Here is a 143,617-nt window from a genome sequence, read left to right as displayed (position 1 = left end):
TATCCCATTATACCTGTGTTCTCTGTTTGTCTGTTGCCAGTTCTTCTTGTTTCGTCAAGCCTACCAGCGCTTTCCCATACTCCTGTTTTCTCTCTAGCCCCTGTTTTCTAGTTTTCCCGGTTTTGACCATTCTTCCCACTCTGACCCTGAGCCTGTCTGGCGTTCTGTACCTTTCAGACTCTGCTCTGGATTACTGACCTCTGCCTGCCCTTGACCTGTAGTTTGCCTGTCCCCTGTTTTTGTAATAAACTTTTGTTACTTCAAACTGTCTGCAACTGGGTCTTATCCTGAGGTCTCATGTTTATATTGACTACGTCCGTCCTATCACGCTCATTAATGTCTTCATCGAAATTACGGATTTCCTCTTATCCGCTTGTCGTCCCCTTATGCCATAGTTTGTTAATCTCAATTGTCAGTAAAAACACATTTGTTTAAGCAAGTCAGCCATATCAGCTATGTTTTTTTAAAGGCAGTAAATCAGGCTGAATGAATTGTTTCCCTGCCAGACAAGGCTCCGCTGATAGCCAGGTGTAGCAGTGGTAAGGTGTTGGGACTCTGCTTTTGGGACAGCAGGCACTAACAGTTTGTGGGACCCGTTTGACACCGTTATAGTGCAATTAATGTATTGTTTAGTGTTATGTTGTGTTGTGTAGTGGCTTTGATGGCATGCATCATTTTTATGCATTTTTTGTTTTGCCCCACCAAGAATTACATGCTAAAGTCGCCACTGCTTTGGCCTAAGAATCACGGTCGGAAGGCATATGAACTAACAGGTTATAGAGCAAACAACGCAATCCTCACCACATGTAGGTTGTAATACGCCTTTTATTTCTGGTTTGGCTTCCCAAGTGATTTTACCCACGCACTGCAACTGTCCTTGAAAGTAATTCAATTAAATTGATGAATGACTTTTAACAAGTATCAAATCCAAATCTACTTTATTTGTCACATGCTTCGTTAGCAACAGGTTTTAGATGGACAGTGAAATGCTTTCTTACAGGCCCTTCCCAGCAATGTAGAGAGAGAAAATAGAGAAATAATAGAAAAGTAATAACACGTAATAATAAAAGTTATAATAAGAGTTCTGGTGAAACATGTGTACGTTTTTTGTGTTTCCTAATGATTCTCCTCACCTCCAGTGTAACAGCTACAGGTACAGTGAACATTTTGTTATGTGCATTGAGTACTACACGCACAGCACTCAAACTTTCTTTCTATCCAAGACAAAATTAACAAAACATAAGAACAGGAAGTAGTAATTCTAGCTACTGGGAAAACCATAGTGTATCAGAATAATTATGAGCAATTTCTATTGATTTCAGATGCTACTTCATGAACACATATAAATTAGCGTTCTGCTGGCAGAACCCTATTGCTGCCCTGTACAGTATCTAGAAAAGCCAAGCAGAGGTGATTCTTCAAGAAAGATAGTGAAACATGCAAAACAGGAAAAGGGAGAGAGAGGACCCACAGAACAGGTTTTTCCTTTGATGAAGATGGAGCCCTGCAGAACCTCAATCTGCATCCTGGGGACTCTGGAGAGAACCTGTGTAATGGGGAAACGGCAGCTAAAGTAACAGTGTTGACAGGTAAGAGCTATCCAAATAGCATTTGATCTATTTCATTGTCCGTGTTTTATTTTAACAGTGACATTTTCATTTAATTAAAAGATCAGGCTCAACAATCAACTTCATCACTTCCTAGTAAAAAGCAGTGAGAGAAAGCGTTGGGGGAACCACACTTTAGAGAAACCTCTAATCCCATTCCCCTTTCATTTAAAATGCCATGCTTATGCCTGACTTGACTATTCATTTATTTTTGCAAACCCAGATCACCTCAAAATCCAGAGTACCACTGCTGTTATGAAAACAGGTAACACACAGCAACACTATGCAATTCTTATCACAAGAATGAAAGTAACACTGTGAAAGTAAATTCCATGACCTATATTCTTCACCATATATTTTCAGATGTTGTTGGGAGAGATAAGGACCTACAAATGGTAGGTTGTCCACAGACATTCAGACACAAATTAGACTGAATGAAAAGTATATCAAATCTCTGTTTTTGCTCTTTGTGGTGAAACTAAAATGGCAGTGTGTGTTGGTCAAAACTGAGGGTCTTGATAAACAAGAACATAACCAGCTTTATGTTTGTCATTAGCAACCCTCCGTGCTGTGCTCACTACAGAGAGCAAGAAGTTTCGACCTGCTATCTTTAATACAGGTGACATTTTCACATATTGAACTGTGCTTTTGTCTTTCAGTTGTGGTGATGAAAGCTGTCGTTGGACTATGCGTCGTGGTGCTTTTGGCTGGAATGCTGGGCCTTTTGCTGATAGACTGAACAGGAAGAAAGAATTGCAGTACAGGTAAAAATGTCTAAAAACTCTGTTATATTATGTACCTCTGATGTTGTTTGTACAAGCTTTTAGGTCCATATTAAGATATTACATTGGCCTATGTGGTCATGCAAAGGTAACCCCACCACTGATTTGGTAAATAGGTGAGCAATGGGTCTGGAGAGATGGAACCACTCAAAATCATAGGCAGAGCTACGGATGCAAGGACTGACCATCCATGAGATCAAATTATAGTTTTAATTGCGTTTTGAGGATATACAGTGTTTGTTACAATTACAGTGTTTATAAACATTGGAGTTAAACAATCTTAGTTGTTTAACTTGAGTTTTGATGGGGTAAGACAGTTGAACTAAGCTCATGAGGCATTTATATGTGATATTCTTCAAGAATCAACGGGTACAAATTATTATTATTAATTTGAAAGTCAACCAAATGTATGTATCAACTGCAGATTTGCAAAAGACTAACTCTGGTTTTGGAGTATAATGTGTTTTTAAGTAAACTTGTCAAACTTGAGATGCGTTCAAAGTATTAACTGTTTGATTGTGTTTACATTCCCTGCTGCCATTGGTGCTACAATTCAACCATAACAAGAATGGGGATTACCAAGATTTGTACATTATCTTTCTATGTTTACAATACACTGTCTTACTTGCCTTTCTTGTCACTGCAGCAGGAAGTGAATGTAAAGTTAAAATGACACTCCAAGGCAAGGTCTATGTACAGAAAGTACAAGAGCAGACACCGTTGTGCTGATCACTCACGGGAAGGAGGTTTCTGCTCTCTGTGAAGTCATTTTTCATAGATTTATACATTTTCTGCCTTCTTGCTCTCACTATGCCAAACGTAAATCTCATCTTGGAGGCTCTGTCTACTGTCTCGGGTTGCAAGGTGGAATCAGCCACCACGGGAACAATTTCGCTAACCCCACAGGACTTTGTCAATGTGGTCGCACTAAAGGAGTTCAACTCACAAGAGGGCCTTCTAGAGCTGGAATACCCAAGTTTGTAGACATTTTCTTTACCACATGCCTTCGCTTTACCAGATGCTTTTCCACTCCACAAACCACTGTGTCTGTGAATGTGAATGAGTTCCTTGATTCTCGGTATGACTACGACTTTACAAATGTTAAGGATGGGGAAACAATGTTTACTCGTGGGAAAGGAGCAGTACGTCAGACACTGTGGCTGGAACCACATTGCCCTGAAGGTTTTTAACAAATACAGGGATAGAGATGGATGGTTGGGGACCGGAGATGAGGCTTGGCCAGTGTCCTTCTACAGACCTGCTATGGACGGATCCCAGGGCATCATCAGGAATGATGGAGATGGAGCTACTTTTGGAAGAGGAGTCTACACAACACCTGACATGAACATAGCTGAGTAGTTCTCCAAGAGATTCATGTCCAAAGTAGATAACAAAACCTACAAGGTGGTGCTACCGAATAGGATCAAGACCCAGGAAAGGAGAGTTACTGACTGGTCTATGTGCCTGAGGAATCATCTCCGGTTCAAGAGAGCTATTGTGGAAAACTCCACCTGTCCTTATGGTCTGGAAGTGTTGTAATCCATTAAGACAATGTTTGAAAGATAAGTAAATAAGTTGATCAGAAAATGAAGAGATGTATCATCAGATCAATTTAACTAGGCAGTCAGTTAAGAACAAATTCTTATTTTCAATGACGACCTAGGAACAGTGGGTTAACTGCCTTGACAGATTTTTACCTTGTCAGCCCAGGGATTAAGTAACCAGGTTTATTTGTTATAGTCATAAGATTAACATAAGATTGAGTTTTTATCCAGTGTAGATATAGTTTTAGATTTGCTAACTTCTTAGTAATGACTCGGGACGTCGGTTTTGATAAGAAAGCTTCTTTTAGTAAGAATACTTGTTTACGTTACATTTAACAACAATGGTTTTGGTACAGAGCAATGCAGGTAAGATGCTGTCGGAAAGTCAGCTACAATCACTCGCACCTGCACATAATTGGCGCGTTATCACTCATTCCTCTCGCAAGGCATTCTGGGACTTGCAGTCAAAAAAGCAGAATTCAACACAACCCAATACAATTACATATGCAAATAAATCTAAAGAATTATCTCAAATATCTCAGCTCAAAGAATGAACTTAAACATTAACTCTAACACATTAAAGTTACAACATATAGCCTTTACCTGATAGGCCACTATTATGGATGTGCGTTCAAGGGTAATAAAATTACCTAAAATAAGATTGCGTTGTTTATTTACATTATACTTTATTTCCAGTGACCCCGCCTTATCTAACCACATATGTTAAAACAGTTATTTTGGTAAAAGTGTGCTTTTTAAGTACATAGAACTCATATGTTACTTTGGACGACACTGGAAAAGACTTCACTATGCTGTAGTCACAGCATCTACACAACACCAATATTGGACAATGCTACCTAGTGGTATTCTTGTGGTATTCCTTTTACAATTGTTGACTTACATGAACAATTAGCCTCATGATAGTTTGTTAGTGTCTTTATTAGTAGTCTACACTGAACAAAAATATAAACTTCAAATATTTTACTGAGATATGCAACTGTTGGTCACAAAAAAGTGGGGGCTTGGATCAGAAAACCAGTCATTATCTGGTGTGACCACCATTTGCCTCATGCAGTGCGACACATCTCCTTCACATAGACTTGATCAGGCTGTTGATTGTGGCCTGTGGAATGTTGTCCCACTCCTCTTCAATGGCTATGCGAAATTGCTGGATATTTGGGGGAACTGGGACACGCTGTTGTACATGTCGATCCAGAGCATCCCAAACGTGCTCAATGGGTGACAGGTCTGGGGAGAATGCAGACCAAGAAAGAACTGGGACATTTTCAGCATCCAGCAATTGTGTACAGATCCTTGCGACATTGCTGTGTATCATCATTCTGAAACATGAGGTTGTGGCGGAAGATGAATGACACAACAATTGACCTCAGGATCTCGTCACGGTATCTCTATGTGCATTTAAATTGCCATTGATAAAATGCAATTGTCTTCGATGTCTGTAGCTTATGCCTGCGCAAACAGGATTCATCCTTGAAGGGCACACTTCTCTAGTGTCCTAGTGGCCATCAAAGGTGAGCATATGCCCACTGAAGTTGTTACGACGTCAAACTGCAGTCAGGTCAAGACCCTGGTGAGCAAGCAGATGAGGTTCCCTGAGACGGTTGTACAAACCCACAATTTCATCAGCTGGCTGGTGTCAGACGATCCTGCAGGTGAAGAAACTGGATGTGGAGGTCCTGGGCTGGCGTGGTTAAACGTGGCCTGTGGTTGACGATGGCTTGACAAAAAAAATCTAAAATAACATCCAGTCAGTGACAGTCCAGTGGGTGAAAACAGCTATTTGATGAGATAGGTCGAAGGAGAATGGCAAGAATCATCTAAGCTAACAGGCGGGCCACAAAAAGACAAATAGCAGATCAGTACAACAGTGGTGTGCAGAACGGCATCTCGGAATGCACAACTCATCGATCCTTGTCACATATGGGCTATTACAGCAGATGACCACACCAGGTTCCACTCCTATCAGCTAAAAACAAGAAGAAGCATCCTTTGGATGAGATGGAATGGGCAGGTTACAGCCTGAATGTCCCTGCCGTCCAAACTGCAGCAACAGCGTGATGCCAATAATTCAGGCTGTTCTGGAGGCAAAAGGGGGTCCGATCCGGTACTAGATGGGTGTGCCTAATAAACTGTCCTTTGAGTGTATACAGTTGAATTCGGAAGATTATATACTGTACACCTTAGCCAAATACATTTAAACTCAGTTTTTCACAATTCCTGACATTTAATCCTAGTAAAAATTCCCTGTCTTAGGTCAGTTTGGATTAGCACTTTATTTTGTTGCTTTCATCACATTCCCAGTGGGTCAGAAGTTTACATACACTCAATTGGGTAGCATTGCCTTTAAATTGTTTAACTTGGTCAAGCGTTTTTGGGGAGCCTTCCACAAGCTTCCCAAAATAAGTTGGGTGAATTTTGGGCCATTCTTCCTGACAGAGCTGGTATAACTGAGTCAGGTTTATAGGCCTCCTTGCTCGCACACACTTTTTCAGTTCTGCCCACAAATTTTCCATAGGATTGAGGTCACTCCAATACCTTGACTTTGTTGTCCTTAAGCCATTTTGCCACAACTTTGGAAGTTTGCTTGGGGTCATTGTCCATTTGGACGACCCATTTGCGACCAAGCTTTATCTTCCTGACTAATGTCTTGAGATGTTGCTTCAATATATCCACATAATTTTCCTCCCTCATGATGCCATCTATTTTGTGAAGTGCACCAGTCCCTCCTGCAGCAAAGCTGCATGGTGTTCTTCGGCTTGCAAGCATACCCCTTTTTCCTCCAAACATAACGATGGTCATGATGGCCAAACAGATCTATTTTTGTTTCATCAGACCAGAGGACATTTCTCCAAAAAGTATGATCTTTATCGCCATGTGCAGTTGCAAACCGTAGTCTGACCTTTTATGGCGGTTTTGGAGCAGTGGCTTCTTCCTTGCTGAGCGGCCTTTCAGGTTTGTCGATATAGGACTCGTTTTACTGTGGATAAAGATATATTTGTACCTGTTTCCTCCAGCACCTTCACAGGGTCCTTTGCAGTTGTTCTGGGATTGATTTGCACTTTCTGCGCCAAAGTATGTTCATCTCTAGGAGACAGAACGCTTCTCCTTCCTGAGTGGTATGACTGCTGTGTGGTCCCATGGTGTTTATACTTACGTACTATTGTTTGTACAGATGAACCTAGTACCTTCAGGCGTTTGGAATTTGCTCTCAAGGATAAACCACTACTTAAGTGACAGTCTGTCTCCATTATAAAGTGGGGAGAACAAGTATTTGATAACTGCCAATTTTGCAGGTTTTCCGACTTACAAAGCATGTAGAGGTCTGTAATTTTATCATAGGTACACTTCAACTGTGAGAGACGGAATCTAAAACAAAAATGCAGAAAATTACATTGTATGATTTTTAAGTAATTCATTTGCATTTTATTGCATGAAATAAGTATTTGATACATCAGAAAAGCAGAACTTAATATTTGGTACAGAAACCTTTGTTTGCAATTACAGAGATCATACGTTTCCTTTTGTTCTTGACCAGGTTTGCACACACTGCAGCAGGGATTTAGGCCAACTCCTCCATACAGACCTTCTCCAGATCCTTCAGGTTTTGGGGCTGTTGCTGGTACAATACGGACTTTCAGCTCCCTCCAAATATTTTCTATTGGGTTCAGGTCTGGAGACTGGCTAGGCCACTCCAGGACCTTGAGATGCTTCTTACGGAGCCACTCCTTAGTTGCCCTGGCTGTGTGTTTCGGGTCGTTGTCATGCTGGAAGACCCAGCCACGACCAATCTTCAATGCTCTTACTGAGGGAAGGAGGTTGTTGGCCAAGATCTTGCGATACATGGCCCCATCCATCCTCCCCTCAATACGGTGCAGTCGTCCTGTCCCCTTTGCAGAAAAGCATCCCCAAAGAATGATGTTTCCACCTCCATGCTTCACTGTTGGGATGGTGTTCTTGGGGTTGTACTCATCCTTCTTCTTCCTCCAAACACGGCGAGTGGAGTTTAGACCAAAAAGCTCTATTTTTGTCTCATCAGACCACATGACCTTCTCCCATTCCTCCTCTGGATCATCCAGGCGGTCATTGGCAAACTTCAGACGGGCCTGGATATGCGCTGGCTTGAGCATGGGGACCTTGCGTGCGCTGCAGGATTTTAATCCATGACGGCGTAGTGTGTTACTAATGGTTTTCTTTGAGACTGTGGTCCCAGCTCTCTTCAGGTCATTGACCAGGTCCTGCTGTGTGGTTCTGGGCTGATCCTTCACCTTCCTCATGATCATTGATGCCACACGAGCTGATAGCTTGCATGGAGCCCCAGACCGAGGGTGATTAACCGTCATCTTGAACTTCTTCCATTTTCTAATAATTGCGCCAACAGTTGTTGCCTTCTCACCAAGCTGCTTGCCTATTGTCCTGTAGCCCATCCCAGCCTTGTGCAGGTCTACAATTTTATCCCTGATGTCCTTACATCCTCTCTGGTCTTGGCCATTGTGGAGAGGTTGGAGTCTGTTTCATTGAGTGTGTGGACAGGTGTCTTTTATACAGGTAACGAGTTCAAACAGGTGCAGGTAATACAGGTAGTGAGTGGAGAACAGAGGGCTTCTTAAAGAAAATCTAACAGGTCTGCGAGAGCTGGAAATCTTACTGGTTGGTAGGTGGTCAAATACTTATGTCATGCAATAAAATGCAGATGAATTACTTAAAAATCATACAATGTGATTTTCTGCATTTTTGTTTTAGATTCCGTCTCTCACAGTTCAAGTGTACCTATGATAAAAATGACAGACCTCTACATGCTTTGTAGGAAAACCTGCTAAATCGGCAGTGTATCAAATACATGTTCTCCCCGCTGTATGTACAATGACATATTTCCCAGACTTTTGGGACATTAGTTCCAGCTTAAAAGCCCTAAACACCATAGAATGGATTCATAAAATGGATTCAATAAAAATGTTACCTCATTAATCTACACACAATACCCCATAATGACAAAGCGAAAATAGATTTTTTTTAATGTTTGCACATTTATTCAAAATAAAAAACAAAAATATCTCATTTACATAAGTATTCAGAGCCTTTGCTATTAGATTCGAAATTGAGCTCAGGTGCATCGTATTTTCATTTATCTGCATGTCCAGCCCTTACATTTAGCCTCACACTGTAGTATTTTACCAAAACTATTTGAAATAAACATTCATGAGTTTTATTGAGACATGTCAATAAAAGAATTGGGTCAGCAAAAGCAAAAACCTGATAAAGATAATGACGTTTTTGGCTCAGTGGGAAATAAATATCTAACTAGTAATTGACAACTGTGGGAAGTTTGGAGTTTGTGGCAGCAACCGTGAGCTTATTACAGTATTATAGAAACTATGGCCTTGGACTTCCTATGATCTTCCAAGTAGAAGACACCTTTACCTTGTATTGACTCTTTTGTATCTTGTGAGCGTCATAGAGGAAAACATAGCAGATAACAGATAGCTTTTAATAGTTTGTAGCTCAAACCGTTCGGACTCCACAGACGTGTTTGTAAAACGACCCGGCCCCGGACCCCTTCGGGATGCGCCAATGTCTCACAAACACCGCTCTAGCTCATCCCCCGTTAATCACACTCATTATCTCATAAAATATTTTAGAAAAAGGCTCAGTGTCGTTATCCTCGCAAGGGTAGGATGATGGAGTGCAGGGTTGCCAATAAATTTGACCCCTATCTTTTCAAGAATTTTTGTATTTTTTAAATCTCTTCCTCTGAGCTATTGTATTATTATTAAACAATATAATTACCCCCTTTTTTCATGCAATATAGCTCAGTGTTATTTATTTTATTGTGTTTTTTACTCATCTTTATCAAGGGTGCCAATAATTATGGACGTGAATGTATTAAACTGCATATGCTTCTGTTTGATGCACTGATGAAAAATAAGTGCAAACTTTCCTCTATAAATATAGGGCGGCAAGCCAAGGAATTGCAGAAAGCTCACCTGACTGGAAACAGAGTCCAAAGAGACAGAGGGTGCCAAACAAGACTGAGACTGGGGCAACACAGGCCAGGAGAGTCCAACACGACACCACCTCCATTTCCGCCACCTCTGCATCTGAAACACAAACCACACAGCGGTTACCACACACCAGCCCAGGGCTTGGGTTGCTGTGGGAGGAGACCTGAGCAGAAACGGAAACCTCAAACAGAAAGGATGCCTATGTATGTACACTGATAATCAACCACTTTTTATGAAGACGTATAGAACACACGCTCTTTACCTGCCACTTAATAGACTGTAAACTCTCCTTCCAGACTCATATCAAACATCTCCAATCTAAAATCAAATCTAGTCGGCTTTCTATTCCGCAACAAAGCCTCCTTCACTCACGCCGCCAAACTTACCCTAGTAAAACTGACTATCCTACCGATCCTCGACTTCGGCGATGTCATCTACAAAATAGCTTCCAATACTCTACTCAGCAAACTGGATGCAGTTTATCACAGTGCCATCCGTTTTGTTACTAAAGCACCGTATACCACCCACCACTGCGACCTGTAAGCTCTAGTCGGCTGGCCCTCGCTACATATTCGTCGCCAGACCCACTGGCTCCAGGTCATCTACAAGTCCATGCTAGGTAAAGCTCCGCCTTATCTCAGTTCACTGGTCACGATGGCAACACCCACCCGTAGCACGCGCTCCAGCAGGTGTATCTCACTGATCATCCCTAAAGCCAACACCTCATTTGGCCGCCTTTCGTTCCAGTTCTCTGCTGCCTGTGACTGGAACGAATTGCAAAAATCGCTGAAGTTGGAGACTTTTATCTCTCTTACCAACTTTAAACATCTGCTATCTGAGCAGCTAACCGATCACTGCAGCTCTACATAGTCTATCGGTAAATAGCCCACCCAATTTACCTACCTCATCCCCATACTGTTTATATTTATTTACTTTTCTGCTCTTTTGCACACCAGTATCTCTACCTGTACATGACCATCTGATCATTTATCACTCCAGTGTTAATCTGCAAAATTGTAATTATTCGCCTACCTCCTCATGCCTTTTGCACACAATGTATATAGACTCTCTTTAAAAAAAAAAATGTATACTGTGTTATTGACTTGTTAATTGTTTACTCCATGTGTAACTCTGTGTTGTCTGTTCACACTGCTATGCTTTATCTTGGCCAGGTCGCAGTTGTAAATAAGAACTTGTTCTCAACTAGCCTACCTGGTTAAATAAAGGTGAAATAAAAAATAAATAAAAAATAAACAGGAAAACAAACAAACCAACTAATCTGGTGAGTAGAGAAAGCAGACTGAGCTTTGTCTAATATGTGACCCACATGGTCAACTGTATTTTTTGGGCCCTCCGTGTGGTCTCATGTGGCCTTTGTTTCCTCAAAATCTTTTTATCTTGAAAAGCTTACATGGAACACTTAACTGTCTTATTCTGAGGCAGAACAACAGGTTTTTACCTTGTCAGCTCAGGGATTTGATCTTGCAACCTTGCAGTTACTAGTCTAATGCTCTAACCACTAGGCTACCTGCCACCCAAAAAGCTTTTTGTGTGTATGGAACTATTCTGTGATCTTTCATTTCAGCTCATGAAACATGGAACCAACACTTTACATGTTGTGTTTATATTTTCATTCAGTATACAGTACATACATACCATTTTTACATATCTGAATACCCTGTGTACCCAGTGACCAGACTTCGGTCTGAATTTGTAACTCAAGCTTCTGAGACCCCATTATAAAGGTATCTATTGAGTACACTAGACAAGCTAATGCATTTTTTAGACTGGGACAAATACGTTTGACTACATAATGATGACCAACAACATACCTGCAAAAGTCAGACGAATGCCTTTTCCAAATCGCACTGAGGCTGAGCTGCGGTTTTGGAAAATGTCACTTGCTATGACTTAGGTTATGTTACCTGCCAAGTCCCCCATACTTATACTGAAATTACTCTGCCTTTTTATTTCCTTAGGTTTAGTTTCTGGTAGCTCAGTTGATGCGTACTGCTGCTCAGGCTCACAACTTGCAAGTTCGAGGAGGAGTCAATCAAGTCCCTGTCTGTTACAATGAAAATGTATGGCAGAGACTGAGACCGGTGAGAGACACAAACTTGGTCTCTTTTTTGCTTCCTTGAGTAAGGCAGCACTAAAATACAGGTGTTTCAGCCTAGCTCAGTGCTTTCTGTGGTGGTGGGGCAGCCAGCGGAAAATACGGAGCTAGAAATGGGTTAGAAATGTTCTCTAGTTGCACCATGTGCAACATGCTCAGTGTTCTTTCACTCATGGGGAAACTACGTCATCGCAAAATCTACAGGTAGAGTCTGAAGATTCAAGCCCCTTGGATGCTGCCACAGAGTTACATTAGAAGTGCTCATCCAAGAAGGGTCATTGGTCCTTCAAGGTAATTGGCTATAGATAGAATTATGTCAAATCAAGTTAAAACTACAGTAGCTTTGATTGGACAGATCATGTCAACATCATACTTTCAAAATCCTAGTTAGCAAGCTAGCAGTCATCATCATGAATCAAGTTGACAATCTACTGGCAAAACCTTTTCAATTCTTGTCATATGAAGAGAAATTATAGATAAAATGTATCGGTGCTAATTGGACATAAACATTATACAACAAATTGGAAATCGCAAATTCAACAATGATTGGTTAAGAAGGAATCAGTGGCTAACTGCGAGTGGTCTAAGTCTGGGTGTAATGGTCTCTTTTCCAAGCTTAAAAGGATATACATCCAACATTGGCCATGCTGTCAATCCAGCATGACTTCTGAGACACTCCAAACAACTAGAAACTCGGAACTGGGAAATCTCAGACTTCAGTGAGTTCAAGACAACTGGGAACTCGGAATAAAACGCTCTCCCAGTTGGAACGGTCATCCAACTCGGCATTGCAAGTCGGGAACTCTGGCCTCTTTCTAGAGCTCCGACATGAAGATCACTGACGTCATCATGATTCAACATAGGTTTTGCTGAGTTCCCAGTTGTTTTGAAAGCAACATAAATCCATTGAATGCCAAACTTGAAGTTTGATGACAACATTTTCCCACGAAAGACTGTCACGCCAAGTGAGCACAGCACAACAAGGTGAGTCCAAAAATGTGTTGTATGCTGCTGCATAAATGATGTAATGTGCCAGGGAGATATGTATACTGTAGCCAAGAAATTAAAACTAAGTGTATGTTGTGTAGTAAACTGTTAGTAGCCCATGTGCCTCTCCCAAATAATTTGGTCCATTTTCCCCTCATAATTCAGCCTATTGTTCTGACTTGGTGGTGCAAATGTAGCCTATAGCCTGTTTTAGAGAAATGTAATCATCAAATATTGTAAGAGCTTTCATTGTCTGCTTATATGCCCCCTTTATTTATCCTACGGTTCTGATTTGGTGTACAGGAAGAATACTGTAAGAATGGCCCATGTTCTGAATTCTGTCGCTGTACATTTATTGTAGTTATTGTCACACCCTGATCTGTTCCACCTGTCTTTGTGATTGTCTCCACCCCCCTCCAGTTGTCGCCCATCTTCCCTATTATCCCATTATACCTGTGTTCTCTGTTTGTCTGTTGCCAGTTCTTCTTGTTTCGTCAAGCCTACCAGCGCTTTCCCATACTCCTGTTTTCTCTCTAGCCCCTGTTTTCTAGTTTTCCCGGTTTTGACCATTCTTCCCACTCTGACCCTGAGCCTGTCTGGCGTTCTGTACCTTTCAGACTCTGCTCTGGATTACTGACCTCTGCCTGCCCTTGACCTGTAGTTTGCCTGTCCCCTGTTTTTGTAATAAACTTTTGTTACTTCAAACTGTCTGCAACTGGGTCTTATCCTGAGGTCTCATGTTTATATTGACTACGTCCGTCCTATCACGCTCATTAATGTCTTCATCGAAATTATGGATTTCCTCTTATCCGCTTGTCGTCCCCTTATGCCATAGTTTGTTAATCTCAATTGTCAGTAAAAACACATTTGTTTAAGCAAGTCAGCCATATCAGCTATGTTTTTTTAAAGGCAGTAAATCAGGCTGAATGAATTGTTTCCCTGCCAGACAAGGCTCCGCTGATAGCCAGGTGTAGCAGTGGTAAGGTGTTGGGACTCTGCTTTTGGGACAGCAGGCACTAACAGTTTGTGGGACCCGTTTGACACCGTTATAGTGCAATTAATGTATTGTTTAGTGTTATGTTGTGTTGTGTAGTGGCTTTGATGGCATGCATCATTTTTATGCATTTTTTGTTTTGCCCCACCAAGAATTACATGCTAAAGTCGCCACTGCTTTGGCCTAAGAATCACGGTCGGAAGGCATATGAACTAACAGGTTATAGAGCAAACAACGCAATCCTCACCACATGTAGGTTGTAATACACCTTTTATTTCTGGTTTGGCTTCCCAAGTGATTTTACCCACGCACTGCAACTGTCCTTGAAAGTAATTCAATTAAATTGATGAATGACTTTTAACAAGTATCAAATCCAAATCTACTTTATTTGTCACATGCTTCGTTAGCAACAGGTTTTAGATGGACAGTGAAATGCTTTCTTACAGGCCCTTCCCAGCAATGTAGAGAGAGAAAATAGAGAAATAATAGAAAAGTAATAACACGTAATAATAAAAGTTATAATAAGAGTTCTGGTGAAACATTTGTACGTTTTTTGTGTTTCCTAATGATTCTCCTCACCTCCAGTGTAACAGCTACAGGTACAGTGAACATTTTGTTATGTGCATTGAGTACTACACGCACAGCACTCAAACTTTCTTTCTATCCAAGACAAAATTAACAAAACATAAGAACAGGAAGTAGTAATTCTAGCTACTGGGAAAACCATAGTGTATCAGAATAATTATGGGCAATTTCTATTGATTTCAGATGCTACTTCATGAACACATATAAATTAGCGTTCTGCTGGCAGAACCCTATTGCTGCCCTGTACAGTATCTAGAAAAGCCAAGCAGAGGTGGTTCTTCAAGAAAGATAGTGAAACATGCAAAACAGGAAAAGGGAGAGGGAGGACCCACAGAACAGGTTTTTCCTTTGATGAAGATGGAGCCCTGCAGAACCTCAATCTGCATCCTGGGGACTCTGGAGAGAACCTGTGTAATGGGGAAACGGCAGCTAAAGTAACAGTGTTGACAGGTAAGAGCTATCCAAATAGCATTTGATCTATTTCATTGTCCGTGTTTTATTTTAACAGTGACATTTTCATTTAATTAAAAGATCAGGCTCAACAATCAACTTCATCACTTCCTAGTAAAAAGCAGTGAGAGAAAGCGTTGGGGGAACCACACTTTAGAGAAACCTCTAATCCCATTCCCCTTTCATTTAAAATGCCATGCTTATGCCTGACTTGATTATTCATTTATTTTTGCAAACCCAGATCACTTCAACATCCAGAGTACCACTGCTGTTATGAAAACAGGTAACACACAGCAACACTATGCAATTCTTATCACAAGTATGAAAGTAACACTGTGAAAGTAAATTCCATGACCTATATTCTTCACCATATATTTTCAGATGTTGTTGGGAGAGATAAGGACCTACAAATGGTAGGTTGTCCACAGACATTCAGACACAAATTAGACTGAATGAAAAGTATATCAAATCTCTGTTTTTGCTCTTTGTGGTGAAACTAAAATGGCAGTGTGTGTTGGTCAAAACTGAGGGTCTTGATAAACAAGAACATAAGTGCCACCCAGCTTTATGTTTGTCGTTAGCAACCCTCCGTGCTGTGCTCACTACAGAGAGCAAGAAGTTTCGACCTGCTATCTTTAATACAGGTGACATTTTCACATATTGAACTGTGCTTTTGTCTTTCAGTTGTGGTGATGAAAGCTGTCGTTGGACTATGCATCGTGTTGCTTTTGGCTGGAATGCTGGGCCTTTTGCTGATAGACTGAACAAACATGTGATACGATCACCTTATTTCCTATAGTGAGAGGACACAAGCAGGAAGGAGCTCCAGACTAGGTGCTTGTCAAATCTAGGTAAAGAACACTGTCTAATTGTTTGCTACCAGAAAAGTCCCAAAAGTAGAGTTTGTGTGAAAACAAGTGATTGTTTCATATTTTGTCTTATAGGGTCTGAGATCACACAGGGTGATGGGGAAGAAGTGAGTGCAAATGAATACATCTCATTGTAAACTGAAAGCATTGCTGAAATGAATGTTTGTGTCTCAGGGCCTTTCTCATGTGGAAGACACTGAGGTTCAGTTTGCATCTCTTGGTCGGCAGAACTGGAGGGAAAGATCGAGGGTACAGGGAGACCTGCATCACGTCATCTATTCCGCTGTGGTCACTGCTAGACCAGCATTCCAGGGTTTGAAGAGAATAACACATTGATTTGACGGTTTGACTCCTTAACAGACAGTTCGTATTTTATTTAGTTTTATTACAGTACAACTACATTTTACAAAAGTTGCTCTTTAATAATATAGTACATTTATTTGCGCCTTTCAAGGTACCCAAGATATGATTATTTTATCCAACTAATTCTATATCCTGTTGCCTTAAAATGTTTTTATTGAGATTCTTTGGAGAACATTAACAATAATTATAACATTAGCCTTTTCAACATTTACAGAGACACACATACATGCATGAATCAAAATACAATCTTATTTCCATCAAGAATGGATATTCCAAGAACCATGTCAGAAGTACATGTGATGTATCATGTGCCTGTGTGAACACATTGGGCCACTGTTGCATAGGTGACATCCCCCTGGCCCAATCCTGGCACTCGCTGATCAGCGGGGCGGGCATTACCAATGTGCTTCAGACTGGCATATTGCAGACCCACTTCCTGTGAAAAACATATTTATCATAATTAGAGATTAAATATTACCATCATGCCATCCAAACCTCTCGGCCGTACATTTACAGTTAGATAAGGTTTAGTCCTAACTTTTATGACTCAATCATTTACAGAAGTACTTTTACCTTGAGACTTGAATTCCTGTTCTCACAGGTGTTGCACAAACATGTTGTTTTACCTGAAAGAGGGAACAATTTAGTTTTGAAGGGGCAATCTGCAGTTCAAACAATAAGAAAAAGGTAACCCCACCACTGCTTTGGTAAATAGGTGAGCAATGGGTCTGGAGAGATGGAACCACTCTCAAATTCATAGGCAGAGCTACGGATGCAAGGACTGACCATCCATGAGATCAAATTATATTTTCATCATGTTTTGAGGATATACCGTGTTTGTTACAATTACAGTGTTTATAAGCATTGGAGTAAAACAATCTTATATTTGGGGTTTTGATGGGGTGGGACAGTTGAACTAAGCACATGAGGCATTTATAAGTGATATTCTTCAATAATCAATGGTGACATATTATTACTTTTAACGGAAAAAAATGCATGAATCAACTGCAGATTTGCAATAGACTAACTCTGGTTTTGGAGCATAATGTCTCTTTAAGTAAACTTGTCAAACTTCAGATACGCTCAAAGTATTAACTGTTTGATTGTGTTTACATTTACCATTCAACCATAACAAGAATGGGGATTACCAAGATTTGTACATTATCTTTCTATGTTTACAATACACTGTCTTTACTTGCCTTTCTTGTCACTGCAGCAGGAAGTGAATGCAAAGTTAAAATTACACTCCACAGCACAGTCTATGTATAGAAAGTACAAGAGCAGAGACCGTTGTGCTGATCACACATGGGAAGGATTTTTTCATTCAGATTTACGAGTTTTTCTGCCTTCTTGCTCTCACTATGCCAAACGTAAATCTCATCTTGGAGGCTCTGTCTACTGTCTCGGGTTGCAAGGTGGAATCAGCCACCATGGGAACACTTTCACTAACCCCACAGGACTTTGTCAATATGGTCGCACTAAAGGAGTTCAACTCACAAGAGGGCTTTCTAGAGCGGGAATACCCAAGTTTGGGGACATTTTCTTTACCACGTGCCTTAGATTTACCAGATGCTTTTCCATTCCACAAACCACTGTTTCTGTGAACACGAATGAGTTCCTTGATTCTCGGTATGACCACGACCTTACAAATGTTAAGGATGGGGAAACAATGTTTACTCGGGGGAAAGGAGCTGTACGTCAGACACTGTGGCTGGAACCGCATTGCCCTGAAGGTTTTTAACAAATACAGGGATGGAGATGGATGGTTGGGGACCGGAGATGAGGCTTGGCCAGTGTCCTTCTACAGACCTGCTATGGACGGATCCCAGGGCATCATCAGGAATGATGGAGCTGGTGCTACTTTAGGAAGAGGAGTCTACTCAACACCGGACATTAACATAGCTGAGTAGTTCTCCAAGAGATTCATGTCCAAAGTAGATAACAAAACCTACAAGGTGGTGCTACAGAATAGGATCAACCCCCAGAAACGGAGAGAGAGTTACTGGCTGGTATATGTGCCTGAGGAATCATCTCCGGTTCAAGAGAGCTATTGTGGAAAGGAAGTGTTGTAATGCATTAAGACAATGTTTGAAAGATAAGTAAATAGGTTGATCAGAAAATGAAGAGATGTATCATCAGATCAGTTAACCCACTGTTCCCAGGCCGTCATTGAAAATAAGAATTTGTTCTTAACTGACTTGCCTAGTTAAATAAAGGTAAAATATATATATTTTTTTTAAACATGTATGTTTTGTTCGATCAAGTTCATATTTATATCCAAAAACCTCAGTTTAAATTTGGCTTTGCCTCCAAAACATCCCGTGAATTTGCACAGAGCCACATCAATTTACAGAAATACTCATAATAAACTTTGATAAATTATACAATTATTATGCACAGAATTATAGACATACTTCTCCTTAATGCAACCGCTTTGTCAGATTTCAAAAAAGCTTTACGGAGAAAGCAAACCATGCAATAATCTGAGTACGGCGCTCAGAGACCAAAATAAGCAAAACAGATATCCGCCATGTTGTGTAGTCAACAGAAGTCAGAATAGCATTATACATATTCACTTACCTTTGATGATCTTCATCAGAATGCACCAAAGAAATCCCAGTTCCACAATAAATGTTTGTTCAGTTTGATAAAGTACATCATTTATGTCCATATACCTCCTTGTTGTTCGCCGCCTTGAGTTCACAAATCCAAATTCATGATGCGCGATCACTAGGTCCAGACGACGAGTCAAAAAGTTCCGTTACAGTCTGCAGAAACATGTCAAACGATGTATAGAATCAATCTTTAGGATGTTTTTAACATAAATCTTCAATAATGTTTCAACCGGAGAATTCCTTTGTCTGTAGAAATGCAATGGAACGCAAGCTAACTCTCACGTGAACGTGCTCTGACAGACCACTGACTCAAAGAGCCCTCATTCCCCCATCCTTCACAGTAGAAGCATCAAACAAGGTTCTAAAGACTGTTGACATCTAGTGGTAGCCTTAGGAAGTGCAATATGACCAATATCCCACTGTATCTTTGATAGGCAATGAGTTGAAAACCTACAAATCTCAGATTTCCCACTTCCTGGTTGGATTTTTTCTCAGGTTTTCGCCTGCCATATGAGTTATGTTATACTCACAGACATCATTCAAACAGTTTTATAAACTTCAGAGTGTTTTCTACCCAAATCTACTAATAATATGCATATATTAGCAACTGGGACTGAGTAGCAGGCAGTTTACTCTGGGCACGCTTTTCATCCAAATGTGAAAATGCCGCCCCCTATGCCAAACAGGTTATTTTGGTAAAAGTGTGCTTTTTAAGTACATATAACTTCACTATTGAAAAGCTGTAGTCACAGCATCTATACAGCACCAATATTGGACAATTCTACCTAGTTGTATTCTTGTGGTATTCCTTTTCCATTTGTTTACTTATATGAACAATTAGCCTCATGATAATTTGTTAGTGTCTTTATTAGTAGTCCACACTGAACAAAAATATAAACGCAACATGCAACAATATCAAAGTAGACCCCCACTAGGCACAATTGCCTTCGCATAGAGTTGATCAGGCTATTGATTGTGGCCTTCGGAATGTTGTCGCACTCCTCTTAAATGGCTGGGCGAAGGTTGGAAATTGGCGGGTACTGGAACACACTGTCATACACACCGATCCAGAGCATACCAAACAAGCTCAATGGGTGACAGGTCTGGTGAGTATGCATGTCATGGAAGAACTGGGACATTTTCAGCTTCCAAGAATTGTGTAGAGATCTTTGCGACATGGGGCAGTGCACTAGCATGCTGAAATATGAGGTGATGGTGGAGGATGAATGGCATGACTATGGGCCTCAGGATCTCATCACGGCATCCCTGTGGATTCAAATTGCCATCGATAAAATGCAATTGTGTTCATTGTCCGTAGCTTATGCCTGATCAAACCGGGGTTCATCCTTGAAGATCACACTTCTCCAGTGTGCTAGTGGACATTGAAAGTGAGCATATGTACACTGACGTTGGTTACCTGCAGTCAGGTCAAGACTCTGGTGAGGACGGAGATGAACTTCCCTGAGACGGTTTCTGACAGTTGTGCAGAAAATCTTCAGTTGTGCAAACCACAGTTTCATCAGTTGTCCGGTGGCTGGTCTCAGACGATCCTGCAGGTGAAGAAGCCGGATGTGGACACCCTGGTCTGGCGTAGTTACAAGCGATCTGCGGTTGTGAGGCCAGTTGGACATACTGCTACATTCTCTAAAACGTTGTTAGAGGCGGCTTATGGTAGAGAAATGAACATTAAATTATCTGGCAAGAGCTCTGGTGGACATTCCTTCAGTCAGCATGCCAATTGCACGCTTCTTCAAAACTTGAGACATCTCTGGCATTGTGTTGTGACAAAACTGCAAATATTACAGTGGCCTTTTATGGTCCCCAGCACAAGCTGCACCTGTGTAATGATCATGCTGTTTAATAAGCTCCTGGATATGCCACACCTGACAGGTGGATGGACTATATTGGCGAAGGAGAAATGGTCACAAAATCTTAACCAATTTGTGCACAAAATTTGAGAGAAATAAGATTTTTGTGCATTTGGAAAATTTCTGGGATCTTTTATTTCTTTTAGTTGTGTCAAAATGACTGGATGTCCTTTGAGAGGTGTCCAATGCTTGATACACACGGCAAACTCTTGTATGTGGAAAAACCCAGCAGCGTTGCAGTTCTTAACACAAACTGGTGTGCCTGGCACGTACTACCATACCACGTTCAAAGGCACTTAAATCGTTTTGCCATGCCCATTCACTCTCTGAATGACACATATACACAATCCATGTCTCAAGGCTTAAACATCTTTACTTAACCTGTCTCCTCTCCTTCATCAGCACTGATTGAAGTGTATTCAACAAGTGACATCAATAAGGGGTAGTTTTCATCTGGATTCACCTGATCAGTATGTCATGGAAGGAACAGGTGTTCATAATGTTTTGTACACTTGTGTGTATAGTCTGTAATGACCGGACAGTTTATTAGGTACACCACCCATTCACGAGAATGGATCGCTCCTACAGACAGTGGGTCATGTGGCCGTGGCTTGCTATATAAAGCAGGCATACAGGAATCGAGGCATTCAGTTACTGTTCATTTGAACGTTAGAATGGGTAAAACAAGTGACCTAAGCGACTTTGAGCGTGGTATGATTGTTGGTGCCAGGCACAACAGATCCAGTATCTTAGAAACGGCCGCCCTCCTGGGCATTTCACGCATGACAGAGTCTAGGGTTAAATGAGAAGGGTACAAGAAACAAAAACATCCAGTCAGCGGAAACAGCTCTTTGATGAGAGAGGTCGAAGGAGAATGGCAGACCCTAGACCCACTCTAGTTTGCATACTGCCCCATCAGATCCACAGAAAACTTGGCTGCAAGTGGAACTTTCAGCGGGACAATAACTCCAAGCACACATCAAAATCCTCAAAGAAGTGGTTAATTGACCACAAATCAACATTTTCGGACTTGAACCCCATTGAAAACCTGTGGTTTGAATTGAGCGCAGACGAAGGATATCAAGGATCTGGAAAGATTCTGTATGGAGGAATGGTCTAAGATTCCTCCCGATGTGTTCTCCAATCTGATAAATATTTGAGAAAAAGGCTCTGTGTCGTTATGCTCGCAAGGGTAGGGTGATGGAGTGTTGTAAACAGGGGTGCCGATAATTTTGACTCCTATCTTTTAAAGAATTTTGGTATTACTTGCTAAAGAAAATCTCTTTCTCTAAAATAATATACAGTGGCAAGAAAAAGTATGTGAACCCTTTGAAAATACCTGGATTTCTGCATAAATTGGTCATAAAATTGAACCTGATCTTCATCTAGGTCACAACAATAAACAGACTGCTTAAACTAATAACAAACAATTATACATTTTCATGTCTTTATTGGACACACCGTGTAAACATTCACAGTGCAGGTTGGGAAAAGTATTTGAACCCTTGGATTTAATAACTGGTTGACCCTCCTTTGGCATATGCTTCTGTTTGATGCACTGATGAGAAATAAGTGCAAACTTTCCTCTATAAATATAGGGCGGCAAGCCAAGGAATTGCAGAAAGCTCACCTGACCGGATACAGAGTCCAAAGAGACAGAGGGCGCCGAACAAGACTGATACTGGGGCAACACAGGCCAGGAGAGTCCAACACGACACCAATTCCCTCTCTGCCACCTCTGCGTCTGGAACACAAACCACACAGCGGTTACCACACACCAGCCCAGGGATAGGGTTGCTGTGGGAGGAGAGCTGAGCAGAAACAGAAACCTCAAACAAATCAAATCCAAATCAAACCAAATCTTATTGGTCACATAAACATGGTTAGCAGATGTTATTGCGAGTGTAGCGAAATGCTTATGCTTCTATATCCGACAGTACAGCAGTAATATCAACAATTCCACAACAAAACCTAATACACACAATCTAGTAAAGGAATGGAATAAGAATATATAAATATAAAAATATATGGATGAGCAGTGACAGAGCGGCTAAGATGTGTTAGATAGACGAGATAGTGTAGGATACAGTATACAGTCTATACATACAGTATGAGATGAGTAATGCCAGATATGTAAACATTCTTAAAGTGGCGTTATTAAAGTGACTAGTGTTCCATGTATTAAAGTGTCCAATGATGTCAAGTCTGTAAGTAGGCATCCGCCTCTCTGTGCTAGTGGTGGCTGTTTAATAATCTGATGGCCTTGAGATAGAATCTGTTTTTCAATCTCTCGGTCCCAGCTTTGATGCACCTGTACTGACCTCGCCTTCTGGATAGAAGCAGGGTGAACAGGCAGTGGCTCGGGTGGTTATTGTCCTTGATGATCTTTTTTGCCTTCCTGTGACATCGGGTGTTGTAGGTGTCCTGGAGGGCAGGTAGTTTGCCCCGGTGATATGTTGTGCAGACCGCACCACCCTCTGGAGAGCCCTGTGGTTGTGGGTGGTGCAGTTGCCGTACCAGGCGGTGATACAGCCCGACAAGATGCTCTCAATTGTGCACCTGTAAACGTTTGTGAGGGTTTTCAATGACAAGCCACATTTATTCAGCCTCCTGAGGTTGAAGAGGCGGTGTTGCGCCTTCTTCAACACACTGTCTGTGTGGGTGGACCATTTCAGATTGTCGGTGATATGTACACCGAGGAACATAAAACTTTTCACCTTCTCCACTGCTGTCCTGTCGATGTGGATAGTGGGGTGCTCCCTTTGCTGTTTCCTGAAGTCCATGAGCATCTCTTTTGTCTTGCTGACATTGAGTGAGAGGTTATTTTCCTGACACCACATTCCGAGAGCCTTCCCCTCCTCCCTGTAGGCTGTCTCGCCGTTGTTGGTAATCAAGTTGTGTCATCTGCAAACTTGATGATTGAGTTGGAGGCGTGCATAGCCACACAGTTGTGGGTGAACAGGGAGTACAGGAGGGGGCTGAGAACGCACCCTTGTGGGGCCCTAGTGTTGAGGATCAGCGGAGTGGAGATGTTGTTTCCTACCTTCATCACCTGGGGGTGGCCCGTCAGGAAGTCCAGAACCCAATTGCACAGGGCGGGGTCGAGACCCAGGGTCTCAAGCTTAATGATGAGTTTGGAGGTTACTATGGTGTTGAATGCTGAGCTGGAGTCAATGAACAGCATTCTTACATAGGTATTCCTCTTGTCCAGACGGGATAGGGCAGTGTGCAGTGTGATGGCGATTGCATTGTCTGTGGACCTATTGCGGCGGTAGGCAAATGGGAGTGGGTCTAGGGTGTCAGGTAGGGTGGAGGTGATATTGTCCTTGACTAGTTTCTCAAAGCACTTCATGATGACAAAAGTGAATGCTACGGGGCAATAGTCATTTAGTTCAGTTACCTTTGCTTTCTTGGGAACAGGAACAATGGTGGCCATCTTGAAGCATGTGGGGATTGCGAGGGTTAACACGTTTAAATGTTTTACTCACGATGGCCACGGAGGAGAGCCCACAGTCTTTGGTAGTGGGCCGCGTCGGTGGCACTGTATTGTCCTCAAAGTGGGCAAAGAAGGTGTTTAGTTTGTCTGGAAGCAGGATATCAATGTCTGCGACGGGGCTAGTGTTCTGTTTGTAATCCATGATTGTCTGTAGACCCTGCCACATATGTCTCATGTTTGAGCCGTTGAATTGCGACTCCACTTTGTCTCTATACTGACACTTTGCTTATTTGATTGCCTTATGGAGGGAATAACTACACTGTTTGTATTCAGCCATATTCCCAGTCGCCTTGCCATGATTAAATGCGGTGGAACGTGCTTTCAGTTTAGCGCGAATGCTGCCATTCATCCACGGTTTCTGGTTAGGGAAGGTCTTATTTGTCACAGTGGGTACAATATCTCCTACACACTTCCTAATAAACTCGCTCACAGAGTCAGCGTATGCATCCATGTTATTCTCTGAGGCTCCCCTGAACATATCCCAGTCCATATCCCAGTGATTGAAACAATCTCGAAGCGTGGAATCCGATTGATCAGACCAGCGTTGGATAGACCTAAGTACGGGCGCTTCCTAATTTAGTTTCTGCCTATAGGAAGGGAGCAACAAGATTGAGTCATGGTCAGATTTGCCAAAAGGAGGGTGGGGGAGGACCTTGTATGCATCGCGGAAGTTAGAGTTACAATGGTCGAGCGTGTTACTTGCTCGTGAACTGCATTCGATATGCTGATAGAATTTAGGTAGCCTTGTTCTCAATTTAGCTTTGTTAAAACTCCCAGCTACAATAAATGCAGCCTCAGGATATATGGTTTCCAGTTTGCATAAAGTCCAGTGAAGTTCCTTGAGGGTCGTCTTTGTATCGGCTTGAGGGGGGATATACACGGCTGTGACAATAACCGAGGAGAGTTCTCTTGGGAGATAATAAGGTCTGCATTTGATTGTGAGGAATTCTAGGTCAGGTGAACAAAAGGACTTGAGTTCCTGTATGTTGTTTACGATTACACTACGGGTCGTTAATCATGAAACATACACCCCCGCCCTTCTTCTTACCGGAGAGATGTTTATTCCTGTCGGCGCAAAGCACTGAAAATCCCGTTGGCTGTACCGACTCCGACAGCATATCCCAAGCTAGCCATGTTTCTGTGAAACAGAGTATGTTTACAATCCCAGAAATCTCTTCGGAAAGCAACTCTTGCCCTGATTTCGTCAACTTTGTTAACTAGGGACTGGACATTATTGAGTAATATACTCGGAAGCGGTGGGTGGTGTGCGCGCCTCCAAAGGCTAACTAGAAGACCGCTTCGGCACCCTCTTCTCCGGCAACGTTGTTTTGGGTCAGCCTCTGGAATCAGTTCAAATGCCCTGGGAGGTGCAGACAAAGGATCTGCTTTGGAAAAGTTGCATGCCTGGTAGTAGTGCTGGTTGTGCTGGTAAGTTGACGTCTCTCTGATATCCAATAGTTCTTCCAGGCTGTATGTAATAACACTTAAGGATTTCTGGGCTAACAATTTCTGGGGTAACGACCTCTTTAATTTTTCCACATTTTGTTACGTTACAGCCTTACTCTAAAATTGATTAAATTGTTTTTTCCCCCTGATCAATCTGACTTGCCTAGTTAAAAAAAGGTTACTTTTTTTGTTAATACATCTACACACTCTGTCAGAGTGACCATCGGGTTCTTGGTCACCTCCCTGACCAAGGCCTTTCTCCCCAAAGGTTAGATTGGCTGGGCAGTCAGCTCTAGGAAGAGTCTTGGTGGTTCCAAACTTCTTCCCTTTAAGAATGATGGAGGCTTGGGGACCTTCAATGCTGCAGAATTGTTTTGGTACCCTTCCCCAGATCTGTGCCTTGACAAAATCCTGTGGACAATTCCTTCGAACTCAGGGCTTGGTTTTTGCTCTGACATGCACTGTCAACTGTGTGACCTTATATAGACAGGTGTGTGCCTTTACAAATAAATTCTAATCAATTGAATTTACCACAGGTGGTTTTCGACTTGTCATTATGGGGTATTGTATGTAGCTTGATGAGGGAAAATGTATTTAATCCACTTTAGAATAAGGCTGTAACGTAACAAAATGTGGAAAAAGTGAAGCGGTCTGAATACTTTCAGAATGCACCGTATGTTACCCACAAGGTCAACTGTCTTTTTTTGGCCCTCCGTGTGGTCTCATGTTTAACCTCAAAGTATTTTTCTCTTGAAAAACTTACATGGAACACTGGACAGCATCGACTTTTAAAAATATTTTTGACCATATGGCCAACTCTACTTCTATAATGGTCACCTGCAAAGAGCACTTTCAGTATGATGAATAACATCCCAAACATTTTCCTGAAAAGTTATTGTAATATGGAATCACATATTCAGGTATCTGAATATATACTGAACACAAATATAAACGCAACATGCAACAATTTAAAAGATTTTACTGAGTTACAGTTCATATTAGGAAATCAGTAAATTTAAATAAATGTATTAGGCCCTAATCTATGGGAGGGCATAGGCCCAACCACTTTGGAGCCAGGCCTACCCACTGGGGAGCCAGGCCTAGTTAATCCGAATGAGTTTTTCACCACGAAAGGGCTTTATTACAGACAGAAATACTCCTCCGTTTCATCAGCTGTTCGGGTGGCTGGTCTCAGACGATCCAGCAGGTAAAGAAGCCGGATGTGGAGGTCCTGGGCTGGCGTGGTTACACGTGGTCTGAGGTTGTGAGGTGACGTTGGAGGTGGCTTATGATTAGAAATTAATATTACATTCTCTGGCAACAGCTCTGGTGGACATTCCTTCAGTCAGCATGCCAATTTCACGCTCCCTCAAAACTTGAGACATCCGTGGCGTTGTGTGGCAAAACTGCACATTTTAGAGTGGCCTTTTATTGTCCTCAGCACAAAGTGCACCTGTATAATGATCATGCTCTTAAATCAGCTTATTGATATGCCACACCTGTCGGGTGGATGGATTGTCTTGGCAAAGGAGAAATGCTCACTAACAGGGATGTAAACAAATTTCTGCACAAAATGGGAGAGAAATAAGCTTTTTCTGCGTATGGAAAATTTCTGGGATCTTTTATTTCAGCTCATGAAACCAACACTTTACATGTTGCACTTATATTTTTGTTCAGTATACAGTACATACATACATTTAAAAAAATATATATCTGAATACCCTGTGCACCTGGTTACATGACCTCTGTATAAGTAACGCAAGGTTTTGAGACTTCATTATAAAGGTATCTATTCAGTACACTAAAGACAAGCTAATGCATTTATTAGACTGGGCAAAATACATATTTGACTAATATAATGATGACCAACAACATACCTGTAAAAGTCAGGCGGATGCCTTTTCCAAATCGCACTGTCCCATTGTAGCGACCAGCACAGTAGTACAATCCCAAATCTGCTTCTGTCACCACAATGATCTCCAAACTGTTGCTTTCCTTTGTGTCAAAGTGATCTGTGTCTTCCTTAATAACTTCTGCAGTATTTAGAAAACGTGATCGCCTGGTAACAGTTATAAGGGTGACAAGTTCCTCTGAGCGCATTTGGAACCAGATTATTTCTTTGCTGTTTGTGAGGTTGCACGACAGGGAAGCATTTTGTCCAGCCTGAACCAAATGGACCACAGCTGATGCGGACAGAAAGTGTAGTCCAGAAACATCTAGAAAAGAACAGGAAATAGTTTATTAAACCCATTTGCAAACTATCTATCAGTGCCGGCTGGTGGGAGACGTGCTCATTGTAATGGCTGGATTGGAGTAAATGAAATGGTATCAAATTTATCAGACATATGGAAACCTCATTGACATGTTCTGTCAATTCCATTCCAGCCATTACAATGAGCCCGTCCTCGTGTAGCCCCGTCCACTAGCGTCCTCTGCTATCTATCTATCTATCTATCTATCTATCTATCTATCTATCTATCTATCTATCTATCTATCTATCTATCTATCTAGTATCAGTACCTACATGTCTGTCTTTCTATCAATCAATCAATCAGTCAGTCAGTCAGTCAGTCAGTCTCACCATCCATCTATCCATTCATCAATATACTTACAAAAGAAAATGAGCAGGTAGACACATTTCCCCATAATCGCATGATATTTCACCTGTGAAGATGGCATTCTATTCATTACTAGACAACCCTAATTAATGTACTATAGAGAAAGCCTATGGTACAGTATATGGTAATGGATTGAATGGGGAAATGCTTATGTACCCGAGAAAGACCACCACATTTGACACATTTGACATTGTTTGCGTCTGAGGCTGAGCTGCGGTTTTGGACAATGTAGCTTGCTAAGGCTTAGGTTGTGTTTCCTGCGAAGTTCCCCATACTTAAAATGGAAATACTCTGTAATTAGTAATTCTATTTTTTTCTCCTTAGGTTTCGTTTCTGGTAGCTCAGATGACGCGGCTGGGGCTTGCACTGCCTTGCTTGCTGCCGCTGCTCAGGCTCACAACTTGGAAGTTCAAGGAGTCAACCAACTAGCAGCCTGTTGCAATGAAAATGCATGGCATAGACCGAGACCGGTAAGAGACACATATGTATTTCATTTTAATTGGCATATTATTTAGCAAATAATCTAAAGAATTCTTAGAGTGAAATAGAAAAAAAAATGCATTTGTATCTGCAGTCTGATTGATACTGTTTAACTGCTTCTTGACTATTCTTATTCACTGTGCTGCGCTAGGCTATGTGCTCACATCGTGCAACTAATTTAAACGGGGAGATGCATTTCTTGGTGGATGTCATCATGTGTGGACAAGTTTGTTTACTAGAGAGAGATGCATGGTTCCTTTGAACCGCAATATTCATTTAGTTTCGTTTTCAGATCAGGGCTCCCAGCCAGTCTCAATAGAGACTAAATTGAAACTCTATCGTTCTATTTTGGAAACGCCTGCAGGAGGCAAAACGAAACTGATTTCACATCAAGTGCCAAATATGCTACTGAGGTTTAAACTTTACAAATATTTGAGATAATTTTGCAGTATATGAAAGTAAAGCATATTTGTTTTTTTTCTAATTGTGGCTTTTGTTGAACAGTTTTTGCATAATGATATAATATAATGATATGGCTGTGCATCACGGGGTGAATTTCGACACGAGTTATGCACGCATAAATGGAACACAATTCCCTTTTTATGCACGTTTCTCTCTATGCTATTCTGACCTTGAATTTAAGCATGAGAATAGCATGTTTTTCACCCCCCATTTCATAAATGAAGGTGTCTACAGATATGCTGCTGACAGTGTTGGTCCCATGCTTCATGAGCTGAAATAAAAGATCCCAGAAATGTTTCATATGCACAAAAAGCTTTTTTTCTCTCAAATGTTGTGCACAAATGTGTTTACATCCCTGTTAGTGAGCGTTTCTCCTTTGCCAAGATAATCAATCCACCTGACAGGTGTGGCACAATTGCATGGTACTGGTACTGTGTGTATATATATATATTTTTATTTCATGAAATCCTCTTATCAGTCTTCTTCCTTTTCTTTTTAGACATGTTATACATCTTCATTGTCTGTGGATTGTGGGCTTTGTGGGCTGTGTTGGTGAGTATAAATGAACTCTATCCACAATTAGAACTTGTGGATAGAGTACATAATAATAATAATAATAACATAACAAAAATGCACATGATTTTCAAGACATTTGTTCCAACTCTCTCCTACAGCCTCCTTCTCCCTGCCCTCTGACCCTCTCTCCATCTCATCCCCTGTTGGAAGCCAAGCCATCCTTCCTTGCAAATGGAAGTCCCAGCTAGACAACGTCCCAGTTTGCCACGTCCTATGGCAGACACCCGATGCGCCCGTGTTTGAGCAAAACGGGGAGCAACGGTGGCAGGCCAGCGAGTTTGAGGGGCGGCTGGAGGTACCTGGGGAAAAGCTTTGGGAGGGCGACTGCTCTCTGATCTTGCGCGACGTGCAGTTTGGGGATGTGGGGCTTTACGAGAGCTTCATGGTGGTCGACAGGACAAGGAGGAAAAGGCGGGTGTTCATCCAGAGTGTTCACCTCTCAGTCTATGGTAAGGGTAGATCTACAGGTCAGACCTCAGCTGAAATAGTTGTTTTATATCGCTAGCCTCACCTCTCCTTATTCTCTACAGACCATAAGTCCAAGCTGTCAATGGGCATGGGTGAAGACCTGGTCCTGACGCTCCACACTCCCCAGGCCATGAGAGTGGTCTTCCAAGGGAGGAACAGCACAGAGTGGAAGGTCCTGTGGATGAGGGGTGACGGGAAGGTCAACGGGGGTCGTCTTGAGGAGGCTGAAGGGGTGGTGGTCCTCCGAGGGTTAAGGATGGACAACTCTGGGACTTATAAAGTGTTGGATTCCCATGGGCTTTCCGTGAGCACTGTGAAACTCACAGTGGAAGGTAATAAAATGGCCTCAAATGCTAATGCGTAAACTTTTTTTTGTGATGTATCTGTAAACGTGTGCAACCGCTGCTAACATTTTACATTTTGTATCCCACAGAAGTTGCTAAAACTCAAAAGATTATCCACATCCAGGACAAACCTGTAGGTAAGAGACTGAAGTAAATAAAATAAATAATTGAGATGACTTATTCAAGGCAAGTATACCAAGTCCATGACACTGTAGAAGACTGATGGGCAATAATAGTACATGTTGAACAAGTTCTCTGCATCTTCTCCGTCTCTCTAGGTAAATCGACTGTTTACAGGTCCTCCTCTCTGCTCATCGTTTTTGTCCTGCTGATCAGTCCTCTGATTCAACATCTCCTCTAACAAGGTTTAAACCTTTTTGGGCTAGTTTCCCAGAACCAAATAAACAAACCCCTATACTAAAAAGCACTTTCATCCATTGAAAGTGATTTTTGGTCTATAGGCATAGAGGGAAGACATACTGGGCCGGTGGTTGCCTGAAAGCAGCATGTGGCCATCTTGGTATGTTGTTAGGGACCACCTGCTGTGTGGTTGTGTGCGGTGGTCATCTTCCCCAATTCAACATGTACAGTCTGACACCCTTGGGCCATGTAAGCCAATCAGAGTGGCATAGTGCTTACCCCTCGCCAAAGTGAAATATAACAAAGGCTAATAAAATGTTGGTTGTAGTCTGGGCAGTGGGTTCCAGTGCACCTTTGACCTCAAATCAAAGATGGCTGAGCCAGTTTCCTGGACGCAGTGTAATTATAGTCCTTGACTAAAAAGCATGCTCAACTGAGAATCTCTTTGGAAAGTGGTTGTTTGACTACGTTTAATCTGGGTCTGTAAACCTGGCCAATTGTGTTCAGGGTGATGCCCTCCTTTTTTTTCTTCTTCTTTCTCTGCTACTGTCACATTGAGTTCTCACTGTATAGCCTACTTGTATTCTACAGTTTGGGTCAATCCAATTCAGTAACAATTAAAAGTTGCAATGAACTCATTCTCTTTAAATCCTCCTAAAATGTTGTTTCTTCACTCTACATCATTAAAGATGGAATCCCGAGTTGCTAAATGAATGATACACCCATTAATTCTTGAAGAATATAACGCCTATGTATATATCAGAACCCCAACTGCATGCTTGTTTTACTCCAATGTTAGTAAAGAATGCAAATGTTAAACCTGTCATTTTGATATTATGGATGGTCAGTCCTTGGCTCCATAGCTGTCTATGGATTTGAGTGGTTACATTTCTCCAGGTTCATCCCTTATCTTTTTACCAAAACACAGGTGGGTGGCTGCTTTATTGTTTCATTTAAGAATTCTAGCTTCAATGGGTTTGATTTGTACAAATAACCTGAGAGCATGATGTTCAGTGTTTTGTAAATATTAAATTACTCCTATGATAGTAATATACACGGAACAAAAATATAAATGCAACAATTAACGATTTTACTGAGTTACAGTTCATATTAGGAAATCAATTCATTAGGCCCTAATCTAGGGATTTCACATGACTGGGCAAGGGCACAGACATGAAACCAACATTTGTATGAGCATTATATACACAAAACAAAGTATATAATACAATCAAATTAAAGTGTGAGTTGTTTGTGTTCAATTTTATAACAGCAATGTAATCTTAATTTATGTTAAATAAAGCATTGAAAATGACAGCCATGTGATGGTCCTTTACAGCCTTGCAAGTATATTAATACATTCCAATATGTTATCATCTACAGTTACAGTATACACAACAGGGGCCCAGGAGATGCCAATCCCTCCCCTTTCCTGCTCTTCCCTCTCAAACTCATAATAAACTAGGGGTGCACAGCTCTGAGAGCCGTAGTGTTTGCTGGTTTTGGCCCTTGCCTTTTAACAAGCCTGGATTATACTTGGGAAACCAGGTGAGTTCACGCACAAACCAGTAATTGTTCAATTATGTGATAAGCCAAAACAAGCACAACTCGAGTTGTGCACCCCTGAATGGAATAGACCATCTACCCCGTTTCTTCTGACAGCCTTTGATTTCTATAATCTCTCCTGTCAATCCCCATAACCACTGAACCTTCCCTCATCCTATTTCTGTCTCTTTATCCCCTCCTGAAAAAACTAAGAACCCAGCACCCATGAAAGAAAAGGTAGCACTTACACAACACCTTACCCATTGACATTGGTAAAATCATAAACGACAGGTTCCCACGCGCAATACAGTCTTTAAATCAGTGGAGTGATGTCACGAGCAAAGGGATATACTCTTTCACTTGTTTCCAATCAGGCCATGTCAGATTTTGAGCTCCTTCCTTTAATCCATCACATCATTCCTAAATCTAGTCTTGGAGTGTCCAGTTAGAAGTTGGGCTTGTGTTTCTTGACTTCGACCATGAGGTGGTGCAGGTTGATGAGCTCAGAGCGCACGGCCAGGCTGCGAAAGGTGGGCTGGGCCAGTACCTTGTGGAAGCCATGGTAGTACTGGATCAGCTGAGTGAGCGCTCCCTGGAGTATAGGAGGACAGCAGTCAAAAGTTGAATAATAAGCTTCAGAGAAAGAAAAAAAACAACAGCCCGTGGCTCACAGTTGCCTAAATATAAAAAAACATTTTTTTTTTTAATTGTACATATCTGTCGATTTATGGGACCCCTTTTGGCTCAAGAGCACCCCTAGGGGCAAACGTTCTGTATAGCCTTTAATTACATACAATTATATTACTGGTTTTTAGAATGTGTTTTCGGTCAGTGCATCCGTTAGAGAAAGCACCGAGGGCAGTACCTGAATGATGCCAGTGCCGTTCTTGAAGTTGGTGAAGGACCTCATGACGTCCTGACTCAGAGCCTCCACAGACTGTTTCCATGTGCTGGAGAAACCCCTGACCAGCTGGGTGATCCGGGCTGAGAGAAAAAGAACGAAAGAAAGAAAGAAGGGGGGGGGGGGGTGAGAAAGGGTGGGAAGAAGAAAACAATATACATGTAGAGATGGGAGGCATGGGTGTGAAAAGGTGTGGGAGAAATGTCAGACAATTGTTATGGTGGAAAGTCAAACAACAAGCTGTGTCACAGGAGAGTAGAAACAAACAGTCCAAACAGTAGAGGTAAATAAACAATGAGTCAGGACAGGGGGGGGGGTAGAAGTAAAGAGAAGGTTACCGCGGAAACGGACACAGTCTTAGGTTTCATTTATTCGCACCAAATAAAAGAAGTGAAAGACAAAAAAAAACTGTAAAAGAGTGTGCAGGTGAGGTTGGAAGCCCAAAAAGGGCTGATATGAAAACCACATCACAAATGTAAGTAAAATAAAAATTTAAAAAAGTGCTCAATCACTTTAAACAAAGCATATTAATTATAATTGTACATGATATACTCAGTATACAAAAACAATGTGTGTGTGCGTGAGCATGTGAGAGTTAGGCTACATAGAGGGGGTTATTGTGTAGTTTGGTTCATCAGGCGGACCAGTTGTCACTTGGAAGTTATTGAGGGATGATGATATTTTGGCAATGTGAAGACAAGAATTCCAGAGTATGGTACCTCTGTATCCGATAGAGAATTGACTCTGTGAGGTGCAACAATGGGGAGGATGAAGGTTATCACAGTGTCTTGTGTTATGTAGATCGATTTCAGAATTAACCAGGAAGAATCCATTGAAGGTTTTAGGTAAACTGTCTGGCCCAGACAATATTACAGTAAATGAGATATTGGTACAGATTTCAGTACTTTGCTACAGACATTGAATATGATCATTCCAGCATAACTTTTCATCAATTATAAATCAGAGGAATCTAGTGGATGTGACTTGTTCAACTTCATTCCCACCAATTGAGATTCTGGCTCTTATTTTACAATATGTCTTATTCTTACTAGTGAATACAATTAAGTAGGATGTTTTTTTTTACATTTAAATATTATTTATTTATCTGGAACCATTCAGAAAATGTGGCCATACCTGAGTTGGTCTCATTAATTTGTGAATCAAAATTCTTGTGTGATAAAATCAAATTGGTATGATCAGCAAAGAGAAGGGGAAATACGGTAGAAGACCCAGCAGTAAAGTCATTGATATCGATTAGGAATAACAAAGGTCCAATTATTGAACCCTGTGTCACACCACAGGATATCTTGGCCCTGGTAAATGCACAGGAATTTGCATAAACACATATATCTCTATCATAAACATAACCAAGTATATGTACAGTTGAAGTCAGAAGTTTACATACACCTTAGTCAAGTACATTTTAACTCAGTTTTTCACAATTCCTGACATTTAATCCTAGTCAAATTTCCCTGTCTTAGGTCAGTTAGGATCACCATTTTATTTTAAGAATGTGAAATGTCAGAATAATAGTGGAGATTTATTTCAGCTTTTATTTCTTTCATCACATTCCCAGTGGGTCAGAAGTTTACATGCACTCAATTAGTATTTGGTAGCATTGCCTTTAAAATTGTTTAACTTGGGTCAAACGTTTAAGGTAGCCTTCCACAAGCTTCCCACAATACGTTGGGTGAATTTTGGCCCATTCCTCCTGACAGAGCTGGTGCAACTAAGTCAGATTTGCAGGCCTCATTTCTCACACACGCTTTTTCAGTTCTGCCCACAAATCTTCTATAGGATTGAGGTCAGGGCTTTGTGATGGCCAATCCAATACCTTGACTTTGTTGTCCTCAAGCCATTTTGCCACAACTTTGGAAGTATGCTTGGGGTCATTGTCCATTTGAAAGACTCATTTGCAACCAAGCTTTAACTTCCTGACTGATGTCTTGAGATGTTGCTTCAATATATCCACAGAATTGTCCTTTCTCGTGATGCCATATTCTGTGAAGTGCACCAGTCCCTCCTGTAGCAAAGTACCCCCACAACATGATGCTGATACCCCAGTGCTTCACTGTTGGGATGGTGTTCTTCGGCTTGCAAGCCTCCCCCTTTTTCCTCCAAACATAACAATGGTCATTATGACCAAACAGTTCTATTTTTGTTTCATCAGACCAGAGGACATTTCTCCAAAAAGTACAATCTTTGTCCCCACGTGCAGTTGCAAACCGTAGTCTGGCTTTTTTTAATGGTGGTTTTGGTGCAGTGGCTTCTTCCTTGCAGAGCGGCCTTTCAGGTTATGTCGATATAGGACTTGTTTTACTGTGGATATAGATACTTTTGTACTGGTTTCCTCCAGCATCTTCACAAGATCCTTTGCTGTTGTTCTGGGATTGATTTGCACTTTTTGCACCAAAGTACGTTCATCTCTAGGAGACAGAACGCCTCTCCTTCCTGAGCGGTATGACGGCTGCGTGGTCCCATGGTGTTTTACAGATGAACGTGGTACCATCAGGTGTTTGGAAATTGCTCCCAAGGATGAACCATACTTGTGGAGGTCTACCATTTTTTCCCTTAGGTCTCAGCTGATTTCTTTTGATTTCCCCATGATGTCAAGCAAAGAGGCACTGCGTTTGAAGGTAGGCCTTGAAATACATCCACAGGTACACCTCCAATTGACTCAAATGATGTCAATAAGCCTATCAGAAGCATGACATAATTTTCGGGAATTTTCCAAGCTGTTTAAAGGCACAGTCAACTTAGTGTATGTACACTTCTGACCCACAGGAATTGTGATACAGTGAATTATAAATTAAAGAATCTGTCTGTAAACAATTGTTGGGAAAATTACTTGTGTCATGCACAAAGTAGATGTCCTAACCGACTTGCCAAAACTATAGTTTGTTAACAAGAAATTTGTGAAGTGGTTGAAAAACTACTTTTAAGGACTCCAAACTAAGTGTATGTAAACTTCCGACTTCAACTGTATAATCATGAAAACATTCGGCAAACATTTCCATTATAAAAAGGGTCTGCATCCTTTCTCTATACTCACCTTCGTCATTCTTTAGTCTATCCAGCTGCCCTTTCTCCGTCAGCGCCTCGCTCTCCTTCACAAATGCTATCATGCCACCAAAGGGAGAGGACAGAATCTCCTCAATAAACTCCTGATGAAAGGAGAAAGAAAGAGGGGAACATTTCATTGGAGTAAATACTTTGAGTAAACTGACTATCTGTGAATCTGGCACACATGACAAAACTCAATTTCCCAGAATCCCTGTGCAGGTTTACCTGGCTCCTGGCCTGGAGGAGCTGTTGGAAGCCCTCAACCTCTTTACTGTCATCAGCTGCCCTCTCCTATGATATGGAGAAAAAGAGAGGAAAACAGCATGCCATCTTTCAATTCTGTATATTCACAAGACACAGCCTAGCGGTTAAGAGCATTGGCCCAGTAACCCAAAGGTCGCTGGTTCGAATCCCAGAGCCGACGAGGTGAAAAATCTACTGATGTGCACTTGAGCAAGGCACCTAATTGCTCCTGTAAGTCACTCTGGATAAGAGAGTCTGCTAAATGACTAACATTTTAATGTAAATAACTGAATGAAGGAGTCATTTCAGGTGGGTAAATAAGTGAATCATTCATGTTTATGGTTTTAAACTTGTGTTATTCTCACCATGAGCACACTGAGCATCATGTCGTAGTTGTTGATGAGGAAGATGAGCTGGTCCCTGCGTGAAGGGAACTCTGCAGCCATCTTCAGGACAAAGTTCTCCACTTCAACCTGAAAATACCAGTGTTAGCTATATCAAATCACACAAAGCACTATATCAAATGTCTATGCTAATTGTATAATCCCAACTATTTTCTTATTGTCTTACTGTTTTTTAAATTATTGTTTAGTTGTGTACCTGAAGTTGGCCAAGGAGGGTGTGGGTTCGCTCGCTGGTGAATGTCTGGTTAATGCTGACTATGGCAGAAGAGAACTCTGCATATCTGCGTGTGATCTGAAACACAACTGGTGTCAACATCTGTCTGGTATTATTAGATATTGATACATAAAACACGTGTATTCATACATAATGTGGTCTGGTGTCCAGCACGCCCAGTTTTTGAGGATCCGTGTTGCGGATGCTCTGAATGTTCATCTCCAGGATAAGCTCAAACCTGGGCCACAGCAGTTCCAGCACCGCATCCCAGTACCTGGCAACCCATGGAGAAACAATTACATAGGCATCAAGGGTGGATTTCTGAGTTAAGATGTGTGTTTTCATTGAACAAATCTGTATCGAATCCATTGACGTCAATATGTGATTTTCATTTGACGTTTTAGTCATTTAGCAGACGGGGTAAAGTAGGGAGTGAATTTTCATACTTTTTTGTACTGGTCCCCCGTGGGAATTGAACCCACAACCCTGACATTGCAAGCGCCATGCTCTACCAACTGAGCCACTCAGGACCATCATCATGAAACAAATTACATTAACATGTCAGGCCCCAAAAATGTTACATTTTACAGTACATAGAGTAAAAAGACTACTGTATCATAAGTTAACAATTCGGACTTTCCCCTTACTTATAGCATATACACTCACCGGACAGTTTATTAGGTAAACCGATCTAGTACGGGGTCGGACCCCCTTTTTACCCTCCAGAACAGCTTGAATTATTTGGGGGGTGGATTCTACAAGGGACCTAACTCGTGCCATGGAAAAAATCCCTCACCAGTATACTACCGCCACCAGCCTGTACAAGGCAGGATGGGTCCATGGACTCATGCTGCTTACGCCAAATCCTGACTCTACCATCAGCATGACGCAAAACGAACCGGGTGATGTTTTTCCACTCCTCAATTGTCCAGTGTTGGTGATGGCGTTGCCCACTGGAGCCGCTGCTTCTCGTTTTTAGCTGATATGAGTGGAACCCAGTGTGGTCGTCTGCTGCAGTAGCCCATCTGTGACAAGGACCGAGTTGTGCGTTTTGGGATGCCGTTCTGCACACCACTGTTGTGCCGTTATGTCTGTTTGTGGCCTGTTAGCTTGCACGATTCTTACCATTCTCCTTCGACCTCTCTCATCAACAAGCTGTTTTCGTCCACAGGACTGCCGCTGACTGGATGTTTTTTGTTTGTTGCACCATTCTCTGTAAACCCTAGACACTGTCATGAGTGAAAAGCCCAGGAGGGCAGCCGTTTCTGAGATACTGGATCCGGCGCGCTTGCCACCGACGATCATACCACGCTCAAAGTCGCTAAGGTCACTCGTTTTGCCCAGTCTAATGTTCAATCAAACAGTAACCGAATGCCTCGATTCCTGTATGCCTGCTTTATATAGCAAGCCACGGCCACGTGGCTCACTGTCTTCGGGAGCGATCCATTTTCCTGAACGGGGTACCTAATAAACTGTAGGGTGAGTGTATAGCAGACTGCAGGAAATAGGATAAGTCTACAGCATTATGCTCCAAGTTAAAAGTGTATGGAGTTTTTGCACTGATTGAGTACTACTAACTTGTCCAGGGCTGGGATGGTCCTCTTGTTTGTGATGGCTCTGAAACGCAGGATGATGTGGATACACAGGAACACGGCGATGCTGTCGTAGCAGTCCGACACATAGGTGGACATGCTCTTCTGCAGGGGAAAGAAAAGAGGAAGAGAGGGAAAGGTGGGTATAGGTACGTTAGAGAAGGAGTTAGTCATATCATAAGAGACCATCATCATGATCAGTTCACAAAAAAGAAGGTCCTCCACCGTTAAAAAGCTCTGTTATGCCATTGTTTTTTTTGTTTTTTTTACAGCAATGCTTTGGTGAAAAAGTCTTCTCGTACCAGGAACAAGCTGAGTGTCTTTCCCATGACGCTGTTGAAGAGGTCCAGCCCAGAATTTCCAGCCACCATGAAGAAGTCAGACAGGAAGAGGAACTCTCGACAGCCGTTGTCCAAGAGGGCGTAGTGCTGACTGCGGAACAGCGTCTCATAGGGATACTGAGAGGGGACGAAGAAGGCTGGTTGGGTGACTTGATAATCTACATCAATGTTAATATTAGAACTGGAGTCCACATGCTTTTCTGCGAAGCTTTGCGTTTAACTGTCAATCTGTGGTCCGAGTTCTGCCGTTGTGCATTCCTTTAAGATGTGTGTGTGTGGTGACAAGACGGTAGTGAGAGAAGCACAGGTGTGTTGGAGCAGTACAGCTTAACGATATCTAGACGTTTAGGGTTGGCTTTGTGTCTTCACCTCACAACCTTATACTCTATGCATGTTCAAATGATTTCAGAGTAGTGCTAAACATCTTATAATTAAAAGGTAGGTTCATTTCATTCAAAATGTCTGTTACTCTCGAGCAGTAGTACGTGGCATAGTTTGGAGGGGTTGTACAGCGCTGCCAGTGGTCTCACCCTGCAGTCCCCTCTCTGGGCAGTGTGGGGGATGAGGATGGGCCCCTCCAGCTCGGCAGGGCTCAGCACGGCCCCCCGCTGGCCCAGGGTGAAGATGGTGTTCCTGCTCTTCAGGGAGGGCTTGGAGAAGAAACCTTTCTTGGCCGTGTCTTCCACTCCCATCAAGTCATCTTTGTCTGCCACCTCTTCATACTGTCAACAGAGAAAGAGGTTACGCGAACAGTATTAAAATAGTATCAGCTAATTTGACTGATATGACACTCGACACTGTTGAAAATGTACCATCAAACATAACATAGCCCTTGCTGTACATTATAGCAGCAAGCTGTTCCAGAACAATTCACAGTGATAACCTAAATTAAGGTACTGTATATTGAGCCTATAAACCAAGAGAAGGCATTTTAACTCCTTCACTCCCTTAGCACCTGTGCCATTTGCTCACCTGTACTTTGAGGAGCCTGCCGCTGTACGACTTGAAGTAACTGTAGTAGATCTTACTCATGGTGTCCACATATTCATCCCTGATCTCCTTGGCCACTGTCCTTTCGTTTGCCAAGAGGAACTGATAGAAAAACCTAAAGTACGAAGAAACACTTACGATTGTGGTAGATACATGACTGTGGCGGTGCTTTTTGGTCTGTTTGAAGGTATCGAAGCCCGTTATAAGCCTATATTTACCTGTACTTGAGGAGGGTGTTCTGGGGGATTTGATAGTTGGTCATGGGCTTTCTGAAGGAATAAATCTTCTGCAGGATAAATTCTCGGATCTTTGTGACAGCCTGTGGAACAAAATAAAAGGCAGTTTTATACACAATATCTTTGCTCCGTTACCTTCCACACCGTTATTCCTCGCTTACATCTCCTTCTCTTCCCATCCCATTCTATTTCTCTCCCTCCCTGTATCTTCACCTTGATTTTGAGGCGGTCCACAATGTCCTGGATGTCAGAGCAGGCCAAAGTCTCCCTGAAGCTGAGCTCTTTGGCAAAGTTGATCTTGTTGTTGAGCTCATGGAGCTGCTCAAGGAACTCCTGCTCTGTCACCGGGCTCTCCAAGATTACCCTGCAGACCGGACAACATGTGGGGGGCGGACAGTTCTTAGAACACATGCTTACCCGTAGGAACACTTACAACATCGTAGAGACCGTCAAGTGCATTTCTCAGACATCAATATGACATATGGTCTCCCATTAAAACTATACAGGTACATGTATCGTTACAAATCTGTCTAAAACACACACTCCCTTACTGGATCATAGCTCCGGGCACCACCAGCTCATCCACCAGTTGGCTGAGGTGGCTGCGTACAGCCTGCCTGTTCTTCAGCCGCATGTTCATGCTGACCGACTGCTGCTGCAGAGTCTGGATCTCACTGCTGATGGACGAGAGGTCACTCTGGAAGCCGCTCAGCATGCCCTCCATTCGCTGGAGAGAGAGAGAGGGGAAAGGTGGGGATAGAGAGAGAGAGAGAGAGAGGAAGAGAGAGAGCAAGAAAGAGGGGGGAGAAAATAGATTTGTCAATGGCTTCGTTACATATTTTTTCCAGGAAATTGCAAAAGCATTCTTTCAAAACAACTGCACGTGCAAAAATGTTGACCCATTTGGAATGGACTTGTGGACGTCTGAAGCCACTTGATACACTTTTGATTGAGGAAATCATCCACTCACCTCCAGTATGGAGTCACAGGCTGTGATCTGGTTGTGCAGAGAGGCAATATTCTGGCTCTCCTTGATATCTGACACAAGCTTGGTCAAAGATTACCTATCAGGGTGAACTACTGTACCTATCAGGAATTACCATAAATAAAGCACTAATTCTTTCACACAATCATTCAAGACATTAATGGATACAGTCTTTGATGGAAGCTTGTTCAATCCGTTGGAGTTCATCCTCCACTTGTTTAGAGTATTGCCGGAGGTCAACTCCCTGAAAGAAACAGAGATTCAGATGAAAGGAAACCATCCATTGATGGAACGTAGCCTTATATACAATCTGTAAAATGAAAACTAACCCGAAAATACAATTGAAACTGAAATGTGTTGATGTTTAGGACCACGCGTGGTGCAGCCGTGGTACCACGATCTTACCGTTTTCAACGCCTCCTTCACCAAGTCATCTTCAAGATTAGCCTGTATGTGAACTGGTGGGTGAAGTAAAGGAAAGTAGCTAGTTTAATCTCCATAAAGGTACATTCTTACATTCATCCAAGACACTGAACTAATTAGCTAAATTACTATTTGGCTATGAACACATTTTTCCAGATGATATGACCATTACTTCAATTGAAAAGACAATAATGCTGAAGGACTTACTGTCCACCTCATCCAAGATGAACTCATCTGTGGTCAAGTCCAAGTCACCCAGGTTGAGCGGGGCCATGGCATCTGTGTCAGGCTTCATCTGTTGAAGAACGACAGTAAAATGACATGGCTTTGATGTACTTTGTATAGGAAGATAGAACAATTCAGCTAGCTAGCTAGCTACTCCATTCATACGAGTAAAGACTTCCCTAGCTACTTAAATAGGCCTTTTCAATTGCAGCTTTTAGACAGTTGCTTTCTATTTTTTTCCACCTCTGAGGCCCAGCCCCTAAAAAGTCTAGGGCTCTACTCTGACTTGGGGCCAATGGGGACTTCCAGGAGCGGGATGAAATATCTGACCCTGTATCAGTGGATAAGGGAAACTTCTTACCCATCTGTTTATTGGGTTGTTTTGGGGTACAGATAGTTCAGCCTGATTGTAGCGTTGGCCCCTTGATGACCCTTAGTGTGTGTCAGACAGAGATATATGCAACATGGACAAGAAAGCAACACATGTCTGTAATCGTGTGTGTTAAAGAATGTTATTTTATTTATTTTGTTCTTAGCAGGTAACTTGCTAGCTCTGGTGCAGGAACGTCGCACTGGACCATAGCTTTAAACATAATAGCAATAAATCAGTGACTGGCTAGCTAGCCTTGCATCTCTGAATGATCAGGACGACGACAGCAAACACTACAGGTAATGTAAATCACCAGAAATGCAGCTGGTTAGAGATAGATAACAGTAGCTTGGCTAACGAGACAGATCAGACGATGATCTAGTTCGCTAGCTACGTAAGTTGTGCTGGTGTTGTCAATGTAATGAACATATAGAGCAATAGAAGTCGAACAGTCAAGTTATCAGAAACATATATGGTATGCAAGAATCATTAGCTAACGTCACCTCATCTTGTAAATATGCCATGGAATTCGCCGTTGAGTGGACAGTTGTGTTTACATCGGACATAGCAGCAGTCACTGCTCTATCCGCCATAGCTTCCAAACCTAAAAAAAAACTACAAAGGTAGTGTGCTCTTCCCCAATGTCCCCGGGATACGTGAGGAAAAACAATAAGTAAAGATCATTTTGAAATTAGTTGAAAATAAATGTATGTTGAATACAATTATTAGACAAATATACACAATCTTAAAGGTAATGTATATTTTATTTATTGGTGTATTGTTTTAAAAGCTATCTTTTAAATGTTGTATCTCTATCTTGCACTGACCCACTCACTAGACCTCAAATACACACTCACTCACACACACTTCATGATTGTGTATTTTATTCCTCTTGGGTTAGCTACTATATATTTTATTCCTCTTATGATATATATATATATATATATATATATATATATATATATATAGTATCTAACTCAAGAGGAATGAAATACACAATAATGGAGCTATATACAGGGAGTACCAGATCAATGCGCAGAGGTACGAGATACTTAATGTACATGAAGGCAGGGTAAAGTGACTAGGCATCCAGATATATATATATATAATTTTTATTTTATTTATTTTTTACTCTGCATCGTTGGGAAAGGTTCGTAAGCAAGAATTTCACTGTAAAGTCTACACCAGTTGTATCCGGCGCATGTGATAAATACAATTTGATTTGATTTGTTCCCAGACGGACACGTTTTGCGGATGGAACCACTTCCTCTGTGAACTCTCGAAACGAACGCAAAAGCCCTCGCGAGAGCCTTGGAATTTCCTCTTTGAACGGAACCTGCTTCCAAGATGGTGAGTGCTGAATTGGGCTACAAAATTATTCTAAATATCTGCGTTCATCGTCGCTTTTAGGGTCATTCTGTACACTGGACAACGATGATGAGATTGTTAAGATTGTTTTTGAGAGCTTTTAGCATGTATTTATTATATTGAAGTTGCATATATTGATGCAAATGAACAGCTAACTGCCAATGCTAAATAGCCTATTCCGCGCTGACACTGCTGCATGGAAGTACAGCTTTTGTCAGTATAGGCTTTGGTTGTGGTCTTTTATTCACAAAATATAGATTGTAGTAACCCTCACTTTTACACACTAGTTTGTTTGTGTGGTTGGTATTGGCCAATCAGTTTTCAACCATCCTTGTCAACTACTTTTGGTAATCTCATTGCTACTCAATGTTGGCTGATTTGTTAAAGTTAGTAAGAACTTGTTCACGAGTTAGTCTCTAAAGTCAGTCCATGTCACTACGGTAGCCATGTGAAGGCTGAGATTTGAACTCAACATTTTTACACTACATGTTTGCTAGTTTATTCCAGGCTTTGGAAGTACAAATTATTAATGCAGAAGGACAGATTAACGAAGGACAATGTACCTAGCAAAGTAAAAATCCCTATTGACCTTGTTTGTTCTGTTATTTCTCTGCAGTCTCTGGTCATTCCTGAGAAGTTCCAGCACATTCTTCGTGTTCTCAACACGAACATTGATGGTAGGAGGAAGATTGCCTTCGCCATCACAGCAATCAAGGTAGACTTGTTCAGAATGTCTTTCTCAGAACCAGGTAGCGATGTCTGCACCGTTGGCAATTGTGGGAATGAACCCAAGTAATGTTTCATTTGTCTTTCCTACACAGGGTGTTGGCAGACGATATGCCCATGTTGTCCTGAGGAAGGCTGATATCGACCTCAGCAAGCGGGCTGGAGAACTGACCGATGATGAGGTGAGGAATACACAGGGCTGTTGTGTACATACTGTTTCTCTAAACATGACAGCTGTATGTATTGGAGGGGCTGAGGCTGGAATTCAAACAACACTGTGCTGGTTGATTGAATCCCAACCTTGCACTCCCTTCGTGGATTATCATGCATCAATCACTGTGGGGTATTGTGATAGGCCCAGTCATCTGCAAACTCAGTCTGCATTGATTCGTTTATTTTTCTACCTAGCATCTCACTAATGTTGATGTATACATGCATTTGTCCCCAGGTCGAGAGGGTAGTGACAATTATGCAGAATCCTCGCCAGTACAAAATCCCTGACTGGTTCCTCAACAGACAGAAGGATGTAAAGGATGGCAAGTACAGTCAGGTATGTGACTGCAGCAGACTTGCGATGTCTGGTGACTCATTTCTAAATTGGAACTAAACTATTTGAGTTAGTAGACATCCCGTCTATGGTTTGTCAATACAAATTGCGTCATTGCTGAAAGCTAAATGTACATTGGTCTTAGAGTCCAGTCTTATAATGTTCCTTGTTTGTGTGTTATAGGTCCTTGCTAACGGTCTGGATAACAAGCTGAGAGAGGATCTTGAGAGGCTGAAGAAGATCCGGGCTCACCGTGGTCTCAGGCATTTCTGGGGGTAAGTGCTGTTATGTCCAGCTATATAGGTTTATTTTATGACCATGGCTGTGAACCCACTCAGAAGGATTTGGGATCTGCAAAAATAAGCACCCACAATTCTACATTTAAAAAAAAATATTGCTTTTGTGTGTTCTAGATTTAATGAAAAGGGGAAATCCCATTTTTCAGCTAAAGGGCTGGTTTCCCGGACAGACTTAGTTCTGGATTGTTTACTAGGGCACATAGAAAATGAAAACAAGTGTTTGTTGTTGGATGAGTCAACTCCCTATTTTTGGACAACTTCCTAACCTTTTGTTTAGACTGAAAGGCACTTTCAAGACTCTTTCAATATGCTTGCAAGCCATGCCAGGAAGCTGGCCCTATAAATGCTTTGTAAATGGTGTTTAGATTGATCTCTGTACTGCTGAGATGTTATATCAAGAATGCATTATTAGCCAACTTATTTTGTAGTCAATTGCAGTCAAACTCAATGTTGCACAGGTTCCTTGAGTAAGTGCTTATTATTGTAGGCATACCAATGTTATGGTATAATGGTACGCACATTCAACTTCTGCTGTCAATGTGTTCAGATCATTTTCTGTGTTTGTCCTACTAACCTACTACTAAATCTCATTAGTATGGGATTTCTCAAGTTGACTTCCTGGATACATTTGTACTGACTGACTGTCCCTCTCTCTTTCAGTCTGCGTGTGCGTGGCCAGCACACTAAGACCACCGGTCGTCGTGGTCGCACCGTTGGTGTGTCCAAGAAGAAGTAAACTGTCTCCCTGCTCCCCATGTGTCAATAAATGCCACAGTTCACACATTTGGCTGTTTGCTCATTTCTTCATACTGGGTTGTTTTGGTGCGGTTTGTTGGAGTAATGTAGTTGACTCAGAACAGAGCCTCGGTCAGTGGTAGTTTAGTCCTTCTTTGCTCCCATGTAGGTAGTTTGTGGTATACTTTTGAAAAGGTTGTCAAAGGGACTGGAGTGATGGTCAAAGTCCTAGGTTGTTACAACTTAGTGCATGGAGTGCTGTACTGTCCACCTTGGTGTTATACATGGTCATGTTCTCATAACCAACCAAGTTTCATTTTGATGAATTATCACAGAGTTGAGTAAAGGTGAGGTCAATTTACGACACTGTAAATGCAACATTTTGTTTTTTCATGAGCTAATTTTTTTTTACGTGCACATTGCATTTCTCTCAATTGGGGGGGTATTTCTGTCTTATAAAACCCTTGTTTTAGAAAATTCTACTGATTGGCTGTGCATGGGCCTATGTCCACCTATGGCTGCACCCCTGCCCAGTCATGTGAAATCCATAGATTAGGGCCTAATACATTTATTTCAATTAACTTTTATATGAACTGTAACTCAGTTTCATATTTTCGTTCAGTATGAATTCACCTACAGTGTATTCTGCATTTTGTTATGTGACAGCCTTATACTAAAATGGATTAAATAGTTTTTCCCCCCTCTACACCCCATAATGATGAAGCAAAAACAGGATTGAGAAAGCTAGTCATTGACTGCAGCTCAGCGTTCAACACCATAGTGCCCACAAAGATCATCACTAAGCTAAAGGACCCTGGGACTAAACACCTCCCTCTGCAACTGGACTTCCGGACATGCCGCCTTCAGGTGGTAAGGGTAGGTAACAACACATCTGTCACGCTGCTCCTCAACACAGGGGCCCCTCGGGTGTGTGCTCAGTCTCCTGTACACCCTGTTCACTCATGATTGCATGGCCAGGCACAACTCCAACGCCATTAACTTTGCTGATGACAACAGTGGTAGGCCTGATCATTGAACTATGAGACAGCCTATAGGGAGGTCAGAGACCTGGCTGAGTGTTGCCAGTACAACCTCTCCCTCCCTCAATGTGATCAAAACAAAGGAGATGATTGTGGACTCAGGAAAAGGAAGACCAAGCATGCCCCCATTCTCATCGACGGGGCTGTAGTGGAGCAGGTTGAGAGCTTCAAGTTTCTTGGTGTCCACATCACTAAGAAACTATCATGGTCCAAACACACCAAGACAGTCTTGAAGAGGGCACTATACAAAGCCTATTCCCCCTCAGAAAAACGATTTGGCATGGATCCTCAGTTCTACAGCTGCACAATCGAGAGCTTCGTGACTGGTTGCATCACTGCCTGGTATGGCAACTGCTCGGCCTCCGACCGCAAGGCACTACAGAGGGTAGTACGCATGGCCCAGTGCATAACTGGGGCCACGCTTGCCACCCAGGACCTCTATACCAGGCGGCGTCAGAGGAAGGCTCTAAAAATGGTCAGACTCCAGTCACCCTAGTCATACTGTTCTCTCTGCTACCGCACGGCAAGCAGTACCGGAGCGCCAAGTCTAGGTCCAAGACCTAACAGCTTCTACCCCCAAGCCATAAGACTCCTGAACAGCTTATCAAATGGCTACCCAGACTATTTGCATTTCCCCCCTCCTTTTACACTGCTGCTACTCTGTTTATTATCTATGCATAGTCACTATCTCTGCCTACATGTACATATTACCTCGACTAACCGGTGCCCGCACACATCGACTGTACCGGTAACCCCTGTATATAGTCTTGCTATTGTTATTTTACTGCAGCGCTTTCAGTATTTGTGACTTATTTTATCTTATTTTTTACATAATTATTTTGTTGTCGGCGCATGTGACAAATACAATATGATTTGAAATATCACATTTAGATAATTCTTCAGACCCTTTACTCAGTACTTTGTTGAAGCACCTTTGGCAGAGATAATAGCCTCAAGTCTTCTTGGGTATGACGCTACAAGCTTGGCACTTCTGTATTTGGGGAGTTTCTCCCATTCTTTTCTGCAGATCCTCTCAAGCTCTGTCAGGTTGAATGGGGAGCGTCGCGCTTAGCATTCAGACCAGAGAATCTTGTTTCTCATGGTCGGTGTCCTTTAGGTGCATTTTGGCAAACTCCAAGCGGGCTGTCTCATGTGCCTTATACTGAGGAATTTCTTCCATCTGGCCACTTTACCATAAAGGCCTGATTGGTTGAGTGCTGCAGAGATGGTTGTCCTTCTGGAAGGTTCTCCCATTTCTACAGAAAATCTGGATATATGTCAGAGTGACCATGGGGTTCACCAAGGCCCTTCTCCCCTGATTACTCAGTTTAGCTGGGTGTCCAGCTCCAGGAAGAGTCTTGGTGGTAACAAACTTCAATTTAAGAATGATGGGAGGCCACTGTGTTCTTGGGGAGCTTCCATGCAGCAGACATTTTTTGGTACCCTTACCCAGATCTGTGCCTTGACACAATCTTGTCTCAGAACTCTATGATCAATTCCTTTGACCTCATGGCTTGGTTTTTGCTGTCATGCACAGTCAACTGTAGGACCTTATATAAACAGGCGTGTGCCTTTCCAAATCATGTCCAATCAATTGAGTTTACCAAGGATCAATGGAAACAGGATGCACCTGAGCTCAATTGAGTTTCATAGCAAAGGGTATGAAATTTTTAAATTTGATTTATTTTGTATAAATGAGCAAAAAAACTTTTCACTTTGTCATTATGGGGTATTTTGTGTAAATTGATGAGTATAAGTTTCTCTCTATCCATTTTTGAATAAGGCTGTAACAACAAAAATGTGGAAAAAGTCAAGTGGTCTGAATACTTTCAAAATGCGCTGTATGTAAAATGTCATAACACAACAGCACCAGTTTCATACCAACGCAACCCTGGCCTTTTTTTATTGTGCTGAATGGATCAAGAGGAATTGCAATACAAATAAGCTGAGTAACAGTTCAAAGTGGGATATATTGCCTTAATTGTACAAAGATCATAGAAAAACTGAGGTAAGAAAACCCATTATATGCCAGCAGAACATACACCGACTATACAAAACAATAACACCTCTTTCCATGAGACTATCCAGGTGAAAGTTATTATCCCTTATTGATGTTACTTGTTAAATCCACTTCAGTGTAGATGACAGGGAGGAGGTTAAAGAAGGATTTTTAAGCCTTGAGACATGGATTGTATGGGTAAGACAAAATATTTAAGTACCTTTGAATGGTAGTAGGTGCCAGGTGCACCGGTTTGGGTCAAGAACTAACGCTCAACAGTTTCCCATGTGTCTCAAGAATGGAAACACTGGGAGTCAACATGGGCCAGCATCCCTTTGGGGGGTGTTCCTAATGTTTAGTATACTCGGTGTATAAAGTGCATCAGGTAAGACTTAATAAAGGAAGTGAAAGCTAGCATTAGGAAAAAGCCCTGTGGACCCTATGGGTCCAAGCTTAGGATAAATCACATTAACTAGCTCAATTCCACCAACCGTTGCTACTTGATATCCTTAATAAGCGGCATAGTGCATCAGTGATGTCTTAAAGAAATTAAATATGACATAAATAGTTACAATCATTAACTAATTTCAAAGCAAGCTGAATTCAGTATAGAAAAGTCCCAATCTACTGCTATATAGCAGTATATTCTTGCATAATATTCAATTCAACCATCCTATATGACCTCTGGTCATTCCAAGTCTGTCTCAAAGGGAAAAGGGGGTTAATCTCTACAACATTTGCCAATGTACACTACCGGTCAAAAGTTTTAGAACACTTACTCAAAGGTTTTTCTTTATTTTCTACTTTGTAGAATAATAGTGAAGACGTCAAAACACACATGGATCATGTAGGAAACAAAAAAAAGTGTTAAACAAATCTAAATATAATTTGTATTTGAGATTCTTCAAATAGCCACCGTTTGCTTTGATGACAGCTTTGCACACTCTTGGCATTCTCTCAACCAGCTTCATGAGGTAGTCACCTGGAATGCATTTCAATTAACAGGTGTACCTTCTTAAAAGTACATTTTCCTTCTTAATGTGTTTGACCCAATTAGTTGTGTTGTGTCATGGTAGGGGTGGTATACAGAAGATGGTACTTTACCAAATAGCCCTAAGTCCATATTATGGCAAGAACAACTCAAAATCAGCAAAGCGACAGTCCATTATTACTTTAAGACATAAAGGTTTGTCAATACGGAAAATTTCAAGAACTTTGTTTCTTCAAATGCAGTCGCAACAACCATCAAGCGCTATGATGCATCTGGCTCTCATGAGGACCGCCACAGGAATGGATGACCAAGAGTTACCTCTGCTGCAGAGGATACGTTCATTAGTTACCAGCCTCAAAAATCGCAGCACAAATAAATGCTTCACAGAGTTCAAGTAACAGACACATCTCAACATCAACTGTTCAGAGAAGACTGTGTGAATCAGGCCTTCATGGTCGATTTGCTGAAATAAACCACTATTAAAGGATACCAATATTAAGAGACTTGCTTGGGCCAAGAAACACGAGCAATGGACATTAGACCGGTGGAATTTTGTCATTTGGTCTGGAGTCCAAATTGGAGATTTTTGTTTCCAACCGCCGTGTCTTTGTGAGATGCAGAGTGGGTAAACATATGATCTCCACATTTGTGGTTCCCACCGTGAAGCATGGAGGAGGTGTGATGTTGTGGGGGTGCTTTGCTGGTGACACTGTTAGTGATTTATTTAGAATTCAAGGCACACTTAACCAGCATGGCTACCACAGCATTCTGCAGTGATACGCCATCCCATCTGGTTTGCACTTAGTGGGACTATCATTTTCTTTTCAACAGTACAATGACCCAACACACCTCCAGGCTGTGTAAGGGCTATTTTAGAGGAGAGTCATGGAGTGCTGCATCAGATGACCTGGCCTCCACAATCTTCCGACCTCAACCAAATTGAGATGGTTTGGGATGAGTCGGAACGCAGAGTGAAGGAAAAGCAGCCAACAAGTGCTCAGCATATGTAGGAACTCCTTCAAGACTGTTTGAAAAACATTCCAGATGAAGCTGGTTGAGAGAATGCCATGAGTGCAAAGCTGTCAAGGCAAAGGGTGGCTATTTGAAGAATCTCAACTATAAAATATACTGTATTTTGATTTGTTTATCACTTTTGTGGTTACTACATGATTCCACATGTCATTTCATAGTTTTGATCTCTTCACTATTATTCTACAATGTAGAAAAGAGTCAAAATAAATAAAAACCCTTGAATGAGTAGGTATTCTAAAACTTTTGACCGGTAGTGTAAAATCCTCACACTGATCTGAAATGATGTATCAACAAAATCTGGCAGTCCTGATGCAAGGTCAAGCAACACTTGGTGGTCTGAAGGAAGGCTGGACTACGTAGGTGTTGCCTGTCGGTGTGCACACCGGTCCAGACAGCATTTTAAGTCAACCATTCGATTAAGGAAAAAATGTGTAGGTATTGCAAAAACAACTTCATACTCAGGTTTGATTAGAAGCTACGGAAGATAAAAACAGAAAAACTTCAGATTCTGAGGTCAAAGTTGAAGACCTTCAATCTATGGAATGTTCCAAATGACTACCTTAGAAGCAGCTACACGCCACACACAGAACTCTGTCAGAGACAGCGTGTGATAACGGCTGAAGAGGGAGGACTCCTGTCCTCCTCACCCCTCTTTGGGCTGTGGGGACTTCTGCTGCGGTGGCTGTGATGGTTGAAGAGGTTGGTCCTTGGTGGGGGCATAGTAAAGCTCCAGAGGCTTTCTGACCTTCCAGTACTTCTCATTCACCAGCTCTAAAGTCAGGGATCCATTCAGAGTCTGAGAAAGAGGTACAGAGAAACGTGAGGGAGAAGAACAAGTCAAAGGGAATGGTAGGAAGGTAAAAATAAAGCAATGGATGAGGATAAAAGTAGAGTTTAAAAGGAAGGTGATAGGAAAAAAATGAGACGTGTGTCAGAGGTATGAGAACGGATAATAGTCATTGATAATAGCTCCCACCCTGAAAAAAAAGAGAACGGATAAGCTTGTGTACTCACAGAGAACTGTCCCCCTGATGTGGTGATGTAGATGGTGTATTGCTTCTCACTGACGTTCTTCAGGCTGGCCCCTCCTGCTGATTTCTCTCCTTTAGCCCCCGCCTCCACTCCCTCTTTCCCCTTCTCCATCGCTGCATCGGATTGGCTGTCTCTTTGCCTCTCCTCCAGAGCGATACGCAGAGCCAGGTACTTAGACAGGTGGTCCACTGTGGCGTTGGCTGTGGTCTTCACATATCTGAGACAGGAATGAGGAGTGACAAAAACAAAACTATTAAAAAACACCCTTCAGGAATACATTCCGAATTGAAATTACCATCATTTGAGAAGTCATAACAGAACACCTCACAGCTTCCCCCCCCTCCACACACAGCCCTCACCTGGTCTGGCTGTAGTCCTGTGTGTTGACCAGCAGGGGGTGCGGACGGAAAACCAGCTCTATCTCTGAGCCAGGGCCCTCTTTGTGGTGCCGGAGCGGGGCCGTGGGGCTGCCCCCATCCACCTCCGGGCCTGACTCATCTGACACCCTGGGCCGCTTAGGGTTCCGGCTGGGCCCGGCCTCAGAGGGTGTGTGGCTCGGGGGGAGGGGCGCGTGGGAAGGCGCAGAGTCGTGGGAGAGGTGTGACCGTGCATCCCCGTTGTCCTCGCCGCCGCTGAAGGTGGTGTTGTCGCTCTCCTGCGCCGGTTTGCGCACTCGCTGGGCTCTGGGGCGTCAAGGGTGAGCAGAGCGAGAGAGGCCATTTTAAACTTCGAATCCTCAATAAAGTAGGAACTTTCCCTGACTTGTGCAGTCAGGTGTTGTTTGTTTGTCTACATACTAAGTCTGACAACTCTCTCCTAATTCCAAGAATCTTTCAACTGGGATTTCTGGGAAACCTATAAACCCTACCCCAATCCTCCCTCATCTCCTACCTGTGCATAGCCTGCATGCGCAGCCCCTCCTCAATGCTGGAGCTGAGGGCCTGCTTGTTGTGCAGCCGGTTGAGTCTCTCCAGCACCCGGTCCTGGTGGGCCTCGTACTCGTCGCGGCTGGGGTAGATCTTGGAGATGAGGGCGTCAAAGTTGGAGTCGCGGCGGAGCGAGCGTCTCGACACAAGCTTCTTTCGGCACGTGGGGCATTCCTTGTTCCTGAGGAGGAGAGGACAGAGAGCGAGTTAAAAATACACTTTATAAAGTATCTTCACAGAAATGGAACAATCTTCAGTATGGAGGTTCTCCTCAGATTTATACGAGGGCACAGTCCGGAGTAGCGAGAATATAGTCATCCTCAAATAGTCACACAGTTGTGTGTGTCCCTCACCCTGATCGGAGTGCAGTGACGATGCAGTCGGAGCAGAAGCGGTGCAGGCACTCCTTGGTGGTCATTGTGTTCTTCAACATGTCCAGACAGATGGGGCACATCAGCTCACTGTGGAGGCTCCGGGGGGACACCGCTATCTCTGTGCCGTCCATGATCGCCTCCTACAGGCAGGGAGGGGAATGTGTCAGACAATACAAGCACATATAAGTCTATGATGGCCCATCCATGTTCTTCATGGGTCAGCGTTAAACTGATTGACCATGGTCACAGTTCCTTACACAGATTTTTGTTATGAGAAACTATAAAAAGCACTTCTGTTTCTGGAAATGCAATACAATTAAATCACTTTTCACCAGGATGCATTTGTAATTATTCCTATGTGGAACGTGGCTGTCATTACCTGTGGGCTCCTGTGCAGTTCATACAAGCTCAGCTCCCACGTCTTACTGGGGTTTTGGATGTTGACTGGAGTCGCCATTTTGTGTTTTATAGACCCCTCCCTATGGAAACATGTTTAAGATATATGTTACACACATTATATGTCGTTTTAGGTAATTAGGCCTACATAGTCTGATGAGAGATGAGCTGTGTAAAGGTTAGATTGCAGTTGATTGCGTTACATCACTTTGACAGTTTGTAACTGAGCAACCCAGTTTGACAGCTGTCAGAACAAGTGATGAGACTTAAGTCAGATAGCCAAATAATTATGCCGTAAAAAAAAAAAAAAAGAGGGATTTTTTGTTGTTGGGAGAATTGGGTTTCGCTAGCTAACGTTTGTTGTTCTAAAAACAGTCAAATGTCTAAGGCAATGCAGTTAGCGAGCCTAACTACATCTCATTGCACCCTCCTCCTTTGACATTTCATGCACATTGAGCGAGGTTGCGTGCATTACGTCCTCCTTTGTTGTATCGTAGCTACTTTGGTAAATAACTTATCTTGTCACAATTACATACATCGAGCAAACTGTCAGACTTCGATAGAATCGTAATGTCACACGATCATCATGCTATCTATCCATGTGTAGCTAGCTTACTTCGGTAGAAACAAAAAAGTGACTTGCAGTCTAGCTAGTTATGGGGTCTAGCTAGCATAGCTAGTGGCTACTTACCAAGGAATTTGACGGACAGCTGCCCGGTGACGCAAGCCCACGCAGAACAACTAGCTAGCTTGCTACGAACACCGGATTGTAACGAAACAGTTTCAAGCTCGTGCCACTATGACCACCGTGTGACGGGATTATTTTCCATCACGATGTATGTTGGGGGAGGGGGTGATACTATCGCTATTTTTCATCCAGAATGACAATAATTATTCAAAGACGACAGGTTTGGAAACCCTCTGTAGCCATCGTTCTCTTTTTTTTTCGCCGGATGTGTGGAAGCAACTTGATTTCCCTTGCAAAATAGCTCCGTTTGTTAGCTACCCCTGGTGGCTATTTGGGGTATTGCATGCAACAACAAAAACTTTCCTAGGGAGCCTGTTCTCTTGTATTGAGGTAAATTGCAAATACCGTATCAGCACTATATTTCTAAGAAACATTTATACACTTTTAAAGTGTGTCTGTCCAATGCCGATCAAGTGCACTTGAACATATTGAAACCCACAACGTTTGGGGGGAGAGAGAGAGAAATCATAGGGGGGAAAGAGGAGGAGAGAAAGGAAGGGGAGATTGGAAAGCTTAAAACCCTAGGCCTATATGTATTGTCTATTTGTAGTTGAACTCTGGGTTGAATTGAAACAATAGCTGCTGATGACTTTGCAAATGCTATATAGGCCTAAATAGTATAGATGCTATATGACTTATAATGTATGGTTACATTTTAGTTGCTTAAACCTACCCTTTGGAATTATTTCCATAGAAACAGTGAATATATTTAGTTATTAAGAGATCTCTCAATAATCATTCTTATGATAGCACATTGTTAGTCCGGTGACAAATATAAAATCTCAGCAGGACTTGGTTAAAACCCAGGATGGGAGACCAAATGAATAGCTGTAGATACTGTAGATCAACTCTCCAGTAAGCCTGGTCTCATAGAGTAGACGTAACATAGTAAATGTATATCCGAGATGCTCAAAATAGTATGATATGTTACGTTTGGTATGGTTACATACAGTTAAAGTCAGAAGTTTACATACACCTTAGCCAAATAGATTTAAACTCAATTTCTGACATTTAATCCTAGATCACCACTTTATTTTAAGTATGTGAAATGTCAGAATAATAGTAGAAAGAATTATTTATTTCAGCTTTGATTTCTTTCATCACATTCCCAGTGGGTCAGAAGTTTACATGCACTCAATTAGTATTTGGTAGCATTGCCTTTAAATTGTTTAACTTGGGTCAATCGTTTTGGGTAGCCTTCCACAAGCTTCCCACAATAAATTGGGTGATTTTTGGGCCATTCCTCCTGACAGAGCTGGTGTAACTGAGTCAGGTTTGTAGGCCTCCTTGCTCGCGCACTCTTTTTCAGTTCTGTCCACAAATGTTCTATAGGATTGATGTCAGGGCTTTGTGATGGCCAATCCAATACCTTGACTTTGTTGTCCTTAAGCCATTTTGCCACAACTTTGGAAGTATGCTTGGGGTCATTGTCCATTTGGAAGACCCATTTGCAACCAAGCTTTAACTTCCTGACTGATGTCTTGAGATGTTGCTTCAATATATCCACATAATTTTCCACCCTCATGATGCCATCTATTTTGTGAAGTGCACCAGTTTTGTGAAGTGCACCAGTTCATCAGACCAGAGGACATTTCTCCAAAAAGTACGATCTTTGTCCCCATGTGCAGTTGCAATCCGTAGTCTGACTTTTGTATGGTGGTTTTAGAGCAGTGGCTTCTTCCTTGCTGAGCGTCCTTTCAGGTTATGTCGATATAGGACTCGTTTTACTGTGGATATAGATACTTTTGTACCTGTTTCCTCCAGCATCTTCACAAGGTCCTTTGCTGTTGTTCTGGGATTGATTTGCACTTTTCGCACCAAAGTACGTTCATCTCTAGGAGACAGAACGCCTCTCCTTCCTGAGCGGTATGATGGCTGCGTGGTCCCATGGTGTTTATACTTGCATACTATTGTTTGTACAGATGAACGTGGTACCTTCAGGCGTTTGGAAATTGCTCGCAAGGATGAACCAGAATTGTGGAGGTCTACAATTTTTTTTCTGAGGACTTGGCTGATTTATTTTTATTTTCCCATGATGTAAAGCAAAGTGGCACTGAGTTAGAAGGTAGGCCTTGAAATACATCCACAGGTACACCTCCAATTGACTCAAATTATGTCAATTAGTCTATCAATTAGTCTATTCTGGAATTTCCTAAGCTGATTATAGGCACAGTCAATTTAGTGTATGTAAACTTCTGACCCACTGGAATTGTGAAGTGAACTGTAAACAATTGTTGTAAAAATTACTTGTGTCATGCACAAAGTAGATGTCCTAGCTACTTGCCAAAACTATAGTTTGTTATCAAGAAATTTGTGGAGTGGTTGAAAAACACGTTTTAATGACTCCAGCCTAAGTGTATGTAAACGTCCAACTTCAACTGTAAGACAGATGGTTAATTAAGGCAAAAACGAAAGTAAGGTGGTTGGTCAGGGTGGATGGGTGGACATATAATGCGAACGAATAACAACCTAAAGGTTGCTAGTTCGATTTCCGTCATGGACAACTTAAGCATTTTAGCTAATTATGAACTTTTTAACTACTTACTTCTTTTTCGATACTTTGCAACTATTCAGCATGTTGCTAACCCTAACCCTAACCTTAACCCTTTACCTAACTCCTAAACGTAACAACCTTAACCCTAACCTTAACCCTAACCTTAACCCTTTACCTAACTCCTAAATGTAACAACCTTAACCCTAACCTTAACCCTAACCTTAACCCTTTACCTAACTCCTAAACGTAACAACCTTAACCTTAACCCTAACCTTAACCCTTTACCTAACTCCTAAATGTAACAACCTTAACCCTAACCTTAACCCTAACTTTAACCCTTATACCTAACTCCTAAACGTAACAACCTTAACCCTAACCTTAACCCTAACCTTAACCCTTTACCTAACTCCTAAACGTAACAACCTTAACCCTAACCTTAACCCTAACTTTAACCCTTATACCTAACTCCTAAACGTGACAACCTTAACCCTAACCTTAACCCTAACTTTAACCCTTTACCTAACTCCTAAACGTAACAACCTTAACCCTAACCTTAACCCTAACCTTAACCCTTTACCTAACTCCTAAACGTAACAACCTTAACCCTAACCTTAACCCTTTACCTAACTCCTAAACGTAACAACCTTAACCCTAACCCTAACCTTAACCCTAACTTTAACCCTTATACCTAACTCCTAAACGTAACAACCTTAACCCTAACCTTAACCCTATCTTTAACCCTTATACCTAACTCCTAAACGTAACAACCTTAACCCAAACCCTAACCTTAACCCTATCTTTAACCCTTATACCTAACTCCTAAACGTAACAACCTTAACCCTAACCCTAACCTTAACCCTATCTTTAACCCTTTACCTAACTCCTAAACGTAACAACCTTAACCCTAACCTTAACCCTTTACCTAACTCCTAAACGTAACAACCTTAACCCTAACCTTAACCCTAACCCAAGGGTGAAAGTAAGGCGGTACGGTCCGGTACAGCGTCCCGGCAAAATAAATAGTGTACCTATAAAACGTGAGCCTATCGCAATTAATACAACATGCCCAAAAAACTATAGGCTACTACACAGTTATTTAACATTACTGCATGTCTGCCACATGAAACATCTTCAAATGAACAACTATGCTCCATATTGCATTGTTGTTGGAGGAGATAGAACTTCCGCACTCAACAACCCGGTCGCATTCCGCTTCGCCCCACAGGTAGTATCACATTTTCATTTCATTTCATTACAGTACAACGGTTTGATTTGTTTGATCGTAGCTAGCTACATAGCTAGCTACATAGCCGTCTTTGTATCAAAGATAATTGTGTAGTCTAGAGCGATTTTCTAGGTTAGCTAGCCAGCTATTGTCGTTCTTTTAACGCAACGTAACGTAATCAACACTGCTAGCTAGCCAGCTAGTCCCCGAATAGCAGCACTGTAGAAACTATTACACTCAACGGAACGACTTGATTAGTGTAGTGTCAACAACGCAGCCACTGCCAGCTAGCCTACAAAGTCAACAACGCAGCCACTGCCAGCTAGCCTACTTCAGCAGTACTGTATCATTTTAATCATTTTAGTCAATAAGATTCTTGCTACGTAAGCTTAACTTTCTGAACATTCGAGACGTGTAGTCCACTTGTCATTCCAATCTCCTTTGCATTAGCGTAGCCTCTTCTGTAGCCTGTCAACTATGTGTCTGTCTATCCCTGTTCTCTCCTCTCTGCACAGACCATACAAACGCTCCACACCGCGTGGCCGCGGCCACCCTAATCTGGTGGTCCCAGCGCGCACGACCCACGTGGAGTTCCAGGTCTCCGGGTAGCCTCTGGAACTGCCGATCTGCGGCCAACAAGGCAGAGTTCATCTCAGCCTATGCCTCCCTCCAGTCCCTCGACTTCTTGGCACTGACGGAAACATGGATCACCACAGATAACACTGCTACTCCTACTGCTCTCTCTTCGTCCGCCCACGTGTTCTCGCACACCCGAGAGCTTCTGGTCAGCGGGGTGGTGGCACCGGGATCCTCATCTCTCCCAAGTGGTCATTCTCTCTTTCTCCCCTTACCCATCTGTCTATCGCCTCCTTTGAATTCCATGCTGTCACAGTTACCAGCCCTTTCAAGCTTAACATCCTTATCATTTATCGCCCTCCAGGTTCCCTCGGAGAGTTCATCAATGAGCTTGATGCCTTGATAAGCTCCTTTCCTGAGGACGGCTCACCTCTCACAGTTCTGGGCGACTTTAACCTCCCCACGTCTACCTTTGACTCATTCCTCTCTGCCTCCTTCTTTCCACTCCTCTCCTCTTTTGACCTCACCCTCTCACCTTCCCCCTACTCACAAGGCAGGCAATACGCTCGACCTCATCTTTACTAGATGCTGTTCTTCCACTAACCTCATTGCAACTCCCTCCAAGTCTCCGACCACTACCTTGTATCCTTTTCCCTCTCGCTCTCATCCAACACTTCCCACACTGCCCCTACTCGGATGGTATCGCGCCGTCCCAACCTTCGCTCTCTCTCCCCCGCTACTCTCTCCTCTTCCATCCTATAATCTCTTCCCTCTGCTCAAACCTTCTCCAACCTATCTCCTGATTCTGCCTCCTCAACCCTCCTCTCCTCCCTTTCTGCATCCTTTGACTCTCTATGTCCCCTATCCTCCAGGCCGGCTCGGTCCTCCCCTCCCGCTCCGTGGCTCGACGACTCATTGCGAGCTCACAGAACAGGGCTCCGGGCAGCCGAGCGGAAATGGAGGAAAACTCGCCTCCCTGCGGACCTGGCATCCTTTCACTCCCTCCTCTCTACATTTTCCTCTTCTGTCTCTGCTGCTAAAGCCACTTTCTACCACTCTAAATTCCAAGCATCTGCCTCTAACCCTAGGAAGCTCTTTGCCACCTTCTCCTCCCTCCTGAATCCTCCTCCCCTCCCCCTCCTCCCTCTCTGCAGATGACTTTGTCAACCATTTTGAAAAGAAGGTCGACGACATCCGATCCTCGTTTGCTAAGTCAAACGACACCGCTGGTTCTGCTCACACTGCCCTACCCTGTGCTCTGACCTCTTTCTCCCTCTCTCTCCAGATGAAATCTCGCGTCTTGTGACGGCCGGCCGCCCAACAACCTGCCCGCTTGACCCTATCCCCTCCTCTCTTCTCCAGACCATTTCCGGAGACCTTCTCCCTTACCTCACCTCGCTCATCAACTCATCCCTGACCGCTGGCTACGTCCCTTCCGTCTTCAAGAGAGCGAGAGTTGCACCCCTTCTGAAAAAACCTACACTCGATCCCTCCGATGTCAACAACTACAGACCAGTATCCCTTCTTTCTTTTCTCTCCAAAACTCTTGAACGTGCCGTCCTTGGCCAGCTCTCCCGCTATCTCTCTCAGAATGACCTTCTTGATCCAAATCAGTCAGGTTTCAAGACTAGTCATTCAAATGAGACTGCTCTTCTCTGTATCACGGAGGCGCTCCGCACTGCTAAAGCTAACTCTCTCTCCTCTGCTCTCATCCTTCTAGACCTATCGGCTGCCTTCGATACTGTGAACCATCAGATCCTCCTCTCCACCCTCTCCGAGTTGGGCATCTCCGGCGCAGCCCACGCTTGGATTGCGTCCTACCTGACAGGTCGCTCCTACCAGGTGGCGTGGCGAGAATCTGTCTCCTCACCACGTGCTCTCACCACTGGTGTCCCCCAGGGCTCTGTTCTAGGCCCTCTTCTATTCTCGCTATACACCAAGTCACTTGGCTCTGTCATAACCTCACATGGTCTCTCCTATCATTGCTATGCAGACGACACACAATTAATCTTCTCCTTTCCCCCTTCTGATGACCAGGTGGCGAATCGCATCTCTGCATGTCTGGCAGACATATCAGTGTGGATGACGGATCACCACCTCAAGCTGAACCTCGGCAAGACGGACCTGCTCTTCCTCCCGGGGAAGGACTGCCCGTTCCATGATCTCGCCATCACGGTTGACAACTCCATTGTGTCCTCCTCCCAGAGCGCTAAGAACCTTGGCGTGATCCTGGACAACACCCTGTCGTTCTCAACTAACATCAAGGCGGTGGCCCGTTCCTGTAGGTTCATGCTCTACAACATCCGCAGAGTACTACCCTGCCTCACACAGGAAGCGGCGCAGGTCCTAATCCAGGCACTTGTCATCTCTCGTCTGGATTACTGCAACTCGCTGTTGGCTGGGCTCCCTGCCTGTGCCATTAAACCCCTACAACTCATCCAGAACGCCGCAGCCCGTCTGGTGTTCAACCTTCCCAAGTTCTCTCACGTCACCCCGCTCCTCCGCTCTCTCCACTGGCTTCCAGTTGAAGCTCGCATCCGCTACAAGACCATGGTGCTTGCCTACGGAGCTGTGAGGGGAACGGCACCTCAGTACCTCCAGGCTCTGATCAGGCCCTACACCCAAACAAGGGCACTGCGTTCATCCACCTCTGGCCTGCTCGCCTCCCTACCACTGAGGAAGTACAGTTCCCGCTTAGCCCAGTCAAAACTGTTCGCTGCTCTGGCCCCCCAATGGTGGAACAAACTCCCTCACGACGCCAGGACAGCGGAGTCAATCACCACCTTCCGGAGACACCTGAAACCCCACCTCTTTAAGGAATACCTAGGATAGGATAAAGTAATCCTTCTCACCCCCTTAAAAGATTTAGATGCACTATTGTAAAGTGGCTGTTCCACTGGATGTCATAAGGTGAATGCACCAATTTGTAAGTCGCTCTGGATAAGAGCGTCTGCTAAATGACTTAAATGTAAATGTAAATGAGATGAGAGGCCGAGACGCTGGAGGTCAATTCGGAGTCTGAGGCCTGCGTGGACAACAGTGGATGCATCAATTCAGGCTACAAGTGTAGGCCTAATGACAATTGCAGAATGTCATTACAATACATGTTGGTGTTTGTAACCGGTGTCTCTTTCCATTCATCAAATTGCAGCTGCACAGTGCACTGTTGGGGTTTGGTTGCTGATATTATTTAGTGAGTGGACGAATGTGCATGGATAGCCTACATGTGAGCCTTTGTTAAGCGATTGTTTGGCAATCAGGTGAAAATATCATGACTTGTTTAGTTCATGCCACATTAAAAGACATAGGCAGCGTGTCCATAAATCTAGGGGAAGCTACGCTTTCCCTAAAGTGAATTGAATTAAATTGCTAAAATTCTTTAGCTTAATTAGCTTACTCCTGTCTATACAGAAAAAAATAAAATCACTCAAAATAGGCTACTACGCCAGAATGTATGATTTGTCCATAGAGGATCATTAGCTTCTTTAAATAAAAGCTGTGGAATGTTTTAATTCACACAGCCTACAGTCGGAAGGGACCACAATTTGGGCAGCGTGCACTGCAAATATCAAATAGATGATTGTTGAGTTGTGAATGTCAGTGAAAAGCAGAAAGACCCAGAAAGGCATATCGCAATATTTAAATATACAATCGCGGAAAAACAGCAAATGGCTGTTTCTGTAAAGAGATGACAATGAAACGACTCCATTCTGTCTTTTAGTCAGGCTATCAATATTTTCTACTTAAATGAGCAAACAGTAGACCACCGTATTGGCACTAGCAGAGAACCTCGGCCATATCCCCGGTGAGTGTGCACATTCACTGTCTTTGTCATTGGGTCAGTGCCACTTTGGTTTGTTTTTGAACATTAATTTCTTCCTCCAGGTTAGTTAGATGTCATATTGTATTTGTGTCTCCCCTTTTTGTAGGCCAATTAAATGGATCCGCCAACATTGTTTTTATTGACCTGTTTGCCAGTGTCAGCAGAGTAGGCTACCCTGTCATTTTTGTAGTATAAAAAAAATGTGTGTGCGCACTTGGGTGTCCTGTACCGGTAAGAAATGTAATCTACTTTCACCCCTAACCCCTAGCCTAGCTAATGTTATCCATATCATCCCTTTTGCAAATTTGAAACATATAATACAAATTGTAATTCCTAACATATCATATGAAACGGGTGATGGACTTCCACAAATTAGTACATACCATAGGAAACGTAACATATCAAACTAAATGGAGTGTCATTTACAGTACATACAGAATTATACAAAATGCTCTGAGACCAGGTTGCAGGAGATGCAGCCCAGCCTATAGTTTTCTGATAGTGGATATAATTTTGTTTCAAAGGCAAAAATTCAACACATTTTATACAAGGTTTGTCTATGTTGAAAATTCATACAATGATGACATAATCCTGTGGTAGAATTTCCACAAGAATGTCACGTAGACCCTCTGTGGAAAGGGTTCTACATGGAACCCAAAAGGGTTCTACCTGGAAGCAAAAGGGTTCTACCTGGGAACTAACTAACTAAAAGGGTTATTCAAAGGGTTATCCTACGGGGACAGCAGGACACTTTTAGGTTATAGGTAGCACCTTTCTTTCTAAGTGTGTACTGCTGATAAAATAACTCTGGCTCAAAATGTGTCCTCACCAAACATTGTATTTCCCTCCCTGGTGTTTACAGTTGAAAGTCAATTCAGAGTGGTGAATGGGACCAGCTCCTGTGCTGGAGGAGCAGAGTTTTTTTTATTTGGACACTGGAGGTCTGTATGTGGCAATTATTGGGCCATGTAACATTGTGTGTAGAAAGATGGGCTGTGGGAATGTTGTAGCTGCACTTGGCATACCTCATTTTGGAGAGGGAATGGAAGGATACCAAATAGGATGTATTGCTTGCTCACCACTGGATTTTACTCTTGAGAAGTGTGACTTCGCCTTTACTGCAGGCGATGGTTGTCGTAATTATACTAATGTATCCGTTCAAGATTGATAGGGATTGTGTCGAACCATATTACAATCTTTTATCCAATACATAGCTGGTAGCATCAACAAAACTGATTGTATATTGAACCATCTTTTGTTCAGAGTCTGTGAGGTTTGTGGATGGAGCTGGTTTGTGCTCTGGGAGAGTGGAGGTGAAGTCCAATCAGTCCTGGGTCTCAGTGTGTGAAGCTGACTTTGACTGGCATAATGCAGAGGCAGTCTGTCGGGAGCTTGGCTGTGGGGCTCCTTCAATTCTGCAGGGGGGGCTCTATGGAGTTTACAATTGACTCATTCATCCCCCTCCTCTCCCCTGTAACTATTCCCCAGGTCGTTGCTGCAAATGAGAACGTGTTCTCAGTCAACTTACCTGGTAAAATAACGGATAAATAGAGAAGCTAAGGGTAAAGGCAATCAGTCTCTTTTTCTGGACTGTGACACCTCAGTGAGAAAAAGTCAGACCTGCTTCCCTGGTAATGCTGTTGGACTCACCTGCTCAGGTAAGAATTTGTTCATCAGTCAGTCAGTCAATCACTCACTCACTTTTTTTCTCTCACCTGGAGTGAATATGAGAAGTATTTAAAGGGTCCAAAAGTATTTGAAGAGTTTATTTCTAAAGTGCTATATCCACAACAACAAAATATATTAATAGATTTTAGGTCTGTATTAAAATGTTCTTTTTTTTGCAAAATGCTTTATATCCATTTTTTGGCTGGAATTTAATGTTTGTATACTGTATATTTGACTGTGATATGTGGTTGTTTCACCTAGCAATCTTAAGATAACTGTAAGTCGCTCTGGATAAGAACATCGGCTAAATGACTAAACTGTTACATTTAAATGTCTTACAAACAGATCTCATATTACTGAATGTAATACTTTTTTTAAGCCTAGCAGCACTACCTATTTCTCCGGGAGTGAGGTGGATATACTGTAGAGCGTTTCTGAAATGAAATCATTAAGTGATAGATTTAAAACAAATACATCTTAATTAGCAGATTTGGTTCCTTTGAAGTTGTGGGAACGTACAGCTTTGGTTTCCAACGAAACCATACGTTGGTAAAACTCAACGTTTTGTAAACGTTCTGACCACAGAAGTAAAGAAAATGGCCTGTCATGGGAAAATAAAGTACCAGCCAAAAGGTTAGACACACCTACTCATTCAAGTGTTTAAAAAAAAGTTTTTTACAATTATTTTTTAAAACAATTTTCTACATTGTAGAACGACTATTCCCAAACTTGGGTATGCGCAATGCCGTGGGGGGTTCGCCAAATAAAATTGTGATTCACATTTTCAAACAGTCCATTTAGATTTTCCAACGGGGCTATACATTTGGGTGATGTTTTTTTCTCGCCTGAGTAACCTCGTTTCACTGTCAAAAATACAATTAAACCATCTAGTGTTCAGCGAAATTAAATGTAATGTGGCACTGACCTAACAATGATAAAGAGTGAATATGCGCACTCGCCTAGAATATGGCTGATGCTGGTGCCAAAAAGGCTGTACTGTTCAATCAATTAAGTTGAGAATTTTGAAAACTATAGAAGACTGATTAGTCTTTTCATTGTCTTCACTTTATAGCAATAGCCCTTTGCTTTCCAAATTATGAATTGTCAACAATGATCTATGTGGCAATTTGTGCTGGCGCCGGCTGATGTTTTACGGGCTCCTAACCAATTGTGTTATTGTGTGTGTTTTTTATTTGTAACTTATTTTGTACTTAATGTTTCTGCCACCGAAGCTTACGGACAATGTCAAATGTGATTATACGAAGCACCTGAGTGAACTGGGTGCGCAATTGCGCAGGTAATTTAACGAAATGGACGACACAAACAACTGGATTCGTTATCTCTTTCATGCCCTGCCTCCATTCCACTTACCAATATCTGAACAAGAGAGCCTCGTCGAAATTGCAACAAGCGGTTCTGTGAAAATGGATTTAATCAGAAGCCACTGCCAGATTTCTGGATAGGGCTGCGCTCAGAATATCATTCCTTTGCAAATTGTGCTGTTAAGACACTGATGCTCTTTGCATCCACGTACCTATGTGAGAGTGGATTCTCGGCCCTCACTAGCATGACAACTAAATACAGGCAGAGACTGTGGGTGGAAAATTATTTAAATGACTGAGACTCTCTCCAATACAACCCAGCATTGCAGAGTTATGTGCATCATTTCAAGCACACCTTTCTCATTATCCTGTGGTGAGTTATTCACACTTTTTGATGAATAAATAAGGTTTTACATATAAGATGGCTAAATAAAGAGCAAAATTATTGATTATTATTTGTGCCCTGGTCCTATAAGAGCTCTTTGTCACTTCCCACAAGCCGGGTTGTGACAAAAACTTACACTCATTCTTATGTTTAATAAATGTATCGTATGGTGTGTGTGTGTTCTTACAATGATGGCAAAAAACAACATATGAGACTGTGCTGACCCTGGTACGCAGCTGGAGGTTGAATGTTTGAAGGGGTATGGGACTATAAAAAGTTTGGAAACCACTGTTGTAGAATAATAGTGAAGACTATATTTTAGATTTTAGATTCTTCAAAGTAGCCACCCTTTGCCTTGATGACACCTTTGGACACTCTTGGAATTCTCTCAAACAGCTTTGCCTGGAATGCTTTTCCAACAGTCTTGAAGGAGTTCCCACATATGCTGAGCACTTGTTGGCTGCTTTTCCTTCACTCTGCGGTCCAACTCATCCCAAACCATCTCAATTGGTTTGAGGTCGGGTGATTGTGGAGGCCAGGTCATCTGATGCAGCACTCCATCACTCTCCTTCTTGGTAAAATAGCCCTTACACAGCCTGGAGGTGTGTTGGGTCATTGTCATGTTGAAAAACAAATGATAGTCCCACTAAGCGCAAACCAGATGGGATGGCGTATCACTGCATAATGCTGTGGTAGCCATGCTGGTTAAGTGTGCCTTGAATTCTAAGTAAATCACAAACGGTGTCACCAGCAAATCACCCCCACACCATCACACCTCCTCCTCCATGCTTCACGGTGGGAACCACACATGCGGAGATCATCGGTTCACCTACTCTGCGTCTCACAAAGACATGTCGGTTGGAATTAAAAATCTCAAATTTGGACATCAGACCAAAGGACACCGGTCTAATGTCCATTGCTCGTGTTTCTTGACCCAAGCAAGTCTCTTTGTCTTAATGGTGTCCTTTAGTAGTGGTTTCTTTGCAGCAATTCAACCATGAAGGCCTGATTCACGTCGTCTCCTCTGAACAGTTGATGTTGAGATGTGTCTGTTACTTGAACTCTGTAAAGCATTTATTTGGGCTGCAATTTCTGAGGATGGTAACTCTAATGAACTTATCCTCTGCAGCAGAGGTAACTCTGGGTATTCCTTTCCTATGGCGGTCATAGCGCTTGATGGTTTTTGCGACTGCACTTGAAGAAACTTTAAAAGTTCGTGACATTTTCCAGATTGACTAACCCTCATGTCTTAAAGTAATGATGGACTGTTGTTTCTCTTTGCTTATTTGAGCTGCTCTTGCTATAATATGGACTTGGTCTTTTACCAAATTATGCTATCTTCTGTATACCACCCCTATCTTGTCACAACACAACTGATTGGCTCAAACGCATCGAGAAGGAAAGAAATTCCACAAATTAACTTTTAACAAGTCATAGCTGTTAATTGAAATGCATTCCAGATGACTACCTCATGAAGCTGATTGTCACGTTCTGACCTTTATTTCCTTTGTTTTGTCATTATTTAGTATGGTCAGGGCGTGAGTTGGGGTGGGCAGTCTATGTTTGTTTTTCTATGATTTGGGGATTTCTATGTTTCGGCCTAGTATGGTTCTCAATCAGAGGCAGGTGTCATTAGTTGTCTCTGATTGAGAATCATACTTAGGTAGCCTGGGTTTCACTGTGTGTTTGTGGGTGTTTGTTTCCGTGTCTTTCACCACACGGTACTGTTTTGGGTTTCGTTCATTCCACATTTATTGTTTTTTGTATTCAGTTGTTCATGTGCACTATTTCTTATTAAAAGAACCATGGACACTTACCACGCCGCATATTGGTCCTCCGATCCTTCTCGCCTCTCCTCTTCGGAAGAAGAGGAGGAAATCCCTTACACTGATTGAGAGAATGCCAAGAGTGTGCAAAGCTGTCATCAAGACAAAGGGTGGCTGCTTTGAAGAATATATTTTATATTAATATATATTTTGATTGTATAACACTTTTTTGATTACTACATGATTCCATATGTGTTATTTCATAGTTTTGATGTCTTCACCAATATTTTACAATGTAAAAATAGTCAAATTAAAGAAACTCTGGAATGAGTAGGTGTGTCCAAACTTTTGACTGGTACTATTCTACAATGTATAAAATAGTAAAAATTCACTGGTACTGTACATTTTTATGTTTCCGGGAGATTCTGAGATCATTTTACTATGGTTTCCTGAAAGGTCTCATTAACCTGAGAACGGAAATTATAGGTTATTTTGAGGTTTTTGAATAACTTAAAACTTTCACTGAATGTTTAAACAATACTTTTAATAACACTGCTAGCTCATTTTGGGTTTACTGTTTTGAACTCCAAGCATAGATAGGACACATGGAAATTCATTTGCTTAGGCATTAATCATGCAAACACATGTATTGTTTTGTGTGGAATGGTGTTAGTGAGAAGCTGTTCATTTTATCCTATTGAAACTGACTCTATTTCAAGGAAACAAGCACTCATTAAGATCAGATGTGGCCAATTAATTGACAACAGGGAACAGAATGTATATGTATTTAAATAACATTCTTACAACGTTCTTTGAACATTACTAATGTTTTCTTGTGGTTTTTATGAAACATTTTTATTAATGATCTCAGAACATAACTTTAAATAGAATGAGGAAATCTGAAGAAAACATTGTCCTGAATTACTGACATTCCCACCGAAGAACATTGTTTCTTAACGTTCTCTAAACTGTTTGAGAACATTCCCAGTGTCAAACTAGTTGGAGAACGTTCCTAGAACATGAACAAAATTGGAACAAAGTGTAACCATGTTTTAACTTTTAGGAAGCATTCTGTTAAAGTAATGAAATGAAACGTTAATTTTGTCAAGTTCCTTAAATGTGATGAGAATGTCTAAAAGGCCATCAACTATCCTGCACCATTCACAGAAAGTTGTGGGAAGGTCTAAGCATAGGACAACCACGCTCTCACCAAGCTCTAAGAAACCTATGGTTCTCAGAACGTTATGTACTAGCTGGGATGACTGTCATTGAACATCCCCATATCATGATTAGATCATGAAAAACCCACCAATCTCTTTTCTAAGTTCTTTAAACAATACAATCAAATTGACCAACATTCTAAAAATGCATATAGCGCCTTGGAAAGAAAATCTTAATTTGGACTGTGACACATTTTTGGGTGTTTTAACTCCGTACTCCAGTACTTTGGATTTTAAATGATACAATGACTATGAGGTGAAATTCTGAATGAATCGTGAATAATGATGAGTGAGAAAGTTACAGAGGCTCAAAGATCATACCCCCAAGATATGCTAACCTAACATGTACCTTTACAAATAACAGGGGAGGTTAGCGTTTAGGGGCGGGGGGAGGGGGATATTTATGCCTCTCACTTTCTCACTCATCATTATTCACTCTGTCACGTCCTGACCTTAGTTCCTTTTTTATTTCTCTATTTTAGTTTGGTCAGGGAGTGAGTTGGGGTGGGCATTCTATGTTTTGTGTTCTATGTTTTCTATTTCTATGTGTTTGGCCTGGTATGGTTCCCAATCAGAGGCAGCTGGCAATTTTTGTCTCTGATTGAGAACCATACTTAGGTAGCCTGTTCCCACCTGGTGTTTGTGGGTAGTTGTTTTCTGTTTTGTGTATTGCACCTTGCAGAACTGTTCGTTTGTCGTTTTGTTGTTTTTTGATCAAGTATTTGTCTTAATTAAAAGGTATTATGAATACTTACCACGCTGCACCTTTGTCTTCTCCTTCTCCCGACGACATTCGATACAGAACTACCCACCAAAAAAGGACCAAGCAGCGTGGTAACAAGGAGCAGAGGGTTCTGGACTCCTCGACTTGGGAGGAGATGCTAGACAGTAAGGGACCCTGGAGTCAGGCTGGGGAATATCGCCGCCCCAAAGAAGAACTGGAGGCAGCGAAAGCTGAGCGGCGGCGATATGAGGTAAGGCAGCGCAACAGGCACGAGAGGCAGCCCCAAAAAATTTTTTGGGGGGGACACACGGGGAGATTGGTGGAGTCAGGCGATAGACCTGAGCCAACTCCCGTGCTTACCGGGAGAGGCGTAGTACTGGTCAGGCACCGTGTTATGCGGTCAAGCGCACAGTGTCGCCAGTACGCGCTCATAGCCCGGAGCGCTATAGGCCAGCCCCTTCAAGTGCCATGCGAGAGTGGGCATCCAGCCAGCTCAGTGCCAACTCAGCATGATTGGTCTCCGATACGCCATTTCGTCCCAGGGTATCCTGCGATGGCGCTGCGTGCTGTGTCTCCAGGGCGCTGGGAGGGTGCAGTTCGCCTGCACTCTGGAGGGTCCGGGCTAAAGTGGTCATCCAGCCTGGAGGAGTGGTGCCAAGGCTGCGCACCAGAGCTCCAGTGCTCCCCCATAGCCCGGTCCATCCGGTGCCTCCTCCACGCACCAGGCCTCCTGTAGGTCTCCCCAGCCTGGTGGGTCCTGTGGCATTCCCACGCACCGGGCTGTCTCTCCGTCTCCTCCCTCCAGGTTCTCCCGCCTGTCCGGCGCCTCCAGAGTCTCCCTCTTGTCCGAAGCCACCAGAGCCGCCTGTCAGTCAGGAGCCGCCAGAGCCGCCCGTCAGTCAGGAGCCGCCAGAGCCGCCCGTCAGTCAGGAGCCGCCAGAGCCGCCCGTCAGTCAGGAGCCGCCAGAGCCGTCCGTCAGTCAGGAGTCACCAGAGCCGCCCGTCAGTCAGGAGCCACCCGTCAGTCAGGAGCTGCCAGAGCCGCACGTCAGTCAGGAGCGGCCAGAGTCACCCGTCAGTCAGGAGCCACCTGTCAGTCAGGAGCCGCCAGAGCCGCCCGTCAGTCAGGAGCCGCCAGAGCCGCCCGTCAGTCAGGAGCCGCCAGAGCCGCCCGTCAGTCAGGAGCCGCCAGAGCCGTCCGTCAGTCAGGAGTCACCAGAGCCGCCCGTCATTCAGGAGCCACCCGTCAGTCAGGAGCCGCCAGAGTCACCCGTCAGTCAGGAGCCACCTGTCAGTCAGGAGCCGCCAGAGCCGCCCGTCACTCCGGAGTGGCCAGAGCCGCCCTTCACTCTGGCGCTGCAAGAGTCTCCCGCCTGTCCGGCACTGCAAGAGTCTCCCGCCTGTCCCGCGCTGCCAGAGTCTCCCGCCTGTCCGGCGCTGCCAGAGTCTCCCGCCTGTCCGGCGCTGCCAGAGTTTCCCGCCTATTCGGGGCCCGCTATAAGGGTCCCCAGTCCGGGGTCGGTCCAAAGGCGCCACCTAAGTGGGCCAAGACTAAGGTGGAGTGGGGTCAGAGCCGCCACCGCGGACAGATGCCCACCCAGACCCTCTCCTATGGGTTTAGGTTTTGCGGCCGGAGTCCGCACCTTTTTGGTCAACGAGTGAGTTGGGGTGGGCATTCTATGTTTTGTGTTCTATGTTTTCTATTTCTATGTGTTTGGCCTGGTTCCCAATCAGAGGCAGCTGGCAATCGTTGTCTCTGATTGAGAACCATACTTAGGTAGCCTGTTCCCACCTGGTGTTTGTGGGTAGTTGTTTTCTGTTTTGTGTATTGCACCTTGCAGATCTGTTCGTTTGTCGTTTTTTGTTCAAGTATTCGTATTGATTAAAAGGTATTATGAATACTTACCACGCTGCACCTTGGTCTTCTCCTTCTCCCGACGACATTCGTTACACACTCATCATTCATGATTATCTGTAATCATGGTAGCATCCATATTAATGTAGAAGTGTTTCGAATCATATTCTATTTTTATTTACAATAAAAGTGGCTCCAAAATTACACAATACATTATTTACCATTAATTGCTATTGGGCACAATAATCTGAAACACAACCAAAACCTAACTGCAAATGAATCGAATAAATTTGTAGAGTTACAAGCTTGATGTAGTCATTGCATGCTGGGAATATGGGACCAAATACTAAACTTTTGACAACATTAATACACAAGTGAATTTGACCAAATACTTTCGGTTCCCTAAAAGTGGACTATGTGCAAAAAGTGCTGTAATTTCTAAACGGTTCAACCGATATGAATGACAATACCCTCAAATTAAAGCTCAGTGTGCACTTTAACCTCGTAGTCATTGTATTATTTTAGAAGTGCTGGAGCACAGAGCCTAAACAACCAAAAATGTGTCAATGTCCAAAACACGTTTGGACTTCACTGTAGGGGTGTTTTGTTGGTGAGAATACAGTGGGGCAAAAAAGTATTTAGTCAGCCACCAATTGTGCAAGTTCTCCCACTTAAAAAGATGAGAGAGGCCTGTAATTTTCATCATAGATACACTTCAACCATGACAGACAAAATTAGACCAAAAAATCCAGAAAATCACATTGTAGGATTTTCTAATGAATTTATTAGCAAATTATCATACCCTGACTCCAACATAACCCAGACTCAGCCAGCTATCAATCACTCTGCTGCCTTCCTCTTTCTCACTGCAGATGACTCCCACCAAGGGAACTACAGCTGTGTTTATGAGATTTATGTTTTTTCTCATAACTTCTCTTCCGAGAGTGATCTCCTCTCCCTCACTGTCACAGGTAACTGAACATGAACCATACTTGGAACTTTGACATTAACAGATTTTCCATGAATGAATCTGATGCTTGGCAATCCACTAATTAAATGTGTTTCTGCTGCAGCCTCTCCTCTGACAGCTTTCATCATCAGACTGGTTGTAGTACTTCAGATGTCACTGACAGCCAACACTGCCATCTATCTGTACATCAAGGTAAAGACATTAAAAAGTGACAAGTCAGGTGAACAACATTTATATTAATATTATTATATAAGTCTTGGTTTAGTCACTGAAAAAATCAGTTGGATTGTATTTTACCTGGGATTTGTTTTTATATCACTGACTCTTGGTGTGTGTTTTCTTAGACCACCAGGAGGCGAGGGGAAGGGGTGAATTTGGAGATGGTTTCTCTGAGGACCAGAGCTGAAGCCGGACCTGGAGAGAGCAGGCCAGGTGACAGACTAGGGTGAAGTTGACTGAAAAGTCTAAGTGTAGTCCATGGGACATCCAACTCTGACCTCACCCCATTGAAGTTGAAATGTAAAATGTTTGAAATGCAGTTGAAGTCATTTCAAATGTATAAAGGTTAGGGTTAAGGTTAGGATAATGGTTAGGGTAGGGTTTAGGGTAGGGTAAGCGTCCCAAGATTCCCCGATAGCACGAACTAAAGTTGACCGTAGAGACGCTGAACTTAGGTCCGTTTTTTGTTTTCCAGATACCATGGGACTGGTGTAGACCTGATGGGATTTGAATCCAAACCCAATTAAATGAAATGAGTGTTAAGTTTCTATTGGTTGTGCTATGGCTGCACTTCCTTGCTCTTTCTTTTATTATTATCATCATGTTTTAACGGCGTTATGTGATTCTTCTCATGTTATTTCATAAACAAATGCTCACTACAGTACTATTATTGTTTGCCTAGAGAGTGCTATTGGTGCAATGTAGAATAACACATTTCATAAATAAAGGTTTTGTGTCACTCCAACTGCATTGTTCTCATAATTGCTGCCAGAAGTACAGGTTGGCAAGAGCACAGTTAGCATTAGCCTAGCTTAGCTGAGCCATGTGATCATTATGTCAGTGTCGGGCTAGGTTGCCCCGAGGTGCTGCTCTAATATCGGCCACCAGCTGTCTCCACTGCTCCCCTCTAAGCCCCACTCGACTTGAGTGGTCGCTTGTGCTTAACCCTGGGTAGCCAACTGACCCGCTCAAGATACAATACCTAAATCCAAATCTTAGTCAGGTTACATCTGTGTTACTGTAGATATCCGTCTTAGTGTGCCTGTTTTGAATTCAACTCTTCAGATGAATAACAAACACACTTAATTGTATTCGTGTAAAGCATTTTGATTCCATTCATAAACAAAAGTCACCAACTAATTTGATAAGTGTTTATTTAAGTGAAAGACTTGATAATACATGTAACATGGAAGCTCGTAGTTACGAACACAGCGTTTATTACAGGACTTGTTTTGAATAACGGGCATTACTTTCCTGTGCTCACTCAAAACTTCCACTCCTTCAGCCTGGGTTAGACCTACATATCGCAGCCAATCTCTCTTCAGGAAATATTAGTGGCTTCATTGACACCAGCTCAGAGCAGTGAAGAGTGAAGAGAAAACCCTCACAAAACGAGTGGTAGAAACCCCATCAGAGGACACATTCTGTCCACAGAATCCAATCATGGCTTCAGAGAGCTCAATAACCATGGTGATAGTGACTTAACAACTGTGTGTGTGAGTGAGCGAGTAAGTGAGAGAGAGAGAGCATTGTGCCCCCGTGTTCCTGTGATTTTTTGCTATTACAAGCAAAATGTGGTCAATAAGCATCTGCATTCAGAAATTGTGTTATTTGTGTGGGTCAGTGCAATAGTAAATGTGTGGGTGGGTTTGAATTTGTGTGTGTGTGTGTGTGTGTGTTTTGTAGTGTTTGCGCGTACATCTCTGTGTGTGTGCGCGGGGGTGTGTGTGAAAGCTCTGCGTTAAGGATTAGCCCCAGTGTGTGTCCACCCGTGATTAGCCTGGTCAGTGGGCCTGTTGTGCATTCACTCAGGCCATTAGCATATTAATGCTGCCTCCCTCTTGATCTCTCTCGCTCTCTGCCTCTCTCTTTCCCCCTCGCTCTTTCTCTTTTCTTTCTATACATATTGCCCCGAGTCTCACTCGAACTTCCTCCCTGACCATTTTTCTCTCAACTTCATTATTTTGCACTCTCCCTCTCTCTATGCACTCTTAGAAAAAAAGGTGCTATCTAGTACCAAAAAGGATTCCTCGGCTGTCCCCATAGGAGAATCCTTTGAAGATCCCCTGTTGGTTTCAGGTAGAACCCTTTTTGGTTCCATGTACAACCCTTTCCACAGAGGGTTCAACATGGAACCCAAAAGAGTTCTACCTGGAACCAAAAATAGTTATTGTTTGGGGACAGCTGTAGACCCGTTTTGAACCCTATTTTCTAAGAGTGTGCACTGGGTTTGGGCCTGTCGCGACTTTATATATATTTTTTCTCTTTCTCTAGTCTTTCCCTCCAAAAATGTAATCTTGCCCTCTATTCCTCCTTCTTCTTTCTCTTCCGAAATCTCTCCCTCCCTGATAATCCCCCTCTCTCGCCCCAAGCCCCCTCTCTCCCCACCTTCTCCAAATCCTTTACTTTCGCTCTCGTTTTCCCTATTCTTCCATAGCCTGACCCCTGAACTTTGTCAAACACAGGCAAATGCAAACACACACACACACACACACACACACACACACACACACACACACACACACACACACACACACACACACACACACACAATTCATTCAATCAAATTTCCTCTCACTCTCTCCCCGTTCCTGCTAGAAGTGCGTATCTTTTTAGGACCTTGTCTAAATAGCTGTGAAAGAAAAAGCAACCTAGAAAACAAGGACCGAAGTGCAAACCGGACACATTCAACTGTACTTAACCTGATAAGTGCTATTCATCTCTCCATCTCATGACTTCAGCCTCCAAGTAGACTCAACCTCTTGTTCTGGCTCTTAGCCGCCACCGTGAGCCACATTTAGAAGCTGGAGGATGGTAGAGGTGAAAATAAGTATGCAGAAAAAGCCCAGTGTGGTAAAACAATATATGTAACACATTGGCCATTTACACCAAAATGTTTCCTTCTGTCCCTTCCATGTCTGCATTACCGGAGATTTCCGGAGGTCAGGGGCGTGATGTCCATCCACAACTCCTGGTTTCATGGAGACAGACACAAGAATTGCGTTTGGACAATCAGCTCCGGACCCCCTGGGTCAGCACATAGCAGGGATGGATGGGCGGACGTTTGGATAGACAGAGGACACAGAGGAACGTGTAGGGAAATGAAGGCCTCTGAAACCCTAACTCATCCACCCTTTCCGTGTGTACGTGACATAATGATGAACGCAGGGCGGCATCCCAAGGCAGCAGTAACGTGACCAATACAAAAGCAGTCCCCATTGTCACACGGATCAAAGAGACAAAAGCTCCCTATGATAACTTAGTGCAGCCGAGTGTTAACACATGAGCAGCCAAGGTAAGAGCCGGAAACAAAAGTGAGAATTTGAAACAAAAGTAGCCCCCCAAACTGAATTACTCAATGCAACATTTGTCTCTCTATGTGAGCCGTCTCAAAACGAATAATATGGGCGGCTTTTGAAAGACCTCAGCCATTCATTGATGCTCCATGTGCTGTTCACAACTGAAGAGCAGCGCAGCATGCCCCACAAAGAGAATTGAAGTATTTAATATACTTAAACTTTACATTTATTTGTTTGACTAGATACTATTGAACTAAAAAGTCATCTTTAAAAGTCTTATAAAGACTTGTTTTTCTTTTGAATTGAGAAAAAGCCCTTTCATTTTGACATTTGATTCCGGAAAACGGTGGTTAGCCTCTTATCTTTAGACATATCAAAAAGGAAATCAGTACTTTTACAGTTACTTCGTCAACTTTTATCCCCACAGAGGATGTTTAGAAGGTTCAATAAAGTTTGTTTCCTTTCCTGAACATCAGCCACTATTGGAAAATATAAGCTAGTCACCCATTTTCACCCATTCATCTTGAGAGGTCTCTTCAAAGTGGTAGTTAGCTGTTGAGTAGCAGGTAGGTTGTTCCACTGTCCCGGCAAGGAATCCAATGAGTCCAACTGCTGCATCTGGTCTGTGAAGGGGCTCCGTGCCACAGATACGACCTCTAGCCCTGAATTCAGCCTTAACTACTGCTCTTGTATCACAACAGGTCATAACAGGTCACTGTAGACCACCTCAAGCATGGTTGCGTTCACATTGGTACAACAATGAAAGTGTACCGATGTGTCCAAGCTATGTTGAGATACATGAATGTACCTTAAAGACAAAAAAAAAAGCAACAAGACCTAGTTGAGGCCTAAAAACCTTCAAAAGTTTTTTTTTAACTAAAAAAACATTGAAATAAAACCCTGTTGCTCAAAGGCGTAGAAATTCGTCCTGAAATATTTTTTTCTCTTGTCTCCCTCAGATGTGTTCTTGCTTTAGCTGTGTTGCCTTTGACGTCTGGCACACTTGTCCTACTTTAGCATCTTAACTCTTGCCTTCTCTGCTCTTGCATCCTTCTCCCTCGCGTTCTCCAACCCTTTCTGCCGTTCCTCCTTCTGTCTGTCGATTTCCTTCACTCTCCCCCTCCTCCCTCTCCCTCTCCCTCCCCCCTCTCTTTCTCTCTGTTGCTCTCTCTCTCTCTCTCTCTCTCTCTCCTCATTTCATGCAGCACTGGGGTTACCTAAGAGACTGGGCCTCAATGAAGAAAATCTCTTTTGGTACAATGAACTGGGCGAGAGGCAGGGGGGAGAAGGGGGGGCAGGGTGGAGGGAGGGGTGGAATGAGAGGGGAAGATAGTGATGCAGATGCGGGACAGAGGAATACAAAATCCAAAATGGAATAAGTGGCTGCGCTTGTGTGATTTCACCTCAATGGTCCATTTTTCAAGGGTCACCATTGGCGCCCCTTGGTCAGCCTGTTGGGCTGAGCTGTGCTGGAAACATCTCCCACTTTTGAATGTTATGCTGTATATTTAACTAACCTCTTCCTATATCAAAGTGTTTGAAAAATAGATCTATATATAAAACGTATATAAATAATATAATAATATAAAACTGAGAGATAATTTCGTTTTTCATAGTGTTGTTTTCGTCTAGGTCTATATGGCGGCATTTATACAGGTGTCCCAATTCTGATCTTTTTTCATTAATTGGTCTTTTGACCAATCAGGTCAGCTCTGAAAAATATCTGACACACAAAGATCTGAGGTGATTGGTCAAAAGACCAATTAGTGGAAAGAATATCAGAATTGGGCTGCCTGTGTAGATGCAGCCTATGAGATTTACTTTCACGAACCTAATTGTACAGATTTGTGAAATATGATGGTTTTGGAGGGATTCGACAGTTTCAATAGGAGTCATTTTGCTTGTTTGTTTGTTTACTCTGAGTGTGAGGTAAAACTGCACTGACGATCAGACTGCTTTATTCGTCAACATCAACATGGTCACAGGCCCATTCAACACAACTTAACACATTTGCCCTAGAATTAAGTGAATTTGTCCAGTACATTTAAAATAAATTAGTGATGCTTAATTTTCTGCAAGCACCTTATTGGTGATGTTAATGATACTATTGTTCTTTCCATTTGTTTTGGACTAGCATACAAATCCCTATTGCTCCAGTCTGTCTATTTACAACTCTCCTTAAAGCCACCCTTTGCAGAATGTGAGAAAACAATATGGCTAATCAAAGTTGTTTAGCTAATAATTACAATGAACTGTTGAAGTTAGTTACCACTCCCACTCCCGACCATAAATAGCAGCACTGTGAAATAGGATGTTTGCGTATGTAGTTAGTCCCTATTGCGGCTTACTGCATTGACAACTTGCTCTTCTTATTCCTATGTGTATTTTCTGTGCACATGCCAGGATAAATCGGAGATTGCCGCGGTAATGAATTTATCTGATCGCATGACCAGAAGCCCTGTATTGAAATGAATCGAAGGAGTTGCGGGGTGAGGAGTGCAGGGGTGGAGGGAGTGTGTGTGTGTGTGTGTGTGGATTTGGGGTGTGTGTGGGGGGGTACACAAGTCCGATTTTCAGCGGCTCAAATGAAGTTATTTCCAGAAGCCTGTCCATCTGTTACCGTAGCAGCAGTGACCACGGCGTTGCCATGGCGAGGTCCACACAAAAGGGTGTGGCGTGGGAACGGGTCCAAGGGTCAGGAGTGAGGGTCTCCAGGTCAGAGGTCACAGCCAGCTGGACAGCACACAAGAGGAGGCGAGGGTGAGAAAAGAGGGAAGGAACGGTTTTGCGCGGGAGCTGGCTGACTGGACACTGCTGGACATTAACATTGAACTGAGTGGTGAGACAAAAGGGAGGGGACAGGGAGGGGGCGAGGAGGGTGAGGGGTTCAGTGAGGGGGCCCACTGTCCAGGCTCTATAGGAGGCTCAGCGCATTAGGCCCAATATCCACTGGTGCCTAATCGTGCATATCATTTGACAGGCAATTGACTCTGGCCAATGTCCACGCAAATGTGGCTATTGAGAGCCACAGAGGGCTGTGTGTGCCAGATCTGTGCCTAGATAAGTGATGCTCAGGGAAAACAATTGGGTATTTGCGACATTTCATTCAGGTCGCGTTTGAATCAAAAATCCTCACAGACAATAGAAAAGAATGAGAAGGCCAATTTATCACCATTTGCTCAACGTAGCAAAGAGTTCCAGGTGTTTCCAACCTGGAACACATGGACTGCATGGAACTGGTTTGAACACCAGACCACCACAGCAAAGCCCGAATCTCCATTCCCCCACAGGCCTTAAGATTCATTCATTTCGTATCAACTGCTTCTAAATCTGCAGTTACGTTATCAGGCCAAGCTAAACGTTCAAGTGTTCAAAATGGTACAGATCTCAAGTGCCAAATTTGAAATGTTAATTCAGTCTAAACTAACGTGGTGAGAAAAAGATAGAAAATGACCCACTGGCCCAAATAGCGAACCCATTCAGCACTACGATCCAAACGGCGGGTTATAACTGAATCAGAGGACAACACGTTATGACACAGGGGTGGGGTGAATAGCTTACAATGCAATTAAAGCTACACCAACACCCCAATAGTAAACAGCACAGCCCAAAGACCTTAATGAGGAGGGGATGAAAGGCCATGATCCATGCGTCATGGCCGACAGTAATTGGATTAAAGGCAGCCATGGGAGAACATGGCAGACCAAGTCCAATGCCCCCGTTTGACACCTTTTGTGAATCGCCAGAAACACTGTTCAGAGCAAGAAGATGAGGGACCAAAGCGTTTAACGTTGCGTTGTAGCTACAGATATGCCCAAAGAGAGAGCGGTGGCTAAGATACGCAACGGACACATTTTTATCAAGAGATTTGACAACTTAATCTTAGATTTCTGTTAGTGTTCGGCTATATCCCATAATTTACAGAATAAATAAGGAAATATGGGAAAGTGTGGATGCATCTTGAACGAAATGTCTTAGTATAGTTTGATCATTCAATGAACTTGATTTGTTAGAGATAGATTGTGTCACAGATTTTTGTTTCATTACACCAGAATGTGCATCTCCATTCCAATGATTACCATTTGAACGAGTAAAATGTTCAAGTATACCTTTTCAAAATGCTAAAAAAGGTAGGTAATAAAACACACAGTACAACATTTTTGGTGTGAATAACATTAATAATAATAGGAGACCAAGTGAACATTTGACAAGAGTGGAAGTTGGGATTGCCCCTTTACTGACCTTTGTTCATGCTAGATGCAGCAATGCCATGACCACATAAATTGTGCCACTTCCACTTGCTCTTTTGAGTTTCCAGACGTAAAGAGAAGAGGGCTATGTCTCTAGGAAATGGTAAGTTCCCTGGGTTCAATCTCTTTAAATCTCTACCCATGTTGATGTGACCCGGAGAGCCATTCTGCCCCTCCGTCCTCTCCCCCAGTGCAGGCTGGGAGAAGGACCAAAAATGGTCATTTTACACCAATGTGATAGTCACTTCCTGCCAAGATACATAGGGACAGAGTTCAAAGTATTCGGTACACAAATATATTTTAGGCCTCCATTTTCAGAGCCCATTTAATGTCTCTGTAGCCAGGAGGATCACTGAGCTGGAGTTGAGTCTCACCTATAGCTTCTAAACATGCTGGACTGATATGACACAGCATTCTAAGAAACTTGCTAGCTGGATGTAGATCGAAAAATTGTTTCCAAGGAGTTATAAAAATGTAACTCAAGTTCTGTCCTCCCTTTTGGTCTCATGGAATTCAAATTGAATCAAGCCAATTGTATTCCTCATTGTACAGTCGTGGCCAAAAGTTTTGAGAATTACACAAATATCAATTTTCACATAGTCTGCTGCCTCACTTTGTATGATGGCAATTTGCATATATTCCAGAATGGTATGAAGAGTGATCAGATGAATTTCAATTAATTGCAAAGTCCCCCTTTGCCATGCAAATAAACAGAATCCCCCAAAAACATTTCCACTGCATTTCAGCCCTGCCACAAAAGGACCAGCTGACATCATGTCAGTGATTCTCTCGTTGTGAGTGTTGTGAGTGTTGACGAGGACAAGGCTGGAGATCACTCTGTCATGCTGATTGAGTTTGAATAACAGACTGGAAGCTTCAAAAGGAGGGTGGTGCTTGGAATCATTGTTCTTCCTCTGTCAACCATGGTTACCTGCCTAGAAGGCCAGCATCCCGGAGTTGCCTCTTCACTGTTGACGTTGAGACTGTTGTTTTGCTTGTACTTTTAATGAAGCGGCCAGTTGAAGACGTGTGAGGCATCTGTTTCTCAAACTAGAAGCTCTAATGTACTTGTCCTCTTGCTCAGTTGTGCATCGGAGCCTCCCACTCCTCTTTCTATTCTGGTTAGAGCCCGTTTGCACTGTTCTGTGAAGGAAGTAGTACACAGCATTGCTCCAGATACGCAACTAATCTGTACGAGATCTTCAGTTTCTTGGCAATTTATCGCATGGAATAGCCTTCATTTCTCAGAACAAGAATAGACTGATGAGTTTCAGAACAAAATAATTTGTTTCTTGCCATTTCGAGCCTGTAATGGAACCCACAAATGCTGATGCTCCAGATACTCAACTAGTCTAAAGAAGGTAAGTTTTATTTCTTCTTTAATCAGGACAACAGTTTTCAGCTGTGCTAACATAATTGCAAAAGGGTTTTCTAATGATTAATTAGCCTTTTAAAATGATAAACTTGGGTTAGCCAACACAACGTGCCATTGGAACACAGGAGTGATGGTTGCTGATAATGGGCCTCTGTACGCCTGTACTGTAGATATTCCATAAAAATCTGCCATTTCCAGCTACAATAGTCATTTACAACAACATAAACAATGTCTACACTGTATTTCTGATCAATTTGATGTTATTTTAATGGACAGAAAATGTGTTTTTCTTTAAAAAACAAGGACACTTCTAAGTGACCCCAAACTTTTGAACGGTAGTGTACATACAAACTTTGGAACGGTAGTGTACATACAAACTTTGGAACGGTAGTGTATGTGAAAACGGCATTTCTATTATCTGTGATTGAAAAGACAAGGTACTAAAAAATCACAGGGAAGGTTTCAATGTAAAAGAAAATTTCAAAACGAGCTTGGCTAATGAAGTGGATTCAAAATACACTATATATACAAAAGTATAAGGACATCCCATCATATTAGTGTCTGACAGGTGTATAACATCAAGCACACAGCCACACAATCACCATAAACAAACATTGGCAGTAGAATGGCCTTACTGAAGAGCTCCCTGACTTTCAACGTGGCACCGTCAGAGGATGCCACCTTTCCAACAAGTCAGTTTGTCAAATTTATGTCCTGCTAGAGCTGCCCGGTCAACTGTTAAGTGCTGTTATTGTGAAGTGGAAACATCTAGAAGCAACAACGGCTCAGCCACGAAGTGTTAGGCCACACAAGTTCATAGAACAGGACCATTGAAAGCTGAAGCGCATAGTGCGTGAAAATGGTCTGTCCTTGGTTGCAACACTCACTACCGAGTTCCAAACTGCCTCTGAAAGCAACATCAGCCGAATAACTTTTCTTTGGGAGCTTCATGTCTAGCAGCCACACACAAGCCGAAGTTCATCATATGCAATGCGTCGTCGGCTGGAGTAGTGGAAATGGGTTCTCTCTGGAGTGATGAATCACGCTTCACCATCTGGCAGTCCGACGGACAAAAATGTGTTTGGCAGATGCCAGGATAACGCTAACTGCCGCAATGCATAGTGCCAACTGTAAAGTTTGGTGGATGCGGAATAATGGTCTTGGGCTGTTTTTCATGGTTCGGGCTTGGCCCCTTAGTTCCAGTGAAGGGAAATCTTAACGCTACAGCATATAATGACATTCTAGATGATTTTGTGCTTCCAATTTTGTGGCAACAGTTTGGAGAAGGCCATTTCCTGTTTAAGCATGACAATGCCCCCGTGCATAAAGAAATGTTTTGTTGAGATCAGTGTGGAAGAACTTTACTGGCCTGCACAGAGCCCTGACCTCAGCCCCATCGAACACCTTTGGGATGAATTGGAACGCCGACTGCGAGCCAGGCCTTTGCCCAATATCAATGCCCGGCCTCACTAATGCTCTTGTGGCTGAATGGAAGCAAGTCCCTGCAGCAATGTTCCAACATCTAGTGAAAAGCCTTCCCAGAAGAGTGGAGGCTGTTATAGCAGCAAATGTGGGACCAACTCCATATTAATGCCCATGATTTTGGAATGAGATGTTCAACAAGCAGGTTTCCACATACTTTTTGTCATATAGTGTATCTGCATTCCCAGTCATGTGAAATCCATAGATTAGGATCTAATTAATTTATTTCAGTTGACTGATTTCCTTATATGAACTGTAACTAAGTAAAATCTTTGAAATTGTTGCATGTTGCATTTATATTTTTGTTAAGTGTATGTTCAATGTTGTTGATCCATCCTCAGTTTACTTCTATCATAGCCATTAAACTCTGTAACTGGCTTCCTGGTGAAATCGCTGAGTAGTTTCCTTTCCTCTACAGCAACTGAGTTAGGAAGGACGCCTGTATCTTTGTAGTGACTGGGTGTATTAATACACCATCCAAAGTGTAATTAATAACTTCACCTTGCTCAAAGGGACATTCAATGTCTGATTTTTTTTTACCCATCTGACAACAGATGCACTTCTTTGCGAGGCATTGGAAAATCTCCAAGGTCTTTGAGGCTGAATTTGTGTTTGAAATTCACTTCTCGACTGAGGAACCTTACTGATCATTTTATGTGTGGGGTACAGAGATCAGGTAGTCATTCAAAAATCATGTTAAAGACTATTATTGCACACAGAGTGAGTCTATGCAACTTATTATGTGACTTGTTAAGCACATTTCTACTCCTGAACTTATGTAGGCTTGCCGTAACAAAGGGGTTGAACACTTATTGACTCAAGACATTTTCATTCAATTAATTATTTTTAAAAAATCTAAAAACATAATTCCACTTTGACATTATGGGGTGTTGTGTGTAGGCCAGTGTAGGCCAGTGACAAAACATATCAATTTAATAAGGGGTGTGAATAGTTTCTAAAGGCATTGCATTTGAGTAAAAAGTATCTTTGGGAATGTAGTAAAAGTAAAAGTAAAAGTAGTCAAAAATGTGTAATAGTAAAGTCAAGTACAGATACCCTCAAAAATACTTAAGTAGTACTTCAAAGTATTTTACTTTGTTACATTACACCCCTGCATCCATGAAGTTATACAAAATATTTATTCAAGAGGGAGACTCTCACAGAGACTCTCCTAAACTTGCTTGGAACGCACACTATTATTTTAAGATTTCTTCTTCATCCCAGCCTACTAATACAAAAACGAGGTACTTACATAAGCTGGATAACTCTTCTGGAGAAAAAATTTAATAATTTGTGGATTTTTAATGCGTTTGAGCCAATCATTTGTGTTGTGGCAAGGTAGGGGTGGTATACAGAAGATATCCCTATTTGGTAAAAGACAAAGTCCATATTATGGCAAAAACAGCTCAAATAAGCAAAGACAAACGACAGACCATCATTACTTTAAGACATGAAGGTCAGTCAATCCGGAAAATTTCAAGAACTTTTCAAGTTTCTTCAAATGCAGTCGCAAGAACCATCAAGTGCTATGATGAAACTGGCTCTCGTGAGGATCGCCACAGGAAAGGAAGACCCAGAGTTACCTCTGCTGCAGAGGATAAATTCATTAGAGTTAACAGCCCAAATAAATGCATCACAGAGTTCAAATAACAGACACATCTCAAAATCAACTGTTCAGAGGAGACTGTGTGAATCAAGCCTTCATGGTCGAATTTCTGCAAAGAAACCACTACTAAAGGACACCAATAAGAAGAAGAAACACGAGCAATGGAGATTAGACCGGTGGAAATCTGTCCAAATTTGCGATTTTTGTTTCCAACCTCCGTGTCTTTGTGAGATGCCTAGTAGGTGAATGGAAGATCTCTGCATGTGTGGTTCTCACTGTGAAGCATGGAGGAGGAGGTGTGGGGGTGTGGCGGTGTTTTGCTGGTGACAGTGTCAGTGATTTATTTAGAATTCAAGGCACACTTCAACCAGCATGGCTACCACAGCATTATGCAGCAAATGAGCCATCACATCTGGTTTGCACTTAGTGGGACTGTCATTTGTTTTTCAACAGGACAATGACCCAAAACGCACCTCCAGGCTGTGTAAGGGCTATTTGACAAAGGAGAGTGATGGAGTGCTGCATCAGATGACCTGGCCTCCACAATCTCCTGACCTCAACCCAATTGAGATGGTTTGGGATGAGTTGGACTGCAGAGTGAAGGAAAAGCAGCCAACAAGTGCTCAGCATATGTGGGAACTCCTTCAAGACTGTTGGAAAAGCATTCCTCATGAAGCTGGTTGAGAGAATTCCAAGAGTGTGCAAAGCTGCCATCAAGGCAAAGGCTGGCTTTTTTGAGGAATCTAAAATCTACAATATATTTAGATTTGTTTAACACTTGTTTGGTTACTGCATGATTCCATATCTATTATTTCATAGTTTTGATGTCGTCACTATTATTCTACAATGTAGAAAATAGTACAAATAAAGAAAAAACCTTGAATGACTAGGCGTGTCCAAACTTTTGACTTGTACTGTATATATATTTTTAAAAATCCCACCACTTGAATATTGATTCCCCTATTAACAGCTATTAAAACTGAAGAGATTACCATACAAATCATGTATTAAATTAGTTTATTAGACTAGTGTTTGTGAGTAATTGCGTTGACCTTTAAGATGTGAAGGTAGAATTTTAGGTGCATGATGCTGTCAAGTTTTGAAAACGAGTTACAAAAAAAAGAACTAACGCCAGCTAGTTTTTCCTGCTTTGTTAAAATAAATTACCATTGCTACCTACAGGTTATTCATAAGAAATAGCACAAACCATGTATCGTTTGTGTAATGTCTTAAAATGTATAAAGGTTTTACATACTGCGTGAATATGTTTTTAGGGTTGTTTTTACCACTTATGCTGTGTGTTGTATGTTGCTTTAAACTTTTGACACACTTTTGTATCATTCCCACCATTGAAAAGCAATCTGTGGGGTCCTAGTTAGAAAAGGAAAACGTTTCAGTGAAATGACTGAAAAGCTTCATTTTCAAGACAGTCAAATCTAGTCCAATGGGTGACAACTGTGAGAAAGTGAAAAGAGCGGTGCATATGATTATGGGCAAGGGCAGGACTGGGCAGGCTGCAGACGGACAGAGAAAATAACATTTACCTTGAACTCCGGCTGCTCTGTCTCTAGGGCGGGGTCAACAATTGTACAAGGGTCTGACAGGGTCAGGGGGAGGGAGGAACCAGGGACCGAGGCTGCCCTGGGGTCGTGGGGGCTACCCGGGGGGTATGGGGGGAGGGGGGAGGGGGGGAGGGGGGTATTGGCAGATTTAGGAGGCAGATGCTCAATATGCAGATGTCTAATCGAATTGTGGGATGTTAAATTGGTACCACTGATTTGCATCAATACAATAGGCCTCCCATCCCGCCTTGGGTTTAGGGGTCAACCGAGTTCCCTTGCATGGAATAAGCAGCATCTGAAAAGGTGTGAACTTCATAAAGGAAGCAGACTGCTGCTTGGTGGGAAGACACAGAATTAAATATATATGGGATATACTTCCTATAAATGCAATATCTGTCGCTCTTATTTTAAATGTATCTCTATTCCTATAAACTTGTATTATATCAGATTAAGGGATATTGTATTCAGTGGTTAAAGGCCCAGAGCAGTCAAAAACTAGATTTTTCCATGTTTTATATATATATTTCCACACTATGAGGTTGGAATAATACTGTGTAATTGTGAAAATTCGGATAATGGCCTTTTTGTGTCAGTGCTGTTTGAAAAGACCACCTGAAATGTCAACCTGTTTTGGCGAGATAGAGTTTTGGCCTGTCTCGTGACATCACCAGGCAGTAAATTAGTAAATTAGTCCAATAATTGTACGTTTTCTCCACCCCACTCAGACCACTCCCAGACAGTCCTATCTAAATTCTTTCTTGAGAAATTGCTCTTTTGCTAAGAAGCTATTTTTGTTTCTTTTTGGCCATTTTAATTGAAAACAATCACAGTAAGGTACTCAGAAATAATTTGATATTGAGATTTTTTCAAATCTGTCTGCAATTTGACTTTTAAATTGAACTGGGGTTGGGCCATTCCACCAATTCGATGCCTTTTGAGAAGTGTAACTTCATTAAAAAAACGCTGGATTTCACACATTTTTGTAATTCTGTCATAAAGAGCATGTGTTCAACTGATTAAAAAAAATGTTTTCCCATTTAAAAAAAATGCTATAGTAAGTGCCTATTAAGTGCCAAATATAGTAACAGGTTGACTGTAACATGGTTGACGATTTCATCTTAAATCAGCTACAAATCCCCTTTTGATTGGGGGAATGGAAGCTTGTTGTGTGCAACAGGGAGTAGCAATTGAACACAAGCTTCACATTTATTTTTATTTTTAATTGTTAGAATATTTCTAGTCTGTCTATCTATGGGTAACAGGGTTGACATGTCATGCTCAGCCAGCTCAGTTTTCCACCACAAAACAGCAAACACAGTAGAACCAGCTCACCTGCTTTTACACTATGATTTGACTATTAGATGTTCAATGTTTCTTTTGAAAAATATTTTAAAAGGAACAGTTTCACCTAAAAAGAGAGTTCAGTTCACTTAATAACAGGATTGACCTTAAAATGAGGGACAGGTGTAAATGAATCACTAATTACACTAAATTACTTTGTCAAAGCAACAAAATAACTAGAGCTTTTCAATTAGGGTGACAACTTGGACAACTGTGTGGTTTAAGTGACAGAGGGTGCACGGAGGGACATATCAAAATGCTGGATTTTGGCACTTTAGTGTGTCTTTATTCATATAGAAAATAAATGTGATTTATTTAATTCCCAATGTGGTCTATATTAAAGAGCACTTAATTTAACATAACAGGCTTTTAAAATGCAATATTGGGGCACAATTTCTACTTGAAATATCAAAGGGATGCAAAAGGCACTATTGTCAATGGGAGAGCCAGGCAGAGCTGAGCTCTCGAAACTTGGAAAGGTATGACAAACTAAGATTAGGGTTAGGGTTGAACATAAGGCTGGGCTAAGGTTAGGGTTATTGCTAGTGTTCGGGTTGAGCCAGGGTGTGAACCACAGGAGGTTGGTGGCACCTTAATTGGGGAGGACGGGCTCGTGGTAATGGCTGGAGTGGCATTAGTGGAATGGTATCAAATACATCCAACACATGGTTTCCATTCCATATGCGCTGTTCTGTTATTATGAGCTGTTCTCCCCTCATCAGCCACCTGTGGTGTGAACATGAAGCCATGGTTAGGGTTATGGCTGGGGTCAGGGTTGAGCCAAGGTATGGACATGGGACAAGAGGAAAGTGTGCAGAGACATGGCAGATGAATGTAAACATGGCTCAACTGTAATCCTAATCCTTTTTTTCTCAGTCCCTGAATAGAATGATACAGTATTTCCATTCCATCTCAATACAAGTTTTGTTAATTGGAATTCCATTGCTTTTCATAGGTAAACTTCAACATCAAATGTGGTATTCCTGTCCTGATATTGTGAAATATTCCCATTTCTAATAGTACAAGTGTAGAAGGGTAGCCTAGAATGCTTCATTTAATTAGGCCTACATTTTTTCCAGTCTTCATGTGGAATCTCAGAGAGCAATACATGTAAACTGTAATACAACACACTCTTAGTTGAAAGTAAACCTCCCCTAAATAAGATCATTCCATTATTGATCGTTGTCTTTTCCAAAATTAACTTTGCAATAATTTCCCTGAAAATAGTAGTCAGAGAGATACAGAAGAGGTTCATACACAGTCAATCAACTAAGCAAAACAGAACCGACTGCTTAATGCACTGGTGCCTATGGGAGAGCTACTCCCTTAAGCAGACCAGTACTGTGACAAAAAAAATCACTGGTAAACGGCTTGAGTGGGACGCCTTCATTCATCCACCATATTTGAGTCCGCATCCTGCTTCTATGCAGGATGAGATTACAAAAATATAAGTCTCGCGATATTATGACACGTACTCTTTAGTTACACCAGTGAATGAAATCACGCGAGGTTTCCATTCATTTGACTAAATGCCACGTCTGAGAACGAATAGACACTTTTGAGATCTTCTGTTGGGAATAATTTATCTGATAAACCGTTATCACTGACCCGCAACATTGCAGACTGTCTATCCTGTGCATAATTACAGCAGACAGGTGAGTTTAGGGCAATTCGTTTATACTGCAACATTGTCATTACCGTTAACAACTCCAATTACCTAAGTTATGTAGGTAACGTTTACCCATTGTTTGCTATTGTACAATGCTAGTTAAGTATCCCGCCAACTGATTTTGCATGCAAATCTAAACTGCGACATCTGCATTCGGTTAATCGCATTCATAGGCAGCTATTGTTGATGTGGCTAACTTAGCTGTTAGCCAAACAGTTAGTGGCTAACTTGCTAGGCGTTAGGTACAACAACAATTAACATACAGTATGTTTCAAGCCATCACTTTAATAAGACGGCCTAGCTAAGTTAGTTACTCAGCTAGGCTACTAACCCCATTTGGGACCCTGGCCCTCTTCCTTAGTGTTTGACTCCTCATACGCCCCTTGTACGCCTATTGCCTTAGCAGAGGGCCATTATGCTGTTAGGTATAGCAGATGGGATGTTGATAATGTTAATTGTTGTCTAACTAGCTAGTTAGCCTAATATTTGTTCCATAACTAGCTAGCTAAAGTCATCCACTGTAACTACCCACAATCTAAAAACAATAAGATGTTGCTGTATGAAGCTAGTATTGCTGTACTATAGCAGCCTGTTGTAACCATAGATCTTCCCTTTGGGTGTCTGTCCCAGGTGAGATGATGGCCCATGGACGTCTGCTAGCACTGTTCACAGGAGCGGTGCTGTTGCTAGCCGCCCAGCTAACTGTTGCTCACAGTCACTCTCATGACCATGGGCATGCACATTCGCATGGGGGTGGCGGTTGCCATGGTCATTCCCATGGTGGTCAGAAGCTGCACCAGGGGGCGAGCAAGTGGAGTGCTGAGGCCAACCTGCCCCCAGCAGAGGAGTCGCACCACGGTCACGCACATGACCACGGACATGGTCACGCACATGACCACGGACATGACCACGCCCATGACCATGGTCATGGTCATGCTCACGGACATGACCACGCCCATGACCATGGTCATGCTCATGAGCACAAGGAGGAGAGTGGACACGGGCACACCCAAGGAGGGGAGAGGGTGAAGAGGCAGGTGGAGGGAGAGAAGAGGGACATAGTGGAGCTCTGGATGCAGGTATTGTCAGTGGAGACCTTGGAGCCATACATGAATGGACATGGAATGTGTTGTTCTGGATATTTGATACATTATTATTGTCCAGAACCTGTGCTACATTTAGATGTCCGTTAGTGGTCATAGCCTACCTTCAATCAAATCATATGCAAAATGTCATATCTTTGTCTGTCGGTATCCCTCGTGTTCGTTCCAACAACCTCCTGACTTTCCCTGTGCAAACATAGGCTACCTATCTCTCCAGATTCAACGGATCACTGCTGTAGGTACAAAAGCAAACAAAGTTACTGCTTTCACTTTTCAACAGACATTTCCCTTTTGCCAGTGAGTCTGTTGCTAAGTTTGATGTCGAGTTCTATTGACTAGTTTGGCTTTGACAACTGGACTAGACAACCTCAGCAGTGTACTGCCATTAACTTTCTGTTGGTTTTGACTGCAGAGCGAGATGTCTCTGTTATGAAGTTTACATTTTTATTTGCAACAGGATTAGGTTTCTTAGACACCGTTTTACCATTATTTAAATGTACTAGTCAGCACAACTCAGGTGGTCAACTATTTAGGTACTGTCAATTGAATTGGACTGAAACTGGAATGTATATATTCGGCATTCAATTATTGAAAGGCTTGGAATCCAAGCACTTTTGTAGACAGGAAATAGCTTTTCCTTATTTGATGAAGTTCATTAGATTGGTTTGAGACCCTTGGAAACTCGGCACAGCCATCCTTATCAAGTGTGAGATTATTTTACCACACACAAGCACCCTGTTAAAGTGGTCCCTTATGACCTGCTGTCTATGTTTCTCTCTTATTGTTAGGCCATCGGTGCCACTCTGCTGATCAGTGCTGCTCCCTTCCTCATCCTTTTCCTGATCCCGGTCCAGTCCAATACAGACCAGCACCAGAACCTCTTGAAGGTGCTGCTGAGCTTCGCCTCTGGTGGCCTGCTGGGAGACGCCTTTCTGCACCTCATCCCTCACGCCCTGGGTTAGTGAACCTATCGCAAGTATCGCCACGGTACATTTCTTAATTAAGTGAAAATAATTGATTGCCTATCTATTCTATTGAATATGTTTAAGTATGATTCTGGGATTCCATCTTTACGCAATAATCAGTGAAGCAAATTTAAGCTCTAAGATGAGCAACATTTTTTTGATTTATTGGTTTGTAGTTAAAAGGATGTAGTCATGCCAGTCTGTTCCTTTGTCTGTTTTTTTCTTTCTCTCATTTTCATTCTCTCTCTTGCTTGTTTTCACAGAGCCTCACACTAACCATGGAGACGAGGGACAAGGCCACTCTGACAGTGAAGAATCACAGTATCATGGCCACTCACATGGTATAGCTCCATCGTGTTCTCTACATTTACCATCACCATACTATCCAGCATATCCATTACATACCAGTATTTAGCATGCTTCAGAATGACACTGACTCACTCTCTTCTACTCTTTATTATTTATTTATTTTATTGAGTCTGGACCCATTTTGGCAAACAGTGTGTCCCTGACGGTGTTCCTTATCACACCTGTAGGTGCTGCCCATGGTCACATGATGTCAGTAGGGCTGTGGGTTCTCGGTGGAATCGTGGCCTTCCTGATGGTGGAGAAATTTGTACGCCTCCTGAAGGGTGGACACGGACACTCCCACTCTCAGGGTAGGTAATACATTTTGATTTGAGTTTGTAGCACAGGCAAAAACAGAAAACCAATTTGAAATGATGCATGTGCCCTTGCTATTTCAAGGCTACATCCATTCAATAAGAGCTTTCTTTACCACATGCCTTGAAATGATCCCTCTGTTATGCAATGCATTTGTTTTGCCTATTGCCCACTTCTGCCCTTGTCTATACATATCTATGTAATGCATGCCAATTGTTATGGAATATTTACATTGAATATTTACATTTGCGTCATTTAGCAGATGCTCTTATCCAGAGTGACTTACAGGAGCAATAAGGGTTAAGTGCCTTAAGGGCACATTTACAGATTTTTCACCTCGTCGGCTCGGGGATTTGAACCAGCGACCTTTTTGTTACTGGTCCAACGCTCTTAACCAATGCTCCTAGATTAGGTTTTAGGAGCATAATTACACTACACTACCACACTCTACCCCAGGGGGGCAGCAGCTGGTTGGTTAACCTCTTTAGGGTATGTGGGATGCTAGCGTCCCACCTGGCCAACATTCAGTGAGATTGCAGAGTGCCAAATACAGAAATACTCATTATAAAAAATTCTGAAAAGATACAACTGTTTTATGTTGGTTTAAAGATAAACTTCTTGTGAATCCAACCACTGAATCAGATTTCAAAAATGCTTTACGGCGAAAGCATACCTTACGATTATTTGAGAACATAGCCCAGCAGACAAATCCTCACAAACAGTAACCAGCCAAGTAGAAGAGTAACACAAGTCAGAAATAGAGATAAAATTAATCCCTTACCTTCGATGACCTTCATATGGTGGCACTCAGAAGACATTTATTGAATAAATTAATGTTCCTTTTCGATAAAAGTCTCTCTCTATATCCGAAAACCTCAGTTTTCTTCGCATTTTCTTCAGTAATCCACAGGCTCAAACGCAGTCACAACAGGCAGACAAAAAAATCAAAATTGTATCCGTAAAGTTCATAGAAACATGTCAAACTATGTTTATATGCAATCCTCAGGTTGTTTTTAGCCTAAATAATCTATAATATTTCAACCGGACAATAACGTTGTCAATATAAAAGGTAAGCAAGAAAGGCACTCTGGTCGCGCGCATGAAACACAGCAGGGTCCACTCATTCCGACTGCTCTTACTCCCTCATTTTTCAGAATACAAGCCTGAAACCATTTCTAAAGACTGACATCTAGTGGAAGGCATAGGAACTGCAATTTGAGTCCTAAATCAATGGATACTGTAATGGCATTGAATAGAAAACTACAACAAACTAAAAAAATCCTACTTCCTGAATGGAATTTCTCAGGTTTTCATCTGCCAAATCAGTTCTGTTATACTCAGACATTATTTTAACAGTTTTGGAAACTTTAGTGTTTTCTATCAAAATCTACTAATCATGCATATCCTTACTAATTATGCATATCCTATCTTCTGGGCCTGAGTAGAAAGCTGTTTAATTTGGGCATGCTTGTCATCCAAAATTCCAAATGCTGCCCCCTACCATAGAGAGTGCTCTGCAAGAAAATAAGTCTTGTGAAGCCTTGATAAGAAGGATCTGCAATCAGTGATTTTTGTTGTTGTTGTTGTTATCCTTAGTTTTGGTTCAGGCCTTTTTGTACTGTTTTTGTATATATTTATTTTATCACCATGAACAAATGATAATCCGCTTGGGCTGGCCGACTCAGGTGTCAGGACGGAGCTGGCCCTGAAAACAGGTAAAGTGTCTGTCTCCTGGGCACATGCATATAACATGGTCCTCTCACATAAATGTGCACATTAAATCAGGTTGCAGACCATTTAGCTAGGCCTAGGACCCCTAGACCTAGTGAATGCAGCCAAATCATTAGGCTAGCGAGTTGGTTTCGTAACCCGACCTCTGGGTCCATTTTGAAATGTGGCCATTGATGAGATTTTCCTCTAGCTGAGAGCTGCTGTATGGTTGGGTGATTTGATGCTACTCTTCTACTTTTGGAATAAGGCAGGGTCAGTAAATCAAAGTTATGCGCAACATTTTTTATTTTCTTATTTTCTCGTCTCCTATTTTCAGCTGCTCCTAAGGCAAAGGAGAGTGACGGGGAGAAAAAGGAGGGTGAGAAAGATTTAAAAGAAAACAAAGATGAGAAGACTCCAAAAGAAGTGGAGGAGAAAACTACAGGTAAGATGATTGAATAATTGTCACTTAAATTGTTAGTGGGCAGTTTGCCTTCACTGAAATGGTTCTTTTAAAATCTCAAAACCACTTTTGCTCCATGAGAATATTTACTTTATGACAACATTTCAGTTACCAGCGTCCCATCAAGCCAGTTTCTCTGTTGTATGTAACTATTGCAATGTTGTGATCATTGTCCACTCTCCCTTCTCAATATTAAGCAGGGCAAACTCTTTTTGGTGATTTCTGGTACATCAAATTAAATCAATCACAACATGTTTTTGGACTCATTCAGAAGTTTTTAACCTCATTTAAGTGCAATACCTTTGCAAATGTATGTAGAAAGGTCCATTTATATTCCTAAAACTTCAATTTAAAATGATGCTGTCGTGGCTTCTTGTTGACAAGACATTTTGATAAATATCCCAATGTCAAAACGGTTCATGTGTCCAAATCAATAAGTAATGATTCAACAGTTCCTGATATATTGAAAACATAAACAGTTTAAATAAAACATACTAAAAAAGAACATGTGCAAGAATAGTAATTAGATTACTTGTATTTTTTTTAAACGAGCACCTTATAAACTGCACACATCTGAGAATAATTTTTACATCACTGGTTAGAAGAGAATTTGTTGCGTCATCTAAATTCTAGAATGCCGGCTCGAAATTCTGGGAGTCTGCTGGAACGGGGCAGAAACAAATAATTTGCTTTAACTTCAACGAATCACGACCTTGCATAGGATATCAATAGTGCTGAGCAATTAACCGAAATGGCAATTATTTTGTTTAATTATTTTATTTTTTACTCCCTTTTTCTTCACATTTACATTACATTTAAGTCATTTAGCAGACGCTCTTATCCAGAGCGACTTACAAATTGGTGCATTCACCTTATGACATCCAGTGGAGCAGCCACTTTACAATAGTGCATCTAAATATTTTAAGGGGGGGGGGGGGGGGGTGAGAAGGATTACTTTATCCTATCCTAGGTATTCCTTAAAGAGGTGGGGTTTCAGGTGTCTCCGGAAGGTGGTAGCTAAACTAACTACAATGACCACAATCCACTGCATGGCTAAATTAGTCCGGTCTGTGTCTCTTTTACATAGAGAGCAGTTTCTTTGCGAGGTATCTCTACCTGAAAATACATCATCTAAGTGATTGATAGTTGTCATTCAGCAGTCAAAAGTATGCCTTATTTACTTTGAAGAACTACAAAATAGTGTTTTTTCAGACAGCACAGGTGGCAGTAGCTATATAGAGGTGAGATGATGACTTGGAATAAAATAGTGATCAAATAAAACAAATAATAAAAGTAACTGAAATATTTGATTTGAAGTAATGTGAATAAATGCGGGTTAATAAGTGATAAGCAGTCATGGGCAGTCATTACCATCATGGGACTTGTATTGTTTTCTGTGTTACAGCATGCAACCCACACAATGCATAGTGCATTTCATGTTTTTTTTATTTTAAATAATCGAAACCGTAAATCGTGATTTAAAAAAAAAATATATATATATTTTTTTAAATCGAACAGACCTCCTAAAAGCAGTAATAGCACTAGATATCAACACGGACAATTGGGGTAAGGCCATCAACTTTTTATTTTTTTCCCCACCCAATTTCGTGGTATCCAATTGGTAGTAGTTAGTCTTGTCTCATTGCGGCAACCCCCGTACGGACTCAGGAGAGGCGAAAGTCGAGAGCCATGCGTCCTCCGAAACACAACCCAACCAAGCCGCATTGCTCCTTGACACAATGCCCATCCAACCCGGAAGCCAGCCGCACCAATGTGTCGGAGGAAACGCTGTACACCTGACAACCGTGTCAGTGTGCACTGCGCCTGGCCCGCCACAGGAGTCGCTAGTGCGCGATGAGACAAGGATAACCCGGACGACGCTGGGCCAATTATGCGCCACCCCATGGGCCCTCCTGGTCGCGGCTGGCTGCGACAGAGCCTGGACTCGAACCCAGAATCTCTAGTGGCACAGCTAGCACTGCGATGCAGTGCCTTAGAACACTGCGCCACTCGGGAGGCCCTGCCATCAACTTTTATACAGAGAGCACCCCAAATTGTCTGCCATTTGAGCTTAAAAATCCTGCGACGGACAGGCACGTGTAACAAAATCAACGGTACCAAACTAAATATATGAAACTTTTTTTTTAAAGCAATCGATTTAATGCATTTGTGATGACTAAACTTTTATACAATAGTAAATGTAGCACACTCAGACATTTTTACAACAATTACATGTATTTATTTGTACTTCAACCATGGAGAGAGTTAACAAATGCTCCTTAGCACAATTTAACCAGGTGCTCTAGACTAGAGTCCATAGGGTCTGTGCAGCAGGATGAGTGTTTGACGTCCCTATCAATATAGACATCAAGGTGTCGGGCTACCTGAACCTGGCTGCTGACTTCACGCACAATTTCACTGACGGGCTGGCCATCGGGGCATCGTTCCTGGTGGGCCCAGCAGTAGGCACAGTCACCACTCTCACCATCCTGCTGCACGAGGTGCCCCACGAGATTGGCGACTTTGCCATCCTGGTCCAGTCTGGCTGCACCAAGAAGAAGGTAATACACAAGCTTCAGCTTTTCACAATGATTGATGTTACACATACTGATGTCGGACAGGAAACGGAAATGTTCTTGACTATGTACTGAAACGGTACAACATCTGTCATTACGACGACACAAAGCCTATTGACACATGGTGGCAGCAGAAGGATTTGTGTCTTTTCTGTTCCAACAGCCTGTATGAGAAAGTCTCTGTAGGTAGAAATGTCCATTGACAACTTCCTCTTTCCCATCAGGCTATGTGTCTACAGCTGCTGACAGCCTTGGGGGCTCTTGCTGGCACAGCCTGCTCCCTATTGGCTGAGGGGGTGGGTGCGGCCGCCACAGCCTGGATCCTACCATTCACTGCGGGTGGCTTTGTGTACATTGCCACGGTGACGGTTCTGCCTGAGCTGCTGGTTGGCCGCTCCAGTCTGGGCCAATCGGTGATGGAGATCCTAGCGATGCTGGTTGGAATTTACATGATGGTGCTAATCGCAGAGTATGAGTGAGACAGCGAGTCATCAAAAAGTAAGGGCGGTAGAGTGAGGGAGGGATTTAGAGGAGGAGCAGAAACCGAATGTGAGAGATGGATTTATACGATTGGAGGGAAAGATACTGATGGAGTTTAAAGGAGAGGGTGAGAAGATAAGTGACAGACATGGCTTTCACAGGACTGGACTAGGTTCCAAAGGGGACTTGAAAGGGGAGTAGCATTTCAACACAAACCATCTGCAGGATGATGAGCAATAAAATATGTACTGTACAAAGTTCTCATCAGCATGTCTAAGTCAGATAGGTCATCAAACCGAGACTTAGGCAAGCTACGCAGATGACTTGGGAGTTGTAGTTCATCGTCCATTTATAATTGCAGAGTTTATTCCCTTTTGGTCATAAAAAGGCTAACCAAAACAGTGTCCGTTTAAGTTGCCGTGAACTATAGTTAAAATTAAAATCAAGAATTGCAATCATACCAATATGTTTAATGCTTACTTTTGCCTTTAATTGTACTTGCAGAGATCACAGATTGAACACAATAGAACTAGACAGAAAAGTGGTTAGGGCATTTTCCTGGGTTTAAATTCAGGGTTTATTTGGATCAGAGTATGTTAGTCTACAACTGGAACATTCCAATGAAATGAAAAGGGCATAATATTATAACGTATAGTCCATAAACTAGGTCCCCAAACAGCAGCCATCTTAGATACTTGACATATATGAGGCCAAGAGGCTCCTGAAATGTCATCAGCTTCCGGAATGTGACTTATTGGGAAACATGAATAAGCTGCTTTAGATGTCTACAGCACACGGCAGTTACTGACCAAGCCACTTGTTTGTAACTGTTTTCATAACTGTTGGATGCTTTCGAGTTGCATGAAAATCATGAGTTGTACCAGTATGTGACAATATCTATAAATGTAATTATTACTCAACGGGTAAGTGATGTAAGCTGTGCTTAGAGGACCATTGAAGTATGATTAGCTTTATAGTGAATAAATTGCTTTAAATGTGCCCGTCACATGAATTACCTTCATAATGTGGAAATACAGTAAATTCATGTATTTAGGGTGGACGAGCCATTTGGAAACTGAACCGATTATCCAGTGACAGGAATTGGGGAAATAGATACAGTCCATCAAAACAAAACATTTCTTCCACCCTAATTCATCTTAATGTGTCTGGAAGGAATGTTTGACCTACCTTTGAACAACTGAATGATGAATCCTCTTCTACTTTTGTTTAGTGTTAATAAGCCGCGGTAGCAGGTTTTGTTGAATTGTAACATTTATTCATTTTTATTCACGTGTACTATTCTTTTTTTATTTTCTTGAATGGGTGTCTGCTTTCCCTCCACTCTTGAATAATACAGTAGGCCTTATGTGTCATAAAGACAATCAATGCTGTAGCTGTAATGTGGTTAGAAAGAGCTCCTTCACCCTAAACCATTCTGTATGTACACGGCTGCATCTCTGGGCTGATTCCAAACCAACCCCACGCTGCTATCCCCATTTACCTTGTTGACTTTTTTGTTATGTATCTGAGATGGTTTGTATTGTCAATATTGTATAGTAAGCTGCTTTACCTAGGCATTTGTAATAAGTAGGTTGTTTCCATCCAAAATGTATTCCTTTACATTGCCAGTCTTATCAGATGCCTTAAATTGTCAACATTGGCTTATAGTTGGGTGCAATGGCTTGATTTGGAATCAGAGCTTTTAATCAGAGGGACCAAGTAAAAAGGACTAATGTTAAAGTGGTGGGTGGGAGATTTACTAAGAGAGTATGGTGGAATTTGTGTTACTTTTTCTTGACTTTTCATTAAACAATTAAGATTCCCTTACAATGTTTACACTATATTTTACTGGGGCCCTGTTTCTCATTAGATAATGCAAGAGAACATGAAAAATACAAGCAATCCAATACTTGATTAGTTTATAATCCAACCTAGGCTAGATATGGGGGGGGGGGGGGGATGAACAACCGATCACAAACACAAGATGCAGGCTAAGTGTGACCGTATACTTATATATAATATACATACGCTAAGTGTACAAAACAGTAGGAACACATTCCTAATATTGAGTTGCACACCCGTTTGCACTCAACCACCTCAATTCTACAAGGTGTCGGAAGCGGTCTACAGGGATCCTGGCCCATGTTGACTCCAATGATTCCCACATTCGTGTCAAGTTGGCTGGATGTCCTTTGGGTGGTGGAAAATTCTTGATACACGTGTGAAAATCCCATCAGCGGTGCAGTTCTTGACAGACTCAAACCGGTGCACATGGCATCTAATACTATATATACCCCATCCAAAGGCACTTGACTTTTGTCTTGCCAATTCACCCTCTGAATGGCACACATACACAATCCATGTTTCGTGGCTTTAAAAGCCTTCTTTAACCTGTCTTCTCCCCTTCAGCTACACCGATTGAAGTGGATTTAGCAAGTTACATCAATAAGGGAGCACCGCTTTCACCTGGATTCACCTGTCAGTCTATGTCATGGAAAGAGCAGGTGTTCCTAATGTTTTGTGCACTGTGTATGTAACTGCTCTGCTTGAAATATCATAGTTAAACTTTCACGTTTACCACAAAAATAATGTTAAAGAATTAAAGCAAGCCCGCATCTTTACTTGTAAAGTCATCGTCTAGCTTGATCTTGTTCTTGATTCCATGTATTATTTTGAGGTGCTTTCACTGTCACGCCTATGCTAATATTGTTCAAATTCGCTAGCTAGCTATCCAACAACTGTAACGATGTGTTTGAGACAAGTGCTCATTGTGCAAATGTATGTTTTCAATAAACATTGTAGACGAAATATAGTTACATGTCAACAATATAAGCCAACCCCGTCTGTTTTGTTGCTAAACAGCCAACCTGTCTATTGGAGAAGCAGTTTGTGCCCAGAGCCATATACACTGAACAGAAATATAAACGCAAAATGTAAAGTGTTGGTCCCATATTTCACGAGCTGAAATAAAAGATCCCAGAAATGTTACAAACTCACAAAAATATTATTTCTCTAAAATGTTGTGCATAAATGTGTTTACATTCCTGTTAGTGACCATTTCCCTTTTGCCAAGATAATCCATCCACATGACAGGTGTAGCATATCAAGACGCTGTTTAAACAGCATGCTCATTACACAGGTGCACATTGTGCCACTCTAAAATGTGCAGTTTTGTCACACAACACAATGTCTCAAATTTGAGGGAGTGTGCAATTGGCATACCGACTGCAGGAATGCCTACCAGAGCTGTTGCCAGAGAATTGAATGTTAATTTCTCTGCCATAAGCCGTTCCAACGTCTTTTTAGAGAATTTGGCAGTAAGTCCAACCGCAGACCACGTGTAACCACACCAGCCCAAGACCTCCAGATCCGCCGTCTTCACCTGTGGGATCGTCTGAGACTAGCCACCCGGACAGCTGATGAGACTGGGTTTGCACAACCAAAGAATTTCTGTACAAACCCAGAAACCGTCTCGGGGAAGTTCATTTGCATGCTCATCTTCCTCACAAGATTCTTGACCTGACTTCAGATCGACGACGTAACTGACTTCAGTGGGCAAATGCTCACCTTCAATTGCCACTGGCACGCTTGAGAAGTGCTCTTCACAGATGAATCACGGTTTCAAAGGTGTATGTTGTCTTGTGGGCGAGCGGTTTGCTGAACATGGTGGCGGTGGGGTGAGCACACGGTGGGGTTATGGTATAGCCAGGCATAAGCTACGGACAATGAACACAATTGCATTTTATCAATGGCAATTTGAACGCACAGAGATATCATGACGAGATCCTGAGGCCCATTGTCATGCCATTCATCTGCCGCCATCACCTCATGTTTCAGCATTATAATGCACAGCCCTTGTTGCAAGGATCTGTACACAATTCCTGGAAGCTGAAAATATCCCAGTTCTTCCATGGCCTGCATACTCACCAGACATGTCACCCATTGAGCATGTTTGGGATGCTCTGGATCGACGTTTATGACAGCATGATCCAGTTCCCGCAACTTCGCACAGCCATTGAAGAGGAGTGGGACAACATTCCACAGGCCACAATCAAAAGCATGATCAACTCTATGGGAAGTAGATGTGTTACACTGCATGAGGCAAATGGTGGTCACACCAGATACTGACTGTTATACTGATCCACGCCCCTCCTTTTTAAGGCATTTTGTGACTAACAGATGCATATCTGTATTCCCAGTCGTGAAATCCATAGATTAGGGACTAATTAATTTATTTCAAATGACTGATTTCCTTATATGAACTTTAACATCTTGAAAATTGTTGCATGTTGTGTTTACATTTGGGTTCTGTGTATTTAAAGTTGGGCCAACTTTTAGAATTTGGGATATTGTTCTAATTCAAGACATTCAGTGACACAACATTGTTTAAATATTCCCCATGTAATGTTAATGGGGAACATGGCTGCATGTGGTAGTGTCATGTAAATGCATCATACTGCTCATTACAGACATTCAGTTTTATAGTTTTTATTTTATATTCCCCATGTAATGTTAATCAGGAGCTAACATGGCTGCCATAGAATGTTGAAGTGGCATGTAAATGCATCGTAATGCAGAAACCTCTTCAAACGGTACTGTTTTTGGTACGGTAGCTACTCCGTCAGCCACAGGCAGAAGGGCTGTACAGGGAAAGGGAGGGCTGACGGCGAGGCAAAGTGGGGAGAGAGGAGAGGAAGAACTTGGGGCCTGACCACCACATCTTTTCATGCGAAATCGGGGCCTGACCACCACATCTTTTCATGCGAAGAAACTGCACTGTCAAAAACGTTAGTAATTAGGTATAATTATTGTTGATGCATAGCATAGTTTGTTTTAGCGTTAACGTTATATCTTACTGTTGGGGTAATGTATAGCTAGAATGTTTAATTGTTTACAAACCAACTAACTTATCACTTGCGAGTTTTCTCTGGTCGGTTGTTGCACTACGATAGATAGCTAGGTTGCTAACTGCACAACTGATACAAATTGTCCTTCTACTTCCTGTGGCTGCACTGTCTATAGGCCACAATTTGGTTGACTCCGCGTTTGTCACAATCTAGGTAGCTAGTCATTTTAGATATATAACGTCAGCTAGCTAGGTAGTTTACGACATGCTTCTTCTTGGCCAAAATGCACACACATAAAAAAAAATGAGAATGGATGCTTATGCCTCATGTTATGAAAACCGTGCCTGATGCCAAATGTTGACGTTTGCGTCTGTTATTTAAGGAATTCCCTCCCCCCCCATTTTTTTCAGTCCTGTTTTTGGTCATCCGAAAACGACTCTGGCCCGGGCCCCAGTCCGCGGTCTTGAGTTAGATAGCGGAGTGTTATTGAAGCACGTCTATCGGTGTCCCAGCACGTCTTTTCCACCAAGGAGGTAATAATGGGTGACAGCAGAGGTAAGAGAATGCCACTGGTGTTTTCGAATGAATTTAGCTAGCTATCAAGCCACTTCAGCATGTTGTTTTTTTATGTTCCAGCTACAGTGGTCAACTATAGTTGGTGCATTAGAGATGCTTGTTGACAATATTTGCAATGCCTGAAGGCATAACACGTTACTAAGCTACCAAACTGAATAGCCTAGTTGGCTATAGCTACAAGGATCCACTCACAAATTACACCAAAAAACCATATCACCCCAGTTTTTAGTCTGATTACTACACACTTATTAGTATATACAGCTTGAAATGAATTGTGTAAATGTTCTTTACAAGCCAGAATGTTTAATACAATTATTTGAAATTACTCTACCAGTTAGTTTCCTGTGGTGTTGGACTTTCAGGTTGAAATTTGACACAAAATATCCACAGAAAGTATTGTTTACTCAACTGTTTAGAGCGGCAGTACTGAAGTTGACATTTCTATCACCTGGCACATGCTCAAAACCATGTCAACACCTGCTGACACCAGTACATCACTGGGACCTATCCAGGACATCTACTCAAAATGGTGCCTGAGGAAGGCCTGCAGTGGTCATCACACCTCATACACGAGCTGTTCCCTCCCCTACCGTTGGGCAGATGGTATCGGAGCATGAGGTCTGATATCAAAAGGCTCAGACAGTTTCCATCCACATCCATCATCAGACTACTGAACACTTGAACTGGACTGACCACATGCACTGACTCTCTGCACCTTGGCACACATACACACACACATCACAACTGCTGCTACCCGACTCTTATTATGATTGCTAGATACTGTATTATAATTATGCTAAAATGTTTATTCTACTCTACTGAGCCATTGACTTTTTTCATATTGTTATATTTTATTATTTCTTATTGTTAAGAAGTAAGCATTTAGTTGGACGTGTATACCATGTGTATCCCACATAAAACTTGACTTCAGTTAGTTTGCCTGCGTTGCGTGCATGTACTTTCGTCTTGTGCACGTGCCTTTCGGTCATGAGCAAACACACGATGCATGCATACTGAAGTCAGCAGGTATTTACATGGTTCTGCGCATGTGCGATGATAGAAACTTCAGTACATGCGCTCTAAAAAGTCAGCTAAACAATACTTTCCTGTGGATAATTTGTTTCAAATTTTGACCAACATGGTGTTGGGCAACCGGTAAGTAAGTAAGTAGCCTTGGCTTGTGCGATCTGGAACAGCTCATTAGGGTAGGAACCTATCTCTTGTTTCTGTAGCGCAAGGCAGCTTGATGTTCAAGAACACGCCCTGGACAAGACGTTAGTCTATCGCAGGGCCTTACATGGAACCCAAACCCGCGGCGCCATTGGGCATCAATTTATTTTGTCCCCCACACCAAACACGATCACGACACTCAGGTTAAAATATCAAAACAAACTCTGAACCAATTACATTAATTTGGGGACAGGTCGAAAAGCATTAAACATGTATGGCAATTTAGCTAGCTAGCTTGCACATGCTAGCTAATTTGGCCTATTTAGCTAGCTTGCTGTTGCTAGCTAATTTGTCCTGGGATATAAACATTGAGTTGTTATTTTACCTGAAATGCACAAGGTCCTCTACTCCGACAATTAATCCACACATAAAACGGTCAACCGAATCGTTTCTAGTCATCTCTCCTCCTTCCAGGCCTTTTCATCTTTGAACTTTTATGGTGACCGGCAAAACAGTTAGTCTTTCAATCACCCGTGTGGGTATAACCAATGAGGAGATGGGAGAGGCAGGACTTGCAGCGCGATCTGCATCAGAAATAGGAATTACTTCTATTTTAGCACTTAGTAATGCAGATGCGAGCGGTGTGGTCAGCCTGTTACTCCAAATCTATCCCCTTAATGCTGAGTGCCAAGCGGAGATGCATCAGATCCCATTTTTACAGTCTTTGGTATTACTTGGCCAGAGATTGAACTCACAACCTTCCAATCTCAGTGCGGATACTCTAACCACAAGGCCACTGAGTTGGTTATGGACAACGGGTAGAGTAAAATCAAATGTAATTTTATTAAACTTTCTGGTTTGTAAGGAACATTTAAATGATTTTGCAGTCATTAGTTTCAGGCTGTATATTCTAAAGGTCGACCGATTAATCAGATTGGCCGATTAATTAGGGCAGAGTTCAAGTTTTTATAACAATCGGTAATCGGTATTTTTGGACACCGATCATGGCCGATTGCACGCCACGAGGAGACTGCGTGGCAGGCTGACAACCTGTTATGCGAGTGCAGCAAGGAGCCAAGGTAAGGTGCTAGCTAGCATTAAACGTATCTTATAAAAAAACAATCAATCTTAACATAATCACTAGCTAACTTCACATGGTTGCTGATATTACTAGTTTATCTAGCTTGTCCTGTGTTGCATGTAATCGATGCGGTGCATGTTAATTTATCATTGAATCATAGCCTACTTTGCCAAACGGGTGATTTAACAAGCGCATTCGCGAAAAAAGCACTGTCGTTGCCCCAATGTGTACCTAACCATAAACATCAATGCCTTTCTTAAAATCAATACACAAGTATATATTTTTAAACCTGCATATTTAGTTAATATTGCCTGCTAACATTTATTTATTTTAACTAGGAAAATTGTGTCACTTCTCTTGCATTCTGTGCAACAGAGTCAGGGTATATGCAGCAGTTTGGGCCGCCTGGCTCGTTGCAAATTGTGTGAAGACCATTTCTTACTGACAAAGATAGCCAACGTCTCCAAACGGGATGATTTAACAAAAGCGCATTTGCACAAAAAAACACATTTGTGCAACGATTGTATCTAACCATAAACACCAATGCCTTTCTTAAAATCAATACACAAGTATATATTTCTAAACCTGCATATTTAGTTAAAAGAAATCCAGGTTAGCAGGCAATATTAAACTAGGGAAATTGTGTCACTTCTCTTGCGTTCATTGCACGCAGAGTCGGGGTATATGCAACAGTTTAGGCCCCCTGGCTCGTTGCGAACTAATTTGCCAGAATTTTACGTAATTATGACAACTCAAATCAAATTTTATTTGTTACATACGCATGGTTAGCAGATGTAAATGCGAGTGTTGCGAAATGCTTGTGTTTCTAATTCCGACAATGCAGTAATATCCAACGAGTAATCTAACCTAACAATTTCACAACTACCTTATACACATAAGTGTAAAGGAATGAATATGTACATTAAAAAAATATATGAATGAGTGATGGTATAGAACAGCATAGGCAAGATGCAGTGGATGGTATAGAGTTAGTACAGTATATACATATGAGATGAGTAATGTAGGGTATGTAAACATTATATGAAGTGGCATTGTTTAAAGTGGCTAGTGATACATTTATTACATCAATATTTCCATTATTAAAGTGGCTGGAGTTGAGTCAGTATGTTGGCAGCAGCCACTCAATGTTAGTGATGGCTGTTTAACAGTCTGATGGCCTTGAGATAGAAGCTGTTTTTCAGTCTCTCGGTCCCTGCTTTGATGCACCTGTACTGACCTCGCCTTCTGGATGATAGCGGGGTGAACAGGCAGTGGCTCGGGTGGTTGTTGTCCTTTTGATCTTTTTGGCCTTCCTGTGACATCGGGTGGTGTAGGTGTCCTGGAGGGCAGGTAGTTTGCCCCCGGTGATGCTTAGCATTGAAGGTTGTGCAATGTAACAGGAATATTTAGACTTCTGGATGCCACCCGTTAGATAAAATACGGAACGGTTCCGTATTTCACTGAAAGAATAAACGTTTTGTTTTCGAAATGGTAGTTTCCGGATTTGACCATATTAATGACTTAAGGCTCGTATTTCTGTGTGTTATTATTATTTGAGGCTAAATTGATTTTATTGATGTATTATATTAAGCTAAAATAAGTGTTCATTCAGTATTGTTGTAATTGTCATTATTACAAAAAAATAAATAGATAAAATAGCCGATTTTAATCTGTATCTTTTTTTGGTTCTCCAATAATCGATATCGCCGTTGAAAAATCATAATCGGTCGACCTCTAGTATATTCCAATTAATTGCTTATTACAGCCTGATTAATCAGACTACCCTACTTCATTCAACCCCCATCAAATGTAAAATTCTTGCTGCTCACCTTTAAGGCCCTTAAGGATGATTCACCTAAGTTACAAACCTACACATGTCAAGGAGACAGCTTGAATTTCCTTGTTTAAAACATAACTAAAGACCTACCCTTTCAAGCTAGCTTTTAATGTTTGATCGCCTAGTCTGCTTAAAGTCTATGTTTTGTATTAGTATGTAATGGTTTGATGTATGGTGATTTGATTTGATGTTTTCTTTCCTCTACTTTTTGATGTATTGTGGCTGTTTTCTCTTCTGCCTGGCATTGCCTTCAGAAAGTGTCCCCCCTTGACTTTTTCCACATTTTGTGTTACAGCCTGAATTTTAAAAATTGATTTAAATTTAGATTTTGTGTCACTGATCTACACACAATAACCTATAATGTCAGTGGAATTTTGTATTTAGAAATGTTTACAAGTTAATACAAAATGAAAATCTGAAATGTCTTTGAGTCAAGTATTCAACCCTTTTGTTATGGCAAGCCTAAATAAGAGCAAAAATGTGCTTAACAAGTCATAAAAGTTGCATGGACTCACTCTGTGTGAAATAATAGTGTTTAAGATGATTTTTAAATGACTACCCCATTTCTGTACCCCACAAATACAATTATCTGTTAGGTCCCTCAGTCGAGTAGTGAATTTCAAGCACAGATTCAACCACAAAGACCAGGGAGGTTTTTCAATGCCTCACAAAGAAGGGCTCCTATTGGTAGATGGGGTATATAAAAAATAAAAAAAACAGACATTGAAGGGCTCTTTTGATCCTGGTGCAGTTATTAATTTCACTTTGGATGGTGTATCATTACACCCAGCCCTAGGTATATACAGGCTCCCTTCCTAACTCAGTTGCCAGAGAGGAATACAACCGCTCAGGGATTTCACCATGAGGCCAACAATGATTTTTAAATCCGTTACAAAGTTGAATGGCTATGATAGGAGAAAGGAGGTTTGATCAACAACATTGTAGTTACGCCACAATACTAACAAATGACAGTGAAAAAAGGGTAGCCTTTACAGAATAAAAATGGTCCAAAACATGCATCCTGTTTGCAACAAGGAACTAAAGTAATACTGAAAAAAACAAAACACATTGTGTACAACTCAACATATTTTCAAGCATGGTGGTGGCTGCAGCATGGGGCGGCAGGTGGACTAGTGGTTAGAGCGTTGGACTAGTAACCGAGAAGTTTGCAAGATAAAATCCCAGAGCTGACAAGGTAAAAAATCTGTCGCTCTGCCCCTGAACAAGGCAGTTAACCCACTGTTCCTAGGCCGTCATTGAAAATAAGAATTTGTTCTGAACTGACTTGCCTAGTAAAATCAAATCAAAAATATTATGGGTATGTTTTTCATCGGCAAGGACTAGGTCGTTTTTTAGAATAAATAATACATCTTAGAGGAAAACCTGGTTCAGTCTGCTTTCCACCAGACACTGGGAGACAAATTCACCTTTCAGCAGGACAATTGAATGTTGCTGAGTGGCCAAGTTACAGTTTTGACTTAAATCGACTTAATTCTATGGCAAGACTTGAAAATGGTTGTCTAGCAATGATTAACAATCAACTTGACACAGCCTGATTTATTTTTTATTTTTTTAATAATGGCCGAATATTGTACAGTCCAGGTGTGCAAAGCTTTTAGACTTACCCAGAAAGACTCACAGCTGTAATTGCTGGCAAAGGTGATTCTAGCATGTATCGGCATAGTGTTGAATACTTATCTAATCAAGATGTAATGTTTTATTTATTTATATTAATACATTTTTCAAAATTTTTTGTATTTTTACAATTAAATTACAATTATAGATTTCAATCCCACTTTGTAACAACAAAATGTGGAAAAAGTCAACGAGTGTGAATGCTTTCTGAAGGTGTGGAAATATACTTTACAAATTAATTATTATTGCTTATACATAATTATTCCAAGTGCTATATAAGGGGTCATTTACTGCATTTCTACATAGTTTAAAAACTCTAAATGCAATTTTAAACAACAAAAACAACCAAAATTGTCTCCAGCCGTTATCACCTTGGCTGCTGTAACTTCATTCACCTTAGTAGATAGGGGACATTCTACAAACACTTGTCTTACAACAATTAGCAGCTACACACTAGCTCACACTAGCTCAACCAGGTTAAAAAAAACTACAGTTTCATCTTATGTCAAACAGCTGTTTTGAGAAAAAAGTTGCTCTGTTCACTGCGGAGCTGCATTGATGCGCTGTCCCAAAGCCAGCCAGCCAGCCGCGAAAAGCATCCTTAGGGGCAACCCCCGGTTCTGAGCCGTCTGCATGATCCTAAAGCCAGCTCTCTGATACCGCTACACTGTATTTGCCTTTTAATCGGGATTAGAATGATTTTAGTGGCCTATTTTTAAGTTGGTGTTGATCTAGGGTTGCAACTGCCATACTCTGCCATACCCAATTGACACCCCTGGGCATGACCCTTGTAATAGGTAAGCACACACAAAACTACGTAACTTCATTGTAGCTAGGGGAAATGTCATTCATTTTTTTCTTAAACTTGAGGAGTTTGTACGGTGTCATCACTTTCTAGTATATAATCGCTGTTGTTTCTCACCAGATTCCCGCAGCCCAGACAGCTCCTCTGTGTCCTCCCCTCCCTCGGGCCAGCGCTCGCCACCCCTGACCCCCACAGCTGCTGCCATGACCTCTCTGCCGCCCGTCACTTCGGCCGTCAACAGCCCCATCAGCAGCATGGGCTCGCCCTTCTCTGTTATCAGCTCCTCCCTGGGGTCACCCTGCCTGCCCGGGACACCCTCGGTGGGCTACGGCCCCATCAGCAGCCCCCAGGTGAGACCCGAGTTCCAGACAGGTAGCTAACACTGTTCTGTTCTACGACTCTTCTCCTACCTCATCTTTCACCTTTCAGGGCCATTCAGAGATGAGAAGTTGGCGCCATGGTCAATAAATTCTGCTTTACAGTAGTGGCCAGTGTGAACCAAGTGTGACTTCATAGGCTGCAGTCAACATGCGTGTTTGATTTGATTTGATATCTGCCAGTATCATCAGACTCAAGTGATTGGGTGAGAAGAGTATCACTTGTTGAGCTCACTTTTATTGTAAATAAACAATTGGCTGCTATTTTACGACCCCTAAAATGTGCAATATACTGTGAGGTAGGTTATTGTTAAATAGTGATAGGTGAAAAATGAATAGTTAAATATAGGGATATAATTGTTGACGGTTAACATCGTTTGGGCAATATCGCAATATTATTTTTGAGCTAGCTGTACCTGCATCAAAACTCTAGTATTTTTCCTTCAAAGCTTGTTCTCCATATAATTTTTAAATAGGGAGCCATGGTGAGCAATATGTTTGGAACATCGAATCGCAATAAAATCACAGTATCGAATCGCAATACATATAGAATCGTGAGAATCACAATACATATCGTATTGGCACCTAAGCCTCGTGATAATATCGTATTGTGAGGTCTCTGGCAATTCCCAGCCTTATAGGTCAAGTGAAATTGTGGATAACTACCAAAGGCAAACGTGAAACCATACATATCTAAATATTGTAAATCATTGATTCTTAAAAGTAGCACATTTTTTATCGGTGAAATCAACCACGAAACAGCATTATTTGGGTACTTTTTTAAACATGTTGCCCTTTTTCTTTGAATGCGTTCTGACTTTAAAAACCTCACAAAATATTAAATTAATTGAGTAATGATTAAATTATGACATTTTAGATCAAGGATGCCAGTGGATGAATCATTGGTTGCCCTCAAAACGACACATCAAAAAATCCAACTCTCCCTGTCCCATTCCTGCGTATGACTAGAAAATAGGGAACACATTCTGCAATATTTCCATGAAAGATATACAGTACCAGTCAAGGTTGGACACAACTACTCATTCAAAGGTTTTTCTTTACTGTAGATTGTAGAATAATAGTGAAAATATCAAAACTACGAAATAACACATCATGTGGTATCTGAAAATCATGTAGTAACCAAAAAAGTGTTAAACAAATCAACATGTGTTTTATATTCTTCAAATAGCCACGCTTTGCCTTGATGACAGCTTTGCACACTCTTGGCATTCTCTCAACCAGCTTCATGAGGTAGTCACCTGGAATGCATTTCAATTAACAGGTGTGTCTTGTTAATTTGTGAAATTTCTTTCCTTCTTAATGTGTTTGAGCCAATCAGTTATGTTGTGACAAACTAGGGTTGGTATACAGAAGACAGCCCTAGTTTTGATGTCTTCGCTATTATTTTAAAATAGTAAAACAAAAGAAAAACCCTGGAATGAGTAGGTGTGTCCAAACTTTTGACTAGTACTGTACATAAAATCCATAAATTGACATGCACAAAGTACAGTTTTTATCTCCATTTAATTGATCTGCTTTTGCGAACATTTTATGTCGATTTTTCTTCTTCTTCCAGGCATAAAATGATTGGTCCAAGGGGCTTGTAGTGGCAGCATAGTAGTGAATATCCAAACAAATACCCGTACTGTCCGTCCCTAAGTGTGCCCACCCATCCCTCTTTCTTTCTTTCCTCCCCTGCCCTCTACTTCAGCCCTTTTACTTCACAGATCAATATGTATACCAGGAGTGCAGAGGTAAGAACCCCCCCTATTACCACTTCTTCCTTTCTCCATATTGGTTGTTTCATTTCCTCTATCTCCTCTCACATCAGATGGTCATTTTCAGTGTTATTTCTCCTCCTCCCCCCCTTGCTTTTTCTCTTTCTCCTCCCTCCATTTCACTTTTTGCCTCTGACTTCCCTCAAATGTCCCCATGAATTAATCCAGCTATGAGGATGCCTTGAGACTTAACCTGCTTGAACTGGTGAGGGCGAGAAGTGCTCTGTAACCTCTATTGCTTTGAGGGCGAGGGAGGCTCTTTTCTCCGACCAAGGATGCCTGGGCGTGCGAACGGGTAACTGAATGTGACTTTAATACTGATCAACCAGCCCACTCAAAAAGATAGCTGGCAATATGTATGTGATTGTTGGATGCATGAAAGTACTGATGTTTTTTTGTAATGTTTCTTGAAATATGACAGCTCTGCAACTATGACTCCAAATAATCAAACTAAGGAGTGATGCGCTGTCAGTTCATGACACATCCTCCCCTCTCACTCCTGCCCATATCCCCTTCCCGCCTTTCTCTCTGCCTCCAGATCAACTCCACAGTGTCCATGTCGGGGCTGCATGCGGTCAGCAGCTCGGATGACGTGAAGCCTCCGTTCGGACTGGGAGGCCACAGCCCAGGGGGCCCCATGCTCTCCCAAAAGCGCCTGTGTGCCATCTGTGGTGACCGCTCCTCCGGTAAGTCTAGGCCCAATCCCAAACTGGCCCCTAGACCCTATGCTCTTGTGAAGATCAGAGATGAATTGAATGGCGTATGCAAAAAAACCCACCCCGTCTGTAAGAAGGCAAGTTTAACTATATACTCTTCCATCTATAGGACGGACTGGGGGTTGATTTAGGGTCTGTGTTGGGGGGGGGGCTGAGAGAGAAGCAGTAGTGCAATATGCTTTGTTTATTAAAGGATAGTTCTGTCCAAAATTCTACAGGCGTTGAATGAAATTTAGTTAGGTGGTGTGGATGTTTCTCATGAATTTGGGATTGACACCCATAGATTTCCGCTGTGCATAGTGGGATCTACACAACATGGCATTGGCTACACGAACCTATAGCCTTTATGGTATGGAAACGTCATATAACCCTAGATTTGGGGATACCTTTCCGTAGTGTAGAAAATTGTTTTAAAGAAAGCTGCATAAAAATGTTTAAAACACAGTAAGGAATTGTTTTTCATCTCTCCCTTGTCTGTACCAGTTCAGTTTCTCCTAAAAGGGACCGAAACACTTCCATGTATTTTCATTACCATCGCACCTGAAGAACTATGCGCTCTAGGCTTAGTGCCTGAAGGATTGAAAGGGGTTCCTTACTGATGTAACCTTCCCTCCTTTTCCTATTCCCTCTCTATTGTTGTCAATTTGCATTCCTCTTTCTTGTCATTCTCTCTCTCTGTAGGTAAGCACTACGGAGTGCACAGCTGCGAGGGCTGTAAGGGTTTCTTCAAGCGCACGGTGCGCAAGGACCTGAGCTACACCTGCCGGGACAACAAGGACTGCCTGGTGGACAAGCGCCAGCGCAACCGCTGCCAGTACTGCCGCTACCAGAAGTGCCTGGCCTGTGGCATGAAGAGGGAAGGTAAGGGGGAGCCTAGCAGTCTGCTGTCCTCAACTAGCATTCAATATGGCTCATTAAAAGGGCAATGCTATCACCAGGTAAGGCTTGAAATGGAGAGAGAGGCCGAGAGGGATGCAATTGGAGATATGAGGAGCGAGACCGCAACAAGACAGAAAGAGTGAGGGAGAGCTAGGATCCTTATTGAAATTGGGTCTGACTTTTGCTACAGTAAGAATGTAGAAGTAAGAGGGATGGGGCCCCTTGTGTCCCCTAACCCAAAGACCCCCACTCACCAACCGCCCTGTTGCCCTGCTGAAATAACACTGTTTGACATTGTTGCCGAAAAGATTGTATAGCCTACTTGCTATAAAACTATTTCCAATCGCTGTTTTTAAATCCACTGAAATAATCTATGTATAATAAAGATGTCTAAGAGCATTTAAGATTTTGTTGAATATTGTAATATGAATTTCTAAGGGGAGAGTATTGATTGTACTCAAAGGGGATGGAAAGAACGAGAAAGAGGTAGAGAGAGGGGGATGGAGAGCCTTGTAAACACTAACCCCTGCCCCCCTCTCTCTCCCCTCTTGTTTCCTCTCGTTTTCTCTCTCCCATCTTCTGTAGTGGTCCAAGATGAACGACAGAGATGTAAGGAGAATGGCATTGAATTAGTTGGTGGGGAATAGTGCAGAGTACTTGTTATCTGGTTTTATGTAAATGCTCAGAAATGGACCATCATACCACACGGAAGACAGCGCTCTCTTGCCTACAACACTTTGAAACAATCATCCTTTTTCTAATGTTTGTGCATTTTTTGAATGTTTTATTTGGTCAAGAGGTAAAACAACAATATTTTGTTGTTTTGTTGTGATGGTCCATTTTTGGGTGAGGTATGTTGCAGAATGTATTGGTATGAAACTCTAATTACCAGGCGCAATGTAAGTCTTAAGGCCCTGATATACTATAGCCATCGGGCGTACGGCATTGCCATCAGCCGTTGAGGAAATGCTTCCTTTGAAATCAATGAAAGCTGCTTCGCGACCCTTGTTGCGCTCGCGTTGCGTCAAGTCCAATGGCAGCGCCCAAGCTCAAGAATCGCAGAGGTTCAATTCTTGACGCCGCGTTCATTCCGTCTTGTACATTGGAATAATGAGAAAAAAGTTGATTTTGGTTGCATATAGCCTCCGCTATACACCACTGGTTATTTTACTTAGATTTCTGAAGTCAAGAAGCTACTACTTCTAGCTAGCTAGCTACGTTGACTTGCTAGGTTCACAATGTAAACAAAGGCAACTTGTGTAATTAGAGGATCATTTAGTACAACCACTACCAACAATTTAATGAGTACTTTAATGAAAACTGGACCAAAGCTATTGTACTTACGCATAATTGATGAATATGGTAAGGTACAGTAGGAGAAACTCGAGGAAAGATGTTCTTCCCCTCTGTTCCTCTCCGCTCTCAAAACAACATGCTCTGTGTAGCAGGTAGAACATCACATTGACACAACGCTAATAGCAATGTAACGCTTATCGTGGAGTTAGTAGTGTTGCTGTTCTCAGTATCGCTGACATTGTGTAAAATCGTATTAATGTGGTGTCAGGGGCTGATTCCAGATATTTCCCTGAATTCGCTGATTGTGGTGCACAGATGATTGGTATTGTGCCATTTTATGTGGTTTGGGGTGAACCTTATTGCGATAGGAATAAACCTTATTGTGGGGTGATTCTAATAGGAAAATTCTCTTGATGGCTGATGGGAATCAGATATCAGCCCCTAGGCCTTGAGTTTGAGACCCCTGGTGTGAAAGGTAAAAACATCTTTGTCATTTGAACTAACCCGGGAAATGTACATATCTGTGTATCTCCTTTTCCTCTACCTGTGTCATTCTTTACTTTCCTCATTTCACACTCCTCTCTTTCTCAACTTTCTTCTTTCTCTTTTCTTTTTTTTTATTTCCCCTCCTTTCTCTCTCACCTTTCTCTTTTTTTCTTAACTTTTGCTTCCCATTTGCTCTCTCTCCATCTCACTTCCCTGTCCTGCTCTTTCTTTATCTTTTCCCCCTCCATCCTTCTCCCTCTGCTGCTCCCTACTTTCCCCTCTCCTTCTCCCCTCCTGTGCCTCTTTCCTTCTCGTCCCCTCCTACCCTCTGCCCTTCCTGTGCCCCTGCAGCCGTGCAGGAGGAGCGCCAGAGGAACAAGGAGCGGGAGAGCGAGGTGGAGTCGACCAGTGCCATCAACGAGGAGATGCCTGTGGAAAAGATCCTAGAGGCAGAGATGGCCGTGGAACAGAAGACCGAGCTGCATGCCGATGGGAGCTCCGGGGACAGCTCGGTAAATGTGTGTGTGTGACCCACCGTCTGTCCCCGCGACGCACACATACCAACTTCTCGTAGCACACATACCAACTTCTCTTACTCCACTGTCTGTTATTATTTCTAGAGATTTGATTGTGCGACTGAGCCAACAATTTATTGTGATACAATATATTCTGAGGTAACAGACCCGCTTAGTTTAAATGTGATCCTAAGGTCTCCAGTCTCTATTTTGTGCCCTATGTTGAAGCCAGTCTCTTTCCCTATGTTTCTCTTTCCAGCCCAACGACCCAGTCACCAACATCTGCCAGGCTGCAGACAAGCAGCTGTTTACCCTGGTGGAGTGGGCCAAGAGGGTCCCCCACTTCTCTGAGCTGGCCCTGGACGACCAGGTCATCCTGCTACGTGCCGGTACGCTCAAAAAGCCTTCGCCTTTTCATGTTCATCGGCACCAAATGGAAGAAAGCTAACTGAAACAGGGAGGGACTACCTGGACATGTCCAATAAAACATTATTTTTTTTTAGTTGGAAAAAGTTTTTTTGTCTTACACCCTAATGAACACAGCCCTGCTCAGCTTTGACCTCATTAAATCCAAGCCGTTCACAGCCCTACATGGATAGGCTGATGACCCTGTCTCTCTCCAGGTTGGAACGAGCTGCTGATCGCTTCCTTCTCTCACCGCTCCATCAGTGTGAAGGACGGCATCCTATTGGCCACCGGCCTACACGTGCACAGGAACAGCGCCCACAGTGCCGGCGTGGGAGCCATCTTCGACAGGTAACACCCGCATGTGCGATGGACCTCGGTGAAGCACATAGAAGCAACCTTTTACATGTTAATTTTCATCGAAAAGCTTATAAACTGCAGGGAGAAGGATTGACAAAAAGGTGCCCCTGATTGATTCAAGCATTCTGCATTGTTTTTTCCATAAACAGTCAACACTTAATGTCTAGTGTTTTTGTAATGGCAGTTTATTTAATTTAATCATACACGCCGTCATATAAACACTTTACCATACATGTGTTTGTAGAACATAATTTTCAGTCATGGTCATGCCTGTTACAGTTATTATTCATTAAATGGCCATTTCTCTTTGGAGTCCAGATGAGTTTTTTTTAAATGAGCTGAATAATTTTCCCGACTAAAGGGAGAATGGAGCATATATTATGATTACATTTTGTGACGTTTTTGTTCATTTTGGACTACGGTGAGGATTTTTGTTTTGGGCTGTTCGAGCACCCAGCATTTTTTCTGGAGGCAAGCTGAAGTTCGGGGACAAAGTCTACGCCCTTTCATTGGTAATTGGTCAACAGTAGGGATTCTTCAGTAAAGTCTTTGTTGTCATTCAACAAGAGACAACTTGTTTTCATGTAAATATTTCCATTGAAAATGCACCAAACATCTTAGTTAGATGTAAAATTGTGCGACTAACATCTATTCGGGCAAAAACATCTAAATTAATGACAGATTTCTTGAGTTATCTTAGATTAATTTGGACTATTTTGGGGAAGTATACTGGCTACGGCGTCTCAAAATGGACAAACAGTACTATTGCAAGCTTTTTCCTCGTTTTTCAAGCAAAATGTATGCGAGCACACTTGTTCGGCTAGCTGAGAATAATGCAGCATGCCAGAACGCTGGGGGCTAATGCTTAATGTACTGTAGACGTCACTGTTGACTTCACTAGGAATAGCCCCCCCCAACACAGCCACACACACACACGGGGCACATTCATCTATTACATTTTACATTGGCAGATGTCAGTATTTTATTCAGTAGTGTAAAATAGCCTTTAATCAAGCGGCATGGCACCTGTCTCGAGTAAAATCCTGCGCTCATCGCAGCTCTCAAGGAACAAGTGTGCCCACCCCAACTCAATAGGGTCGCCACATCACATGGTGTGAATTCATTGTTTATTACACAGTAATTACATTGTTATTAATAGTTTATAAACCGCAAGACTCCCAATTCCCACAGGAACTGAAGCATCTCTTGGATTAACTGGTTGCAGGCTTTTGTTTCAGATGCATCGTAATCTAGACATCCTTGCGTAAATGTGGTCCGCTGAATGTTTTTTTTTTGTGTGTGTGAAATCTCTCAATTATCATTTTGTATCCTCACATGTTTTTTTTCCTTTAAAAAAAAACATTATTTTCTTTCATTCATTTATGATTTATGCCAAATCGATTTGATTAAGATGATTAAATCATATTACTGCATTGTTCCTTTGACTATTTATTACGCTCCTCTATTGGCTTATGCTTATCTGCTCTACTGTCATTGGCCCGTGCCAATACCCATAACCCTTTTGTGCTGATTTGGTTAAACCATTTACATGAAGGATTTTTTTTAAATGATTCGTACTTACCCAGGAAGTTTTATATGCTAATTATCGAGAGTACAATGAAGTTTGCCTAAAACGCTACGGTAGTGAAGATAAGCAGAGGTCTTGTGTAATACTGTATAGAACTAGTTAAATAAAGGTTCATAATAAAAATTTAAAAACTGTAAATTAAATTAAAAAATAACTATTTGCCCTATTTTAATCAGACCCAATATGAAAGTTTTCTCCTCTAAATCTTGTCTGTGCTCAAACGTCTCGGATATATTTATTGCTGTGTTACATTGGCATATTTTTGTCATTCCTCAAGCTTTATTTCCCGTAGTTTTAATGCTATCTAAAACATTTTCATCAGGCCAAGTCTCCATCAACAAGAGCCTGTAGCTTGTTACTCCCAGAAGTGGAACTGGGCACCAAAATGCAATGTAGAGTCTAACCTACCTGTTCCTCTGGGCCCAAACCAACGCAGGGGGGGACAATGTAATAACAATGTAACTGTGTAATAACATTGTAATAACACATTGTAATTGAATACACAGGGAGAGTGCGCACAATGCAGAGGTTGGAGCCATATTTGACAGGTAATGACATCACTACACGTCTACCTTCCCCTATCAACAACGAACACAAAACAAAACAAACAACGCCACAAAATAAACGCTTTTCTTGGCCCAGTTGTTGAGTGAGAGAATCTGGCAAAGAAAGTGCTGTAATTAGACCAGGTAAAAGAGCGGGTCGTGTGTATCTTGTCCGCTCGTGTTTCAGTGAGTGTTGTGTTCTGTTTCTCCTCTTTTCTGTCGTAGCGCAGGCTCAACTGGTCGCTGGCGCAGCGTCGACAAAACACCAGCTGCTAATTTCCTTCCCTTCATCTTCTTTCTGTCCTTATTGAATTATTGCATTACCCGACATTTTGTGCGATGTGCAGTAGTTTGTAAATAAGAAAAGTGTGGTTTGGGCTTGGATGGAATTTATCGATTGTGTGGTTGTAGTGTAACGTTTAAATGCATAGTGTAAAGAGGATGTAGAACTTGTATCCCAGCCCCCCTGCCCTTCTGTTAATTTCTTTATTTAACTGCTGCATCGTTGAGTGGAACTGTGGTGAACCCTAGAGAAGATGCTAACTCCTCTCCTCCCGCTCTCTCGTCCCTCTGTCACACCTCCCCTTCCTCGACCCTGGTTGTAGAGTTCTCACGGAGCTGGTCAGTAAGATGAGAGACATGCAGATGGACAAGACGGAGCTCGGCTGCCTTCGAGCCATCATCCTCTTCAACCCAGGTAAATGATTTCCGCTCAAATAACGATATGAGACAAGATAACGATTTTAAGCCGTTTCAGACCAGATATAGCATGATGTCAGGAAGAATCACATGTTAATTATTGTCATGTGCTATAGCGCCTGTGTTTGTTCCTGCATTCAGATGCCAAGGGCCTGTCCAGCCCCAGTGAAGTGGAATTGCTGAGGGAGAAGGTGTACGCATCGCTAGAGTCCTATTGTAAACAGAGATACCCCGACCAGCAGGGCAGGTACAAGAGAAACACAGACATACAATAGCACCTATCCGCACAATACTCCCACGTCACCACCATGATTGACCTCACTCGTTCTCCCCATCGCCCCAGGTTCGCTAAGCTCCTACTCCGGCTGCCAGCGCTGCGCTCCATCGGCCTGAAGTGCCTGGAGCACCTGTTTTTCTTCAAGCTGATTGGCGACACCCCTATCGACACGTTCCTCATGGAGATGCTAGAGGCGCCCCACCAGCTGACCTAAGAACCAGGTTCTGCCCTGGTCCATTTTGCACCAGGGGTTCTAGTTCTGGCACCCTGGTTCTAGGGCTTCACCATGTCTGCTGGCTTTTATGTCCCACCCATAACCCCCCCCCCCCCCCCCATATGCTGTCAAACACACACATAATCAAATACTTTTTCACAGTAGGGGTTAAGACGCATTGAAATATCTCCTTTTTAACTGCATATACAAGTTTGATCATGAGTTAGCCTTCAGCTTTGAGTGTCAACGCTTCTGCGAATCAAGGTAGACGTCTCAGCTTCATGTGGGGTTCGTAGGTTATTCAGATACATTGCTGTGCGCATAGATATGACGAGTGGCTTACTCTGTCTTAGGCTTTACTCTTGGGTTTAACCCAAACACGTCATGATCAGGTGCGTAATCAACTGTCACCCAACTTCTATTGATCGGGACACAGCCAATAGAGGCAGACACGCCCTCTGTGTTCACCAAATCCGAATGGGATTTGAATACTATGCTTTATTCATGCTTAAATGCTCTGAATTCATTCTGAAGTACTGTACTCTTAAAATGAGACCTTTTTAAGGCATTGAAATCCAAGGAGGGGGCACTTTGGTTGGCCCTTAAAGTTCACACCAGGCTTTCAAAGAGAGAAACTGACTTGTAAGATGTGTTCTTTATTGCATTTTGCTGTTTGTTCTCTTTAAGTCCAAACAAGGGCCATTGGGCACAGGAAGTGCAACCTTGTTCAAGAGCACTGCGTTCATTGGTGCTGTTGTAGATGTTTCTTTTGTTTGACACCCTCTACTTTGCTAATGGTCATTTTTGCACTCTGTGAAACATTACTGTGTAAGTAAACATTTGCTGCAGAAACCTATCTTGCCCGTCTTTAAGAAACTCGGGCAACCACAAAGAATCTCTCCAGCTCTCATCATATGTCTTCTGAAGAGCCACGGTGTTAATGGCCGTGCTTCGTTCTGTGAAATGGCCATCCGGTCTAAGAAAGACTTGATATCATTCGATATCTTGTTCCAGTGGCCTACTGTACCCCTACAATTCCCCTTCTGAATCCTCCGTTTGTGTCATTCAAGTGCTTGCAGCCTCTTTCCGTTAACTCTTTAACAATATGTAAATACGATGACACATCTACTCCTTCACTAGAGCACGACTGGGCAATCCCAACATGTGCATATAGTAGGGAAAACACAGGGGTTAGCAAGCATGTTAGCACACAACAAAAAGTATTCCCCCGATAGCAATATGAACAGATATTGTACACTTCCAATATGTACTGTAAAAAAAATATATATATATATATAATCGTAAAGGGTTTTACCATAGACTGGATCTTAAGCTTGAAAAACCCACCTCGTTGTGACTGACTATTAAGTCTAGTTGTTGTGCTAGTAGTTTCGTCACTCTTGACGCGAATGGTATTCTATAGGGCTGCTGTGTCACGGGCAGGATGATAGACCCCACGCCCTTAGCCTGCCCAGCCTGTGACAATACTTTGTGTTTTATTGTGGAGCTGATTGGTTGGCTTCAGCCGATGACCCTGACCCATCTACCGCGATTCTATTGTGTGGTCTGCTTACACAAACCTACACAATAGGGGCCGATTCAGCTCCCTCATAACAGAACTAGCTGTCAACACATTACAAACTTTGAACTGAAATATTAAAAGAGCATCATTACACACAACGTGAGCAATATTGGCAGATGCATAACGATTGAGACCATATTGTGTGCATAGAAGGATTTAGATGTGTGGGTCGTTTTATGAAGTATTTGGAGATTGGTATTATTTACCATTCAGAACAGAAATTAGGATGTAGAATAGAGAATGCTGTATCGCTTACTGGACAGAAGTTCAACTGTCCTAAAGTTGGGTGCTACACGACTCATGTGGTCTTACAATTATAGATGTGCTTGTTTACACCAGTGGAGGCTGGTGGTAGGCGCTATAGGAGGATGGGCTCATTGTAATGGCTGGAATGGAATTTATATTTGAGTCATTTTAGAAGACGCACTTAAACAGGTCGATTTAGAGGAGCAATTAGGGTTAAGTGCCTTGCTCAAGGGCACATCGACAGATTTTTTTCACCTAGTCGGCTCAGGGATTAGAACCAGCGACCTTTCGGTTACTGTCTTAACCGCTAAGGCTACCTGCCGCCCGTTCAATAGAATGCTGTCAAACACGTTGTTTCCATGTGTTTGGTACCATTCCATTCCCTCCATTACAATGAGCCCGTCCTCCTATAGCTCCTCCCACCAATGCAAACACAGTACACAAACAAAACGCCAAGAGTGTGCAAGTACACACCCTCCACCTTTTTCCCCCTCTTGAAACCGAGGTCTACTTATAATAGGATTCCCACTCGGCCGTACTCTTTTCAGCCGATCTCCTACATTGACTTGCAGTCAGGCCTTTCTGGCGGGAGAGGAACACCTCCCCCATGTAATGTGGATATGGAGGATGATACCTGTCTAACAGGGTGTCCTACTCCAAGCCTGTGAACAGGCCGTGGGGGCACTGTAGACCATTTACATGCCCGTCGGGTTTATGTACGTCTATACATGTGAACATGAATCAGTCGTTGCAGAATAAAAATGAACGAGTAGAACTCGAGATCAGTCTTAAGGAATTTAGTCCCACAGGGTAGAGTATCTTATCTGTGTATCCCCAGTGTGAACCACAATCTTGTCACGATGTTGGCAACAACCCCTCGTGTAATTCCCTCGTTTTTTTTGTTGTTGGAGCTTCCTCAGTTGAATGTGAACGCATTTCAATCTCCCATTTCTTAACAGTAGAAAAGCCTGACCTTGAGGGACCCCACTTCAAGCCAAAATGAGTCTTTGACTCCAACATTCTAACAGTCTAATAAATTAATTTCATATATGATATTGGAAAAATAATATTTTGCTTGTGTTTTTGAAGGTCTTAGATATAACAGAATGCCAAAAAAAAGTATTGTTTCAAAGAACAAAATAGCATTTTCATTAGTTTGTTACTGTAGGCTATTTTGTTTTCTCATGCTCAAGTGTAGAGCTCGTGGAACAGAGGTAATTATTGGAAAAGTGATATTTAGAAATTCGTCTTACCTGCATGTGACTGTAGGAGGATTTGAAAAAGTCACTTGTTCGCTCCGCAAAAAAAGATATCCTCTTTAAAACTGCTTATAACACAAAATGCTAACATGCGTGTGTTAAATAGACGTATTTAGGAAAAGTCAGACTGAGGGAGGCATGACTAAAAATGGCAAAGATAATTCAATTTCATATTTAGTCAAAATTACTCACTTGCCTCTTCTAGTGCTGTAACAGTGCATTTTAAAGCGAATCCCTTGTTATGTTGTGTCTTGTCCTATAAATTTCAGTTTAGCTGTGAGCAGAGATACAGTATACGTATAACAGCCCTATAAGAATTCTACAGGTTCTATAAGCTAAGCATTTTCAGGTTGTTCAGGCAGACAGTTTATCAGATTAAAAAAAATAATAATAATTTGAACTGCCTGTACACTATGTTTATGTGCCTGTGTTGATTATGTCACTATGTCCACTGTGTACAATGAGGTCTTGGTCTGGTTATACCAGCAAGCTCGGGTGTGCTGCAGCATGGAGAGAGGTTTACAACAACACAGAAAGATGCACAGAAGAGCAGGGCGTACATTTGCATACACGTTGCCCGGGCCCTTCTCTTCCCTTGCCAATCGAGTGCAGTGTCCCTTTGGTATTACTTGATGGCAGTGCTGCGGCGGTCTTCGCCCTTGGAGACAGACCGCCGGCGTGCAGCCCAAAGATGCGTGTCCCTTGTGACCGCGTGCACTCAAAGCAGACGCCTGGACCTTTTGATTACGTTCATTTATATTCAACTTACTTTTGAAAACACTCACTTAAAAAAAAAACACAAAAACGCTTAAACTTTTGCATCCTGTGAAGCTGTCATGTGTTTGTATCTAGCGGGATGCAATACTTATTTAATAGACACCCTGGTGCAAAGGTCAACTCTATGATGATCAAAACACCCCATGCGGTTGGTTGGTGCCACCCCTGTGATGACGTAACACTGCCGAACAGGTGTGAAGGCCAGCGTTGATGCTGTGCCACGCTGAGGTCCCGTGGATGACTGTTGAGTGTTCAGAGTGTTGTGCTTTGTCACTAAAGAACTCTCCTTTATAAGAAAGGTGCCACAGCAAGGGGGAGGGCACTAGTCGAGGTGGTCCCTATGGTGATTTATACTGTGCATTGGTGCTTTTTTTGTGGCCAAGAGGGCAGAGTTACAAGCTAGGAACGTGCACTGATAATTTGACTATTTGGATCACGGTTTTGTCTTCCGTGTCCAGCGCAAACAGGAGTGTGTTTACGTAGAAAAATATGCATTGGACACTGCCAGCAAAACTTGGCTTAAGCTGAGAAAAGAATTGGAGCCAATGCATAGATCCCAAAGGTGCGCGCTGAAGTCACGCCTCTGGATAGTGTCCCATTACGCGGATGAACTTGAGGGGAGGGCCAGCTCAACATGCTCAGAGGAGGAGAATGCGTTCAAAGTGGGATAAGTACTTAGGGTGGTAGACTCACTTGATCAGATGATGTTTTGTTGATCAAGAAAAGCTGTTTTCGTTAGATCTGGAGATTTCCTGTCGTTGATTCCCGCCCAAATACACTGCTTCTCTGTTGTGCTTGACTCTTTCCTTTGACCGCGCGATTCATCTGTATTCAGGACTATTAAACACACGCAGGAACTGTTATATCACATGGGATTTTCAATTTCCTTTTTCTCATGTCTAGTTTTTTTGTCATTATTTTATCTCTGACTCCAACATACATGTGGAAATGATTGACTGTTTTGGGGAAGGAAAGGCTTTTTTTTCCCATTTAATTTGGAATCTGTTTCCGTTGTATCATGTCCGAGTAAAGGTTTTAATACTGTACCATTTTTGTCTTTGGTGGATTTTGTCTGTCCATGCTTCTCAGTGTGCATTTCAAAATAAGCATTCAAAGAACAATGTGGAACATTTGACTTGTTGGAAGCTTGACAACCATGGGCTATTGGATTCAACATTTTGATTTACAGTTGAAGTCGGAAGTTTACATACACTTAGGTTGGAGTCATTAAAACTTGTTTTTCAACCACTCCACACATTTCTTGTTAACAAACTATAGCTTTGGCAAGTCGGTTAGGACATCTACTTTGTGCATGACACAAGTAATTTTTCCAACAATTGTTTACAGACAGATTATTTCACTTAGAATTCACTATATCACAATTTTACATACACTAAGTTGACTGTGCCTTTAAACAGCTTGGAAAATTGCTGAAAATTATGTAATGGCTTTAGAAGCTTCTGATAGGCTAATTGACATCATTTGAGTCAATTGGAGGTGTACCTATGGATGTACAGTGGGGCAAAAAAATATTGAGTCAGCCACCAATTGTGCAAGTTCTCCCACTTAAAAAGATGAGAGAGGCCTGTAATTTTCATCATAGGTACACTTCAACTATGACAGACAAAATGAGAAAAGAAAATCACATTGTAGGATTTTTAATGAGTATTTGCAAATTGTATATATTATATTATATCACCCAACCGTGAAGCATGGGGGTTGGCAGCATCATGTTGTGGAGGTGATTTGCTTCAGGAGGGACTGGTGCACTTCACAAAATCGATGGCATCATGAGGTAGGAAAATGATGTGGATATATTGAAGCAACAAATGAAGACATCAGTCAGGAAGTTAAAGCTTGGTCACAAATGGGTCTTCCAAATGGACAATGACCCCAAACATACTTCCAAAGTTGTGGCAAAATGGCTTAAGGACAACAAAGTCAAGGTGTTGGATTGGCCATCACAAAGCCCTGACCTCAATCCTATTGACATTTTGTGGGCAGAACAAGCGTGTGCGAGAAAGGAGGCCTACAAACCTGACTCAGTTACACCAGCTCTGTCAGGAGGAATGGGCCAAACTTATTGTGGGAAGCTTGTGGAAGACTACCTGAAACGTTTGACACAAGTTAAACAATTTAAAGGCAATGCTACCAAATACTAATTGAGTGTATGTAAACTTCTGACCCACTGGGAATGTGATGAAAGAAATAAAAACTGAAAGAAATAATTCTCTCTACAATTATTCTATTTCACATTCTTTAAAAAAAGTGGTGATCCTAACTGACCTGAAACAGGGACTTTTTACTCCGATTAAATGTCAGGAATTGTGAAAAAATAAGTTTAAATGTATTTGGCTAAGGTGTATGTAAACTTTTGACTTCAACTGTAGATCAATTATACATTCTGATGTTCTGATTTGATATGAATCAGTTTAAGCCTTTTCAACAGGCTTCTTAGAGAAAGTAACTGGTTGTTTAATAAACGGAATCTCTTGATTGGCCTCCCCCGTGTCAAGAAATGGGATGGTATGGTCCTCAGTCCAGCAGGACCCCCGGGCCTCGAGTGCCCAGTGGCGCTGTAGTTTAGCGATGAATCCACCAGAGGGAGCGCCGACCTGTGTCCTTTCTACCCCGGCCTGCTGTAACAAACTGCCCAGCCGCGGAAAGTGTGTCCGTCCTTCTCTCATCGCTGTTTGGTAATGACCGCTTCTCTGTACAAGTTTTGTTTTCTGTTCTCTCCCCACGCCCCTGGCTCCTCCCTCAATTTGAACTCATTGGTTTGATTTTCTTCTCGGTCAACATTGTGCCTTTCCCTCAATTACAAAAGCCTTCTAGAGGATTTGCACAATAACCCGGGGATTTGGGCCCACAGACATAACATTTTAGAATCGGTAAAATGCCGAACTTAAATAACAGACCACGTCAATAGCCTAAATAGCAGACTTAAACTAGTCCTCGGCCTATACAGCCTTCCAACTTTCTACAACTCATATTCAGTAATCGTCCCCAGTTATTGAGGCTCCAGCCTCTCTTCAGATGTATCTACCGTATTATAATTGAATTCCCCATTTAAAAAATCAATTATAGTTTCAAACATGTCTTGTTCAAAGTCATGTTTTTGCAGGCTTGGTCAGTGTAACAACCAGTAGCCTGATGAAAAATGGCGGTAGGTTAGTTTTAACGTCTTAGGTAATGGAGTCAAGTCTAGTGTGGACACCAGGAATAGTAGCTTCGGCATTCGCAACAGCTAATGGGGATCCCAATGAAATACCCCCCGAAAGTACTTTGTCATACAGCAGCTATGACTGAAATGGTAAAAATTCCTTCTGCTCTGTACTTACGTAATTTTCGCGTTATTTCTACACACTACCGAGTCAAACTTTACGTTACACAAGCAATACAGATTTACAGCTTTATTGTGAGTCATTGGATTTCGATTGAAGTGGAACCTGTCCTCAGTCAGTAGTACTCAGTACCGACAACAAAGATGCACAGTAACGCCGAGGATGTTGCGTCTGTTGTTCCAATTGTGTCCAGCAGAGGGAGCACGTACCTTGACAGAGACATGATAAGCTTGATGTCAAGCAGTGGTTCAAATGTATTGTAGGCCTATGTGTGAACCTCCATATATCTTTGACTCATGTTTAGTCACATTTGACATGCATTGGCTGAAATGATTGCCTAATGGGACTCCTTTATTAGGAGTCCCATAGGGTCGGTGCACAATTGGCCCAGGGTCGTCCGGGTTTGGCCGGTGTAGGCTGTCATTGTAAATAAGAATGTGTTCCTAACTGACTTGCCTAGTTAAATAAAGGTTCAATTTAAAATATATACAAATAAAAAATAAACAAATTGGCTTCTCCCTCTACTTTACATCTACCTTGCTCTCAGCTGCACACTGTGGGGGCCTCTTTTGCAACGCCTTCTTCACCTCTCTCAGGGTCTTTTTAAAACTTTTCCTTTCCAACTCCCAGTCCCTCCCCAATCCTGTTCCTCTCCTCCCACCCATCTCCCTCGTCTCCTCCTTGTCCAATTCCCCTATGTGTTAGGGGTGGCATAATGGGGCCTTTATGCTGGGACAAAATTCCACGTCCTTTTTAAACTCTCATGCCTCAAATGTTTGATTCCTCTAAATGAATATTATTGCTGAGTATTAAATCAAATGTTTTTGTTTGGTGGGCAATGTGTGGTTAAAGAACTCCCACACCTTGCTGCTTGCAGACAGAATTTTATTGAACTTGTGAACTGATCACTTCGACTCAGCAAATATTCACATATGGAAAGGCTTCCGATTTCTGTACTGTTTGATTGCTTTAATCACGGTGCAATTAAGAAGCACTATACTCACATTTAAGATATGAAATATTTGTTATACACGCGATCACTGAAGAACTTTGTTTGAAGGTCATGCTCTAATCTATTTTAATCAGCGTGTCTGTGTCTTTTTAAATCTTTTTTGTGTCTGTTACCCCCCATGTTCCTTTCCATCTAGTCGAAATAATCCGATTTTAAGACATTGGGTCCGTTCCTCTCCTGTCAGTATTAACCCCTCCTTCATTCTATCCAGTTATCGGTCACATTTTCTACATGTTTTTATCCTTCTTTCGGTCCCATCCTGTTTCTTTCTAAGGTCAAAAGTGAAAGATGCAGGTAGACCTGGAGAAGGTACAGTGCCTTCAGAAAGTATTCATACCCCTTGACTTATTCCACACTTTGTTGTGTTACACTGAATTCAGAATGGATTAAAAATATATGTTTTTCCTCACACACCTACAGACAACACCCAACAATGATAAAGTTGAAACTTGTTTTTAGAAATGTTTGCAAATGTTTTGAAAATGAAATACAGAAATATCTCATTTGCATAAGTATTCACACACCTGAGTCAATACATCATACAGTGGGGCAAAACCTGTAACTTCTTCTTTAAGAGGCTCTAGACCTGCACCAGGCTGGGAATACTGAATCTGCAATAGGTAAGCAGCTTGGTTTGAAGAAATCAACTGTGGGAGCAATTATTAGGAAATGGAAGACATACAAGACCACTGATAATCTCCCTCGATCTGGGGCTCCACGCAACATCTCACCCCGTGGGGTCAAAATGATCACAAGAACGGTGAGCAAAAATCCCAGAACCACACGGGGTGGACCTAGTGAATGACCTGCAGAGAGCTGGGACCAAAGTAACAAAGCCTACCATCAGCAAGGGCATTGAAGATGAAACGTGGCTGGGTCTTTCAGCATGACAATGATCCCAAACACACCGCCCGGCAACGAAGGAGTAGCTTCGTAAGAAGCATTTCAAGGTCCTGGAGTGGCCTAGCCAGTCTCCAGATCTCAACCCCATAGAAAATCTTTGGAGGGAGTTGAAAGTCCGTGTTGCCCAGCAACAGCCTCAAAACATCACTGCTCTAGAGGAGATCTGCATGGAGGAATGGGCCAAAATACCAGCAACAGTGTGTGAAAACCCTGTGAAGACTTACAGAAAACGTTTGACCTCTGTCATTGCCAACAAAGGGTATATTACAAAGTATTGAGATAAACTTTTGTTATTGACCAAATACTTATTTTCCACCATAATTTGCAAATAAATTCATAAAAAATCCTACAATGTGATTTTCTGGATTTTTTTCTCTCATTTTGTCTGTCATAGTTGAAGTGTACCTATGATGAAAATTACAGGCCTCTCTCATCTTTTTAAGTGGGAGAAATTGCACAATTGGTGGCTGACTAAATACTTTTTTGCCCCACTGTATAATCACTTTCGGCAATGATTACAGCTGTGAGTCGTTCTGGGTAAGTCTCTTTAAGAGCTTTGCACACCTGGATTGTGTGGAGAAAGTCGAGGGGTGTGAATACTTTCTGAAGGTACCGTATGCGTTATGCTTTATAAGGTGATGATGAGGCCATGTATGGATTGTGTTTTAGGGTGTTTCACAGAGTCTGTTACAGAACACCCTGTCACTTCTCCATGTTTGGGAGATTTGTGCAATTACACATATTTACGTTATCCCTAAATCCCAAAACAAAATGAGCTTCAAATCAAATTTAGTAAAGGGAAATTGTTTGCTAATTTCAAAGCAAGCTCTGTGATCTGAAATCATAGTCCTTTAAAATATATATATATATATATTTTGTCACAAGTTATGACTTTGTTATTATGGAGTATTTTATTGTTAATACTCCATTAGTGCTGTGGAGTATGACCACAGTAGGCATTTGTTATAACAGTTGCACAGAAAGTCATGCAATCTTTATAGAAAAAAATACACATGTAAAGGTTGTAGTTGTTTTGATGTTGTTTGATCACTTAGTTTGATGCAGAAGTTAAATGTAAATGCACAATTGAAGCAGTAAAGTAGGTTTTATAGTAGCTTTTGGCTTCATGTAAGGAGTATCCTTTAGTGACTTGGATTTATACTGAACAAAAAATATAAACACAACATGTAAAGTGTTGGTCCCATGTTTCATGAGCTGAAAAAAAAAATACTCCATGTTCTATAGGAACAAAAAAGTGTATTTCTCTCAAATGTTGTGCTCAAATTTGATTACATCCCTGTTAGTGAGCGTTTCTCCTTTGCCAAGATAATCCATCCACCTGACAGGTGTGGCATTTCAAGAAGCTGATTAAACAGCATGATCATTACACAGTTGCACCTTGTGCTGGGGACAATAAATGGACACTTTAAAATGTTCAATTTCATCACACAACAGAAATTCCACAGATGTCTCAAATTTAGAGGGAGTGTGCAGTTGGCATGCTGACTGCAGGAATGTCCACCAGAGCTGTTGCCAGAGAATTTAATGTTAATTTCTCTATCATAAGCTGCCTCCAACGTTGTTTTAGAGAATTTGGCAGTACGTCCAACCGGCCTCACAACCACAGACCACATCAGAGTCATCATCTGGGGGGCTGAACCCCTGACCAGTCATGTAACGTCCATAGATTAGGGCCTAATTTATTTATTTAAATGTCCTTATATGAACTGTAACTCTGTAAGATATTTTGAAATTGTTGCATGTTGCGTTTGTTTTTGTTCAGTATACTTGGAAAGAGTAGGAACACTTTCCACACAGTGATAGGGACTGACCAATGTTTCCCTTGCCCCTTACCATTTAATTAATGATATGCCAAAGCATGGGGAACGGCAGGTAGCCAGCGCCTGAAAGGTCACTGGTTTGAATCCCTTAGCCCACTAGGTGAAACATCTGTCGATGTGCCCTTGAGCAAGGCACTTAACCCTAATTACTCCTGTATAATTCTAGATCAGAGAGAATACTGTTCTGCTCCAAAAAGAAAAGTACACACATCACAAAGCCAGCCGTAGTTAGAGGCTATACCATACAATGTGATGGTTGTTGCCGAAATGAGCCCATGGAGTGCTGATATATATTTTTAAAGTAATACCAGAAAACGTCATAGAGACCGACATTGATTTTGTCTTGATGAACATTCAATTATGCAAAATAACAATGAGATTCTGGTGTAGACTCAAATCTACACTGAACATAAATATAAACACAACATGTGAACTGTTGGTCCCATGTTTCTTCAGCTCAAATAAAATATCCCAGAACTGTTCCATGAGCACAAAACGTTTATTTCTCTTAAATGTTGTACACAAATGTGTTTACATCCCTTTTAGTGAGGATTTCTCCTTTGCCAAGATAATCCATCCACCTGACAGGTGTGGCATATCAAGAAGCTGATTAAACAGCATGATAATTTCACAGGTGCACCTTGTGCTGGGGGACAATAAAAGGCCACTCTAAAACGTGCAATTTCATCACACAACACAATGCCACAGATGTCTCAAGTTTTGAGGGAGCGTGCAATTGGCATGCTGACTGCAGGAATGTCCACCAGAGCTGTTGGCAGGGAATTAAATGTTAATTTGGCCTATAAAATATGATTGTTGCACGTTGCGTTTATATATTTCTTCAGTATAGATAGATATCATTTTTTTTGTTGGCATGTAGGCCTATCATGTATTGCACTGTAACCGCAAACAACACTAGGGTATCAGTACATCGATCCTTGCCAGGAGTGAATGTGAGAGGGGTGAAATGTGTCACAGAGGGGAAATGGGGAAAGGAAGGGAAGAGTACAAACAGGAAGGAAGGAAGAAAGGGGGGGGTTATTATTCTGTATCATCATAGTTATGTATTCTTCTAACTGGCTCTCTGTGTGTTAGCCTAGGCCGGATGCGACCAAACAAAAATCAAACAGAGACCAAGCAAGGAACTGCTTTGATGGCTTTCCAAAGGCAAACATAAGGAGGAATTGCTGACCTCAAATGTTCCTTTAATTTTGGGATTGTTTTTATTGGGCTCTTTCCCTGACCTGATTAACTATACCCAATCTCTATTTCTTGCTACTGTGGGTTTCGCCACTTCGGATCACTGAGAAGATATTTTGTAGGCCAATCATTTGCCTGCTGTTTGGTAACTTTAATGAGAAAGCACTCATAAGATAGGTATAGTTTATATTATATTAGTGAATGAGTGATGATTATGAATGTCTTATTAATTAGTGTGGCTTCATTGTGTTACCCATTTATTTCAGTACACTTCATTTCATTTTTTTTTTTAAAAACAAGCTGGAACCGGGAGGCAGGACTTGTCAGGACCAGACTGGCAGCAGCTGGATTAGCTCTAAAGGTAAAATGGGTTTTGTTAGTGGTCCAGTCAGAAGGAGTACTGTTTGTGTCAGGATTGGTCAAATTCAATTGATTTTGTAGTGAAAGAATGTGCATGACATCAAGTCAATGATATCCCCTGAAATGTAGTTGTCCAAGATCAATCTCAGGTTCTTTGCATTGGAGAGTTATTTGAATGGATAGGCCTTTGTGGTATGAAACGCTCAGTTGAGGCTATGAAGGTATGTGTAGCAGCTGTAGTATTGCTAGGAGTTTAGCTGAGCACCAGAGGGAGCATTGAGCGGGGACATCACCCTGTCTGAGACTTGAAGTAGTGTCGCTCTTGCTCAACCAAAACCATGGCTTTGGTAGAATGATTGGTTAGGCCGCTGCTTCGTGAGTGTGAAATATTGTTGTGCAGAAGGTCCCTAGTTCGTGCCCAGGTGGGGCCAGGGATGGGACATAATCTGTTACTGTGGTGCCGTGACTAGTATCACACAGTCAGGCTGATTGGTTATTATTTTGTAAGAAACATTGATAACGTGACAATAGGAATGTGAACAGAGAACAACAAGGAACCAAGCACTGAGCCCTGAGGGACTCCAATCGTCAAAATGCATTGATTTTAAGGAAACATTCCTGTCCTTGGCCACCTATTAATAAGAGCTAGATAAGTCCCAGTCCAAAAACAACCCATAGCCTCCAGGGACTTCATGTAGGTCAGTGTTTCTCAAACTTGGTGCACATTTCGTTTTTTGCCCTAACACTACACAGCTGATTCAAATAATCAACTAATCATCCAACTTTAATTATTTTAATCAGCTGTGTATTACTAGGGCAAAGAACTAAATGTGCACGCCTTTGGGTCCTGAGGACCGAGTTTGGGAAACACTTATGTAGATAGAAAGAAATGTATAGGTCATTTATAAGAAATATGGTAGTTGCTCCACCTTGCCCTAATATTGCTTACACCTAACCAATCCTAACCAAGGACTGGGGGTTGGTTCTAGAGCATGATCACTGGGCCCGTCTCTGCGGCTTCCTGTTATAATTAATAAAATAATGATATCTGATGGTTTCATTTGTCTAATGCTACCAACAGGCCTTGCAGGATCCAAACTGAATGGGGAGGTGGAATCTCATTTAGATTTGAATGGAGTGTTGAAACCAATTAACTTTGGCTGCTTGTGGTGCTGAGTACATTTGCTTTTCTTCCGTGGGAATTGCACCGGTCTCCTCATATTTGATCGTGTTTTTATATACTATTTCATCCGTTGTTCATAGTTGCTTTGTTGTCCCTGTTTTGCCAATATTTTCGAATTCTTGTTTGACTGTATAGCCTCAAATCATGTGTGAAGGGGGAATTGAAGACAATTTAACATTTGTCCCCCCCTCACTCCGGCACTTTGGGAAACACTGTTAAGTTATTAATAAGTTGTAGACTGTGTGTAGAATGATCCTTAAAGTTCATTTATCAGGCTGTTTAATGTGGCATATTGTGCCTACAATATATGTTGTTCACCTGAATAATCATTAACACGTCCAGTGTACAGCTGGTCTTGGGTAAGGCTGTATGGGAGGAAGACTCCACAGTTCTCGTCACTCTCCTCCTCTACACCCCCCTTCCTCCAAGGTTCTACTGTACCACTGGGCCCGTCTCTGCTGCGTCCTGTCTCCTTCTGTTTTCCCTGCCTTTCCCCTGCCACCCTACCCCCCCTCCACAACACCCCAGTGGTACATTCCCTCTCCTCCCCTATCGCATGCCATATTGACCAGTCCTGTTGGGAAGTACCTCATTCACCTCAGTGAGAACAGAACCACAGAGGTCCACTCTTGAGTATGGTGGACCTTTAGAGTGTCTCAGGTAGACCTAACACAGGCCCAGTACCTGTTCCTGTAAACTGTGGCCCTCAGTTGTTTCCTTGATTATTGTCCCAACATACACAAATAAAATGTTTTTTTTGGCACACGCTTCGTAAACAACAGGTATAGACTAACAGTGAAATGCTTACTTACAGGTCCTTCCCAACAATGTAGAGAGAGAAAAAAAGTAGAGAAATAATAGGAAAGTAATAACACGTAATACAATGAATAATAAATACACAATAAGTACGATAACGTGACTAGATATGTGCTGAGTCGATGCGCAGGGGCACAAGGTAATTGAGGGACAAATGTACACATACAGTGGCTTCAGATGGTATTCAGATGGTATTCATACCCCTTGAATTATTCCACATTTAGTTATTACAGCCTGAATTCAAAATGAATTAAATACATTTTTATCTCTCACCCATTCACACACAGTATACATTCTCGCAAATGTATTGAAAATAAAATACAGAAATATCTCAGTTACATAAGTATTCGCACCCCTGAGTCAATACCATTTATTACAGTTGTGAGTCATCTTGGGTATGTCTGTATCAGCTATGCACATCTTGATTTGGGCATTTTCTCCCATTCTTCCTTCCATCACTCAAGCTCTGTTAAATTAGATGGGGAGCGAAGGTGAACAGTAATCTTCAAGTCTTTCCACAGAGTTTCTATGGGATTTAACTCTGGGCTTTGGCTGACCCGCTCAAGGAATTTCACATTCTTGTTCTGAAGCCATTCCAGCATTTATTTGGCTGTATGATTGGGGTCATTGTCCTGCTGGAACTAAATCTTCGCCCCAGTCTAAGGTTGTTTGCACTCTCTTAGCAGGTTCTCATCAAGGATTTGCCTGTATTTCGCTCCCTTCATTGTTCCCTCTATCCTTACCAATCTCCCAGTCCCTGCCGCTGAAAAGCGTCCCCGTAGCATGATGCTGCCACCACCATGCTTCCCAGTAGGGATGATGCTGCCACCACCATGCTTCCCAGTAGGGATGATGCTGCCACCACCATGCTTCCCAGTAGGGATGATGCTGCCACTACCATGCTTCCCAGTAGGGATGATGCTGGACTGGTGTTTCATCAGACCACAGAGTCCTTTACCTTTTACCTAATGCTCTCAGTCTTTCATGTGTCTTTTTTTGCAAACTCCAGAACGTGCTGTCATGTGCCCTTTTCTCAGAAGTGGCTTCCATCTGGCCACTCTCCCATAAAGCACAGATTAGTGAAGTGCTGTAGAGACTGCTGTCCATCTGGCAGGTTCTCCCATCACAGCCAAGAAACTGTAGTTTGGTCAGAGTGGTCATTGTTCTTTTGGTAACCTCCTTGATCAAGGTCCTTCTTGGCCCGGTTGCTCAGTTTAGCCGGGTGGCCAGCTCCAGGAAGAGTCTTGATGGTTCCAAACTTCTTCAATTTAAGAATCATAGAGGTCATTGTGTTCTTGGGGATCTTCAATGCTGCAGAAATCTTTTGGTACCCTTCCCCAGATTTGTGCCTCCACAAAATCTTGTCTCAGAGTTCAACAGATAATTCCTTAGAACTCATGGCTTGTTTTTTTTCTCAATGATGGAGACCATTGTGCTTTTGAGAAACTTTCAACACTCTAGAAATGGTTTTTATACCCTTTTCCAGATATATGCCTCCTCATAAATCTCGGAGATCTACAGACAGTTCCTTGGACTTCATGGTGTAGTTTCTGCTCTGACATGCGCCCACAACTGTGGGACCTTATAAAGACAGGTGTGTTTCTTTTTAAATCATGTCCAAACAATTGAATGAGACACAGGTGCACTCGTCAAATTGTAATGACATCTCAAGGAAATCAGATGCACCTGAGCTCAATTTGGAGTGGCATAGCAAAGGGGTGTGAATACTTATGTAAATGAGATATGTCTGTGTTTCATTTTAAAACATTTCTTAAAACATGTTTTCACTTTGTCATTATGGGGTATTTTGTGTAGAAAATAATTAATTTAATCCATTTTGAATTCAGCCTTTAACACAACAGAATATGGAATAAGTCAAGGGGTATGAATACTTGATGAATGCACTCTAACTAGGAATAGAGTGACTACGCAACATGATAGGTAGTGATCAGTAGCAGCAGCGTATGTGATTAGTCAAGAACTGTTGTGCAGAAAGGGTCAATGCTGATATTCCAGGTAGCTATTTGGTGACTGGGGATAGGGCCCAATTCTGAGTCATTTATGTTAATGCCTGGGTGTGGCGTTTGATAGCTATGTTGTTACTTTGCCTTTGTCATTTGTGTCGTTTGTGTTGTCATTGGTGTAGACTTACATTTTGTAACACGGGGGACCCTTTCGTGTTCCCAACATGAATGTAGCATTTTAGAATGAAATGACGCTGTACTGAAAAACGATCCTGTTCTAGGGGTTTCCATTGTGAAGGATGAAAGATGAGAGGCAGCAAGTATGTGAACTATTCCATTTCTGTAATAGGTCTGGGTGTAGCTGGTGCAGAGGAGTCAGGCGCAGGACAACAGAGATGAGTAATACACGTACATTTACTCAAGACTTTCGTATACAAGTCGATAATACCGAGCCCACAATACGGACCGTAAATACAACAAACAAACACGCACAAAAACTATGGGGAAAACGGAGGGTTAAATAATGAACATGTAATTGGGGAATTGAAACCAGGTGTGTAAAACAAAGATAAAACAAATGGAAAATGAAAAGTGGATGGGCGATGGCTAGAAGGCCGGTGACGTTGACCGGCCGAGCACGCCCAAACAAGGAGAGGGACCGACTTCGGCGGAAGTCGTGACAATTTGTTGCTGGTGGTGAGAGTACTTAACAGCAGCCAGGCCGGAACTTCAGCGGTCAGCTGGCTTCTGTGGATAGAGGGATGGTTAGGTGGGTCATGTTGACGTTAGCATGACGCTGTGCGTTGCCTGCTCCTGCTGACCGTGCGAATAGACTCTGTAGAGCAGGGGTCACCAAACTGAGTTCCTTAAGACACAAGTAAATGAATACATGTCTGAATCATTGTGTGTACAAGAGAAACCTGGTCAGATGTATAATATAGTCATCACAGATGTATAATAAATAAACAAATAGATCTTAGTGGTTGTCATGTGTGATCTTTGTTACATACACAAAGACATAAAGATATACTCAGGCGAGATGGCACTTGATTGCAAAACACTTGATCCTACACTACATGACCAAATGTATGTGGACACCTGCTTATTGAACATCTCATTTCGAAGCATGGGCATTAATATGGAGTTGGTCCCCCTTTTGCACTCTTCTGGGAAGGCTTTTCACTAGATATTGGAACATTGCTGCGGGGACTTTCTTCCATTAAGCCGCAAGAGCATTAGTGAGGTCTGGCACTGATGTTGGGTGATTAGGCCTGGTTCGCAGTCGGCGTTCCGTTCATCCCAAAGGTGTTCGATGGTCTGGGCTCTGTGCAGGCCAGTCAAGTTCTTCCACACCGATCTCGACAAACCATTTCTGTATGGACATTGCTATGTGCACGGGGGCATTGTCATGCTGAAACAGGAAAGGGCCTTCGCCAAACTGTTGCCACAAAGTTGGAAGCACAGAATTGTCTAGAATGTCATTGTATGCTGTAGGGTTAAGATTACCCTTCATTGGAACAAAGGGGCCTAGCCCGAACCATGAAAAACAGCCCCAGACCATTATCCCTCCTCCACCAAACTTTACAGTTGACACTATGCATTGGGGCAGGTAGCATTTTCCTGACATCCACCAAACCCAGATTCGTCTGTCAGACTGCTGGATGGTGAAGCGTGATTCATCACTCCAGAGAACGCGTTGCCACTGCTGCAGAGTCCAATGGTGGCGAGCTTTACACCACTCCAGCTGACACTTGGCATTGAGCATGTTGATCTTAGGCTTGTGTGCGGCTGCTCGGCCATGGAAACCCATTTCATGAAGCTCCCGACGAACAGTTCTTGTGCTGACGTTGCTTTGAGAGGCAGTTCTGAACTCGGTAGTGAGTATTGCAACCGAGGACAGACGATTTTTACTCGCTACACGCTTCATCACTCGGTGGTCCCGTTCTGTGAGCTTGTGTGGCCTACCACTTTGCAGCTGAGCCATTGTTGCCCCTAGACATTTACACTTCATAATAACAGCACTTACAGTGGACCGGTGAAGCTCTAGCAGGGCAGACATTTGACTTGTTGGAAAGGTGACATCCTATGACAGTGCCACGTTGAAAGTCACTGAGCTCTTTAGTAAGGCCCTTCTACTGCCAATGTTTGTCTATGGAGATTGCATTGCAGTGTGTTCAATTTTATTCACCTGTCAGCAACGGCTGTGGCTGAAATAGCCGAATCCACTAAATTGAAGGCGTGTCCACATACTCTTTGAATATATAGTGTATATTTTCAAGGTAAGCTGCAAGATGCACCAATCACCTTAAAGCCACAATGGAGAAGGATACTACCTCATTTTATGAGGGTGTGGTTTTCGGCATATTTCATCTGGAGTCTTCTACTGCTTGTGTTTCGGTCTGGACATAGAATAAGATACAACTTTAAAAAGGTGAACTGTCCCTTTTGACAGTGAGGTGATTGAAGGAATGGGCTGTTTAAATGATTCTAACATGAAACCCTTGTAGGTTTACCGATTCCTGAAATACACAGTTTAGTCATGTTGTAGGACAGTAGGTCAGCTGAAGTGAACCCCCTGGTCGACTGCCCCTCCCCTCCCCTCCCCACCTCCATTTTTTTTCTAGAATCTCCCTGTGTAAATACTGTTTGATCCCGCTCTCTCTCTCTCTCTCTCTCTCTCTCTCTCTCTCTCTCTCTCTCTCTCGCTTCATCAATGGCCCTCATTCATTCCCCCTCTACCTCTGCATGCCTCTGTACCCCCTTCCCTCCTTCACTATTCATTCCTATGATTTTTCCTGCCTGTACCTTTCCATGGCTTGAAGTATTTCAACGCACACGTATTAACCCATTGTAAAGACATGCCTATAGAGGCAATCACACTCAGTAAAAAAAGAACATGTCCTATTGTCACATACACCAGACAGGTGCAGACAAATGTGTTGTTTTTACAGGGTCAGCCATAGTAGTGCGGCGCCCCTGGAACAAATTAAGGTTATGTGCCTTTCTCAAGGGCACATCGGGCGATTTTTCACCTTGTCGGCTTGGTTATTCAAACCAGCGGCCTTTCAGTTACTGGTCCAACACTCTAACCGCCAGACTACCTGATGCCCAGTATTGGCCTACTAAAATGCAACGCTGAGCAGCCTCCATTGATATCGACAGATCCACCTCACCACTCACCATGCACACACAGCCATCAACACACAGCCATCAACACACAGCCATCATACACAGCCATCAACACACAGCCATCAACACACAGCCATCAACACACAGCCATCATACACAGGGTGGCATACCAACTCCAGACCCCACAGACACCCGCTCCACACATAGATAAATACACCCACCTATGCATATCCTCTCTCTGTGTAAGCCTGTCTCTCTCTGCCCCTCTGTTCTCTCTCTCTCTCTCTCTCTCTCTCTCTCTCTCCTCTGAATGCCTATTTCGAGTGCATGTGGTTAGTTGGGTGTGTTCACGGTCGTCAGTGACCCATTCTCTCGTTCAATTCCTTCTTCTCATCCTGCATCACCTCTATCAGTGTGCCCAGGGCTATGCATGTGTCAAACACACACACACACACACACACACACACACACACACACACACACACACACACACATTCACTCTGTGCTAAAATCCTACATTAATACCCCAACCCCTCCCTCGCCCCATTTCCTCCCACCCCCTCTCTGATCTATTTTTGTGTTATGTGGCGAGTAGGGTGTGTGTGCTCGGTTTGCAGCCCTGCCCAGTAAAATACAGACTTTTCAAGGAAGTCAACAGTATAATATGGTCGCTTTATTGTAATTACAAGGTTCCAGTTTTGGAAATAGCCAGGCTACCCACAAGCACTTGCTGTGTCTGTCTCTATGGCACTCGTTGCTATTCTTTTGCACCCCCCTCAACTCCCCCGGCCAGCTCTCGTTTGGTTTATTATTATTTGGCACAGCAACGCAGAAGCCCGTCAGTAAATCAAGTGACATCATCATAGCCAATGAAATGTAATTGGTTCTCGCTAGCTGAGTGTTGAAAATCCGGCACGTGGGAGGCCAACCCCGATCACGATGAACCACGGAGCCTTGCGGTCTTTGTCTTAACCCTAAAATTACTGCCGGCAAATGACTAGGCTTTATTAATTTAAAGAGGCTGGCATTCAAGGTAAACTCCGTAATTGGTAGTTCAGACTTAAGCCTAAAACCTGCTGCCCAGATTTAGTAAGAGCATCTGCTTGTTTTATCAGCAGATTGTACACTGTAATAATGTTTTTACAGTCAATTCTCATGGTAAAATTTCTCCTTCACATTGTGCCAAAAATGTATTCAGGGTGAGTGAAGTCAGTCATTTTGCCCATTTTGGTACGTTCATAAGCTGTGGTACATTCCCAGAGTGATAGATATTCACCTGGTTGTGCTTATGACTACCGTTGCTATGAGTGCGTGAATGCCCCGTGTATTCTCTTCAATGTTAGGAAACATATTTTTGCTGTTCATAATCAAAGATTTTCAAAGATATTCTAGCTTGGCCTATGACGCCACAACACATCATTTCCCCTTCCCTCTTTCATCCAATCATCATTCTTATCTGTCCTTTTCTGACCACCCCTCTCCTTTCCCTGCCACTGTTTATCTGGGAACCACAGGTTCAACAAAAGCTGTGATTATAGTCATTTTAAAGGACCAATGCAGCCATTTTTATATCAATATCAAATCATTTCTGGGTAACAATTAAATATCTTACTTTAATACATTTCTATTAAAATGGGGAATAATAGCTTTTTAGCAAGAAAATATTTCTCAAGCAAGAATTTTGCTAGGAATTGGGAAGGGGAAAAATGAAAACTAGCTGTTATTGGCAGAGAGGTTTGGAACTCTCTTTGTCATGAGTCTATTAACCAATTTACCGCATGGTGATGTCACCTTCGAAAGCCGAAACTCCCACCCATGCAAACCTGCTGATTAGAAGCTCCTGTGTAGAGGTTATCAAGAAATAACACAGATCAAATGTTTTCACACTTTTACAGTGTTATTTTCATCAGCTATTGTACAATATGATATAAAACACAGGAAAACAGAATTTTGACTGCACTGGGCCTTTAATATGGAAACAACCTAAGGTTACAGTGCACAAGCATGGCACAAACACATACCAAGGGTGTCTCTTTTTACAGCCTGCGGCAGCTCTGACCTTGCGGGGCAAAACCATTTGGCCCACAGAGTGTCCAATGTGTTCTACAGTCCAAAATAAAACCATCAAATTCTCATTCTGAAATATTTTCAATTGCGTTTACCCCATTGTGTTCTCTCAGTTGGCCAACAACAGAGATTCTAGAGTTTGTTTTTCAATCGACATACAATATATTTGCAAAAGTATGTGGACACCCCTTCAAATGTTTGGATTTGGCTATTTCAGCCACACCCTTTTCTGACAAGTGTATAAAATCGAGCACACAGCCATGCAATCTCCGTAGACAAACATTGGTATTAGAATGGCCTTTCTGAAGAGCTCAGTGACTCTCATAAGATGCCACCTTTCCAACAAGTCAGTTTGTCAAATTTCTGCCCTGCTAGAGCTGCCCCAGTCAACTATAAGTGCTGTTATTGTGAAGTGGAAACATCTAGGAGCAACAACAGCTCAGCCGCGAAGTGATAGGCAACACAAGCTCACAGAACGGGACCGCCGAGTGCTGAATCGTGTAGCGCGTAAAAATCATCTGTCCTCGATTGCAACACTCACTACCGAGTTCCAAACTGCCTCTGGAAGCAACATCATCACAAGAACTGTTCGTCGGGAGCTTCATGAAGTTGGTTTCCATGGCCGAGCAGCCACACACAAACCTAAGATCACCATGCTCAATGCCAAGCGTCGTCTGGAGTGATGTAAAGCTCGCCGCCATTGGACTCCGAAGCAGTGGCAACGCGTTCTCTGGAGTGATGAATCACGCTTCACCATCTGGCAGTCCGACAGACGATATTGGGGTTTGGTGGATGCCGGGAGAACGCTACCTGTCCCAATGCATAGTGCCAACTGTAAAGTTTGGTGGAGGAGGGATATTGATCTGGGGCTTGTTTTTCATGGTTCGGGCTAGACCCCTTAGTTCCAGTGAAGGGAAATCAACGCTACAGCATACAATGACATTCTAGACCATTCTGTGCTTCCAACTTTGTGCCAACAGTTTGGCCAAGGCCCTTTCCTGTTTCAGCATGACAATTCCCCCATTCACAAAGCAAGTTCCATTACGACATAAATGGTTTGTCGAGATCGGTGTAGAAGAACTTGACTGGTCTGCACAGAGCCCTGACCTCAACTGCATCAAACACCTTTGGGATGAATCGGAACGCCGACAGCGAGCCAGGCCTAATCGGCCAACATCCGTGCTCGACCTTACTAATGCTCTTGTGGAAAGCCTTCCCAGAAGAGTGGAGGCTGTTATAGCGGCAAAGGGGGGACCACCCCTTACCCATGATTTTGGAATGAGATGTTCGACGAGCAGGTGTCCACATACTTTTGGTCATGTAGTGTATAAGTTCTGGTTGACTCTATTGGTTTTCCAATAGTAGTCTTGCTGGTAGCTATAAATATTGCCTGAGCGCTGTTGCCATATAATCCCTGATTCATAATTGGTGGATGTAATAGTTGATGGTAGTGTATTACAATTGCTGGTTAATTATTCCTTTCATTATATTTTTGTATACTTATCCCTGTAGTTTATTATGAAAGGAAGCATGATTTTCCTAAGTGGCCTTTCATGCAAAAGCCTGGACAGTGCCAAGGTGCGGGACCCTAAAAAAAGGACCTTAGTTCTTTCTACTTTGAAATGATCCCTTACTTAGTTCTCTGAACTGCAGACGAGCATCTATATGTGCAGTCGGAGACACAAAAGCGATTGAGACTGAGGGGAGGGATGGTCAAAATACCACAAAATACAAACTTTTTTGCTTTCAGAGAATCCCAGTAAAAAATAAAGGGAGAAATGAGAGGGAATGAGAAAGAGCAAGAGGCAAAGAAATAACATTAAAAGATGATTATACTGAATGATGGCCTTCTGGCTCTTCAGTCTGCTTTTAAAAAAAAGGGACTAAAACACTGGTTGTTTCGCTGTACAGCAAGTCACAAAGCAAAGAGCCACACAGGTACAGCTATTCTTATGATACCTTTGAAATAGAGGATAAAATGGAATTATACTTTAATAATTCCCATCCATGACTTGCACAAAATACTTCCCATTGGAGCTGTCAATTCATCTGACGATCAACTCCTGAAAACGAGTATGGATATTGGTAGAAAATGTTGTTGTTGGCAGCCCTATTTTCTGATTCGGGTTTTTACCACCCTGCCTAAGAAAAAATATGGGAACACTCACATCAGAGGCAATCAGAAAAGGACTTGAGAAGATACATTGCCTTCGGAAAGTGTTCAGACACTTTGATTGTTTTCCACATTTTGTTACGTTACAGCCT

The 143,617-nt window shown here is 42.2% G+C and overlaps 7 protein-coding genes and 1 long non-coding RNA gene across 19 annotated transcripts; 5 read left to right on the top strand and 3 right to left on the bottom strand.

Moving 5' to 3' along the window:
* Positions 1–16,304: 16,304 nt before the first annotated feature.
* Positions 16,305–28,517, bottom strand: LOC115128403 (uncharacterized). Of its 2 annotated transcripts, XM_065017747.1 has the most exons (6): positions 28,355–28,517; positions 27,620–27,958; positions 25,345–25,434; positions 22,431–22,544; positions 16,891–16,943; positions 16,305–16,753 (listed from the first exon to the last, which is right to left on the bottom strand). In XM_065017747.1, the coding sequence occupies exons 1-6, from the start codon at positions 28,428–28,430 to the stop codon at positions 16,622–16,624; spliced, it is 804 nt and encodes a 267-aa protein (XP_064873819.1). In that variant the 5' UTR covers positions 28,431–28,517; the 3' UTR covers positions 16,305–16,621. The 2 variants fall into 2 exon arrangements, with proteins under 2 accessions (XP_064873819.1, XP_029514092.1); XM_029658232.2 differs by lacking the exon at positions 25,345–25,434 and having other exon boundaries at positions 28,355–28,512.
* Positions 28,518–28,722: 205 nt separating this feature from the next.
* LOC115128402 (uncharacterized) lies at positions 28,723–32,362 on the top strand. Its single transcript, XM_029658231.2, has 6 exons — positions 28,723–28,830; positions 29,802–29,854; positions 29,977–30,327; positions 30,409–30,678; positions 30,780–30,827; positions 30,969–32,362. Exons 1-6 carry the CDS (start codon positions 28,802–28,804, stop codon positions 31,049–31,051), a joined length of 834 nt encoding a protein of 277 aa, XP_029514091.1. The 5' UTR covers positions 28,723–28,801; the 3' UTR covers positions 31,052–32,362.
* vps52 (VPS52 subunit of GARP complex) lies at positions 32,120–43,189 on the bottom strand. 2 transcript variants are annotated; one of them, XM_029658220.2, is made up of 19 exons: positions 43,083–43,189; positions 42,192–42,279; positions 41,967–42,019; positions 41,730–41,805; positions 41,547–41,614; positions 41,128–41,303; positions 40,790–40,940; positions 40,559–40,659; positions 40,323–40,455; positions 39,881–40,072; positions 39,312–39,467; positions 38,996–39,114; positions 37,568–37,691; positions 37,400–37,495; positions 37,165–37,272; positions 36,782–36,847; positions 36,546–36,657; positions 33,458–33,576; positions 32,120–33,184 (listed from the first exon to the last, which is right to left on the bottom strand). In XM_029658220.2, the coding sequence occupies exons 1-19, from the start codon at positions 43,170–43,172 to the stop codon at positions 33,038–33,040; spliced, it is 2,175 nt and encodes a 724-aa protein (XP_029514080.1). In that variant the 5' UTR covers positions 43,173–43,189; the 3' UTR covers positions 32,120–33,037. The 2 variants fall into 2 exon arrangements, with proteins under 2 accessions (XP_029514080.1, XP_029514082.1); XM_029658222.2 differs by lacking the exon at positions 43,083–43,189 and adding an exon at positions 42,571–43,048.
* On the top strand, positions 39,062–40,694 carry LOC115128410 (uncharacterized). The gene is made up of 2 exons (XR_003863515.2): positions 39,062–39,148; positions 39,282–40,694. It is a non-coding gene; the product is annotated as an uncharacterized LOC115128410 (long non-coding RNA).
* A 633-nt stretch (positions 43,190–43,822) lies between the features above and the next one.
* rps18 (ribosomal protein S18) lies at positions 43,823–46,302 on the top strand. Its single transcript, XM_029658234.1, has 6 exons — positions 43,823–43,929; positions 44,564–44,662; positions 44,769–44,855; positions 45,122–45,223; positions 45,404–45,495; positions 46,180–46,302. Exons 1-6 carry the CDS (start codon positions 43,927–43,929, stop codon positions 46,253–46,255), a joined length of 459 nt encoding a protein of 152 aa, XP_029514094.1. The 5' UTR covers positions 43,823–43,926; the 3' UTR covers positions 46,256–46,302.
* A 2,865-nt stretch (positions 46,303–49,167) lies between these two features.
* LOC115129005 (E3 ubiquitin-protein ligase RING2-A-like) lies at positions 49,168–55,010 on the bottom strand. The gene is made up of 7 exons (XM_029659146.2): positions 54,736–55,010; positions 54,028–54,127; positions 53,628–53,788; positions 53,240–53,455; positions 52,708–53,031; positions 52,331–52,565; positions 49,168–52,112 (listed from the first exon to the last, which is right to left on the bottom strand). Exons 2-7 carry the CDS (start codon positions 54,103–54,105, stop codon positions 51,960–51,962), a joined length of 1,167 nt encoding a protein of 388 aa, XP_029515006.1. The 5' UTR covers positions 54,106–54,127; positions 54,736–55,010; the 3' UTR covers positions 49,168–51,959.
* Positions 55,011–89,459: 34,449 nt separating this feature from the next.
* On the top strand, positions 89,460–100,420 carry LOC115128393 (zinc transporter Slc39a7-like). The gene is made up of 8 exons (XM_029658217.2): positions 89,460–89,609; positions 90,254–90,702; positions 91,515–91,683; positions 91,955–92,032; positions 92,228–92,350; positions 94,402–94,509; positions 96,892–97,088; positions 97,328–100,420. The coding sequence occupies exons 2-8, from the start codon at positions 90,259–90,261 to the stop codon at positions 97,580–97,582; spliced, it is 1,374 nt and encodes a 457-aa protein (XP_029514077.1). The 5' UTR covers positions 89,460–89,609; positions 90,254–90,258; the 3' UTR covers positions 97,583–100,420.
* Positions 100,421–102,057: 1,637 nt separating this feature from the next.
* LOC115128391 (retinoic acid receptor RXR-beta-A) lies at positions 102,058–124,579 on the top strand. Of its 10 annotated transcripts, none has more exons than XM_029658206.2 (13): positions 102,063–102,370; positions 102,841–102,985; positions 109,655–109,884; positions 112,228–112,375; positions 113,087–113,266; positions 113,870–113,893; positions 115,418–115,584; positions 115,841–115,970; positions 116,205–116,337; positions 118,441–118,482; positions 119,085–119,176; positions 119,320–119,425; positions 119,522–124,579. In XM_029658206.2, exons 2-13 carry the CDS (start codon positions 102,970–102,972, stop codon positions 119,667–119,669), a joined length of 1,416 nt encoding a protein of 471 aa, XP_029514066.1. In that variant the 5' UTR covers positions 102,063–102,370; positions 102,841–102,969; the 3' UTR covers positions 119,670–124,579. The 10 variants fall into 10 exon arrangements, with proteins under 10 accessions (XP_029514074.1, XP_029514071.1, XP_029514069.1 ...); XM_029658208.2 differs by having other exon boundaries at positions 102,069–102,370; positions 115,418–115,578; XM_029658211.2 differs by lacking the exon at positions 118,441–118,482 and having other exon boundaries at positions 102,060–102,370.
* The last annotated feature ends 19,038 nt before the right edge of the window (positions 124,580–143,617 follow it).

The sequence above is a fragment of the Oncorhynchus nerka genome, linkage group LG4 (genome assembly GCF_034236695.1).
Source record: "Oncorhynchus nerka isolate Pitt River linkage group LG4, Oner_Uvic_2.0, whole genome shotgun sequence".
In the NCBI taxonomy this organism is placed as follows: Eukaryota; Metazoa; Chordata; class Actinopteri; order Salmoniformes; family Salmonidae; genus Oncorhynchus; species Oncorhynchus nerka.
The sequence above is the reverse complement of the archived record's forward strand: the minus strand, read 5'-3'. Positions and strand labels throughout refer to the sequence as shown.

Coding starts and splice junctions, on each gene's coding strand:
- LOC115128393 (XM_029658217.2), top strand. CDS start 90,259: ATGATGGCCCATGGACGTCTGCTAGCACTGTTCACAGGAGCGGTGCTG. Junction 91,684..91,954: donor CCTCATCCCTCACGCCCTGG/GTTAGTGAACCT, acceptor TTGTTTTCACAG/AGCCTCACACTAACCATGGA. Junction 92,033..92,227: donor GTATCATGGCCACTCACATG/GTATAGCTCCAT, acceptor TCACACCTGTAG/GTGCTGCCCATGGTCACATG.
- vps52 (XM_029658220.2), bottom strand. CDS start 43,172: ATGGCGGATAGAGCAGTGACTGCTGCTATGTCCGATGTAAACACAACT. Junction 41,304..41,546: donor CCTGTGACTCCATACTGGAG/GTGAGTGGATGA, acceptor CTCTCTCTCCAG/CGAATGGAGGGCATGCTGAG. Junction 33,185..33,457: donor ACGGCACTGGCATCATTCAG/GTACTGCCCTCG, acceptor CCTATACTCCAG/GGAGCGCTCACTCAGCTGAT.
- LOC115128402 (XM_029658231.2), top strand. CDS start 28,802: ATGAAAATGCATGGCATAGACCGAGACCG. Junction 28,831..29,801: donor CATGGCATAGACCGAGACCG/GTAAGAGACACA, acceptor TTTTCTTTTTAG/ACATGTTATACATCTTCATT. Junction 30,328..30,408: donor TGTTCACCTCTCAGTCTATG/GTAAGGGTAGAT, acceptor TATTCTCTACAG/ACCATAAGTCCAAGCTGTCA.
- LOC115129005 (XM_029659146.2), bottom strand. CDS start 54,105: ATGGCGACTCCAGTCAACATCCAAAACCCCAGTAAGACGTGGGAGCTG. Junction 52,566..52,707: donor CAGGACTACAGCCAGACCAG/GTGAGGGCTGTG, acceptor TTCCTGTCTCAG/ATATGTGAAGACCACAGCCA. Junction 52,113..52,330: donor CATCAGGGGGACAGTTCTCT/GTGAGTACACAA, acceptor CCTCTTTCTCAG/ACTCTGAATGGATCCCTGAC.
- LOC115128391 (XM_029658206.2), top strand. Junction 109,885..112,227: donor GCCCCATCAGCAGCCCCCAG/GTGAGACCCGAG, acceptor CTCTGCCTCCAG/ATCAACTCCACAGTGTCCAT. Junction 115,971..116,204: donor GGTCATCCTGCTACGTGCCG/GTACGCTCAAAA, acceptor GTCTCTCTCCAG/GTTGGAACGAGCTGCTGATC.
- LOC115128403 (XM_065017747.1), bottom strand. CDS start 28,430: ATGAATAGAATGCCATCTTCACAGGTGAAATATCATGCGATTATGGGG. Junction 22,545..25,344: donor CAGGAATAAACATCTCTCCG/GTAAGAAGAAGG, acceptor TTTGTGTTCCAG/ACGCAGAGGTGGCAGAGAGG. Junction 16,944..22,430: donor TGGACTCTGTATCCGGTCAG/GTGAGCTTTCTG, acceptor TCCCTCTTTCAG/GTAAAACAACATGTTTGTGC.
- rps18 (XM_029658234.1), top strand. Junction 44,663..44,768: donor TCGCCATCACAGCAATCAAG/GTAGACTTGTTC, acceptor TTTCCTACACAG/GGTGTTGGCAGACGATATGC. Junction 45,224..45,403: donor AGGATGGCAAGTACAGTCAG/GTATGTGACTGC, acceptor TGTGTGTTATAG/GTCCTTGCTAACGGTCTGGA.